At 34.7% G+C, this 144,179-nt stretch overlaps 2 protein-coding genes and 1 long non-coding RNA gene across 9 annotated transcripts; 1 reads left to right on the forward strand and 2 right to left on the reverse strand.

Moving 5' to 3' along the window:
* Positions 1-877: 877 nt before the first annotated feature.
* Positions 878-106,195, reverse strand: LRRIQ1 (leucine rich repeats and IQ motif containing 1). 7 transcript variants are annotated; one of them, XM_048301969.1, is made up of 27 exons: positions 106,013-106,195; positions 105,097-105,247; positions 103,817-103,931; positions 102,808-102,878; positions 101,507-101,609; positions 100,892-101,097; positions 98,954-99,028; positions 97,571-98,776; positions 96,607-96,759; positions 95,285-95,435; positions 91,184-91,377; positions 90,151-90,278; positions 83,954-84,027; positions 83,562-83,655; positions 80,665-80,829; positions 73,165-73,641; positions 71,057-71,195; positions 68,496-68,615; positions 52,963-53,052; positions 52,124-52,248; positions 51,425-51,523; positions 50,993-51,078; positions 41,930-42,031; positions 21,532-21,655; positions 19,960-20,020; positions 15,011-15,131; positions 878-2,945 (listed from the first exon to the last, which is right to left on the reverse strand). In XM_048301969.1, the coding sequence occupies exons 2-27, from the start codon at positions 105,223-105,225 to the stop codon at positions 2,806-2,808; spliced, it is 4,548 nt and encodes a 1,515-aa protein (XP_048157926.1). In that variant the 5' UTR covers positions 105,226-105,247; positions 106,013-106,195; the 3' UTR covers positions 878-2,805. The 7 variants fall into 7 exon arrangements, with proteins under 7 accessions (XP_048157926.1, XP_048157927.1, XP_048157929.1 ...); XM_048301971.1 differs by lacking the exon at positions 878-2,945 and adding an exon at positions 14,215-14,713; XM_048301970.1 differs by lacking the exon at positions 52,963-53,052.
* Positions 106,196-109,193: 2,998 nt separating this feature from the next.
* TSPAN19 (tetraspanin 19) lies at positions 109,194-117,764 on the forward strand. Its single transcript, XM_048300768.1, is given in 8 exon segments — positions 109,194-109,259; positions 109,376-109,446; positions 110,695-110,827; positions 112,042-112,122; positions 113,918-114,109; positions 114,988-115,179; positions 116,480-116,563; positions 117,696-117,764. Coding segments are annotated over 8 exon segments (888 nt in total).
* A 13,849-nt stretch (positions 117,765-131,613) lies between these two features.
* Positions 131,614-141,614, reverse strand: LOC125325603. The gene is made up of 3 exons (XR_007203427.1): positions 141,041-141,614; positions 139,611-139,687; positions 131,614-135,170 (listed from the first exon to the last, which is right to left on the reverse strand). It is a non-coding gene; the product is annotated as an uncharacterized LOC125325603 (long non-coding RNA).
* Positions 141,615-144,179: the final 2,565 nt, after the last annotated feature.

A 144,179-nucleotide genomic window follows, 5' to 3' on the forward strand; every position in this document is an offset into this window, starting at 1 on the left:
GTTAAAGGATCTTCAGGGAACAGAAAAAAAGGGTCGAGGAGGTGATGCTAGTGAGCCTGGAAGAAGTCTGAAGCACTGCAAAGGCAGCAGCACATCCAGGAACACAGTTTCAGGTTTCTGTGATGTAAGTTTTGCTGGACTGTCACTGACTCACAGCCACTCCAACATTAGAACAGACTGACAGAGAAACTTACTTTTAAGAATATGTTCTTGTCCTAAATGAGAATTACTGCATCAGGGGGTAGGTGTGGAGGGGACAAAGAAAAGTGGGGGGGGGGGAAAAAAAGAAAAAAAAAGGAAATTAAAAAGAGAGAACTAAAAGAAAATGCCCAAAAGACACACACAAAAAAAGCATGAAACTGCTTGCAGAGTAGGGCTTGAAAAATAAATGTAATAAATACCCACCACGTGTATCATCCGTTTTACCTCTGACCTTATGTACTATAAGATGTGACTATGAACACCAAGACACGTTGGTTACTTCACCTTACCCCTGAGTGCAATAAAGGTCTCTCTGCTAGCTTCAACAGAAGTTGCACCTTGCACATTTTTCTGTATTTGGTCAGACATGCTGTACTCTGAACATTGCAATTCTGAGAAAGATGTGTTGGATACCATAATAAGACCTCATCCTATTACACTTTGCGATGTTATGTAATGAAAACAGAAACATGTTTTGGCATACTTTATACCTTTATTTCTGTTGGGTATATTACTTAACTTATGCATGGCAATATCAACTAATTGAATAGCAGACTAAGCACATCATGAACCCACAAAGGCTTGTCAGTGAATATTGCCACTCCAATTTGTAATTCAGTAAACTGCATATTAAAAAGCTATCATTTATCTTTGCAAAATAAAATGCCTTAAAAAATGTTGCCGACCCATTTTATTTAGGCTGGAAGGTATTTCTCATTCAGAAACACCTTGAAAGCAAAAGATATTAGGTATGGCAATTTTTATACAGCAGATACATTTTAGATAGAGATGTAGCTACAGATATAGATGATGCAGATATAGAAAGAAGCATAAAACCTGAAATATCCCTTATTTACAGTTCTGGTGATGTGCAATATATTATAGATACTCTAGACAAATAGAGTGGACAATCTGCAAGATATGTTAAACTGTGAATTGCTTGATTTTGTATTTTGATTTCCAGTTAACACCTGTGACAGTGGCTACACACACTGCCAGGTGTATTGGCAGACATTTTGAAATAACGAAGTTTTTCCTATAAAACTCATAACCTTGATGTTAAAAGCAAAATCACAAAAGCTCCAGTATTTGTTATTGATGTTTAGAAGTAACTATATTGCAGACCCTGAAATCAAGCTGAACATTTAACATCAGACACTGGGAAACTAACTAGGTAAGAGAAACATCTACGGGCATTTTATACGCTGTTGACAACCACAGCATTTCTACAGTCAGGTCAAGCAACCTTCACTGACCATAATTCCCCATAAAGGCAAAGAAATCTTTTCTGAAATAGGGTGCACTTCTCAAAAGCAAGTGATAATAAAAACAGGACACTGGTTAAAACAAGCAAAATTATTTAGTGGAGGTTTTCCATGAGATCAGCCATCTTTTTATCTGAAAATGAAAGTGAGTATTCACAAAAGTGGAGATAAATGCTTTTAATCCATAGCTGGATGTGTATGTTAGAATTAAAAGCACTTTACAGAATAACATGACGTTAACTTAAGTACATTCTTAAAACAGCCACAATGCAATAATTTATGTTCTTTACTGACTGAAGTTTCAAGCCCCATTACCCTCTCCACCTCTTTCTCCATCTACAGGGGGTTGAGGCTTACGAAAACAGACAAGGAAATACCAAAGACAGCCTTTTTTAGATCCAATTAGCAACTTATACCTTCAAAGTGGAAAACATTAAAATAATGTTAGTCTTTGAAATCAAGGAACATATTCTGTCCTGAATGCTGATGGACAAAGCATTGACTAGAAGTAATGAGTTAGATACCCATGAACAGCTGAAATAGTATTTCATCTCTTTCTCTAGATTTCCTTGCACCACAGAACATTTACACATGGGTCTGAAGGAGCCTCTCTCTGCGAAAAAATTATGTTGGGTTAACAGTGACACGTAGATCTAATTTTACGTCATCCCAGAACAAAATGACAACCTTTTATTTTTTTTTAATTCTCTAGGAAACAGAAGTATTTGAAAGTATTAAACTATAACAGGTTGCTTTATCATATTATGACAATCTAGAGGACTACTCATACTCCTAAAAAAGGAAAAGTGCATGCCTATCATTTGTATACTCATTCAGTCAAATATTCTAAACAGACTTCTCTAAGAATGGCATTGCTGGCTGTTATAGCTCACAACACAGTTTGCAAGCATGTATTTTATTTTGTAAGAAAATGAGAATTCAGTGTTTCAATATGTGACATACATCACATGAACATGAACTCTTATTACATTTGGAGTTCCCATCCAGTTCTTACAAGCAAGCCTAAACTTAGTCACTGTGCAACAAACCTTGCAGAGTTAATCAGTTCTGCATTCTATACCACATGAACATATAAGCAATTGAAAACACAAACTATGATAACTTACTGACAGGTATAAAATACTTTGACCAAAAAATCCCATCAAACCCAAACCACTGTAACCATGTATAATAAAATAAGTCAAAAGTAGTTAACTGAAACTGGTTTATTGGTAATAAATGAAAATCCAACAATTGATATTCAGAGGCTTGAAAAGAAACAGCTCTCCATATGCTCTCCATATTGGATTAAATCAACTAGTTAAGTTATCTCCAATATTCAGCTAATATTTTTAAGCTTTTGCCTTTTTTTGCCTGCTCCCCATCCTCCACTTAGCTGCACTGGATGGTCTCGAAATGATATCCGTTCTTTATGAGATGGACGCAAATATGATTTTTCTGGAGTAGAAATATTCTTTTCTAAACAACAAAACAAACGTGAAATTAAAAACCAACCAACCAAAACACCCTAAATTTCACTGTACCATATTATTTTCAAGACACTAATATTTTTATGTCTAATTTGACAGCACACAATTTTTATAGTTATGTATTGCTCACCTTTTAAAAGTAATACAAGTATTTTCACAAGGTAGTATTTTCAAAAATAAAAAACCTCCTTATCCAAAAAGATAGTAAAATTACCCAACAAAATTGTCATATTTTTAAAAGTGCCATTATCTGTCCATTTTGAAGCTAAACACCTATGGAAATACTCAATGCTTTTGACACAGAAACTCACCCTTCAAGTGGATTAATTGTTTTACTATATTAGATCAAATAAAAGAGAGTGTTCTTTTGTTCAAAGCTCAGGAATACTTTAACTTAGATGCTGGATAGTGCCACAGAAAAATTTAGGAACATGTGAAACAATCACTTTCATTGTCATGCATACAGATGCTCGAACAACTTAGACAATAGTTTCTACAAAACTCTTGAGATGATTATTTAAATAAAATAACCAGTAGGCATGACCAAAGGTATGATATTCATTTAACAAAAATGAACACTTTACACCTGGAAATATCTTTCTTTGGCATCTCTAAGAAAGAAAACATCTGTGGAAGACAATCCAAACTTTGCAAGAGAATGATATGATGCTCACATTACAGCAGTTTGTGATTGTGTATATATATAAAAAATTAACATGCCAGCTTATCAAATACCTATTATATGAACAACTTTTTACCACTTAACAAAGGAAAATATTATTACCTACATAGTTTCAGTATTTTTGATATTTTAAATTTTTAGTACTTCTCAACAGAAAAATTAAATTTCTCACAATACATAGTGCCAAAAAAGTAGAACAAAGTTTAAATCATATGACTGAATATCATTCTATGTACCAAAGAGTAAGAGTTTCTTTGTTTTCTCATGGATGCTTTTATGTAACCTGTTAGATCTAAATGTCAGGGGGGTTTCCCCACCCACAGTTCCCTTTCTTATGAATTCTTAAATTATTGCAAATGTATCTTACAAAATAGCTCTCTCTTTTGGCAGTCAAGAGCTTTCAGGTATTTTTAACATTATCTCCATTCATCTTCTTATGGCTCTACAGATGTAGCCAATTATTTTTTTCTTAAAATATATAATTTACTCTAGATGTACCTCCTAAAGATTTAAAATCCTGATATTTTGTCTTTACACCATTCCCGGTTTCCTTGCCTTTGGATTATTTTATTTAACACCTTAAGTGGTAGCAGATCTCTCTAGTACAGAAAGACTTTTGTCAAAGAGCTAAGAAAATATTTAATCAAGCAGTAAACTTTCCATTAATTATTTTGACTGGGAACCATAACATATTCACTGAAGGCCAAAACCCTCAAATAAGTAAATTAAGTGGTTAATTAGTGAAACTTCAAAATAAATCTAACATGGTAATAATATTTTTTAAATTGCATGCCTTTAATTTAAAGCAATATTTTCTGAAACTGAAAACATTGTTAAACAACAAAAAAATTAAGACTGGAGTATGTTCTTTGTTAAAATAAAAACAAATGTGCTATTGCACATTTGAAGTGGAAAACAAAATCAGGCTAACTTATTCTTTTCTCATGCACTCATCTTCAACATGGTATCAATAATATAGGTAAACAAGACATACCAGCTATTGTTTTGTATATTTTGACAAAAAATGCATTTAATTACATTATTTTTAAAACAGACTATAAACAAATTCTAGAAAGAGCCTATCAAAAATGAATTTGAAAACTAGTCTAGCAGTGATAAAATCAATACAGCAAGACAGTCAATCAACCTCATCCTAACTGCCTGATCTGGATTATTTCTGGACTAACAGCCTCACTTGTTTACAAATCTGTGTGCACTGCTAAATAGTATTTTCATGATGGATTTCAGAAATCTGTACATACAGGGTTTTTGGCTCTCCACTTGTAACTATATACAATGCATTGGAAGGGATATATTGTCCTTACATGAGTATGAAATGCATATTATTTGTTCCATTAAAAAATCCCCAAAGACCTGCTATAATTTGCTGCAAGAAACTTGTGAAAAGTGTCCATAAATTGCTAATACATCCTTTTATTTTGGCAGAATAACAGCTGCATCTATCATACCATGAATTCTGCTTGTCTAAACAGAGACAAAAGTTCACAAATTTGTTTTTTTTTATTTTTAAACTGATTTACACATTGTTCAGAGGGTAGAACAGTCAAGAAACGTAATAAAATATTAATCTGAAGTGCATATAGGCTGTCTGGCGAAACAACATTTTAGATGTCTGTGAGAATCATTGCTCAGGATTTGCAGACCCTCAGCAGTAGGGCAGGATAACTTCATCAGCCTGAAGGTATTTTCACAAAATCCCAGATACTCTAAAGGTGTAGATTCTCTGCTCTCTTGAATGCAGGTTTAACAAATCAGAGGCTCTCCCAAAGTCCAACAGTCATGGGTGTCTTTTTCTTTATCTGGTCTTGTTACACTTCATAGTGTCTGCTTTAAACTGTATTATACAATTGTGACCTAGACAAACTGAATTGAAGCACAGACTAACTCTGTATTCTTTCTTTCCATCCTTTACACAGTTCTCAGCACTTTCAGCCAAAGAAAATAAAGCCATTGCAGAGAATGATCAACTAATTTGGAATGAAATATCTACAGAGGGGTTTGTTGTAAATCACTGTAAATAATTCCTTTTGTATGTCCCCTCTTTCCATCTCTGAAATGGGCACTTTTTATATCTACTAAATAGTACTAAGAGATGGGTATTATTGTCAATGCTGCTGTTCCAATTATCAGTCTAATTGGAGTGATGAAAGACAGAGCTGGCATGGAGAACCAACAGCTTATTCCCTGAAGAAGAATTCTTAAGCACAGATAAGTCATACCAGCATAGTACCATTTGCTTACTCCTATTCACATCATTGCTATTTCTCAGATGTTACACTAGTACCTATTGTAACTGCTAGTGGCTTAAATATTATATATGATCGAAAAATTGTGTCATAAAACAAAGAAACCTCATTTATAATGAAGGTATTAGTCAAATATGAAAAAGGGTTTTGCTGCAGTTCTTTCTCCTAGAGTTTAATGCAAGACCAAACAGAAAGATTAATGAGAACATACTAATAGTATCATAGATTCATAAAGGTTGGAAAGGACCTCTAAGATCATGGAGTCCAACCATTGGCAGCACTGCCAAGTCCACCACTAAACCATGTGTCTAAGTACCACATCCACAAGTTTTTTGAACATTTTCAGGGATGGTGATTCCACCACTTCTCTGGTAACTCTGTTCTAATGCTTGACCACCTCTTCAGTGAAAAAAATTTTCCTAATATCTAATCCAATAATGATACTCCAATAATGAATGGAATGCATTGCAAATACAGGACTTACCTGATTGATCATACATATGCCCACAAATTACTAGGCTTACTTTTACTTCATGTCTTTTGGTATACCAGTGAAAATCTAGGTATGAGCATTTCACAAGTGCTCAAGAGCAGCTTTGCACTTAAGTGTAAAGTGAGCAACTAGGTAGAATCTTCCAAGAAGTAAAAAAAAAATTGCATGTAAACTACAAAAAAATCAGTGACTTGATTGTCAATACCTGTGTTTATAACAGATTTCCTGATTCTGATTTTCAAACAGGCATTTTTTTTCCTTCAGAAATATTTAATAAAGACACCTCCATTAGGAAATGGTAAGAATTTGGTCAAGATCAAGAGGATGAGAGAAGACAAGAGAGTCTGGTAAGGGAAGACAGTGGCACTCTGAATTAACAGATTGAACCTAGAAGTGTTAAAAACACAATCTTGTTTTTCAAAAAAAAAAAAAAACCAGCAAACCAGATAACAAACTCAACTTTCCAAATCCCTCAAAACACACCAAAATGAATAGGCAGGTGAATCCTTAATAAATTTGTTTCACTTTTATTTGTTATTTTGAGTGTTTTATATATTTCTCTTACAGCATTACTAATGATGTGAACTGTTTTTACAGCAAGCTTGGATTTGCAATATATCCATTTTCCTCTAAACTGCAATGTGTCCTGCAAATGAATGGTTCACATGCTAGCATATGAGTGAATCAAATTACTACTATCATAATTTCTTGACTGGTAAAATAAAGGTGAAATTTACAGTCATATTTTGCTATAAAGATAAAGAGATCTGTAAGGCATATATTGCATTAATATGCATACATACACACATAGGTATGCACATGTGCGTTTGTGATTTATGAATAATTGTAAGCATAATCACAATACTTTTATTTCATGTTATGTTCCTTAAGTGTATTTGTAGTGGGCCTTGCCCAAAGGCAACAACAGAAAGATTCACACTGTTTCAAGATACTGTCTTTAGTATGTTTACTAAGTAGAAATTAGATAAATATAAACTAATATGTTTATTAAACATGAATTAGAACAATTCCATTTGGTTTACTATATACAGTACTGATATTTTTGACAACAACTATTATTATTCTTCTTACCATTACTTGTACTAGAATTAAATAGAACCTGGCAAGTATATTAAGTATAATTTAACATGGTACATGGTTATTCTAATACCCACTGATGTGGGAACAAATCTTAGCCAAGAAAAGCAATTGGAAGACAGGCTCTAACAGTTATTTACTTGCAACAATTTACTATATGAAGCTCCAGTATGGTCTGAGAGACTTTCAGATGCCTATATATATCAAAAAACTATTTCATTTGAGTATGTGCTGAAAGCTTGTCTTGGGGTAATGTCACATGCTTCTATTTCTCAGCAGTCACTTTTTGGTTGTTTAATCTGTTTTCTGCTATTGATTTGTTCTGGTCTTTTTTCTGTTAAAGTCTGGGTCTTTTAACAAATGTCAAGCTTTACATATCCTCTGTTTTGATAAGTAATGCAATATGCAAAATGCTTTGAATGAAATTCTTGGTGTCCAAGAAGAAAAGCTTTGTTAAAAAGGTTATGATAGAAATTTTATGATGCATAGTAGACGTCATAGGACATTTATCGATCCACCTAACATTGTGTGTCTGGAGATATAATTTATTTCAAAGTCCTTACCATATTGTATTACTTAAAAACAAGTACAGCATAAGAAGGCATGGAGAAAAAAACCTCAACATTTTAATGAAAGTGACCAGAACGAATCCTTAGCAGCAAAGCATTTACATCAATTTAAGCTCTGGAAAGAAGGTAGGTTCAGCAGGTCTGTGAAAAAGGTAAATGCTACAATATCAGAAAAAATTAACCTTTTACTAATGTTACTTATGGCTATAATGAAGCTGTATTCTTTTTTTTAGTTGCATTGTTTGCATAAAAAATATTGTGTTGCAATTTTACATTATATTTTTAAATTTCAAAATTATATTTAAATAACATTGAAAATTCTGGGGAGCAATTTATATGAAATCCCACATGATATGTAAAGATATATCTCCTTTTTCTATGGAAATTTGAAGAAAGAATATACTCATGATTAATATTTTTTCTTTGTAAGTAAATGGTGAATCTTGTTTGTAAATCTGCTTGACTTCATGTCGGTAGGAGTAGAGACTAGTTCTAAAATTTTATAGAAATGATGAACTTAAATTCCTTTGTTTACCAAACATTGATGCTCTTCTAATTAGATCATGCTGACAATTACATACTTGAATAATCTGAACTCTAAAATGTGACTGAGTCACACGGAGTTGAGAGAGAACAATTTACAAGAATATATTATAAACATTTATTAATTGCCATTCCACACAGTTAAAATAAACATAATAAACATAGTGTTTCAAATACATTCCTGTAAAACACAACTCTTTTCTAACTACAAACAAGACTTTCAGCACTACTGGTTATTACAGCTCAATATTTATTTTGTGTTTCAGCTCCTTATCTATTTCCCCAATTCTGACCATTTAGGATGAAATTGTGTCTGCCTGAAATTTTCCAAAAAAATTTGGTCACTTTTAAGAAAATATGTAAAATATTTATGTTGTCCTTTGCAGAGGAGACCTAAAATCTACCAAATAACAAAGCCTTCCTTTTAGGATATGTCCAAATTTGGATCAAGTATATACAAATTGAAGTTTTTCCATGATCAGAGAAGGAGTTCTTGATCTTTTGGGCTGTATTCACTAAAATGCCAGTCATGGAAACATGATTAACCATGATATTACATGGAGCTAAGCAAGACAACTCCTAAAGATAATGTGGAAGATCATGCTAACTCAGGGAACTTAAAAGCCTGCTCATTTCATGTCTGTGAATGAACAATAGCTACAGAAACCACAAAGAGGGTAAGAATCAAAACTCCTACAGGAAGAAGACTGAGAGAAGAGGCAAAGGGCTGGAACTAAAATCCAAGAGAGGAATGAGACTGACTTGGAATCAAGAGAAACTAAAGCTAACTTGGTAAACATTGTCCTGGCACAGCTGGAACAAGAGACTAGAATGACTTGACAAAGAGACTGACACAGAGCAGAGAGAAAAACATGAGGAAGAAGAAAATTGTAATTGGCAAAGGGGAACTGAGTAAGAATAAAGAAGATGGATTATGGGCACTATATGGCTCTTAACTCTCAGAATGTACATAATTAAAAGAAGTGAAAATACAGGTAATGATAAGAAAGAACACAAAGAGTAAGTACATTATGAGACTGGACTCAAGATCTGCCTAAACAGTACACTAAAACAGGCCAAATTTGGAGGAAGTCTAAACTAGAAGATGATGAGTCTGAGGAATATTGTCAGGAATAATCTGGATTCAGAAAGAAACAGAGAGTGAGAAGAAAAAGGTAATCAGACCAGGATCTGTAGAAACAAACAGAAGACCTGATGGCTTATGTGGGAAGGAAGAGTGGATGGGAGAGGAAGCTTATGCTGCAATAAGTTAGAGGACAGAAACAAGAATTGTTAATAGTAAAAGAAAGGATTACGGAACACACGTGTGGAAAAAACAGCAACGAAAAAGAGACAAATCAGAAGGAAAAAAACAACAAAAGAAAGAATGCCTTGGGAAAGAAGATCTCATAGACACATCTTTACCATCCAGTGCAACAATCTGAAATAGCTCAACATAAATTACTGGACCTTTCAGTGCACTGACTTGAGAAATATTTTTGAACCTACTTAACAAACATCCCACAGCAACGGAAACATAAAATTGTTATTATTGACTCAAATCATAAGACAGAAATCCTTGTCGATGGTTTAATGTTTCCATGTGTCTAAGCGGATATCTAAGTGAGCTACAAGCCAATGTCTTGAAATCGGTTTTTCTTTCTCTCTTCTTTTTTTTTTTTTTTTTAAATCTGGTTTCTCCAAAAAACCACACTGAAGAACTTCCAAACCTGAGTAGAAGACTATAGACTATCCAGCTGTAAAATTAAGCACTTAAAATTTAGAAAATGCCTTTGTGTATCTGTTCTGGAATTATTTTCATAATTGAAAACATGGATGATGAAATTACATGAGATCATGTATCATTTTTTCTCCCTAGCCTGTTAAATTCAATGAAAGCAAGTTCTACATACCTTTTAAAATCTGCATTTAGGTAATTTTTTAATATGCAATCTCAAAGTGAATTAAGCAGCATCTGGTAAAATGTCATTCTGTAGTCTATTCAAAAAGATTAGGTATATGTTGTTTGATAGTTAAACAATACATAGAAAAATATGTATGTATCTCCACAAAAAAGAAAAAAAAAGAAAAAAGAAAGAAGGAAAGAAATATGCACAAGAAACCCCTTGGTAAAATATGAGTAAATTCATAGAGAGCTTAAAAATGAGATGCTTACTACACAGAGTTTACAAATCCTAAATGAAAGACAGCAGTCCTTGAACTAGAATATATAGACAATAGTGACACTGAGAAGAAAGGAACAGGAAAGCAGGAATTTTTTAAAGTGAAGCTGTACCATACACTGCTCATAAAAAAGTTGAAGAGTTTCTAACAACTCTCATCATGAAAGAAGGGATGCAAAAATAATCAAGCTGGGGGTTCTGTCAAGAGCAAAAAGAATTGAATAAGATTCAAAAAGAAAGTGAAATAAAAGTTACTTTGTTTTTTGTTCTGAGTTGGAAGACTTTTCACTGTAAGAAAGTCATAATTAAACTGCATTAATTTAATCTCACTGACTAACACGGTAGTAAAGTTTGAATTTATTTGAGAAATAGAACCGATAAATGTTTTTCAGTGGAGATATACATGGGTCCATTTTTGAACTAAGGTTCAGGTCCTAATTATTTTTTTTTCCTGGAAAGCACTATTTTACTGCTATCAGAGGCTTCCTGAAAAGCTAGAATTCAGGGAGGAGAAGAATTAAGAATTCTGGGCAGTATTTTAAATAACAAAGGCACAGATCCCATTGTATTTCACTTTCAAATTCTGGTCAGAAGATTGCAGTTCCCAAGGCAAATATAATGAAAATAAAGCTTCAATTTGCAGAGAAAAGAAAACCACAAAATTGTGATGACAGTTAGACAATGTAAATATGTAGGAGACTCATCTAAAGGACCAATATTGGTTGGCCAGAAACATATTAGGAGGAGAGAAGGTAGTTGATTGTCACAGCCTACTCACAAATTGGATATGAGGATATAAAAAAACTATACTGTCTAGCTAGGTATGAAAAATGTTTAGCTTCTAATTCTTGCAAAATATTTCTGTGCCCATCTTGCAACTTAATGTTGACTATAGTACCAATTCTCAGGAAAGTGATGAAACAAGAAATACAACCAGAAATTCACACCAATGTTTATGGAGTTATAAAAATCATAAAGAATGGTCAGATAAGAATGGACACCCCCCCCCGCCCTCCCCCCAACCAGCCCCATACAAAAAATTACCTCAAGAAATAGAAAAGAAAAAATAGTTACTAGGGAGCATAAAGCAATAACTATGATTTCTAGAAGGAATATAATATTCTTTCTAGAACATAATACAAATATGTTCTTAGATCATAACATACTGGCCATTAACAGAAACAAAGTCCTAAATTAGATGGATAACTATTTAGTCCAACTGAACAATGGCTACTCTTTCTTTAGGTTATACATTTATTTAAGCTTTATTCTTTTAATATTGAGTCAATTTAATGAACAATTATATTTCCCTTTGAACATGTAACAGGGAAGCAAATCAAATACTTTAAAGTAAACAAATGCTTTCCTTAAACTAAGATATACTATGCTAAAAGCATTTCTTTTATTACTTAATTGATTTTGCTTTGTCAAGGAACAGAATTAAGTTAGTTTAGGATTAATGCATCCCATCCAAATTTTTCAGAAAAAATAGTACATTTGGCTTATAAAAACCTTGACATTGTTTTATTCAGAATTCAAAGAACCTGCCTTTGGAAAAAAAGATCTATAGAAAGAACATAAAAGTTGGGAAGTTCCCAAAAATATTTCTTAAAATCTTGATTTAGTCTTTCTAAAATCCCCTGTGAATTAAAGGATAATAACTTCAAAGTGTTGGAAGTTTTGTTTTAACAAAGACATGATCATTCATACATTTCCCTGTACTATATATAAAAGGTATTTTATTTCAGTATCACATAAATTTGAGAGGGATTTTTTTTTAGTAATTATACTTAAGAATCCATTATCTTGCATTTCTAGACTTTACTTTTCAGCCTGTAAGATCTCAACAATTTATTGATACAATTTCTAAATTACAAGTTATATATAAGGAACATGTATGACACTCCCAAATAACAGCTTTTGATTCCAAACAATAATTGAATTCTGAGCAACAACCAAAACTATGGATGTTGGAAAGTGAACTTAGTAACATTTTATTAATTAAAGATTGTCAAACCATTGAGGTTGAGATCTCCTGAAAAAATGGTACAAGAGCTTGATTTAATAATTTATTGAAATGACAGCACCTCTAAAGCCACAGCATCTTTATAATAATCTGTAATACAACTACTAAATCACTGAAACAGTTCCTAGGCATCTTCATTTAATATTTCAGAAGGCAAAACCAAGAGAGACTATACAACAGGAAAGCATTTTATAACAAATACATTCTCAGTAAAGGCAAATTTATAATGTTTTCAGATTAAGGATACCATGGGGCTAATAATTTAATTTTGATCATTGAAAAGCAACAGTCTTTGGCAAACAGAACTAATGTAATAAATATGTTTCTATACTGCATATGAAATGTACAAAGCTGACAGTAATGTCTGGTTTTATATATCATAAGTGATACAATTGAATGTATCACCACCGTTTAATTTCTTAAATCAATGATGATAAAATTTATATAGACACATATGCAGAAACATGTAAAAAGATGTAAGACCTGGACTTTTTTTTCCTTAGTTCCTGGACTACTGAAAGGGGAATGAATACATAGGTATGGTGTATTAGATGTGTATTTTATGAAAGTATACATATATTACCAGACATTGTAAACTCTCTCTCTCTCCACCCCTGCCCCTCCACATTTATGACTCTGCCAGTTGATTGTTCTTTCCTGCTCCTCTCCTAATTTCTCCTGACTGAAAGTATAATGCAATGACACTTTTATCTTCCAAAGAAAGATCTTGTTCCCAAGATCCACACAGGCAAGTTCTACATGTTGAAACAGTTCACTTTAATTTATTTTTGGATGGAGTTACAGTATAGGTTACAGTCTAAACAGTGGTTACACACTAATATGAATGCAGTGTATACTATTTAACTCAATTATTCAAGATATGCACACATTCAATTCTGGATATATGAATAACGATAATTTTGCCATTGATATCAGTTTAGAGCCATCTCACCTAAATTCAGGATCTTAGCAGTTAGAACTCTCATCTAATTTAAATTGTGTGGCTTCATCACTAACCAGTGGAGAGGAACAAGAAAACTAAGGGCACAATTCATTCTTTTCTAAGATGGCAGGCACAAAGACAGAATTATATTCTTTCTCCATTGATGCAATTAACTTAGACTATGATGATAAATTTTATCTAATCTAATTTTAAGAGTGTAAATCAAATGAATAAGCACAAACATATTGAGTCACTATTATCTTTTGCTTGTGGTGAACTAATGTAAATAAATCTTTATTCTACAGCCTCTACAAAGTATGTCAGAAAAATAGAGATTTCAAGCATTTTTACATGTTTTTCTTGAATTTTAATTTATTTTTCACTGAAAATAAAAATTCAGCATATACGGAAACATAATCAAAAAGTAAATCCAGCAATTTATATATATAAATTACATGAAATACCTAATTTCTATTTTGAAAACATTTCAAGAAACTTCACTACTTAGGAATTTTGATAATTTTGCCAAAGTTATGTACTACAGTTTATATTATCTGCAATGTGTTTTTTGTGGGTTTATAGTTTTATTTATTTGAAAGACATTGTACAGAAGTAGAAAAATATAGTATGCCATATTATCAGAAATATATTAACATTTCTTCAGTTACATCAGACAATATAAGACAGGAAACTTAAAATTCTATACTTTTATGACATTCAAGAATTATTTTTTTCATTTTTTCTAAATATAGATTCTTTTGTTACCTTCTATGGTATTAGAGTGGTAAAAATATAAGCCCTTAAAAGGATCCTCTACTACTGAGCTATATATGGTGAGTTCAGTGGGATCATATACTACAGCATAATGGGTAATCAACATGACAGAAATCTGTGCCTTGATTTGTGATATGTGTTCTGGTGTTCAGGCAACAAAACATGCATTTTTCAAAGCTCTATTAGAAAAAAAAATAGAGGAATATTAAAAACCAAACCTTTTTCATACTTTAGGGAAAAGAAAATCTTCTTGGGACTCAGACATGAGAAGACCTACAATACATCACAGGGAACTTCCCACTAAAATCACTGGAGGAAAGTCTATTGATATTAAAGTTTTTAAAGAAAACTGTAGTAAATGTATGATACAAATAAACAGAAAGATAAGCAGCATGTGTTATTAAGGATTCCAAGCATGCTCAGTTCTACCTAACATTTTAAAGTGATCTTTGATATTGAAAAGATCTATAACTTACTTGAGGATCTTGCTGAGTGTCTGTGTGGCGGCTTATTTTTTTCTCTGTTCTCAGTCAAAGCACTTCCACTGGCCATGGAAACAAGGTCTAAATCCATGTCTTCTCTACTTACACGGCTTGCCTGGAAGCAGTGGGAGAGAATGTACACAATCATGAAACAAAATATAACATTTTCTGAATGTAGCTCACATTACTCCAAATAAACAAACAGGTCTGTCAAACAACCTTCTTCAAAATGATACCACAATCCTTTTTTGTTGCCTAGGCTGAACAAATGCACTATGTCAAAGCATTTTTGTAAATAAGAGCCGATCTTAAAATTGTGGTTTGTGATCTGAGTCAATGCAACAACAAAAGAAAACATTTTAGTACAGTAATTTTGAAGAAAATCAATCTTGCAGAGGGCTGATGAAACCTTAAACAGCTTAAGATCATTTACTGACCAGTCTATAATTTAAGTTATAGTTGAATGTCAGAGATGTCATATTGGATTATTTCCTGCAATATTTATGCTTTATCCAGGACACGTATCACTTCAATCAGTCATGGGCCCAGTGAGTAATTTAATCTTTTAAGTTTTTGCTAATTAACCATAACCATCAGACAGCATTTTAATTATACTTTAGGCAATGGTATTATATTAATTATATACTTCTAACATGCAGTGGTGGTATGCTTTGGCATGAGACATGTTAGCTGCACACACATATGACAAAATAAAAATGAAAATCATATTTCATTTTAGCAATGCTGTTTTGGGAAAATATAGGGCAAAGTTTAAAAACAGACCTGGAAGATACCACCCACTGTAAATTGCAGATTTGTTATTTTTGCAGAAACAACTTCACATTTACTGAAGAAGATAAGGAAAATCCATTCAGCATCAAAAGCAGCCTCTAACAAGATACTGAGGGCCAGTAACAATGATGGGGAAAATCAGACACTGCTGATGAACAGTCTACAAAATCCCCAGTGCAGAGTCAGTCGGCTGGAAGTACTGAACATAAGGATATACCTTTCTAGTCTCTGGACCTTCAAAAGTGACGTCCAGAAAAGTAGATGATGTCTTTCCTCTCTCTGGGCTGAAGAGCTAGGTGTCCTTCAGAAGCTAGGTGTCTAACTGAGTATTTGTTTTTTAATATAAAAACAAACTAACTACAGAAAAGGAAAGACCTTGCTAGTGGTAATGTCACTAAATTTTTGTCTAACATTGTAGTAGCAAGATTGCTCAACCAAGTATTGACAGACTGGGTCTCAACTCTATCCTCAGGGGGCTAAAGCCCACAGCTCCCTTTTTCTCAGGAAAGTACTGTTACTATGAAGTTGTAGGCCATTCTGGAGGAGATGATTTCCAGACTTCCTGTTCAAACTAGCTCACTGTACCAAAAGCAGCACTGCACCAATGCAGACAGGCTTTGTAGTCCAGTCTAACTTAGAGAACTCAGATGAAATGGGGACCTGTTTCATTTCCTTGTCTTTACTCAGTCACTGTTTAATGTAAAATTCATTAAAAAGTCCATGCATTTTCAAACCAAAAACTCCAAAGATACAGAGATTTTACACTCTTCCTTAGTGATTGCATACCCTTTGTGTCCACACAGAAAGTTTATCCCTTATTCTCTGATGATTACCTTTCTTATGTTTAATGATGAGGATTTTAAAGTTTTGCTTTGCACAGCTAGTCTTTATTATTGATGTTAACATCAGTACTATATTTTCTCTTCCATAGCAGTGTGAAGAAACTTTGAAAAAATTGTTTTACTCTGCCAAATATTTCTATTTTTCTGGCCTTAATATTTACAGTTGCTTTAAGCTTATGAGAGCTTCCTATTTTCAAAAGCTTTTAGTCTTTCATTAGTAGACTAATTCATAATGCAATGATTGTGATACTCAAAGAGATTCAAACCAATAGAACTGATCATTCTTATTTCTATCTAACCTGCTTCAACACACAGCAAAAGTTTTTTAATGTCCCAATTCCCAAAGACCCAGGAGGCCACAGAATTTTATACAGCTAGCCTTTCTATGGTATTATTATCCAATCCCTACCATCATAGAAACTAAGGCTTTATCATCTTGTAGACAGCAATATTCAGGGTTATATGCTAGATTTCATTAGGGCTGTCTTGATCTCCGATGTAAAATATTTGTTATTTTATTTTAAATAAAGATAAGTGTTTTTACCCAGTTACAGTCAGAGTAATATTTAAGGTTATATTAATCACTGGAGCAAACTCAATTCTGGCTTTTCAAAGAAGCTGACTGAAAGTCCTCTGAAGCTAATTAAAACCTTCCCTTTTTCATTTATGATTTAGAACCAAAATTTGGAAGAAATTTAAGATATGGCACAGTTTTTCACAGACTAGTATTGGACTTCCATTTGTAGCGATCACCATAGTTAATTCTTCATACTTTAAGCCGTTGGTTTTATTACCCCAAACCCTTCTTACTAATTAATTGGAAACTAATTTCAACCAGGAGGAATCCTTGCCTTGAACACAGTTTTGCATCTGTATATTTGTCTATTTCTAGGTAAAATTATCAAGACGTTCTGCAACAGAGATAAAAGGTGCTTTTGAATTCAAGTTACATCTAAATGATTTGGAGATACTGATCAATAGTGAAGTGGTTAATCCTGTAGGTAACTTAAACTTCATACAAAAAGAATCAGGAAGTCTATCCTACTTGCTATTCCACAAAATCATATTAAAATAGTTTAAACTGTAAGTCAGCATGCCTTCCTAAGCACTTCTATGGTATTCACTAGTGAGAAAAATCCACAAAGATTTTTATAGATTAACATAAGAAGGTCTTAGATTTACTGCAGGTTACTACAGAAGAAATAATCTCCAGTGAGAAGACTTTATTGTTTATGTGCAACCATTGAAATGCCATTTTTTATCCACAAAAAAGAAAGTCTTAAATTACTGGAATGTGCACAAATATCATTTAGAAAACTATATGAATCCAGTATTCTCAGAATGCAGCTTATGGAACACATAAAAAGCAGGGATTGTCTAGCACATCAGAAAACTTTATGGTCGAGCATACGACATAGGAATAAACTACCGGAAATGCCCAGGAATGCTTTCCTCTTCTAATGCTTGCTCTCTCTCTCTCTTTTATTTTGATATATATATTCCACTTTCTTTCAGTTTACAAGAATTTTTTGATAATGATTGCAGCTGTTAACTTGATTTTTTTCATGATTGTATAGCTTTTAAGTAAGCTACTGTGCAAAAGTAGTAGGAGTATGTTCACATTTCAACCTTTAAAAGAGAGCCCATATAAATTTTAAAACCAAAATTCTCCAGCCATCTGTGTGTACAAACCACATCATTATTTCACTGCCTATATTGTACTGCTTTCTGCATTAGAGATATATTTCATTCCATTTTCTATTTTTTGAACCATCTATTGCATTTTTCTCTGTATTTCATTCATGTGGAACAGCTATGTTATTATGTGGCACAGGCTGTGACAATTCCATAACTTTGGCAGTTATGTGGGCACACCACATAATTCTATTGTGGGATTGCAGCAGTATTTTGTGGACAGAACCGCTTAGTGTAAATAACATACAATCCACCTATGTGCACATATGCTTACCAATAATTACATAATATGTAATTTAGATAACATTATTAAATTATGATTTTCTCAAATTAGATAAATTACTGTTTTAGACTCGACCTAACAAATAACTATTGGTGCTGCTGCATTCAAACCCCACAACAGTCATTTGGTTCATGATTCCAGCCCTTTAAATTTTAGAAGAACCTAAGAATTGGACATACCTGCCAGAGAAAAATATTTGACAAAATCTGTCTTAAAGAAAACAGTAACAGTAAAAAACTAAGGCTTAAAAGCATTTTTTTCAAAGGTGAATTTTACAAGAGTTTATGGAATCATTTCCAAAACATGCAAATTGCATAGGTTGTGAAGCTGAAGAAGAAAGAGGTTAGAAAGGGGCAAGATTGCTCAGAGAACAAAATGAGGCACATGACACATCATCTAACTGGGAAATACTTTTTATGAAATATATTACATCACATATATGAGTATAAAACACTAATTCTGCATAGCTTCTAAACTCTTGCCCCATTTTTTAAAACCATACAACATTATATCAATAAAAATATTGCTAATATTTTAGCAGTGAATTCTATATTCACTGAATATGAAAATGTGAAGTCTATATATACAGAAATGGAGCAAGTATACATTGGCCTGTAGGCATCACAACTACTCGCTGTCAAAGGAACTTTTGGGTATCTCTGACATAGTCTTTTAATTTTGTAAATCTTCAAATTGTTATACTGCTCATATCTCCCCTCATGCCAACTTACATGACTGCCAGTTTCAGAAAATCCAATTTTTTTTAAATGTTACACAAAGAGTGAATAATGAAAAGAGGAGATGGCATTTTAAGATGTAAAAAAATATAGAAAAGAAATTGTAGGAATAAGTCTGATTTCATGCAATGTTTTCAATAATGTCACCATATTAATATACAATTCCAACTTACTGTATTTCAATAAATGACACTGAAGGCATATTAGAATGAATTAGGTAGGTGATACTCAGAATATTGGAAGTTGTACAACTGAATACATGTTTTCAGTAAATAATGTAGTTGGTACTGAACCACATTTAATTTTTATCTTTTTTTTTTTGAAAATGCAGATTTAGAAGCTTCAAAAAACCACACAGTGGTATTTGATCTCTTAAAAACAAACTCAGTGTCAAATCATGAAGCTAGAACCCTATGTACTAAAATATTTGTGCTAAAATATTTTCTCCTGATATCCATCAGGGGGATGATTTGATTGCCCAACAGAGATAACACTACAGAATTACATTAATCAAAAAATTCTCCTGTTTTTACACCAGGTATGGATTGGAAATACATCAGTTCTGCAAGATCTGACAAAGAAACAAGTTCTTACCACAAGTTGTACTTGTCTATTGTCACATATCACAGGATCTAACTCAGGCAAAAAACGACAGCTGGGAAAAATGCAGAATAGAAATTTCAGTAACTCCCACTGTACTGGGCTCACTAAAATACCTACACAAAATCTTTTCAGGAGACAATCCTGGTTAATTATTTAAAATAATTCCACGATTAAGATGCACCAGAGAAATTAATATTAACTGATAAATTATAAGAGCACTTAGTATTAAATTTTTTGTACTTAAGATTAGAAAAATAATTAACAATTGTTTACTCAAATGACAGAATTTTGTATGTGTTGACATAAATTGTAGAAAAACCAGTTTTCATATTCCTTTTTGTAAGAATAAAATTGTTTTCAGTTGAATAAATATATCAGCTGTTCTAAACTGTCTACCAATAAAGTTAGAATGGAGATCAGTTGGACTTTTGGCACATTAAAAACTGGTTTCATGATCTTCAAAAAAGTCATTACAAATAGTAGGGCATTGCATACACCTGCAGAGGTAGCACAATAATATTTAAGAAAATTCTTATGTCAATTTCTATGTCTTCTTACTTTCAAACATCAGTACATGTTATATTTCAGTGTTTTCATTCAAATTAAAAGTCAAGGAAGACATCTTAAGCAAACACTATGAGTATTTCTCTACTATGGATCATGACTGAAAGATAAATATTTCTTCAAAGCCAGATAAATATTTCCTAAGGAATGTATTTTTCATATAGATTCTACAGACATTGATACAACCTGAATATGTGGCATATTTTTCTGCACAAGACAGAACAATTTGCAGCCCATTTAATTATAAATTAAATACATTTTAAATGAAAATAATGCTAGAATTCATATACTAAACCCATTTCTTGCCTACTGACACTTTGTTTGGTTTTATTAGAGGTGCTTGGCATTGTGTCTACTAATGACTTCATTAAGATACCAATGCCTTATATTGAATTTATGATCAAAATATACTTTCTATGTCTTCATGTTAGTTTAGGCAACATGAAACTTTCCCTTAATTGTATTGACATTTTACCTGTTTAATAACCAAAACTGAATATAGAAGGGACATGTTTACAACATTTTAGTACAGTGTAGTATAAAGATGTAGATGCTGGGTTTATGTTTTGAAGACAAAATATAAATAAACACTATTTAGTTAAAAAAATGTATTTTTTACTTCCTTAATCAAATCTTACAATATAGCTAATGTTACAGTTGATTTAATTACATAAAACCATAGTATTATATCATATATGATGAATAAGCACTTTTTTCTACACTCTTTAGAGTCTAAAAATCATTGCAGTGCTAAAGTAAAACTATGTAGTTATTTATGATGAGATTCTGAACATTTATAACTTCATTTTCAATGTGGAAGAAGTATCTATCCAATGACTACTAAGCCAATTCTAAAGGGTGCTATATTTGGGACCCGGAAATATGGTGAACCCTCTGCTAGCTGCAAAGTCATGTTTGTTTTAGAACTATTAACTTAGGTTTCACTTTACAAGACAAATTTAAAATAAAAAAAATCTAATTTAAAGACGATGACCTCACCACTTCATATTTCTGGAACTGGCTGCTTCATAATCCAAAAGCTGTGCATGAAGCCATTGGTATGTGAAGTCTTTTCTCTGTAATTTCTCATCTAACGTAGTATCCAGCTGAGAAAATTTTTTATCTGGGGAGGAAGAAAGATACTCCTGTCTTTCATCATTATTTTAAAATACATTTTCTTTCAGATTTCCTGGATAAACTTGGAACCTATGGCTTTTTGGAACAGAAAAAAGGCAATTACTTCATTTTCATACAAAGAGTCCAACTCTTTAAAATTTCTCCAGATCTATTTAAGAAATATGTTTATATCAGTTATAATTTTATGATTTGTTTTCTCTTTTGGGATGTAATATTGGCCTTCTGAATAAATTTATTTTATTGGGAAATAAATCTATCCTTTATTATGAAATTCATATAGAAGTATATATTACACATAAATTGCTTGTCGCAGCTGCCATGAATGTTGCTTATTGTTCTATTTACATAATTAAAAATATACAATCATTTATATTTACTATTCTACTTAGCAATCTATGAGGTTAAAAAAACAAATCACCATTATATGCAATAGTGGACACATGACAATCTTGTTACCCTGATCTGTCTTTTAATATGATCTATTAAGACATTTAAGACATTTTAACAGCCATTTCTGATTTGGATTCCAAAGCCATTGCATCTATGATACTATTTTTCAGAAATTACTACCTACTTTTAGATCACAAAAGGCATCTAAAGATAGAGAATAAAATAGTGACATTATGAAAAAAAATGCATAATTCCAGAGAACCTTCAGTTTTTGGACCATTCTGCTGAATATCAGACATGGTTAGAAGCATAAGGAAGAGGATGCCAAAATTGGAAGAGCATGCAGAGGAGGCATCATTGTTGCCTGCCAGCATTCATGGATTAGAAAAATTTTCATTTTCTTCCCTCATACATCAACTTCATAGGTTATATCTTTTTAGTACCTTCAACTCAGGGCTTTTATGAGACATTTGAATTTTTTTTTTTTTTTTTTGCTACAAACGTTTTTTGTTTTTCTCTTTGATGTAATTTCAGATAACACTGAGTTATCATCCTTTTTGCTAATTATTCCTTTTTTTTTCTTTCAAAGATCCTTCTTTCCTCACTGATAGGTGAATTCAGCAGCTACTAGATGTTTTTTTAGTAAACTGCAGGAACAATTGAGTTCGCAAAGATGACAGGTCACCTCACTTAACATCAAGTCCATTTGCTCATTATGGACGATTTAACTTTCAGTAACTGCAAAGGGGTGCCAGGGGGCAGGGACAAAGATATCAGAAATGCCATATTTTTCATTCATGTTTTGACAACATAAACTGAAGTTATAGGATATTCACCAATTCACCTTTTAAGAGGTTTGGTACATTACCTGTAGTATTTTTTAAACTTGCAATTTACTTTGCATAAGCTGCAAAATATAGCTCCTCACTGGCATTTTACCTGGCTTTGCAGTGAGCTCATTGCTTAGCTCTATGTGAAAGTAGCATAGCTCTTATTTCATTGTCTGAAATACAAATGTCTTTTGTTTATTTGTCTTAGTATAGGGAATCTCCATTCAATCGAGATCCATTCCTTAGGCTGAATGCATTCAAGGCAAGGTCCTGGTGGAGAATATAAAGTCATATATGTCTTGCTAGTCACTCACAGACTAGAACTTAGGCAGAAGAATTTTTCCTTAGTTGATGTAAAGAACTCTCATTTACCTCCTTAGGATGAGAGAAAATGAAAATCTTGGATGGACAGTCACTGTATCTATTCAAATGAGGGTGTGAGGGCTGACTAAAAAAGTCAAGCAGTGAATTACTGAATCAGTGCCAAATATTAAAAGACTAATAATAAAACTCTTCATCAACTTCCTATATTTAAGTGGGAATTACTTATTTTTTTCTAAATTTATGATATTGCCTTCCTGGTTCAGGAGTACAGTTTTCTAACCTTTATATTTTGAAAATTGATCGATTCCAAGTCCACAACCACAGTGGTATCCTTATAGCTCTTCATTCAAAGACAGATGCTGATTTATAATAAGAGTAAGACACATTGTGAGTGACTTCATAAGAGCATTAATCTGGAGAATAAGCCTTCTGCATATGTTCTCCAATGAGGAATAATCTCCCAAGAAATCATATTTAGTTTTTTTCTTACATGTATTTACAGAAATGTTGGCCCGGTGTTATCACCTTTCTAAGGATAAACACTTCTTTCTATTAAAATGATTTGTATTATTTATGCATTCACTGAAGTGTTTTTATCTTTTTCTCACTTAAATGGGAAATCAATATAGGGGATAAACCAGTATTAGAAGTTCATGTCTGAGTCTGTGTGTCAGTTGAAAGAAGATGAATATACAATAAGCTATAATAAAGCTTATCAAAAATCTGATCATTTTTAACTTGGCAATTTATTTTCCAAAATGATTTTTAATAATTTTCCTTAGTTGTAGTTTCAATTTTTGATTGCATTAGGTTTGAAACACAATTGGTTTTATTTAATAAACTTTTATTTTAATTTATTTTTATTTTTGCATGTTGATTATTGAAACATGATTGAAACAAAAATGTGAACAAGATAAAAGTGCACACAATAGGGTTTTCTTCCTTAAAAGTATTATATGCTATTAGACAGGGTATTCTTGTTCCATATTAGTGTTAATAGTGGTTTTTTTTCTCAAATGGGCAGATGCTCTTCAATAATTTGTTTATAATGTGGCATTCTATTTTCTTATTTTGAACATATCCATATTCTTACTTTTTAGCAGTAATATCTGGCTTTTTAATTCTTACAAAAATAAATCTATGCTAGGAATTAAAACACTGCATTATCACTTTTCTACTCCACTTATGAACTTATGAGTCTGGTGTATCAGTATCATTAACATGCATTTGCTTGGTAGCTGTCTTAAATTAGGGCTATGTGTTTTTTAAAAACCTGGGCCTGATTTTGTAGAAGTATTAACATTCATAGAAGATCCAAAGAGCTGTAAGCTTTCTGCATCTTTGAAATGGATCAGACCCATAATCTTTAATTGTTAAATGCGGACAGCTCTAAAACTATCAAAGAAAATAGAAATACATCAAAAAAGGCATCAAAACCCAAATTAATTTCAGAGGCATTTAAAGCATCATACCCTCATTAGATTATTGCTTCTAAGACTTCAGTCTTTTTGACTTTTTTTTTTTTTTTACATGACACACATGCTAATCATTTAAGATTGGAATTGTCTTACACTTGGCATTAATACAGTAATGATTTTTAGGTGTTGCCAAATAATCATGGACACAGATACTGGACACTTAGGCCAGATACAATGCAGCAGTCAGGGCCACCTACTGGCAATTTCCTACAAAGTTTGACCATCTAAATAGAGAGAACTTAGAAAAACTTGGGCATCTGAAATATCTTTGGAACCGAGTATTATAAGAAAGCAACAAATTGTTTTCTGGGTCACCAAATCCACATGCAAACCTGTAAGAACCTGACTTTTGGCATCCAGAAAAATGCCAACCTTCATCTGTCAAATCTGTTTGCTGAGTGTGCTCTGAGACAGTATGACTCACGTTCAGTTTAAAATATGGATGCTATTACGAACTTTAAATTAGACTATCTCTGGATAATCCGTTAAGTGAGCTAAAGGAGAAGGGCAAAGAATCGATTAACTGCTTCAGGTGAAGGGCCCTAGGTTCTACATGGAGTCAGTTTTCTTACAGGCTGTTGTTCAGGATACACGGATCTTGTCCCCTCAGCTGTAGCTGTCACTGTTAAAAGAGGACTGAAACACAGCCAAGGGAATAGCTCAACATGTGGAAGCTGGAGATTCAAATCCCATCAGGATAAGGGGTACCTGAAACCCATGTTCCCAGTGCTAGGACAAGTGCTGTTAACAACAAGCCAGCATACAAAAGGAAGGAGGATGATTACACAATGTCTGCATTCAGGGTGAACTCAAGCTCTGTGCCCAGAGAACACCAATCCTGGTTGTTGTAAAAGATAGTTACTCCACTCTTCATCAATTTATATGCAAGAGGATGCTAAAGAACCTTCAACACAGTAATTTTTTTCCAAATTGATTTGTTGATGACAGGAAGATAAAAGGTCTAACTTTAATATGTGCTGCTTCTTGATAAAAAAATATATGGAGAAGTCTGCACTGTATTGAACCTTTCAAATCTTGTGTTTAGAAGGTGATTTAAATCACTTCAAACCTTGCTTCATATGGAGTACAATACAAATAAAAGACTAAGAACCCTAAGACTTACAATGTGAAAGAGGGACTTGGAAATTCTTCAGCATTCTAAGTTTTCCTCCCTTAACAAAAAAAATCTGTGACCAGAGTTAATTTTCTTAATATGTATTCTGAAAATGGTGTTCTTCATGTAGGAATTAAGTAGCTGAACTTGCATACAAAATTATTGCCTACACTATTAATATATTAAATTTTTCTTCTCTGTCAGTACTGTGGCATAAATTACCGGTCAGAAATATATATTTCAAAGGTGTATGTGTCTGAGTATGAATGCACAAAATCTTTAAAAAAATTCTTACTGAAAATTAAAATTATCTACCCTGTGAGGATTTATAATTTCTACTGTCTTCTATAAAGTTATATCATGTGTGTAATAAACATTTATCAATTACCTTGAAATCCAAAATCCAACTTTTTATCTCATTTTTTCCATGTTACAACAACAAAAACAAAGTCTTATTTCTGTCACAGGTGTATACTACCCACCGAACAGAAAGTAAGAATGACATGAGTTGTTCTTGCTGTTAAGGCAAAAAAAGTGAAGTATTTGGAAACAGACAGGAAAACAACAATAATTAAAAAATTAAAACCCCAACTGCCCTTCACCCCCAAAACCCACTAGAATGTAGAAGAAATGAGAGGAATTTTTTTTTTTTCCACAGAGAGCTTAATACATTTGTCAGAAGTGTACTTTGTCAGGAGTCACTAAATACTCCCATCCATTACATAGCAACCACAACAGGCCCCAAATCGTTTAGGAAAAAGAATGCTATTTAGAGTGGTCTTTAGCATGCTTACAGGTGTTCTGTGAATACACTTACAGTAGCAATATATACATGACTTGCAGACACTTGGCAGCATAACGTGGCAGTAGAAGTACAGAGTTCTTACTGAAACTTATAGCCTCCCCTGATAATGTTTATCTACAACTCAGGTCTGGAATTTTCAGATAATGGGGTACATACATTTCTACCTTAAAAACATTTTCTTTTGACATATTAGTTAATTTTAGAAGGTATTTTTTCATCTGAGTGACTTTTGACTAAATTGACTTCCATCTCTTGGACCAGAATGAATGAAATAAAAATATTTAAAGTAGTGTCTGAGTGAGTTCACAGATGAATAAAAGATAAAATAGAATTTCATCACAAGAATACTGCATCAGGTTATGACCTACAACGTTTTTGATGCTTAAAAATGCTTTATCAAATATTTTATCAATTATCAACCAATAAGGAGTTTTGAACAAGGGAGCACTGATCTATGTACAAGAGAATGTCTTTTAAAAATTATAATACTAGCTACTAAAAGGAAAAAAAATTTAAGGAGAGGGTTTTTTCCTAAAAATTGTGCCCTTTTTCTCTTTCTGCCAGGCATTTTGTATTTTTTTCAAACTACAAATAAGGCATATGATATTACTATTTGATCTGTAAACCTCCTTTTCTTCTCTAATGTCTTCACCAACTAGTTAATTCTGTTTCAGCAGTTATCATATTTCAGACTGTGCTTTCTGTGTTCTCTCTTTGATGTCTTATTATTAGATTATGCAAAAGCTGAATCCTTTAGTTGAGATTCCTAAACCACTGAAAAAGTACAAATTTCAGCTTCTGAATTCGAGGAAAATGGGATTCCATATTTGTACCTTCCCATTATTTTCTATTTTGCTTCTTGTTCCTGCCCCTGCAGAATACACCACTATTATTTATCTGTCCCTAGCTTACTGTTTATACTCAACTTGTTCTTCTTCCCCCATTGAGGCAAATATAAGTCTTATTTCATCCTCAATGGTGTACTTTTAAAACACATAATTTAAAGTTATTTCTCTGTATTCATATTCCAATAGTGTCAAAGAAGTTCTTCCAATATCTCCTGATTATTTAACCTCTTCTATTTCAACCCTCTGATCACACAAATGTATTGCAAACTACCACTCCATATTAAAATGTTCATGTCTTTTACTCTTCTTGTAACATGGTACATTTCCACTTGAATTGCTTCATAAGGTTCATTTTCCTAGCACTGACAACAAGACATCATTAAACACTGTTCCTTCCAATTTGACCAACTTTTGCGACTTTTATGGGTTGTTATCACTTCCTGTACTCTTCCATTTACGTCAAATACAATTTCTTATTTATCTTCTATAATTTCCTTCATAACAATAGCAGTTTCATATTGTGATATTTCCTAAGACATATGACACTTTTCTGCATTCATGTATAGACCTAAAAAGCTATTTCAACTGGGTTGTACAGGAAGATGCCACACAGGCAACTGTTCAATTTTTTTTTTGCTAATTTATGACTGTTTGAATATGGAATTCCTGCATGTTTGAAAAACCAAGCTGGTTCTTAAAAAAAACCCAAAAAACATCCCCGCCAAAACCAAAGTTCAACTCTACAAAAATGAATAAACAACAGAGGTGATACTCTACCCACATGAAGAGAAAGAGTTCCTGATGTAAACTACTTCTACCTGCAATCAGCATGCTTCAGGATCCACTCAGGTGCTTACAGTTTCAAAAAGAACATAAAAGACTTTCCAGTGCTATACCATACTTTCACATTATTCTTTTGTGTAGTCTTCTGTGAACAGTGTTCTGTAGTTAATATAGTACTGGCTTCAGCCACTCTGCATGGGAAAACTTCATCAATAGCACTGCTGAGAATAAATCTGGAGTATAATCAAAAGTTACCAAGAGTTCTTTGGGTAGCCAAGGCTCTTGAAGAACCAAAGAAATCAAGAGGAGTAGAAAAATATTTTGAAATAGTATGTTCAGCATTTCAATGCTTAGTTATCCATCAGTAAATGTAAGGTATAAATAAGATGGAAGTAAATTGAGCCTATTTTGTTTATCCTTATTGCCTACACTCTCACACAGTTTCTGTCTCAAATTCCAAATCTGCCTAGTACAGACCTTATCTCCAGCTTTTTTCATAAACTTTGGGAATTAATAAACTAAATATAAAATAATAAATTAATAAACTCCCTAATGATGGATGTTCTCTACTGAATAGAGTATTTTATACTGTTGAGGAGAAAAACAAGAGATGCATAACATGAAACCCCCTTTTTCACAGAATATTTTGATAGATTTTATTTCTATCCATTCCTTCTTAAAATTAAATGACAGAAGCAATCAAGAACTTCAACACAAGTGTTTAGTTGCTCAGTAATGAAACTGTATTTCCAAGCAAGAAGAGATTATCACTTTATATGTAGTCCAAACCAGAGGAATACCTTTCTCTAAATTCAATAAACCGAGTAAAATTATTTAAGACATAAGATCTTCCAAAGGAATTCTCAAAATAACAAGTACAAAGGAATATTTTGTAAGAGTGCAGGAGGTCTAACTACTATGTTGTTCACTATAAAGAGGACAAAAACTACACAATACGATCAATTTTATTGAGTGTGACAACCATTAAGGTAGGTTTTGTTTGTAGTGAAGAACTTAAAAGCACAAGAAAGGGACTGAAAAATTCAAACCCAAAAAACTTTTGCTCAAAATAAAAATTTGAGGCTTCTATGTGACAAGAAGATACATATGCCAAGTATTAAAAAAACCAAAAAACCCCACCATTACTCGGGAGCAGCATGCAGCTAGTCAGTAAGGCTGACTCACGTCGCATTGTCTCATACTTTCTATGAACAGGTAATTAAAACATGTAATTGCGTGTCACAGCTTCAGAATTTTCATTTTAAAAAGTCTTTCTTATATTTACTCTTGAGAATACACATTTTTTCTAGAAAGTTATCTGAATAATAGAACTTGTTTTAAAAACTCATGTTCATCAACACACATGATGTGCACTAGTATCATGCATGATTGGTACTTAATGCAGTTTAACACTCAAAGTGAAATAATGAAATCATTGTACTAATATCAATACATACTTTAGTTACGAATGCCTCTGGACTGATTAACCATTCTATCTATATCATACATTTAATATGATTGATATATATATATATATATATATGACAGACCAAAATATTATATACTTTTCAACTTAAAAGGGTTTTATTTTTTTGGGCAAAACTATTTCTGGTTTAATTTCTGATCTTGACTTGAAATACCTATTGGTATTTGATGAACATACTGCGACAACAATTCACAGCTCTGTCAGCACAGTTATGTGTAACAGCAGAACTATTCTACATTTTCAACTACAGACACAAAGTCTACACTCAGTGCAAGGCTGCTGTTTAATTTACTTCACAGCAAAACCAAGAGGTAACAGTGAAGATCAGGCCTATCATTATGACAAACATTGTATAAACAAGACTTGGTTTAATGTTCATTGAATTAAATAGAAAAAAAAAGTCTCAGATAGACTCTGAGTCTTTTCTTTTTCTTAAGACACTACATCTGAGTTAATCCCCAACTCTGTGCAATTCTTATGTATCTCTAACCAGCTTAAAAACAACCATAAATACCAAAATTATGTCTATAAATAAATATAGACATAAAAGCACTAATTCTTCCTATTAAGTTATACTTAATTAGTTGATACATAATGGAAGATGATAAACAATATGAAATTCCAGTGTCTTACAGATCTATTAAAAAAAAATCCATTTTTAAAAAAGGTCAGGCAAAAAAAGCAAAAGAAAACCACAATTTGCCTATGAGTTGCCCCAGGTTAATTCTCCATACATATGTCTCAAAGATCTTAGTATTTGTATAGATTTTTTCATTAATTGAACTGAAATTCTTAGCTGGTGAACACATGAAAACAAAAAAGAATTGAAACACTGTATATAATTACAGAGAAACCAACACATATTCAAATATATCCCCAACATGGAACTGACTTAATTATATTGATTCTGGATCAGTTATAGTTGCAATGACACAGGTTTTTTCTATCCATGCAGAGAAGGTTTGAATGATTTACTTACTGAATAAAGAAATCAGTTGAAAAAGGAATAAATTAGCCCTGACTCCTCCTCCTGTTCTTTTATAGAATTTTGTTTAGAACTCTATTCAAATTATTTTTTAGTGGGAAAACGAACACCAACCCCCCAGTTCTATTTGGGAACATAATTTAACTATGCTTAATCTTGAGTTTAAACAGTTTATGTTTATTGTAGGTGTATTTAAGTTAGTTTCTTTTCACTAAACTTTTTGTCTAAACTTGCTACCAAACTCTCCAACTCGCTGACTTTACATATGCATTTCTGTATACATATACATAAAATTTGTTTGAAAAGGAGGGAACAACTTAAATACCATGATGGCTCCAAATAGGTGAACTTGCCTCATGTGCATTCTGTTTATATTTGCAATAGCTTTTAAGACAGCCATAACTAATTAATTTTAAAGTGCAATTTGTTTTGCCAGTTGTCTAACAACAGGTTAAAACAGTTGTTCACTTTTAACTTTGCTTGTTTGCAGCTGATGATCTAATCTCCTGCAAATAGCACAGGAATTTACAGAGCATTAAGGTCTGATCCAGAGAGGAGTGAAATCTCATAAATTTCAATTAGGTAGGCAAACTCTCACCTGAGATTAAGGAAAAGCAGTAGCTAATCTTATACCATTTACTCCAGAAGAAGGAAACAGATGATTATACTTTTTAAAACCTTATAGACTAAAACGAGTTATTAAAATGGTATAATCTTACATGAGAATTTGTCTTAAAAAAAAAGTGGCCAAGACGAGATTTTACTTGATTCTACTTCTACTGTGACAGTCACTGTCATGAAGAAGAAGGAGTAGAATATCACTTGCAAGATTGAATGTAACAAGAAAATACTCAGTTTCTGCCTTATATGGAACTTGTTTTATAAGAAAGACCCTAATATAGTTTTTATACAAAATAAACAACTTTAATAAAAAGTAATCCAATTGAAAAGTTAACAGAATTTTTTAAAGCAGTTGAAGAAATAAAGAAGTATTAAATGGTAATATTTACAGAAAAAAAATTAATGTAACTGCAGAAGTAAGCCAAAAGCATTATTTTGTTCAGCAAGATTTTTCTGCTCTTCTGAAAAGATAAATTGGTTAGAAGCACTAAGTTAGGGGTACTGATACAGAGGCTAGAAAAATGGGTACATATGTGCAATGAGAATACGGAAAATGCATGTAAGTAAATACAGAAACTCGTCCGTAACTTGTACCACAGTTCTTGAAATTTTCTTTCAATCTTTGAACTTCTCCATATTCTGGTTCAGTGAATGTATCAAGGGGTACTAAAACTGGAGAAATATCGGAATAGCATCAGCACCCTCAAGGCATCCAGGTCTCAGAACAGACTCTTCTTCAGCATTCGGACTAGAAGAAGAGAAAACAGGAGAAAAGAATGCAATGATGTAGCAAAATTGTCACTAAACCCAATATAACTTCTTTTCAATGATACTTAAAATGTCTTAATTCTACTCACCTTCTCCTGGATTCCAAACAGACTCTTCAGCTTTCACCTGACTGGTCCTGGGTCACTACATCTTACAGTGCTCTGGGTGCTCATCAGTACTGTCTTGTTGTGTGACTGTACTAATTATACAATGAGAAAAAGGGATTTGCCCCTAATATTTCTATAATGAACAAAGATACTGTATGGGAAGTCACAAAAATATGTAACAGTTTCATAGGGGAAATAAAATTTGGAAGCAAGAAATTAGTATGATGCATGGATAACATACATGCTTAGTAATTTAGTGAAATAGTAGTAACTATTTGTACAAAGGTATAAAACCCAAAAATCCCAAGAAGCCATAAATGCGAAAGAAGCAACTTCTAAAATTTATTCCAAGCAAGATTTTATAAACATTTCCATTTGAAATAAATGAAAGACGTTTGAAAGAGAATTTTGAATACAGTGCACACAACTCACATAGTATGATGACAGCCTATGCAGTATTTTAGCATATGCAGACCAGACTACAAGTAGAGTCTGACAAAACCTAAGAAGGCAGACCTGGCTAAGAGTCAGGAGTCACGCTTATTAAATTGAACTCTCAGGGGTATCATGCAATCAGAGGTCACAATCGAGGCAACAGAAGCAATGTCACGATATCAGAGAAAGGGCCAATTCAGACCTGCTCCCCGACAGGCAGTGAGGTCACGGCTTGCGGCAAATAACTGTATTAAAAGGGAATATTCTCTGCACACTTTTAGAACTGTCATCTGAACAAACAAAGCCAGGTCATTGGTAGGTTAAATCAGAACTTGCTGGCTTACTAGCACATAGCTTCCTTTCTTCTTACATTCACTGCTAATTTCTCAATTACAGAATATACATCAGGTACTAAAGCAAATACTAAGTAAATTTAACTTAAAAATACACAGTAGAGTTTAAATTCCTCCTTTTTAAAAGTCACATTCTATCTTTGACAAGAGATATCACTAGTTTCTTCATAGAGTGAAAACTGCTGAGCTTGCTTCTTATCAGAAAACAAAAAGCATGCATGTGTTTTAGAGAAACATCTTTCCACAGTCAGGGTCTTAGTAAGCCTGATAGTGTGAATTTAGAAACCATGAAAAAAATTACAGTTATTAATAATGTACTTGTTTAATGATGACTGTGAAAGTGAAGTTCTTTTGTCTGGGTACTTGGATTTCTTTATCTCATTGTCTGAACTGGGTTATCTACAAGATTCTACAAATGTGGTAACTTATGAAATTACAACCCTGTTGGATTAGGAACCTGACAACAAACCTGCAAAGAAAGAACTATTCTAGAATGTCATGTAAACAAAATTTTATTCAAAAATATTATCTTGAAATGCAGTCTTTCTTACCAATATGAGAAAAAAATATATAACTTCAAAATTCAGTATTTCTACCTTTTTTATACAAGCCAGATAAAATATCTGCAGTGCATACATCAAACTGGCACAAACCTATGAATTCCAAGCAATTGCTAACATGTTTTGATAAGAATTGAACTGCAAAGTTACGAAGTTGGAAAATGTACATTACAGAACTAACACACCATAAAAGTTATACAGGTATCACTGCATGATTGTACATTTTCATTAAAATACTTAAGTTGGAATTCCTTGTAAAATCATGTAGGTCCACCACACATTCAATTCTGGATTACATGAAATTTGTAAAAGGCATAGAACTTTGCTGTAAGAGTTAGCATTGAACAGCATAAAAATTTAGATACCTATATTTCAATTTTAGTGTTGTTTTGATATTTTGCTTGAAAAATTTTGCACACTACCAAAACATATGAAGTAGCTGAACAACAACATTATTAGTTATAAAACCAGAAAGATAATTCAATGTGTGTTTAATATTAAACTTGTGAAAATGGCCTCTTTGGAATACTGTAGACCTCTGACCTCATTGATAATACTAATTCTCCATAACACCATAGTTCCCATTATAGAATAAGAAAAAAAAAAAGAAATTTCTTTAAAGCAAACTTTAATAAATTACATTTTCAAATTAATTAAAAGCTCTGGTGGAAGGCCTTCCTTTACTCCATCTCTGAAAGTGCTTAGAATAATGCAGTTATTAAAATCTATAGCTACAGGAAATATTCCTTTAATTGTGACTTAAAATGTGCCATGGATTCCAACTGAAGTAAGATTTGTACCTATAAAATATTCTAAGACTACATTATATTCCTTATTCAGAGCATCATACCAAATGGAAATTCTTTTGCAAGAGGAACGTTTGTGCAATATAACATTCATGATACTTTTACAGACACAGCATCTGTGGCCTATGTTAAAAAACCATTTGCATTGTAATATGATTTTAGTGCTTGAGACACTCATTTTGGAAAGCACTTGGAATATATCTGAATATGCACTTTTAATGACCTCTTCATTAGCAACTGTTTTTTGGAGTGTAAAAAAATGTATTGGGTGCTGTTCAGTGAAAGCAAAGCAAATAAACAAACCACCCCAATATTGAGCACAGTCCCCAGGTATCCAAACAAGACAGCAACAAATTCAACAATTACTTTTAACAGGACATGCTAAATGCAAGTTTTGTAACACTTTATTTTAAAGGAATTTAACCAAACCTATTCTCCCTTATCCCCTCCAACCAAATCCATTTGGATTTAACTTGTTGCTAAAATTATCTGTCTTTTGCACTCTAAGACCTAGGTCATGACCTTACTTAGGGACAGGAAATAGTTATCAGGTCACTGAATGGTCAAATGAAAAAGGATTTGAAATGCTTCGGTACTCAGGGATCTATTCATCTAAAATGATTGCCTTATGCAGTATTAAAAGCTGTGGATCTGAATGTGGAATCAACTTGTTAACATTTACACTGGCTGAGATACAGATATCATACTACAAAAATTTTGGACCTAAAATATCAAGAAAAGGAGAAAAAAGAAAGGTAGAATTGCAGGAGATGAAAATAAAACTATCTGAACTGTTATATCATCTTACTCAACAATGAGAAAAAATAGTTTTCAACCTCTGATGACATTTTGGTTGAAATCTCTTTCCTACTGAAATCATCACTGGGTAGTTATGCAAAAGAACAGTAAGATTTTTTTTTTTTTCGCATGTGAAGTTCCTTTTAGGTTGATAAAAACTGGCTAATTAGTATGTTATGAAAGCACAGGTAACCACCTATATTGTATTAAATCCTAGTTTTGGAAGTTTATTGGAACAAACAAACATGCTCTCTAGCTTAGAGACCACATTTATATCTGATGCACTAATAAAATCCTTATGCCACCACAAATTACAACAGTCTGCAAAATAGCAGAGTGAGGAACAAAGACAAAGTACACAGGCAGGTGAAATATGTGGTCAGAAACCTTGAACATAGGAATACAGGAACCCTGAAGACTAAAACCACAATGAGAATTCGTAATATTAATTGGTATGTATCTATGGCAAGTACCTCCTGTTCAGGAACTTCAGGCAAGTAGAAATTTTCTTTTCTTTTTGGTAATTAAATGTGAAAAGCAAGACTATTAATAAAAATGTCATATATAAAAATGTCATATATCTAGATAATTTATAAATACTCAGACACTGAAGTGGACTGCATAAATGCACATAAATTATGTTTTACATATTTATTTTTAAACATAATTTCAGGATTGCTTCATTCCATGCATACTGAAAAAATCCTACACTATCATTGACAGACAGGAGGCTAGAAAATTAGGCACAGATTTTATTTTTCAGTTTTATTTTATAATAAGAAACTGGACCAGTAGAACTATGTAACCGAAGCTTGAGTGCGTGCACTGTAAGGCCCCTGCAGTCCTTTACAAGTTTTCAGCGTACCACTGTTGTGAACTGGGTTTGCACTCTGCCAGCAGAGCAGCTCTGACCCATGGAGAGCACTCCTTCAGATCAACACTGCCTCAGGCTTTACTGCTTTCTCCAAGAAGTCTTACATTTCAGGCATCAAGTTGAATTTCTTCTGGAGATGATTAACCCAAACCCATGACAGATTTTTTCCAAGATATCCAACTCCTTATGTTTATTTTATCCTGGCTCTTTTTGGATGTACTGGACACAAGTAACCTACTCATTTTACATGTTGAAGGGCTGGTGGAGAGCCATTAATTCCTTAAAATGAGAAAATATTTCAATGCGAGAGTTCTGTTGTGTGAGTTCAAACTAAATAATAAGAAACAAAGCCAGAGAATCATGATTTTAAAAGATAGATCCCCTTCTGAACTACAAGTTTCTGAAACACATTTTCATTACACTTCAGGACAGATCTAACATTCTCTGAAAATGCATTATTTTTTTGTCAGTGCTGTATGGATTAGAAACTGCATCCTTAATGTGGCATACAAATTTAGAGCCTGGGAGATACGTAATAGTTGTATTTTACTGTGAACATGGGAATTCAACTCATAGAAGATTTCAACTCAAGGCCAGATTTCAAATGTGGTTATTAATCCTCTTGAGACAACAGATCAATAAAAGATTATTTATTTTAGAACTGGAAGTTTACAAACAATGTGATTCCTGGGAGATGCCATTAATATTTCTCCACTAAAAATAGCTAATTTCTAAAAGATGAAAACAACTAACACAAATCATCAGTTATAGTTCAATGTCTTTTTAAATGCTCTTAAATAACAAACAAAAAAAACATTTAAAGCCTGTATAAAGATGAATATTAGCATTCCAGCCTTGGTACCTTCTCTTAACGGTCAGGTAGAAGCGATTTTTCAAGCAACAGTGATTTGAATCAATATAAATTCTACTAAATATAATACACAATTTTTTTCAATGTATTCATATTTTATAATACAGAAAATCTAAGCAACCATGTTGATCATGATGCAACAATATTTTAATAAACTCACAGAATTAACTAACCTTAAATAGCTAACCTTAAATTCCAACTTTCCAAAGTCTCACATTTGTACTTTCAATTATCACTAATAATAATAATCTATAAGAATGTTTTGCAATACTTTTCACTTGACACTACAAGGAGTTTCATAATTATGAACTATTAGAAAGCTGGAAAACAGATGACTAAGTGGATTCCTTGATATTTATCTTCCAATCATATGATATAATCACAAGCTCATTTTACTTCTTATTCTAGAAAAATAAATGTTATTTCTACATACAATTTCAACAGAAATAAATAAATATTGCCATAATTAAAAGTCACCTGAGAAAGCAAAATCTATTCATTATCAAATTTGTATTGGTGAAATCAGTCTTAACACTATACCCGTTATATTTTCTTTAGTCACCATGAGCATAAAATGACAGGAAATACAGTACTGCCAATTAGGTTCCCAAACTACAGCAAACATATATTGTCAACACAGCCCAGTGCACTTCTAACATAGTTAAACTTCCAGGCAGAAATCATTGTGCATATTTTTAGATGAAGTCCCATTGCACTGTTTTCACTTTGAAGTGTATGGTATAGATGTGTCACTGATGGATATGGATATGACTAAAAATAAATATACCATATATGCCAATAAATCACCTAACCTACAAAATTAAATAGAGCACAGTCCATGAAATTCTTTGAAATAAAGTGAATCATGTCCAAATAACACTTGGATAGTTTGAATGGATTTTCAGCTGATTTACTGCATTCTTCCAACTTGCTCTACAGATTGGAATTCAGCTTCCCATTCCACTGAACAAAAATTATTTGGATAACCCACCAAAACTGTTGAGGAAACTGGATTAAAGAGAACCCAAAAAGACACATACTGTTTGCAAAGCTCATAGCAAAACAATGTGCTTGGCCTTAGGGCTCATTCTTTGGTTTTCAGCTGCTGGGCCTAAGTATTCACACTGTTGGCTAGAAAAGTATCCTTCCTCTGTGTAAATGAAATTACAGATCCTGTAATTCTGGACCCACAAATGGCAGAGATGCTCTGTTACACGTTCATCCAGGACTAACTGGAACTTCCCAAGAGGAGTCAAGGATAGATTCTTCCTTCAATGCCTGATGTACTTTACCCAAAACAGTCAAGACTATTTTACATTAAATTAACAACTGAAATAGCCTCCAGACAAAAAGAGGACAAGCAGCCATAAAGCTTTCTAAAAAATATGCTTTGATGCAAAATAGGAAATTAAGACAATTATCTGTGCTCCTTATAAAGTTTCCAAAATATTGAGATCTTTGAAATATCATCATCTACAAACCACAAAAATATCTCCAAGAATATTCATTGAACCACAATATTCATTAAAGAATACATATTTTGTTTGTCAGCTACCTGACACTAAATGAAACTCAACAACCATGATGGAAGCACATCCTTATCACACCAATGAGAGCAGTGTAATATACACAGTCCCAGAAAACATCCAGCAAATCATCAGGAATACCTCAAGTCAGGCTTTCATCTGTCTTCAGGTTTTTGATCAGGGTATAGTTTGTTAAAAGAAACAGTAAATACATATTTACACTTGCATATTCTATGGCTTACTTTACAACCTACTCAAGTTAATGTCACAATATATAATAAAGATTCAAATATATTTTTATTTAAATAATAGTTTTAATGTATCCACAATACAATGACCACATGCATTAATTTTAAAGAAACTGAAACTGCATCTGACAGAATGTGTTAGGATTACAAAATGCATGTTGATACTAGTAATTACACCAGACAGTAATTGTTCATAATTTACTTTCCTTTCAAAATATACAAATAAAAAGTCATAAGTGCTATGCTTATTGAATTATTACACCCACTTATGGTATATGCTTATATATTTGTGTGAGTATAGACACGTGTTGTATGTAAATGTATTGACATATATATACAGTAATGCATTGAATTACATTCCCATGGTTTGTGCCTTCACATGCTGCTTGTATTTTTAAATGGTAAGCTCTTCTTTGTGAGAACAATATCTCCTCATGCTGTAGGCATGAGGTGTGTATTACAAAAGGGTTTATTTCTGACTAAATTCTGTGTGCTACTGTGATACAAATGTGAAATAATGGTCCCTGGTGGAGATTTGTCTAATATCAGTGAGTAAAGCATGATGACTCATCCAAAATTTAATAAAAATTTATGAATAAATTTTGAATATTTTGAATAAATAACTCAATTTTTGAAAATGTATTTTCCTACAATGTCTAAGTCAACTTAGAGATGCGTGCATTATCCTATGGGATTAAAGTTATGCACAAATTTTCAAAAGTTGTTATCAACATATTGCATATCAACCTGCCAAAACTTTTGTACCAGGAAAGTAAGAAGGCAAATTATGACAGAATAATAATCTCAGGAACACAAAAGCATCAGATATTAAACTCATTCCTTTTCACTCTATTTTTATACCTCTTATGCTTCTATTCCTTTTTGTTTGTACTCTTACACACAAAACCACGATGAAGACAAAAGACATTCATCATACATTTTAACTAGATTTCTTCTTAAATATTCATTACCATGATGTGTTCCAGTTTGAAAATCTAAAACTGTTCTAATTGTTTCACTTCCCAGGGCATCCCCTTTCAAAAGTAGTGATTCTGTTATTTAACAGATAACACATGTGTACTTGCTGTTTTGCTGTTGATGCTATGACTTCTCCCCTCCATTTCCTAATTTAAAGAAATAAAGAAGGAATATATAGAATGTGCTTTTTTTTTTTTTTTTAATTTATTTATTTGTTCATGAAGAAGATGGTTTGGAATTCAAATTTTCTACCCAAGGACTCACTACCAGTCTGTGGAAGTAAAAGGACTTGAATGGAGGAAGTTTATTTTCACCATGCAAAGGAAAGGTCTGGGTTCTCTCGACTTAAAATTCAATGACCACAAGATTTATGGATGCAGAGTGAAAACATTCCACCTTCTTCTTACAGAAAGAACTCCACTAACAGAACAGACCCAAAGAAATCTATTGCAGGCAAAAGAGGAAGAAACATTCAAAAGGTGAGAGGGAAAATGGGAAACAAGGGAAGACATCACTGATACCACAACTCTGTGAAGTTACTATGCAGGTGCAAAGAGTTATTAATTCTAAATTTAGAAACTCTTAGTTCTGTCTGATGATATCTCACATACATACAAATAAATGTTCTGTGTTGCACACTGCTTCTAATACCCAACCTAGAATTTTCTGGACATAATGTCTAAAGTAGCAATGCCTCTGGTAGAAGGACAATTTTACATTCTGGTCAAGCAGAAAAGTATTGCTTGTCTTTTTGAAGGCTCAGCAGTCTGCATGTGAGCATCCATGAGTGGTGAAAAAAAGTTTCTGCTTATGAGCTGGCCAGAGAAGTAAAATGGTCTTTGAAATGAAAGATAATTAAAGAGTACCACCACTATGCTTGCCTTTTGATATCCAATCTGCCTCGGTACCTTCTCTCCATAAATCCAAAAAATAACTTCAGTAATATTTAGAACGCGTACATTGGCTTTTCAAATGAAAGGGAAATGTTTCCAGGCGGGTACAGATAAACTGGTGGCAGGAAAGCTAGGCTAAACCTACACTGACTTTAGGGTACTGAACCTGTAATCAGGCTTATCTCTGACATGGTTTTGAACATTCCTACTATTGTTTCTAGTCTTGGACATTCACTTTTTCACAGGCAGCCTGCATCTTCTGTTTCTTCAGCATATGATGCATTCTGACATATATAAGCATATGCCACAAAAACATATATGAGAATGGGAATGCTCAATCAGGTGCAGTATACACAGATTCGCTATAGTCAAGGTAAATTTATGCTTGGATCTAAGGCAAATAATAGTGCAAAAATATTTCCTCTTCAGAATTTACCAAGAATTGTTTCCAAACAAATTTGAGCATAGACTTATGAAGGTGGGGTAAATCTAGGCTTCCATACAGCTAGGTTAATTGACTGAATTGCAGTTCAGGTATATTCATATTCATTTCACACCTGTCTCAGACATGTTCTAATTTTATCCTCATACAGCGAATCTTAATACACTATAATTTGTAATTTTACTTTGTGAAATTAGGAACAGATCAGCTAGCATGTGACTATGTCTTTGAAAAAGATAAAAAGATAGAGGTGAGAACTTTCTGAGTACACTAATGAGTTGCAGGAGGAATCAAAAAAATATAGAACAATGTCTCTGGAGATGATTATCTTCTTACAACAAGGGCATTTTATATGGACTTGGCCTTATTCTAATTGTACAGAAACCAAGGAGAGTAAAAGAGCTATATCAGTGTTTAAATATTTGTGGAAAACAAATTTTATATTTACATGCTAAATCTTCTTTCCTTCCTTTCTGTCCAATGGTGGATTTTTGAGGAATAGTTATGAAAGTACGTTCGAAAAAATATGTTAAGGATTTTTAGGAGTTAACGGCAAGCCTCAGAAAAGGTGACAATTAAATGAAGAATTTGAAGTGATATTTAATTTATAAAGTTTTATTCGAGTACTTCATATTTCATATCTCTGTGACATGCTTTGACATTTTTTATGATGAAGATTTAATAATAAAACAAGAAATAAATAAGTTAGGCTCCATCTCCCTATGAATTAAGCTCTAGGAGCACCTCCTGCTATCCACAATGAATTGAAATTGAAATGTTTCACTGCTGTAACTTGAGATACCCAGGAACAGATAAGGTCCTTAAACTTCTGGCTTCTTCTATTTGTGCATATTGTTTTATATTTCGAGTAGGCCTGTTTAAAATACATTGCAAGATATATATGCTTATATGCATAAAATGAAATAGTTGTTCATACCTTCAAAGTATCCAGCATTTATAGGCTGCGTCTTCCCTGGTGGTTTCACAGGGAGATGTTTATTTTCATTGTTTTTGAACAACGCCAGGCACACAGCTGGGTCTAGATGACAAGAACAAGTTAAAATCAAAGGTCAGACCTGGCTCATTCATTCCTTCAAGCAGTTTTTCACCTTTTAGCCACTTAATAAATGAAAATACCTTTAAAAGTAGGTTTTATATTCACAAAGGATTACACTTTCTAAAATAAAGCCAGATAAATACACACGCAACTGAGAATCAAAGTCATTGTTTTGCAGGATTTTAACACTGTTGATCGTTTAGCTCGCTCATCTCCAAATTAAAAATAAACTCTGAAGCATATATTTGCAGAAAATATTTTTTTAAAAATCTTGTTTTAAAGCTTGAAATTAAAGCAGAAATAGTAACAGGATACATGTCAAGCACTGTTTCTAAAAGCTTTGGTCCAGAATTATTCAGCAGTCTAAATCAAGACATTTACACCTAAAAAATGTTAACAGGAGGCAGCTTATTTTTTAAGACTACGCTTGTAGACAATAAGTTAGTCTTCCTCCATCTCCCATCTTGACTGAAATTAAAAAATACCCCAGAAGTCTGTAGACTCATTTATATGCTGAAGTATGACATCTTGATTAGTTTCTTTACTGTTACTTTTAAAAGTTTGCAAAGAAGTAAAGAAGAGCAGAGATTTGTATCTAAACCTAGATAAGACGTTCCTTGACTGGTAAAAAAAAAAAAAAAGTTTAATTAACAAAAGCTAAACTGATGAAAAACCACACTAGTCAGGAGAGGTGATTTTCACATGTTATTTCTGACATGAAGGAAGAATTTTTTGCTTGGCATAGGAGGAAAGTAAGAGTTTAAAGGAAACAGTGTGTTAGAAGGAATGTGAAAATTCTGGGCACAATAAACCAGTGATATATTAAAAAAAAAAATAGGGACTGAAAAGAATGTTGAAACAAAAGCAGATACACAATGACAAGTAAAGTATAGAGAGTTTTGTAGGTATGCCACGGAGCAAGGTAACATGAGTAGCAGAATGACAAAGAAAAGATAAAATAAATACATTTGACATGGTTAAAAGAAGACAGTAGCCCAAGCAGACATATCTCAGGAATATCTGAGAAACAATGAGGCAGAAGAAGCTTGTCAACAAAGATGACTAAAAACTGTCTGAAAAGGGAAGAAATTAGTAATGAGGAGAAAAAAAACAATGGAGTTTATCAAGAAAGTAGAAATGTCAAGGGAAGGATCTAAATTTTCACAAAGAATGCATGTGTAGCAAAAATGAATATGTGAGACACTACCAGAACAGATAGAGCAGGAAAACAGGTTATGGAAAGACTCAAAGAGCATTCAGACAGAATATACTGAAATGACGAGTTATGTCTGGTGCTTCATTTTGAGTCTGTTACATGACCTTAAAAGTGTTTATTGAGAGAGTTTATAGGACCATTATAATAAAGAGCTTTTTTGTTGTTGGTTTTCTTATTTCTAGAAATAAAGCACCAGTATGTCCTGTTAAGCTGGTGGGCAACTTCTTATGAATTTTAACAACAGTTTGTAAAGTTGGTTTCGACTAGACCCCTATAGCTGTAGTAGACACTTCAATTACAAACTAATGGAACATAAAGGGATCCTAAGAGCTCAGCTTTTCCCCAAAGAGTGGGAAAATCAATTACAAGCCTGGAGAAGATCTCAAACGGGGTGTGGCACTCTAAGAGATAATGCATTGGCAAAACACATCAAGACATTACAGTATTCTTGGTTGGCCCACACTGCAGCAGCATGTGGTTGACAGAGCGTTCTTAATGGTGCTAACCTCTCATAAAGCAGCAAATTTGACTAATGAAGGAATTGTGGCAAGTGGGGAGGGAGTAATATAGGCCATGCCAACCTCACAAGGCAGAATCAGTGGCACCTTTGTTATTTCAAATTGTCTAAGAGCCTCTCTCACATGGTTGTAGGATGGTTATAGCTTTCAGATTAAGCCAGAGGATGTTATATTTAAAGTAATTTTAACTCACTTTTACTACCCAAATTAAATGGAACTATCCAAGGTGCAAAATAAATAATGATTAGCTCCATTAGTTTCAAAGGTGGATTATTGGAATGATTCTGATAATGGGATAACTTTATTCACAAATTGGATTGCTAGGTTTGGAGATTCTTTCACTGTGTATAAATGGATAAAGTAGCCTTCCAACCAAAATAAAATTGTGCCAGACTAGTGTTTGTCAGGGTAGCAAATGCTTAGGAGAGTGAATCACAGTAACACTTGTGATTTAAATACCTTGAAATTGTATTACATTATACTTTAAAAGTTATCCTTGAAATTTTAGATAATAGAAGTTGTAAAAAATATTTTAAGCATGAATTATTATTGTCTTTTGTATAGTTCTAAGATACATGGCCATACAAGTCCTACGCATGGATAAAAATGTACAAATAAAATTTTTTATAATTGTAATTTTTCCAACATCCAGCACACAGTGTTGACAAGAAGACTTCTAACTTCTTCCAGCTTTATGCTAGTTACAAAAAATGTCTTTCTTTAATAGAAGACCAAAGACAAAGCGACAAAATCAAATAAAATGTCTTAAGACAAAACGCTATTGAAAATTTCCAAAGTAACTTTAATTAATTTAAAATAATTCCTGAAATAATAATTTTTTTCCTTTTGTGGGTCTATTGACATCAGTCCAAAATGTTTTAAAAATGTCATCTTTCCTTCATCCAACCTCCCACCCAATTCTATGGAAACACCAAGTCCAAAGTTAAACTGTACCAAAGATTTTTGGTGAAGTCACACAGAATAATTATTCCCAAGTTAGATTTCTCAAACATTTATTTGTGCACAAAGATATCAGCAGTAAAGATATCGTGAACTGGGAAGAAGGGTAAATAATGGAAATTGTTCTTCTAAGGGATTTCCATCAGAAGATTTGTCTTTGAATCTTTACAAAATAACTTAAAAGAATTTACATGGATTTAACACAGTGCCAGAATACTTGAATTTGTACCTACCTGGATCACCTCAACCATTGCCTACAGCTCTTTTGTTATTAAAAGTGAGTCCTTTTCTTTATCTAGTCCCAAGTGTAGGCAATATTACATAGATTACTTCATAATACTAGTGCTTTTCAGTCTCTGAGTGAGCTAGGGAAATGAACTCCATGTATGCTTTGATGACAAGCAATCAAATGTTTTAGATTTCACAGAGAACTGTGAAAGAGTCCAATAGTTCAAAATCATAGAAATATCTTCCTGGATTCTGGCACACTCATTTAAATGTGGCTTATTAGATGATGGTCTGTGCTTGCAATCTAGAAACCAGGGAGATAATTTAATGCACATTCCTTGGCTGCCTCCATATATAGAAGTTAAGTTGGACAAACACAAGATATGTTATGGAAAAAATATGGAAGGAATAGTTACTGCCTGATCTGGCACCACATTCCTAAACTTCTCGTTAACACGTGAAACTGAAAAATTAAAATGTTTGCCATTCAGTTTTGTTGTGGAATACCTGTAATTAGGAAAACATAAACATAATGTGACAACTTTAAAGAGATCCTAAGACAAAGTAGCACACAGCAACAGATGCTTAGCTGTAATGTAAATTCATTTGGAAGAAAGACTAGATTTTGTTCCATAATGGCACAGGAATTAGAACTGCAAATCATCCATGGCTGGAGTTCCCAGAAGATACTGCTACCCGGAATTGACAGTCAGAACAAAAGTAGCTTTTTTTTCTGTTACTAATATAGATCAGTGGTCATTTATGTAATGTGTAATACAGAATAATAATATGCTCAAATTTTTATTCTGACTGTTAAGACATCTCTTTTGGGGCTGTGGGTTTGAGGAAGGTGGGTTGAGTTTTTTATTGTTTTTTATTTCATTTTTAATTATTGCATTGCTGTCTAAAATTCTAAACTCAAACTAAAAAATATTTGCTGACCTCTATGAAATGTCTTTATCATTGTGTTCTGGTTCTAGTGATCAAGGTCCACTTCAGCTGCTTTTTACCTTTTTTTTTCCCTTCCTATCTGGCATCAAGTATTACCATAGAATCATAGAATCATTAATGTTGGAAAAGACCTCCAAGACCATCAAGTCTTTGACCAAACACCACCAGGTCAACTAAAGCATAGCATTAAGTGCCATATCCACTCATTTCTTGAACGCTTCCAGGGATGGTGACTCCACCATCTCCCTAGGCAGCCTGTTCCAATGCTTAACTACACTTTCAGTGAAAAAATTCTTCCTGATGTCCAACCTGAAGCTCCCCACTGCTTGAGGCCATTTCTTCCTGTTCTGATGCTGGTTGCCTGGGAGAAGTGAGTGACCCTCACCTGGCTACAGCCTCCTTTCAGGTGGTTGTAGAGAGTGATGGGGTCTCCCCTGAGGCTTTTCTCCAGGCTAAACATCCCCAGCTCCCTCAGCCACTCCTCGTAGGACTTGTGCTCCAGACCCTTCACCAGCCTTGTTGCCCTTCTCTGGACATGCTCCAGCACCTCAATGTCTTTCTTGTAGTGATGAGCTCACAACTGGACACAGCACTCAAAGTGTTGCCTCACCAGTGCTGAGTACAGGGGGACAATCACTGCCCTGGTCCTGCTGGCCACACTATTTCTGATACAGGCCAGGATGCCATTGGCCTTCTCAGCCATGTGGGCGTACACTGGCTCATGTTGAGCTGCTGTCACCCAGCATCCCCAGGTCCTTTTCCTTTGGCCTGCTCTTCAGCCACTGTTTCCCAAACCCACAGAACTTTCTGGAGTTGCTGTGATCCGAGTTCAGAGCCCGGCACTTCACCTTGTTGAACCTCAAGCAATTGGCCTTGACCCATCAATCCAGCCTGTCCAGATCCCTCTGTAGAGCCTTCCTGACCTCCAGCAGATCAACTTATTGTCATCTGCGAATTTACTGAGGGTGCCTTCAATCCCCTCCTCCAGATCATTGAATAAGATATTGAACAGGTCCAGCCCCAATACTGAGCTCTGGGGAACCCCACTAGTGACCAGTTGCCAACTGGAGGGAGCACCATTCATTACCGCTCTGTGGGCCTGGCCATCCCGCCAGTTTTTAATCCAGCAAAAAGTCTACCTGTCCAAGCCAGCTTCTCCAGGAGAATGCTGTGGGAGGAAGTATCAAAGGCTTTACTGAAGTCCAGGTAGACAACATCCACAGCCTTTCCCTCATCCAACAGGTGAGTCACCTGGTCATAAAATGAGATCAGGTTGGCCAAAGCAGGACCTGCTTTTTCTAAACCCATGCTGGCTGGGCCTGATCCACTGACAAGAGAACATTTTTTGGAGAGGAAAAGGTTAAACAAGAAGTGGTACACCAGTGTAGGAGAGACAAGCTTTCAGCCATCTTAAAAGACGTTAACTATGAGAGACTAATATAAAATCCACAGAACCAAGGAAATTACAAGTTAAGGAAGAAATTTGGTACTATTGTACCAAGACATCTTCAGGAAGCTAGGATTGTTACGAGTCACTTAAGCACAGCGAGGCACAATAATGTCTTCAGACACAGCATACACTTGGTATCATTAAAATACAGGCCACAACTTTAACTACATAAACAAGCATACGGAGCAGTAGTGGATTAGGGCATACAGGCCTTAAGGCCATGAGTTGGTGGGACTGATCAGTTGCAATATCAGCCTTGCCTGAATCATTCCCTATTATAAGGCTATGCTACTTTAAGCTCTCCCTTGTAATACAAACCCCAGGATTCAGTGCACTTTCTGGTATTTTTTTCTATATTGAGAAGGTATGTGGCCAGACACATGAGGTAAGACACTTCTCAATTTCTACATATCTAGAGTTTAACTCTGTACTTCAGCAAGTCACTCTAGGTTGTGTGTCTAGGCAATGGAGAGCTGTAAGTGCTTTTACAGTGAGACTCAAGTGGTCTGTTTCTGAATTATATTTTAAGAGGAAATTTATTTCCATAAAACAATGCAGATGACTAACTCAGATGTGGACTTCTATAATTATCAAATGAATACCATCACTGTTGCACTAGTAGAAGACAAATGTTTTATATGGAAAATAAAAAGGAAAACATGTCCACACCTGAGTATGTTAAGAATCAAAGCTGTTCAAGGCTGTCCAGTCCAAGTTCCAATCCAGCAGACGTCTTGACAATATTAAAGAGCAACTGTATAACTCTCTGAATGCAAGCTGATTTAACACTTTGCATTTGTGAATCTCAGGTCTAAGGCAAAGGAGTTTGATAGCATATGGAAGCAGAAAACATACTCTGACAGCTAGTTTGTTACTAGAAGTTCCATCAACACCTTATCATTACCTGCAAGTAATGAGATCCTTACACAGAATGATCAACAGTATACAAAAGATGTTTGGGGTTATACTGAAATCTCAATGTAAAAGCTATCAGTTTAATGTGAATATCTTATCATTTATTTGTATCTAGAACCTTTAGAGTTGTTGCTTTGCATTTTCTCAAAAAAAGTTTTGCTTCTAAGTCAGATGTGTGAGTAGATATAACATAGAACATTGCTTCTTTATACCTTATAATTCCTTCCATCCAGTGGATGCTGGTTACTTACTTTCTAGTGGTTATGAATCTTTCTCACAAACAAAATTATTTTCTTGTAGTTAGCATATGTTCAACTACTTTAAACTAGAAAGCTAAAAAGGAAACAGTTTTAATTATGACACTGAAGACCTGGAAATTCAAAAGAAAGAACAGAAATAGTATTGCTAAAACTAGATCCTACAACCTTCCATATTCAGCATCAGTAAGTACAAGATAAACGAACCTCATTTCAGTGGAGATGAAGGCGATAGGATGGTAACTTCTATGGAAACACTAAAAGACAATGTTGACATCTACTTATTCATATAAATTTCTGTCTGCTTTTAAATATTAGAAGGAATAAAATCTCTTTTGGAATTCCTGCTTCAGTAGGGTTAAACTCAAAGCCATTGCCTAAGACTGTGAACTCTCTCTCCCTAGTTACACTCAAATTGCTAAAAGTAACCTAGCATGAGCTGTACCACGCAGAGAAAGATACTGGCAGCCTAATGGGTCTGGTTGCAGTTTCCTGATCTGGAGCAGGCTAGCCTCAGGATAAGGTCTATATGCTCTAATTGAAATGCTGAAAAGTCCCTCTGCTCTACCAGACTCTCCAAAAGACCCTGATTTACTCTCATCACTTTCAGAGGATGTACCTGATGGAAAACATAATTATATATGTGGAGATTCTTCTCACGTGGAGAATATTTGATCAGCATCATTTTTTAGTACAAGATTAGAGCTTTAAGATCAATTTAATATAAAAATACTTGTTTTGATTGATAATATCCGTTTGGTCCTTACTGACCAGGGAAGGACTGGCTGTCAGTGGGCTGTATGAGAAAGAATAGTCAGCTTGATAACCTTTTTACTTAAACGGGATGGGGCGAAATATTTTCCGTCACATTTTTTGGTTCTGGAAACTATGCTTTCTGTTCATCTGAAAAAACCCCTGTGATTTTAATGACAGACAGAGAACTCCATACAGGCAAATTATATACACAGGTTATTTTTGTGTTTGATGTAATAGTCAGAAAGACAAAAAAATTCTATATGAGGTAGTGTCAAGAGGAGAAAATTTGAAACTATAAAAACATTGGGCAAAAGTTTTTTCAATTTTTTTAAAACTAGCAATGTACTTTGAGAATATTCCAAGCATTACATTAAAAAGCTCAACACCCATACATCATATTGAATAATCTGAACAAAGTGAACATAAACATATCCAAGAAATCCATTAGAACTACAACAAAAATAGGATAGCAAATTTGATATGCTCAATCAGACATTTATGACTGGATTAATTACTAACATAAGACAGACAGCATATGGAGGAAAGAAGATATAACATAATAAGTTTTATTCATTGAAAAATTATGCAGAGGCCAAAAAAATAGAATATATATTAAGAACTCAGCTGCACACCAAATACTTATTGCTTTTTTTTTTTTTTTTTTTAATAAGGTAACATGGTAGGGCACCATGAAAAGCTATGAAGATTTAAATATAATAACTTTAACCTCCTATCCATATACTCTCATTTCCACAAAGCACAGTTTGCTGATTACTTGTCTTTTTGTCACCTACCCCTTTTTTTTTTTTTTTTTTTTAACTATAGGTCATTTTTGTCACATTTAGTCTTAGTCATAGGCACGGTATTGAAAGTAGAAAAGATTACACAGAAAAATGCTTTGCTGAAATATATCTGTAGGCTGATTTTTGCCCTTCAAAGAGCAAAACATCTTTCAATATTTTCAACACTTAATACAGTAGAGTTTTGCAAAGTTACGCAGAAGAGTGTAGCTTGTGATACAAAATATATGTATATAAGGGTGCATTTTCTAAAAACCATTTAGTGTTAGGTCCTATTGTCAAATAGGGTCATAAATGTTTAAATGTTTCTTGTACTATCAATATATGACTAATATGTTCATTAATATATTCCAGCAACATTTCTATTAGCATATCATATTAACAATTAATGACTCTAAGAAAGGTTCATTGACATTGGAAGTATCTGAGAAGAACCAGAACACAGTTGGATGAGAGGCTGGATAAGCTTTATCTATTTCCACAGTAAATATATAATTTTAAAAATTTAATGATTTAATTTCATCTATATCAAGCCGGTTTTTTCATAAATAGTTCTTGCATAATTCGATAATTTTAACCTGAGATTTTCCCAAGAAGAAAATACAAAGAGAAGCACAAAATGCAGAAATATAAATCTCACATCAAGAAAAAGAGATACATGAACAGGAAGAAATAAAATTTCCATTTACCATAGCTGTCAAATATTCAACTTCAAAATGGTTTTTAAAATCTAAATATCTTGATTTAAAATGAGTTGTTTTTACTGAATCACACTCCATCTTTATTCAAATTAATGTTTAATGTTGTACAAGCGAAGTTTTTAAAAGAGAGACACTATTTTAAGAATGGAAAAATTACATCAATATAACCATTATTTTAACTGTTGACTTACCTAAATATTTATTACTGTATTTTTTAGGTTTCATTTTATGGGCCCTCTTCAGCATTAGCTGTGCAGTAGAAATATCCTTAAAACCCCTAAGGGAAGAAAATAACTTACTAAATATATCACATGTATTATGTTACACCAGCTGCATATTATTGTATAATACACTTTTCAAAAAGAATACTGGTGTGTAGTACTGATCCATGGTATGAAACTTTCTGAATTACAGAGATAGCTGCAATTCTTATCTTAACATTACATTATTGAAACTTAATAAGATAGTTTCCCAGACACTTACAAAAATAATTACAATCATTTTTACTTTGGTAGAAAACAGAGATTCTCCAAAGGTGGAACTTAAAAAAAGCAAGCAGCAACAGCCAACTATACCATACCTATTCCTGGAAGCCACTGTGTAAGCAAAAGACCTTAACATACCATTCTTCTGATATTTTCTCTTCTTTTTCAGACATAAGTAAAAACTTCTTTTTTTCTTTCCAGTTAGAAAGCTGTGATGACACTGTTTCCTTCCCTGACCTGGAAACAAAGTATAAAAGCAGTAGTGAAAGGTAAGTAAATAAGAAAGGCTCTGAGGTTACACTATTTTGCAGCCTTTGTTATTCTGCAACTTGTTTGTGCCTTTTAAAGGCACTTTTGAAGCTTGGAAATGATGCAAAAAAAATTCCAATTTTAATACTTCGTGAAGGTTTTATCTTGGAGAGTAATAAAAGTCTGCCATCAATTTGAAATGTTTACATTTCAATTACTTGAAGCATATTTCAGTCCTTTCACAGAATGCAGCTGTGTAAGAAATCCCTTTTAATCTTTATCTAGTCTTAAAGATATCTATTCCAACATCTATTTCATAACATGTGAAAAAAATAGAAGTCTTATGATAGTCAAACCTAAATAAATAAAACTACACATATATAGTCTTATACTCCTATTTATGGTAGTCAATGAAAAATAACAACTGAATTTAATGTATTTGGTTTTAGCAAGTAAATACATTTTAACTCCAGTAATATCACATTAACCAAAAGTCGCAAAAACATCAGAAAATAGCCTCTTCTTCTTTTTATTTTTGTCAAATCCAAATGAACTAAATATAATTCAAAAATATATAGTTTAACTTACCTGCCATGAAAATGGATTTTTTCTGCTGAGTATGAATGTGGTCTGTTAGCAGACTGCCAAACTTCTTGTGGCAATAATGACAAACTATCTGAATGTTCACTGGAATCTGAAGGCCTAGAAAACTTCTAAGAGAAAGACAAGGAATGCAGCTGATGGTCCCTGTAAAGTTGTTTAAAATGTGCAGGAAAACCTGCACCAGTGTTTGCAAAGTTTATCACTATAACTGAAAGGATTCTTAGTGGTTACATGCCCATTACAGACCTTACTTTCAACTAACTAAATAGGACAAAAAGGTGACTTTATTTACACTTAACATCCCCAAATATAATAAATTGTACATTTATAAGACTCCTTTCTCTTAACTGTAGGAAACAAAACATTAGTAATACTATGCTTGTAATAAGAATAGAAAACCCTACAAAAACAAAAAGCCAAAACTTCAAAGTTTATCAAATATCTAGCAGACATTACAGTTCGATGACCTTTAGCTGTTCTGAAAACATTCAGCTGTTGTCATATAATGCAGATCTTAGTATTTTTAAAGTAGGTTGTCAACTAGCAATTTTTAATCCACTGCCAAATGTGCAGATGAAGCACATCATCTTTTTTTCTGCTACTGTGAAGTAAAGCGTTGAAATAAATCCAAAATAAAGAAAAAATTAAGCAAATGAAAGAAAATCTAAAAGAAAAATTGCATCTGGACGTGAGGAGGAAGTCTGAGACTTCTAAAAGTAATTGTGTTTTTAAGTCACTAAATTGTCATATTAATCACCCCAAAATAGCATATCCTTAAGGAATGAATAAAGACTGAAGACTAAGTTGTTTCTGTGACATGTTACCTTTGGCCAGTGCAGCTGGTTTGAGAGCAGGAGTGTTTTTGAAGGGAAACGGGTGGAATCTAGAGTTAGCCATTCCTTCTCTAACGCAGCCTGCATGAATGAGCAAAGTCAAATAGTGCACTGACAAAATCAGTTTAGTTTTGATAACTCTTTTAAATTGTCTTACATACTTTGTACATCTTTTCAAGTTGTATATCAGAACTGCCACCTGCAGAGCAATCACACTCAAAGCACCTTTGGAGATGCTGTGCTGTACTGTTTTATTTTAAACAGATCAGATCAAGAGTATTTGTGGGTTGTGGAACTCCTTTCAGGGTTTTGGTTTTGTTTTGTAAATAAGACGCATCTCCTCCTTCTCAAATTCCTGTAATTTTATTCCAACATTGTTAGTAAAACAAACTTATTATAAAAGACTGCCAAACTTTGAAAATATACAGACCCAAGAAACTTAAAGGCATAAGGAACATGAAGAGCTTTGCATGCTCTTTTTGACTAATTGAGTATTTTATGTCCAGATGTAGGTGCCTGATTCTGTCAAACTTGCTTTTCTTGAACTGAATTGGTGAGTAATTTTCATTGAAATGCAAGGTTAAAAAAATAAATGCTATATGTAAATGCTATATGCTTCAATTAAGCAGTTTTATTTTTGATGTAATGGAATAAGTGGGAAACTAAAATAATGGTTGGAATGAAGAAGAGTCACAGAATTAATTGCTAACTGGCATCCTTAGCACGTTAAGGCAGAATTCAGTTTTCTTTCATAAAAACAAAATCTAGACTTTGTTTCAAACCCAACCTCGGATCAAAACCTTTGTTTCAACACCAACCATAACTTATTTTTCTTATAGGTCCTTGAGGTTTTTTACCACATGTCCTTTCAGTATCTCCTGATAAGTGAGAGAAGCAAATCACTCCCACACAGTAAGTAAATACTGGTGAAGAATTTGGCTTGACTTACAGGGCTCACTCATTACAGTTCTTCTTACTTCAACAGCAAAGAGCCCGGGGTTCATTCTTTTGAAAATGACCAGTTTATAAAACTGGACTACCTTTCTCCCATGCATAAAATATTTCAGATTGTACTGATTTCTGACCCTGAGAAATTATCCTAAGTTTGGATACCTTATTGTGCATATTTTTTTACGACCTTAGATTAGTGAACAAGATCTTCCAAGGCCTTTGAAATTCTGAGAGACAAAAGAATCATATTCCAGGTGTTTTGAAAGGTTACCTCAGGTACTGGCCACTCAGTTTGGTGGCTCTAAGATCACTCTTTCTGCTTCCATTCTGACCAAGCTTATAAAGATAATAATTTTTGATTTTATTTTCATGTCTTAAAATGGATTAATTCCTACATCTGGTTGATTCCCTGCTTCTGGAATTCCCTGTTTGATTACAGTATTTTTTGGGTTTCATTCCTTTATTTAATAAATCTGGAAAAATTTTATGCCCTCATTATTAAAAGATAACTGCTCTTCTCCTCCTCAACATTTCAATTCATTATAAATATGTAACATTATCCATTTTATCATAACTCCTCTCTCAGGTATTTTAAGAAATCTATGTAAATAAACTGCAGAGGCATACAACAAAATGTAACACATTCTTAACTTTTACAGTTACTTACACCCCCTAATTTATCTCTCCTCAGTGATGTGATTACTCTTATGTTGATAACCACTAAGTGGTAGTTTCACACAAGTTTCATTAAAAAAAAAAACCATTCCAGAAAGCAGACTGTAGTAAATCAAATCCCAAAGGGGATCAATTAAATATGTGACATTGGTACAATTTGAACATAGAAGACTGACAAATTCTTATCTCAGCAGAGACAAAACTACAATATATTCAAGTTTTCTAATTGCCTGGGTGCTATGAGCAGAACGGTCAAAAAGAAAAGCTATGAAAAAGGTGCAACATCTGACAGAAAACTTTCAGTGAAAAGAGATATTATTTCTTCTTGTGCTCTTTAAATTTACTTCTCAGCTGAACTATGCAAATCATATTTTTAGCTTTTCAGATGAGAATTTTTCACTTATTGTCCAAGTCTGGGCATACAATCCAGTCAATAGTGCTGGTATATATAGGTATATGAAAATAGCAGATTTTGGAAATATTTATTTCCTCCTCTATTTGCAAATGAATCAGGTGGGAGAGAGGTAGATTCCCACTTCTTGTACAATTTAAATGACAATCAACTCAATTGGTGCGTACAATGATGTGTCCATTATTTACCTGAGTAGTTAAATGTATTACAGTAGTAGTATTACAGTACTTAAATGTATTACAGTACCTGAGTACTTAAATGTATTACATAGCAAATGTATTATCAAAGCTCTAATGTCAGATTTCAGGCCAAGCCTGCATGCTAGCTATTTGAATTTTTACTTCTCTGATGAAATAGTTTGTAACAGAAAAAAAACCAAAAAAAAACAATTAAAAAAAGCCCAAACAACCCAATCAAAAAAAAAAAAAAAATCAAAGAAACAAATGAAAAACCAAACCAAAGCAAAAATCTCCATGAGAAATAACACTCCAAAGGTGTAGCCAATTTTTTGGGACAAGAATCACTTAACAGTACACTGATTGAATCCTTTTGCTTTATAGTTGTACCATAACCCAATTAAAGTTCTTTACTCTTAATATTTATGTTGAAACTTTTCTCACTAATATTTTCCTAGTGTAGTGTTTGCCATTTATTAACTTAATATTACTAGTGTTTCTATTTCTTTTGTAGCCTATAAAATGTATTTCAGTGTCCTACGTGTTGAAAAGAAGTATCAGTAAAAATATAAAAGTATGAAACAAAGACATAAATACGCAAGACAGTAAAAAAAAGATAACTGATTTATCATTAAGCACATCTGGTACTCCTACAAATGTACAGCATATTCTAAAAATATACCAGCCTGATATTTGCTTTGTCCACAAAAATAAACACATAATTGATTTTCAAACACACCCTTCCACTATGTTTTCCCTGGACATTTTCACAGCACTAAGCTCAAGAAACTTCTGTCCATACCTTCCCTATAAACAGTCCTAATGAAAAGTTTATGACAGATTTACCAACACCTAAGGCTATAAACTAGATCTGTTTGTACTGATATTGTTCACTAAGATTAAAAAACAACAATCTGAGATCAATTACAAAGCAAATAAAATGTCCGTTTTTGATTGTATGGTCTACATAAACAGCTATAGATGTAACATATTTATATTTTTATTTATATTTATATTTATATTTATATTTATTTCTAGAGCCAAATAAAAGGAAGTTCTTAAATACTGAGGTATACAATGTGGCTTTACACATATGTGTAAATCACATACAGTTAACACATATTAGTTCATCTGAAGATATCTTTTATGCTTTTGTATTCTCTATACTTTATTTCCAGTGTTTGTTTCAAAAAGTCTGTATTAATTACTTAAAGTTTCAAGTTTCACAAGCACACAAAACATACATAGACCTTTCTATTTTTTGTTACACCTATTTTTTTGTTAATCCGTTCTAAACAAATTTTTAAATTTTAAACACAGTACAATTATCCATGATACCACTCTTCAAGAAGACGGAGGTGTGAATCTATTTGAGGTTGGGGTTTTCTTTCTGCATTTTAATAATGAAACTTTCATATTATTAGCTATTTCCATTTATCCATTAGGATCAAGAACTTTTTATCCTGATTCACAATGCATTTTTTATCCTTTGAGAGACTACTCCTAAAAGGTTCCTGCTTTGATTTTGCAGCTCATTAATAAACTCTGGAGGTTTAGGGATTTTTTTTTTCATGGCATATTATATATAGCCTTTTTCATTTTGTTACTCCTTCATTTTTCAGGTATTTACTCTATTGTTTCCTTTGCAAAATGTAACAACTATTTATATCAAGCATTAAACTTCTGTAGTCTCAGAAACAGAATTCAATCCTTCAATCACCAAAGTGAGTGAGAATGGTTCTACTAACTTTAATTGGGTCTGAATGAGCTGCTGAAAAGTCAAATTTTAGTGCAAACGTTATTTACACAATCTAATCTTAGGCATCTTTTATATGCTCTGATTACATTCTGGAGCTAAATAATCTTTTATAATATATCATGACTATACATGTAATTAGGGCTGTTCTGAGTCATATTTATACCATGAACAAAAAGTAGTTCTCAGAACAGTGTAAAACTTATGCTCAACTTTGAAGCACTTCTACAAGTAACTGTCCAAACTGTGAATAATGCCATCACATATTGCCTTTCATCTCTCTGAGATCAAGGAGGATCACAAGAGCATAATAGAAACCAAACCAATTCCTGAAACTGTACTATGGTTTGAAGCAGAGGATGCAAAAAGGCATTAACAATACAGGCTGAAAAGAAAGGCCAGCGTTTGACATCTAACAACTCTGTTCTGGTCAGAGCAAATATCCATCTACATCAGTACTCTGCTTCCAGAAGAGTTCAGTAGCAGTTGTTACGGAAAAAATGAAAAAATCTGGACACAATGAAGCCAATCCTTCCTTTAGTACATTCTTTCAGACCTTGGAAACTGCTGGTTTAAGGACTTTCTGCTAAAATCTAGGAAAATATTCATCACTTTAAAACAGTAATCTAATTTCTAATGACAAATATAACTATATAGTCAGTGTGTTTGCCATGTCATCTCTATGTCAATCCAGAAAGAATGCAAATCATATACACCACTTATAGGATATAACTGCAAAAGTGCTGTAGATCAACTTCAAAAGGGCATCATGCTGGATGCCATGAGACCTGAAGCTACCCCAGGTTTCCATGCGTGGTGGACCTCAGAATCACCACCTAAGAAAACTGTGAAACTATCTTTGAAAATTAGGGAAAACTAACTCTTTATACCTCTTTCCTTTCCTCTTTCATCTCCTCATTGCTCATTCACTGTTTTCAGGACAGGGATCATTCAGAAAAAAAAAAATTATTGATATTTACATAGTGCATTTATTTATATGGTATTTTAAGATAAAAACAAGTACATTACCCAATAGAATATAGACAAGCAGAAAAAAACGAACATCCAAAACACACCATGAACTCAGAGTAATGACTGGCCCCTGATCATTACAACATAACAGGAAGAATGGCAAGGGAAAAAGAAAAAGGATCTTCTTTTAGAAACAGTATTTCCATGTTCAAATTTAATAGAAATTGTGTGCAGAATCCTCTGCTTTTAAGAAAAGATTCACTCTCCATCCAGTTCACCTGCCTGGTTTTATCCAACATGTTTTTCTGTACTTCTTCTCCCCTCTGTGAGGCAGGCCATTAACGTCATCCTTAGGAGGAATAACCCTTTTTCAACTAGATTTTACAAAGTATCTGCCCTCTCCACATTCAAATTTGTTTTCAATAAGAATACTACATAATTAGAGTAAATAAATAAATGAATCAGAATTAATCTTTCCATTAGTCTTCTCTATAGAATACAAATTTGAATAAAGTTCTTCAGGCTGGTGATGTCCTTGATTTCTAGTTTTCAGTGAGTATATTTGAATAGTGCAGTTAAAATCTTGTTCACTGAAAGACAATAAAAAAGTTAAAACCAAAGAAAAATGAAAGGCAGAACCTTCAACATCATTCTATCGCCATTTTAAATATGCTTACAAAAATTCTTTTGGGCCAATACACTCCATATGAAGAACTACTTTTCCTGATGTTAAACATCCTGTAGGTTAAATACTTGCTTCCACTGGGAGGGGGCGTGGTGAGGCAGAAGGATCTTATGCTGAAGGTTAACCCTCTGGATACTCACAGCCAGCTCACTGAACTGTCTTTCATCTGGCAGAAAGCTGTAACTTTCTCTCTTGGTTCCTGGCAAACATATTTCACACTGTAGGACATTTCATTTAAATACCATGCTAGTCCAAGACGACATATTTAATTTCATTTTAAACTAAACTCCATTTCTGCCAAAGTCTGAGTATTTGCTGGGAATTTCTTCTCTAAAATCCTAAATAAGTTTTAACAAATTTCTTAAGAAACCACAAATTTTCAGCTCTTATAGCTTAAACAGAAGAACCAGATCACTTTTCTATGCTCTTTTGTATATTGTTGATAGACTGTGATTGAAAACTTCCTTTGAAATTAAAGATCTGAATATATTTGTGTATTTAGCCTTTTCTTTCATCCAGTCCTTTAAGGAATCAAATTACTCTATGGACTAGCTTTTCCGTGAAACTCAAGTTCACGTGTAAAGCTTAACTCAGTGTTAGGAAGCTGAACATCAGTTCAGACCCAGACTTTATAAAAAACTTCCAAAGCTAAGAAAATGTCAGATACGAACATCCTAAAGTGAATCTTCTATTAGATGCATTATTATTCCACTTACAGTACTACAAAAATTCAGTCTAAACTCTGACATTTTAAATCTATATGTAAATGCATTGAACAACATTATAAAAAAAATTATAAAATCTTTTTAGTTCGATAGCTTATTGGATATAAATTTTACAGAAAATATATCTCTGAACTGCAAACAGTAGAAAAAATAGTCCTTTTCTCTGAGTTTGTCTTCCAGTATTTTTCACATATTTTATGTGCTGAAGATAAATAGGTTAGCACTCTAACAAAGGTTATTTTAACCTTTGGCAATGCTTCTTTTTCAACCCTGTCTTTATATAAGACAATATATATACATTAGAAAAGAAATCTGGGTACAGCTGCATTCTTATGACTGCTAAAACCAAACAAAGTTTCAAGCCAAAAAAAGTAGTATTACACGAATTCCAGAGAACATTGCAATGATTAATTGACCCCAAGAGATTTTATAGACTGACAAAAACTGGTTAATTATTAGAGTGCATTCTTTCAGGAAAATGAGAGGACAAGGATAGTTGTCCATTTCTAAGAAGGATATATTCATGATTACCGGAAAAATCACATTCTGTTAATAAAAACATTCAAGTAAATTTTATTGTGAGATGTCTTTTCCACATGTAATTTTTCCTAACTGTTTAACAAGCTTTGAAAACTAGCTGATCTCTAAAATTCTAATGCATATATATATATTTTTTTTTTTTTATATTTAATACATGTACCTATGTGTATGCTCTACACAAATGTGAATAAAATTATGAAAAGAATTTATTGTGGAAAAGTAAATGAACAATGGAAATTTCAAGGACCACAGAAGTCTTCATTCAAATAAAAGGTTGAACATCTACATACATAATTAACTCTCCAAAAGTCTGAATCTTATTGTAGTTCATGTCAGTCATTCATGACTATGCTACCTAAACTTTTCTAAAAATGCATTTTTGTCTTAAGCCTGACAGTGTTCAAAGGAAGCTCTGTATCATTTCTTTGAATACAGGAATAAAAAATACAGATGGGTAAATGGCAACCTCAGCTTCAGAGATTAGACATTGTTCAACTCAGCATCAGAAATGTATGCTTGAAAATCTTTTGAGATGTAAACCCCCACCCATCTCAATTAACATCAAGATCCTGGAACCTTCAGGCCACCCCTCAAAATGGGTCTAAGACCCCAGATATAGTCTTTTTCCATTAAAATGACAACAGGACTTCCCCTCTCTGACTCTGGCACATGACATGAATTTTTGCTGCTATGTCTCTATAAATCTTTTCCCAAGTTTTTGTACTTCCATGAAAACAAAGAAACAAAACTTTCAAAGGGCAATGAGATAAAAACTTTAAAAAAAAAACAGCCAAGGAACACCTCCAACCCACCCCTTAAATACCCTGCATTCAAAGAATACCCAATTTTGAAGGAACATAACCCAAAATGTTCTATCCAGCTCAGGTAATGAATACTAAAACAAAATAAGAAAAGAAGGCTGTGCTTCAGCTTGCAGTTTTGTCTAAAGAAGGGAAGTCATGCAGAAGCACAGGGTAATAAAAAATAGACTAGTCACAAGTTTATAGTCATTTAACCTTTAACATGTTTCAAAGTTCAGGTCACATGAAAGATTTGATTAAATTTCAAAACAACTTTTCCTTTTTGCTTAAAAGCCCCCGCTTCAGAAACAAGAACAAAAAGGATTTGGAAGCTAAAGAGCAAAAGAGAGCTGAGTTATAAACAGAATTTTTTGGAATTTATGCTAACAAACCTCTAATTACACTACAAAATCATTAATTCTAAAGAGGTATGTCTAAATCATCTCTCAGCTTCACTTATACTGCCCTCCTTATATGTCTCTAGCAGTGTCTCTTCTACTTGAAATAAACTATCCACAAATGAATCTGCAAGTTTAAATTTGTTCATTCCTACTTGTGTTCTCAACACCTTAAATCTTTTGGGACATGTAATGATACTCTTTGGAAAGAAGCTGATTCTTTGGGATGTTTTCCTAGTTTATGAAATGATCAATAGCTACACCTATTTCCATATTAAAAAAAAAAAGTTTCTAAGTATTTGTCAAGCAAAAAAAAAAAATACTAAAGTGAGTACTAGGACAGTATTTAGCATTTAGGAATCCTTAGCTCACTCTATTCTAAGATAAACTAAACATAAACAGTTTTTAGCTAAATTAAGACTGTATAATAGCATATGAGGTGTTTGGGGTTTTTACCATTCTTTGTTTACATTGTTAGAAACTAAACAATTGCATGAAAAGTCCATTATGACCGCACATCCTTTTCTGTGGGACTGCTTCATAGAAAGTCAGATCTTAGCCAACTGTATTGCCAATATATTGGACTTTGCACTTGCTCTTGTTGAACATTATGAGGCTCTGGTCAGTCTGTCTATCTAGCCTGTGCAGACTGCTCTAAAGAACACCCTGATCCTCCAGCATACCAACCACTGCCCTCAATACAGTGTCATCTGCACATTTGAGATTGCATTGTGTTCCATCATACAGGTACCAAATTAAATTTTTTACTATTTTGGTCTCCCTACCATCCATTATGGGCTCCATTAATTATTGTCCACAGGTTGGATTTTGCACGACAAAACATAACCATTTGAGCCTGGCATTGCAGTCAATTCGTCAGTGACCTTGTTGCCTACTTTTCTGGGCCATACCTCAACAAATTTTGGGAATAAGACTCTGGGAGACAGTCAACAGCCTTGCTAAAGTAAAGGCATGCAATATGCACTGCACTCCCCTTACTCATAGTGTCATTCACCTCGTGACAGAAAACAAATAAAGGGATCAGTCCTTGGTAAACCCATGTGGATTCTCACAATCACCTTTCATGTGTTTAGAAATGGCTTCTGAATGTATTTACACCAAGTATTCCCAGAAAGTGAGATAATGTTGATGGCTTCTAGTTCCCTGGATCTTCTTGAATTTTCTGAAGATTGGTGTGATGTCTGCCCTTTTCTGGTCACCAGTAACCTCCCCAGTTGCTGTGATCTTTCAAAGATGATAGAGAGTAACCTCAAAATGACATCAGGCAGCTTGTTCAACCACTTTGGATGCATCCTATCTGTTCCCTTGGACTTACATATGTTCAGGGGACTTAAACTGTGCTGCAACTGGATAACATCTCCTTTCTTCTAAACCAAAAGGATTTTAAGCTCCAGGCAGTAAGACATGCAGAGATATATGTGTAGAGGATGACAGAAGCTGACATCTCACGTTCCTCTTTGGTTCCTTCATAAGAACTGCAATTTAACTCAGTAATAATATTACTGCATCAATGGCTTCTTCTCACAGAGCACAGACCAATCAAATAGGTTAGCTCCTGAAATTTTTAAATAGGGACTACTAAAAAATCTTTTTTAATGGAAATCAATGTATGTGAACATGCTAAATATTAGACATTTAAGTAGGCATTTTAAACACAACCTATATCTATACTATAACATCAGTTTCAACATTACACAAAAATTAAAGAACTTAGGGAAGATATACTCAATGATTAGAGATCCTTAGCTCAGCTTTCAAGAGACTCCAGATGGAGATGTTCTCATTTAAAAGAACTTATGACTGTATTATTGCTCCCATTTATAATGATGCTTTTGGCTTAGAACAATTTTCCTCTGAGGCTACTGTAGGGAGTACAAACTTCAGAGAACTAAAGCTTTTTTCACCTACATACATTTTGCCATTGCTTTCCTTGCTTATTCAATTTTGATGCTTGAGTTTGTCTTTAGAGATATAAGACTAGGAATTATAATTAATGATATCACTATCCTTTGGTATGCCATAGAAGGTAAACGGAATTTATAAAAATACTGTAACATTTGCTATATATAGGTTCCAAATTATATCTGTAGTGCCATGCATCACTAGTAGGCTTTCCTTTGGGAAGTATTTGTTTGAATCTGGCTATTTAACCAAGAACTGGATAGAGACAAGTCATGAAGATAAGTTCTCTTTAAAAATTAACAGCATTTCAGGTGGTAGGAAGAACTGAGATGTCATGGTGGAAGGCCAGAAAGCAACCAGAGCACGTTCTGCACGAGCTGTGAAGCTGGAGTGTTAGCAACAGTCTTTGGTAGCTGTGGTTGCGGTTTTTTTTCAGGTACTGACTGCAACAACCTACTTCTAAGACCAGGATACCTATGAGACAACTAGAAAATGAGATAAGCAGCACTGCTGAAAGAGGTAGAAGTTTTATGCACCTGCTGAAGCCACAGACTATGAATAACCATCCATTAACACAGCAGCTGAAGCAACAGGAGCATATCAAGAGATTATTGATAAACACTCATGAAAAAAAGATTGATCCTCCAATATATTGCTGAGGAGAGAGTTTTTTACTCCTTTTTAAAAGAAGGGGATGGATCTAATGAAATTTTTAAGATACTTTTTTGCTTTTCTACAACACTGTAACTTTATGTGAAATTTGGTGAAAAAAGGATCATATTCTTTGCTGCATACAATACAGAAAAGCCAGATGCTGATCTGACATTTATAAGCAATTACAGGATCTAGACATACATAAGAGTGTCAAGATACAAGAAATGTTATGGGGACCTTCTAATCCATGGGCTACACTTATTTCCTGGCACTAGCCAGAAAACAGCAATCACTGTCACAAGCTCACAATCATAAGCTCCCAGTCTGAGACAAACCACATCATGAAGGATTATCAGAAAAGAAAACAAAACACATCATATGGGTCTAGTTTGGACATGTGATAAGAAAATTTCCTTATGGGAGACATGAGGACAATGTTGTTCTAATTACTGTTTATTTATTAAGAGTTAGCACACATGAGCTAGTTCTTATTCTTCCCACCCCTCAGAAAAGAAAAAATGAGAAGAAAGAAAAATAAAACTGCTACCTACCTGCTGTGGAAGGCAAGCAAAAAATTAGGAATTGCTATGTGTCTGAGTGTAGATATGCAAAAAGAAATGGGAAGGAAACTCCTGAACAATAATTTCAAAAGCCATCAAAAAGACTGGAATTTAAAAAACTCTACATAATCAAGCTCAGAAAAAGAACAACACTCTGTCTCAGGGCAACATTGTTATCTCTTTTGATGAACAGTGATGGATTTCTTTTTAACTTCATTGCAACTTAAAAAGTGACTTTCTTTTTGAAAAGGTATGACTAAAGTGATTTAAATTGAATTAAAAATGAAGTTTTTAAAATAGAGTACTTACTTAGTTTGCCATGTAATCATCAATATTGATACTTCTCTTGATGAGAATGTGTCCATATGTTTATTCAGTGGTCATTGCTTAGGGTAAAGAATTGTCTAAAACCTCATCATATTTAATTTATTCAGCTTCCTGACACCTTGGCAAGTTTAGACATTTTGCATCTGGCTCACATCATATTTACATCAAGAAAACAACAATACTGATATTTAGATAGTACAGAAAGTAAGAGCTGTGTCAAGCAAATGTGCTGTCAGATTTCATCCACCAGAGGTGAAGTGAGCTCTGCCTTGTAGATCGTTTGCTACACGGATGGACTGCTGATGAAAGGTTGCCTTAAGATCAGCCTTCCGGAGCATGTAGGCTGGAATTCTCCAAAGTCCACATGAAAGACGTGAAGATATCACTAAATATCAGGCTCATACTTTGTGAAACATCTGTTGGCCAGATCTTTCATGTCATCTGGGATAGGCTGTTTGACATTGCACAATCAAAGAGACACAAAACACTACTGCCATCAATTGCCTCTGAATGTCTTTGGCAACGTATGGGAGCTGATATGAACACAAGAAGGTATCAGCAATGGTTCAGGTGAAATGACTAATATTCATGCTATTGTTAGAAAGATAAAGGCCATTCCTCTAGCCCAATCGCATGCAATCAATTTTTCACGTGATATGGAGTTTGACTTGTACTAAAAATATACTATCATTCAATGGGCATAAATGAAGTGAAAATCTTTGTCTAAGACTAGGGTTTCTCCCGTGCTATTTCACAGCCTCACCTTCCATGGAACACTGGGTACAGCGAGTTTATAATGAAGATACTAAACATTTTTTTCATGAAGACTGGTGCCTAGTGATTTATTGCACGGATATTTACAAGTGGTTTAAATAGGTGCTTGCACAGTGATTTTGTAGAACATTAGATAATACTGAATAAAATCATTATGACTCAAATCTACATAACAGTATAAGAAAAACCTAAACAATGACCACAACACAAAATAGTGAACTATTTAAAAAGCTTTTAGACAAGATTTAATAAATTTGTATTAGTTTGTGATAAGGAAAGGTTTTTCTGCCCTTCTCTCTCATTTCACTCACCCTATAGAACAGTGAAATCTGCAGCACAAAATGGTATCCAAATATTTTTCTCTTCCTTCAAATCCCAGCATATGGGATCTCTTAGCCCAGCAATATGTAGTCCTCCCTACACACTTGTTTGAGACAAAACAGATAGCCACTGATACCATGTGTCATTACTTGGCTCTGCTTCAGCACTTTGCTATAAACACTGAGACCAGAAAGGAAGGAATAGGAAGCATAGACTGTTCCAAGATTCTGCTGCTTGTTTCTCCAGAAGTAGGAAGTCCACATGGTTTGGTATTACCCAACTGCAGAGAATGAAACAGCTACAGACACATGGAAACAGGCATCCTAGTACTGAGTAGCTAGTCTGGGCTAGATAGAGCAGAGGTGTATGCCCAGGATAGTTACACCACACATTTCTTAAAATCAAACTCTTCAGTACAGACAACATATACACTTGAAAAAAAAGAGAAAGAAAAGAAAAAAATATGACAAATATTGTAGGATATAATTCTAGTTACAATCATCAATGTTGAACATTGAAATATTCACTCACTGAAAAAAGAACATTCACAGACATATACATTGTAAATTTATCATATACACTGCCCTGTAGAAAATAGATGTTCTTATATTTTTCATCACAAGAAGCTAAGGGCTTGAGTAACTTATTTGACATCAATCCACAGTTCAGCCTTTGAGCCTGCTGGGCAAATTAAAATGTCAGCTCATGATTCACCTGTCATCATCTGAACCTAAACACTTCCTGAGAATTTCTCCCTAAACCCATGTTTTATTTCATTCCTAATAAACTCAATAATAATTTGGATTAAAAAACAAAACAAAAAAAAAGAAATGTGTGGCAACACCAGAGGGTGATACAGTACAAATCTCTCTGAAAGGAGCTGGTCTTCTTTTTCCCACCTTCTCCACCCCTTCCTTTTCTCCTTGGCCTCAGGAACATCTGCCCAAATGCAACTGTCTTGATAACAGAAAGATGGAACAAAATTGTCTATGTAGTTTTCAGTTAAGCAATTAAAAAAAAATGAAACCCAAACATAACAGAGTTATTTGGGCCAGAGAGACACAAGAATGGCTCAACTGAATTACGGTGTGTAAAACTCTGGCCTACTGGCTGAGTAATTCGAAACAGGATATTCTCCTTCTTTAATATATGAACAGATACTTCCTTCCTGTGTGACAAAATAAAACCTTCAACATTCTGCTTTTTATTATTTTAGAAAGAAGCCAGGGATCAGAGAACATCAATGAATGAAACTGTTTTGTATATGTATTTCAAATTAAAAAGAAAAAAATTCTAAAATTTAAGGCAGATCTCTATGTTTACACACACACGTTTCCCGTCTACCAAATGATTCTTGGGACTTTTGCTTCAAACCTTTTGCATGCCCTTAAATAAAGCAGTAATTCTGAAAATGTACCTTAAAATAGTTGCTGAAAAGGAGAAGAAAAAAATAAAATTGCCCTAAGTCATCAACTCATTGGTAATAATTTCATAGAAAGCCCAGCTATTTTCTATGGGGAGGAGCTGGCAAAAGAAGCTTGATATCAGATGACCAAAGACTGATCAACTGTAAACTGCATTGCAACAACCAACAACATACTTGATTTCATAACTCTCTAAGATCCATGCAAACACCAGATTATAAATGGGACCCGGTCTTGCCAGTAGCAGGGCTATTGCATATATCTCTTTTGCAAAATTACAGTTGAATATTGATAAATGGCTCTTGCAAAGACACGGCAGCTGAAAAAGCACATTCAGAGACAAGGGTTCATGATAAAAAATCTTAGTCATATCCTCTTAGGTCTCAAATGGCCACATTGCTGTCAGTTTTCTTTGCTTTACCTGAAAGCATTAGAAAAAAAAAAAAAAAAAAGGCAGCCAATGAATGTGAACAAGTAGAGAAAGCAGTTCTCCAGACAAATACATAGATGTATTTGTCACCACAGCTGCCTTACTATTTACTATGCATACTGGGTCTAGAATTTCCCATATACACTGTCTTTTGAGGCTATAAAGAAAAAATTTCTTTAAAGATTCTTTTTCTTGTTTACTGAACGGCAATATTGATCCCATAGACATTTTTATTTTTTACCTAAGTATAGCTAAATTCAGCCTTGAACATGATGTTATTCCTCAAATTCCTCTGGAGCCTATTTTTATTTCTTAGAATGGAAACTTCTGATCCAATTTCAATCCTTTTGAAACTGAAAGAGCATTTTAAACTCTATATAACTTGTAAAAATAACTAGTAATAATTTCTGGTTACTGTGCAGAACAGAGCTGCTGAATGTGGGGTTTGGGCTTTTTTTCTGATTTAACCATCCTTCTCTTCGTAACTTACTACTATACTTGAACTTGTGTGATCTTTTTAGCACACTACACATAAGATAATAACCCTGCTTCACCTCTTGCTTTGGGGATATGTTCTTTTTACTGGAATATAGCTGACATTCAGTGTTGCAGTACTTTCTAAATCATTCTCATTCTGTCATGAAAATGAAAAAAATACACATTAAAATATTGCTGACATTATAATTTGCTACTAAAATACTAAAAAGATAAAAACTTTGGAACAAAAGGAACTGTTTCCTTATTTTCATTTGATTGCCCTTTAGCTGTAAAAATATATGGGGTTCTACAGTGGGTGAGACATTAATAGCACAGTAACTACCAGAGCATCTCAAAGAGCAGGAAGCAGTTAATCCAAGACAAATACATTTAAATCAGCTGTATATAAGAAATGCTTCTTTATTTCTGGACATCCAAAGTCTTAATTCTAGCCTTGGTAGTGCTTTCCATTTCTTTTATTTCCAACACCAACATGATTGTTTAAGAAGAATAGTGAAGCTTTTATGCTAATTACTATGCTTACTTCAGAAAACGTGAAAGCGTCCACATTTATCTCCTCATATTCATCCTCCACTTCATCACTTGTAACATCTGCAAGAGCACTGGCCAGTTTCTTTCGCAAAAGAAAACCCTTCCAAAATGCCTAAACAAAAAATTTAAAGCATGTTATACATAGCCATAGATCAAACCCAAATCCAGATTCTCTATGTTATCCCATTAGGAAGATAAAACATCTTGGGCCTTTGTTTAATAGCTCAATGATCTGTTTTTTGAACTTTATGTGACATTTAAAACTACAAGACAAATTAAATGCCAGAATATGTCTAAAGCTTAGAGTACTCAAGAGGCTCTCCACAAGTAAGCAGAAAAGAATCCTGCAACTCCCTCAACTACAAACCTCTAAAAAGTAGAGGTCAACTAATTAATTATTTGACAATTCCTTCAGGGACTATTATAAACTGAAAGGAAAGGCTACATAAGAAAAACCCGAGTGTCAACTTTCAAATTACTGAGAATAAAAATACAGTTGTAGTAAATGTCTTATACTTTACAAGTAGCAGTTCTTGGAGACATCTGATGTAATTGACCTAGGTCAGTTACTCTTTCTTAACTGTCTAATACCTTTATTTAAAAAAAATATTAGCAGCATAATCATGTCTAAGACAAAGGAGCACTTTAGGAATTAAAGTGCTAGAAAACAATGTTAGGAACACATGCCAAGCATAGAATCATATCCAGCAAAAACACATCAGAGATCAAAATGAGATAGACGGAATTAAGAAAACTACATTCAAAACAGCAATTTTCCCCCAAATCAGTATTTGACAACATTAGAATTCAAGATGCCCCAAGTGTTTAAAACACCATGCAAAAAATTCTCACTGTCATGAAAGAAGTGGTGTTGTACATATCTAACAGCTCTGCAATGAAGGCACTGAAATAGGAAGGGTAAATCTCATATTCTGGTTTAACATCTAGATTATTAATTTTTAGAAAAAGTTTGTCTAACCACACAAATTATTGAATATGTTACTATTTTATACACATAATTCCTAATTATTATAAAATTATTAAATGCATTAGAACTGCTTTCTTATCATTTCATTGTTGTTATTTTCCTACAGACCTTCATAAGCATCCGGATAAAATATCCTGATATTACTGAGCGATCAAATGACAAATATATTTCATTCAACAAAGACAGTTAGTTCTTACAGATTCAAAGGAGAAAAGCAATCCTAATGATATATGCAGAAAGCTAAATTGTAAGGCAGCTGCTAACACAGATCTGTGAAAGCACCAGGTCAGTGCTGAGTCATGATCAAAAAGAAAAATTACATTTAGTAGTTTTTAAGAGACAAGATAAAAACTTTCATTCTGTACAAATTCATTTTATATCTGCCTATAAAATTCAGTTCTTGTTCCTTCTTTAAAAAAGATTGTAACTGATTGTGGTAAAGGTTCAGAGAGGGACGATACGATAAAAAGAATTACAGAGAAATGTGAAGAGACTAAACAGACTAAAATTTTATTTTCAAGAAGTGCATGTAAAGATGGATGTATGAGAGATCTAAAAATCTAATATGCACAGAAGATAAATAATAAAAGACTGTTATTTTCACATTCACTTTGGGAATTATCATGTTTGAAATAAATGAAAGGAAGCACATATTAATCACTACATAAATTTATTAAACTCACCACTTTAATATATAGTAGAGGTCAAATACATAAGTAAGCTCAAAAATTGATTAAATAAGTTTATGGAAATCAATTATTAATATGCTAACTACACAATAAACCCCAATAACAAATTTTTGCTTCTAAATCACTTTGTCACTTTTGAAATTTTTATGTAAAACTTACTGTATGGAATGTTTCCAAGTTAACTTGGAAAATGAAATCAAAAGAGTTGATTTGCTTCAAAATGTAGAAAAAAAACCCCATGAACCTTGGCAATTTGGCAGGCAAATACTATATCTGGTTGCCAAACTAAACAGAGTCAAGGTATGGACTTCAACTCTTGCCCATAGTAATACATTCTGTTTAATTGCTATTAGCTCAGTATCTACCCTAGGACAGACTAGGCCACAGTCTGTTCCCAAGGACAATGCAGATAAAGCAATCCTGAGTTTTGGAGATGGGAAGAGAAAGAAAGAAATGGATAGGTAGGATAGAAGAGGCAGGAAGATTATTTAGTCACATACACATCAGACACGATGAATTAGTTACACAGCCTCCATCAGTTTCATAGCATAGAATGGCCCCGGTAAGAACACGGGCATAGGATCTCTCAAGCATAATATTAGAATTAAATCAAGTAAAAATAATTCAGGGAAATACTTGGTGAAAAAAGGGAAAATATTTTTATGTTTCTATACAACTTTTTGCAAAGAAGTATCTCTTTCATAAACATCAAGCTTATACTGATTAAATAAAACAAAAAATGTTTCATTATGAAACTATTAATAAAATAATAAGCAAAAATAGAAGAAGACAAGTACACAAAATTATAAAGATTTTTTTGTTATTGTTATACAATTTTGTTATACAAAATAAGTAAAGAAAATACCATAAACCAACCTGGATTACTGTGGCAGCTTCATGTTTCTGTCTCAAAGTTTCTATAAACTGATGATTTTCTGTTTTATTGCATTTATTTTTCCTCTGAGTCTGGTACTGCCTCCAGAAGGACTGGATCAAGGATGCTGCCATATGTAGTCTCATGGAGAAATAAATACCTTTATGACTCACATAGCTTCACCAATACAACTGGATTATCATATCTGCCAAACTTTAACCATGAAACATATAGCACTGTGCTTTGAGGCAAATGAAAAGCTGTGCCACTAAACAAGAAATTACAATCCAGAAATGACATATATGTTCAGAAACACTGGAGGATATTCACATCACATAACTTCTGAAATACAATCATCTAAGGACTAATCTCCACTGGGCTCTGTTCTGTGAAGAATCACTGCAGAGGAAGAGTCCTCAAAGGAGGGGTTAGGAGCAGAAGTGGTGTAACAATGACTGAATAAATTATTGGAGGGGTCTACTTATTTACACTGACCATATTAAAAAAAAATAAAAAGAAAACCCAACAAAAAACCCCCAAAGAAACAAACACCAAGCACTAAAGAGGGATAAATACTGAAAACTGCATGAAACAGGTATTTCCAATGGAGCCGACAGGAAAAACACAGAAAGTGGAATTTCATCTTTTGCCTGCTTTTAGACTTTAATTTAAGACTACTGACCACTGGTTATATGTCTACATTTTCTAATTTGCTCATTTTTTTAACAAGCACTAAGTACAGACTATTTAGATCTCTATTTAGATTCAGATTTCTAAATGGATGTTCAACTAATTCATACTCATGGAGAAAAAGTACATTGTCAGCTCTGGATTATGACTCTACTGTCTTGGAATCCTTTTCTCCACAAAATACTCATTTCAATTGGATAGTGGATTAAAGAAAAAACATATGAATTTCCCCCAATCTTTATGTAATTTCTTTCCTTGTGCAGTGCATCTATTTAAATAGAGGAGTACTAGTCAGCAAAAAAAAAAAAAAAACAAAAACACACTTAAGAGGTCAAGACAAAGACAAAAATTTTTTTGCATTCTGTTTTGAAGAGAACTCTCCAAAACCACTTACAGAATTCATTTAAAACATTAACTAAAAACTAAATGAACAATTTCAAAATTTTTTTGACGTATTCATCTTATGCAATAGACTACTGTATTCTTGCTTTCAGCTTGCTGAGAGGTGATCATGAATTGCATGGTCTTCCTTAATCATAAATTTTATGACAATTATTAGTGCCTTAAGTACCTACTAAGCCCTGTTTTCTATTTACCGTAAGCCTAAACAGCTCAAAGAAGCACACCTGCCATGCTTGCTTTTCATAGTGTTCTCAAGAGATCTGCTTTTGAAACTGAATTCTTATGAAATTTTAACTCAATTCTTGACGATTTACTGCAAAAAAATCATCTTCTGTTTCCCGTCTGTACATCCAGAACTATACAAATCAGCAGGAAACACATTCCAAAGTGGTAATATACCAGTCTGTTTCATGCAGGAGAAAATCTGGGGGCACAGAACAAGCTGAACTGGCCTCTCACCCTGCCTCTACTTTCAAGAAGCAGGTTAAGGCATGTTGGAGGAGTACCAAAAGCAGAGCAGGCCATTAGCTCTTCAGTCATCACAACAGCAGGAGACTGGCCTAAATCAAGGAAGTAGGATGGTAGACTCAAGCAATTTTTCCACCTGCCTTCTAAACAGTACTGACTATAAAGTCTACACAGATTAATCTTGAATGTCCAATGAATAATTTTGGTAAAAAGCCCTTATACTAGCTTCTAGTTAATCTCCTCCAAAGTTTCTGCAAAACATTTGGCATTTGCATTCCTAACTCTGTATGTGCCATTGAATTGGTGTCCTAACATTATTTGAAGTACATAAATATCTATATCCTAATATACCAACTGGGAGAATATCACAAAGGATTCTTAATTGTTAATATGGAAGCCTAGTAGGCAACACCTTAATATAACTCTTTATTGTCTAATAAGCTTAAAAATATTATCTTACAAATTCTGTGCCTCTGTTTTAAACAAGAAATCCTCACTTCTATTGTCTATCTGTATAACTGATTTGAAAGCAACCTGACATCCGTCTTACCTTTCTGTACCATTCCCAAAGTGCTGGAGATTTCTTCCCGTATCACTTGCTACTATCACTGCCTGTTGCAAAGTGAGTTGGCTTGACATATTATTGTTGCCTTTGCTCTCCCCACTGTAATTAATACAAGATTCTGTGCTCTTCTGCTTCACTCTCTGATCTCCTCTATTTTCCTTCTGGTGCACAGGTATGGAGGAGTTAATGAATGTGGCCTGAATATCGCCAGTAGTAATCCATCTTTTGGAAGGATCCAACAAGACCTGTTTATTTTCTGTCACACCCATGATAAAGAGGTTATTTTCCTGTAGGCAGCCAGTGGATGTTTGTTTTAAATGATTTTGAAGCGCTTCTGGTCCATCTCTGTCAGTAATGTTTAGTTCACCGTACTCATGTACATATCGATGTTTAATACTAAGTTTCATCAGCTGATTAAAATACCAGCATTGTCCCAGTGCAGAATCAACAGAAGAGGTAATTCTGAAAAAAAAGAAAAAAATGTTTTTATCTGTCTGACTGTTAGAATGCTTTAAAAAATTTTCCCCTATTATTTTCTAAAATAGCTTGTATTTTCAAGTATTCTTACATGTTTCCATATTCTTACAGCAAAGAGCAATTACTCTGATTGGAAATCCAGTTTCAGTAATTATAAATCTTGATAGCATTTGTCTTTTTTTTGGACATATTTAAAATATAATCACACATATTTCTGATTTTAGACTGTATTTTTTTAAATAAAGTTTTCAGTCTTTTTAAAATAGGCATTAGGGCATGCATTTCACTATTAATTTTCTGTGTGGTAAGTGGCATGCGAAGCCCAAATTTTTAGAGGATTTGAGGCAATTTTGCCATAATAATCCAATTTTACCAGGGAACTATGAGAGCTCATATAAAAATAACAGTAATTTTAAAATTTAGATAAGAACTAAAGCAACAAAACCCAAACTTAGATTCAAAGCAACAAACCACAATGTCTAAGGAAAATTCAGGAAAACACAAACTTTTAAGTACAGAAGTTTTTATCAATATAAGGGAAAGTGCTAGACTGAAGCGACACTAATCTATGAAGTCTGGCTCTCATTAGTTCTTTGTGTTACGCTATCTAAATGATGAGGATAAATAAGAGTAAATATGAACTAATTGTTACAGATTCAGATGGCTGTCTGTACTTTGGATGGTGTTTGACCATTTTATTAGGTAGCAGGTATTTCTGGAATCATGAAAACATTTTCCTTTAATAGTATAGATAGAGATGCAGAGATCTGTAATCCGGTGCTAATTTCAAAGGAGCACAAAGTCAATTCTAGGTCAGCAATCCAAGAGAAAAAGTAGAAATAAGATCAATTTTCTTGTTAGTCTGGAAAAATTAGGTCCTAAAATTATAGTTAGAATAACAGAATTTTCCTTCCTGTTCATCATTCTCTAAAGGTGAAGTTTTTATAAGGTTTTATTAGGGACTGTTTACCATTATAATTATATCCTCTAGTAAAGTTCAACTAAGATTATTTTAGATTTTTAAGAACATAATCAATCAAATATTACAAGAGTTAAAAAATATACCAACTCTTCCTCTGCTAGTGCAACTTCAGTGCTATTGGACAAAATCTGAATGGCTAAATTGATCCACACAGTTTAAGCACAAAACTCACTGTGTAACAGCAGCACATTTGATTGTCCACTACACAACATTGCTCCTATGCCTGTTAAGTCCACACATATGACAAGTCCTAAAGATATTTATACCAATCTATAGATTTGTTTAAGGATCTAAGATACTACATAGCAAGAATATCAATTTCCTTAACAAAAAATACTTAAAGCATTAGTAAAATACTTTAGTTAAATATACTGAATTAGTCCAAGTATTTAAAAAAGATAAGTTTGGTAAAAGATCATTACCAAATTTCTACAATAAATAATATGAGAAGACAAAAAAAGAAAAATATGGGAAAAAAAATCTATTCCTATCTGTTTTTTTCCTTTTCTTTGCTTTATTTTGTTGGTTTATTTGCTTACAAAAATAAAAATATTGCAGAAAACCCCAGAATGCTTTATACATTGAGCAAAATAAACTTTTGCATGAAAAGCATAACCTGAGTATCCTTGTTCATTGTCAAAAAAAACCAGAAAGAAACAAAAACAAACCACCATAACAGTGAATCCTCCCCTTTGACAGATGCAGAGGTATCTCAAGCAGCTGTTTCATCCTTCCAGTGGCTATGAATGCTCAAGCAGAAATGAAAGGGGAGACTGAGGAAATGAAAATTCAGGCAGGGAGTAATTTTGTGGTGACCAGGGACCGTGTGTTAGTTTTTTCACAGAGGCTGCTTTTTGGGCAGTTTTTCCAAGCAGTGTCTGCAAAATACCATCTTGTCACTGTGGGCATGCACCCTCTCCCATACATTCCCCGGCAATCCACAACTATACTTCAATTTTGCAGGATTTTTAGGTTGCCCTCAGTATCAGTAGTTTTGCGATTTAGGCAGTCAGATTTGCTTAAGTTTAAAGAAACTACAAAGGAAGCTGAAGTGATATGTCAGAGACTTATGTGCAGTGAAGTGGCCTGGTAAGTTTGTTTGAGGTTCTCCTGCGAATGTAAAGCTCCAGTGCACAGACAACAACTGTTACGTCAGGGCCTGAGTACGAGGTCTCAGCTTGGTGGTTTCCTTAAGTGAACAGGGATATCAGGCATCTTATCAATGCACTGCTACTGTCTAAGTGTCTCAATAGCACAGCATTCTTGATACAAGAGACATGCTGCTGAAGATTGTTTATTCAAATCACAGAAAGGAAGCTGCTGTAATGGAAAATACGCAGGACTGGTTTACCTCTTTAATGATAAAAAACCCATACAAAGAACGAGTGAAGACTAAGTAAGAAATAAGACATTATTAAGATCTTTGATACCACAATATTTCCTTTTCAATTAATGTAAATTCATTGTTTGCCTTTCAGACCTTTTCCAGCATTATCGGTCAAGGGGTCTGGTCACACTACACCTGGAATTGCTTCTTGGTTAAGATATGACCAAGGTTTTAAGCATAAATTAGCATCTAGACAAAACAAGAAATGGAACTATCCTATGGAAACACCAGTATCCATAGTGTCTGGCTGCTTAGTATGTAGTGAAATGCAGATTAATATGGTGGCCTTGCTACAAAAGAAGTTTTATGGCTTCCAGCTTTGACCAGCATATTCCTTCACGTTCAGCTGCTGCGTGGCTACCCATGGCTTTATTTTGATCATAACAAGTGAAACTGATTTATGCCATATGCAAATTTTAGCATAACCACAAAGCATAACCACTGCTCCTGCAGTGTGAGAAAGGGATAATAAGCCAGAAGAGCAAGGGATGAGTCTTGTGTTACTGTACAAATGTGCTAGACTAGTGGCCCTGATATAAAAGACCAAGATATTATTTTCACAAAAAGATATTAAGAGCAAAAAGCTACCTGTAGCTTTTTTTTTTTTTTTTTTTTACCGGATACCTCTCTATTTGTGCTAGCATCTTCCAGGCACTTTGAGGAAAGATAAAAGCATTAGAATTAGATTTTAATCTAAAAAAATTAAGTCAGGAAATTTAAGTCAAGCATTTATTAATGACTGTTACAACTTCAGTCCTCACATCAATCCAGAAAGAGTATCCATCGCTGTCCTGGTTAATTTAGACCAAACCCTGCTCAATTCCCATGCAGTGTTCGGCAAGGGAGGAGTAGAGGTGGGGAGGAGTAAACCCCACTGGCAGCAGCTAGGAAGTGTAAGGATCCATGCACAGGCTGACTCAACAGATATGGAAAAGTACAAATTATTCATGCTTAAAGGTTTTCCAATGGAGTTTATATCAGCAAAAATGTTGCTACTTAAGAAATTTAAAGTGGCAGCAGAGGCTTGCTTGTAGAGCTGACACATTTTGTATAGATTTTTATACTGCAACCACACCTGCAATGGCTGCCTGGTTATTCAAAGAGCATAATTTTGTCAGAATGAGACAGTAAATCTGGAAAAGTCAGTAGAACAAATCTCTCAGAGGCAAAAGGGACAGGCTTGGAAAAAACAAGACAGTTCTGATCGGGAATGGCAGTTTTCTCCGGGCCCTTGCAGCTAAATCATAATCAATATTTACTCCTTCCTATCCTCGTTTGTGTGCTAGGTAAAACCTTGCTTAATATCATGTTTTTCCCTTTGTGGCTCTACTGTGATTTTCATAATTATAATACACAGAATATTCAAATAGTACACCTCAATTTATGTGAGCTTTTGTTTGCAATAGTGTAGGGTATAATCTAATGTCTTCAGGGAAACTTCTGTTGAACATCATTACTGATGTTCAACTGCAGCTTACCAAAGTCCCTTACAAACACATGAAACAGGTCACTTTAGACATATTTTCTCCTCGCAACACCATTTATGAAATTCCTGTCATTTTCACTGTAATATACATACAGCACTTCTAAAATTCAAGTTCCACTAGCCAGAAAACTGCACATCTGATGACTGAATAAAAATTGCTGCAGCCTTAAGTGTCATATTATTTTTTTACATGATAACTCATTCCAAGTAATCTAAAGATTATGTGACAGAAAACATTTACTAGAATAGAGAAATTCAATTTTAAAATAACTTTTATTCTTAAGCATGGCAACAACAAAGAAGTTTTGGGAAGAAACAGCACAAAGAATTTAACTGGGCAGCAGTGGTGCAGGAAACAGATTAGGGAAGGAAGCAGTGATTACTTTTGGCAGCTTACATACTTGAGGTCGCACCTACAGGGGCTCATAACTTAGCAAGATGGGAAACAGAGAGACATTTGCTCTATTGTTGGCCTGTTCTTTAGCAATGTCACATTAATTCAAGTATTGCAATATGTACGTATAATAGCTATGCTGCTAAGGTTTACATACAAACAAGTTGTTTAGAGTTCCTTTTATGAACTGCAGTTTGCAACAGTTTTCAAGTCATCCATAAATTTTACTTCAGTCAAAATAAAAGATAGATGGCTTTAACACAGAAGAAATTAATTTTAAGACTAAATTTGATACAACTTGCTTCAATCATGTCAAAGTTACCAATTTAAAAGATCATGAATGAATTCTCAAAATCTTAAAAATACACAACCCTCCCTCCTCCACACTCCCTGCCCTCCCTTCACCCAAACCCACAAATTCAAGAAAGATGTTTACATAATCACCTCTTTCTACCTTGTTCTTCTCAAACATCTGCAGGCTCTTTCAAACATTTCCCTTTCAAAATTTACATAGACTCATAGAAAAATTCTCAATTGAAGGGACCTCAGGAGGTCTCTAGTCCAACCTTCTGCTTCAAAGCTGGGTTAGCTCTCAAATCAGACCAGCCTGCTCAGGGTTTTATCCAGTCAGGTCTTGAAAAACTCCAAGAACAGGACTGCACAACCACTCTGGGCAGCCTATTGCAATTTATCACTGTCCCACCCTGAAAAGGTTTTTCTTAATGTCCAGTTGTACTCTCTCTGGCTGGAATGAATAAATTCTCATTACAGTTGCCCATATAATGCTGTGGTTTAGATTTGTGACTGCAACTGTACTGATAAAACACTAATGTTTTGCTGAACAGTGCTTTGACAAAGTCAAAGCCTTCTCTCTTCCACTCAGCAAGTAGCCCAGGAGTGGGCAGAAGGCCTCCTCTTTACCTCCTTCCTTGGTAAAGAACTTTGCACTTGTCCTTGTTGAATTTACAAGGTTCCTGTTGACCTGCCCTCCCATCTTGCCTATGTCTGACTGGTAGTCCTCCCCTCAGGCACGTGAACAATTGCCTTTGAACACTTGTGGTCTGCAAGCACAGTAAGTGTGCACTCCATCATCTCCCGCTCCCAGTCTTTGCTAAAAGATGTTAGAAGTACAAGTCAGCTTTCAGAAAGTAGCATGAGCCACTAACTATTCATAATTAATGGATGGTCTGAGACTGACTACCCAACAAGTTTCTTATTTATCTTTCTTATGTCCATTCATGTAGAATACAAAAACCCATTAAATTTTAGGAATATCATCTTTCCCTCCCATTTTTTACCATCCTGCAGAAATGTATATGAAAGCTAGGTCCTTAGATTCTACTAGAGTTTGCTCACAAGTCATATACTAATTATAAACTGGCATTTTTTCTGGAAAAGGATAATGATGAAATGTCTAAATACCAGACATGGAAAAATCTTCTCAACCATAGAAGAGGAGAGCTTTATTTTCTTTTATGAAAAAGGAAGGAAAGAACACCATTTCACAATGGTAAACAGATTAGGAAATATCAGCTTCCCACCTGCAAATCAGAAGCCAAAAATCACAGAAGTGGAGAAGACATATCTTGACGATTTAATGGAGAAACATATGACTTTTAGGAGTCACTTACACATTACATATCTCATAGAAAACTGCACTATATAATTTCACCCAACTAATTCCTATCTAATCATTAATACAAACCTCTTTTCAAGGTAATCCGGTTCTGAGCTATGAAGATTTTATTGCATCTTAGTAAAAGCTGCAATAATACAGCACTGTAATAAACTGTTAGCTAGTAACAAGATACCATGGATATACAGGCTTACATGCAAACACAAAATAGCCAGATTCTGAAAAAAATGGCATACTTTTCCTGAACCAACAAAGTGTACAAGGCAAAGTTCAGACTAAAACACTGTAAAACACCACGTTTCACTGGCTCTGGGATAATGTTCAGCACCTGGCAGAATCAAGAAAACTACTTTTCCAAAAATTAAAATGTGAGTTGGATATTCAAAGGACTACAAGGATATTGTGAACCTGCTAGGAAATGAAAAGCATCTACAAAAGGAAAAAACATTCAATATTACCACGTGCAGAAATGAGAAGTTTGAGATATTTAGATATTACAAAACAATTAAAGCATAGCATTTGTAAGTGATAAATTACCACTTGCATGGTCTAAGCTGAAGTTACTGAACAACTAACCATGGTAATAGTGATATAGGTAGCAAGTATGACAAAATTAAAGACCTGTAAACAGATCCATCTGATTCACTACCTTAAGAGAAAAGAGGTCAAATCCTTTGCAATTATTTAGAATGTGAATAACATACACATGGAAAAAAAATGGAGAAAGAAAAATAGAGTATATTGTACCAACAGCCATATTAGATTTGATTAAGTTAAAGTTGGAAATCATGATAATATGATTATACAACTTTCAGGATTTAAGCTACTATTCCTGCATAACACTGTACTGTAGTTGAGTGTATGAATTCATTCAGTTACTACTAACTGCAGGTTTTGAATCACCTGTTTTCTCAAATTTAAAGAAACAAAACTCAAGGCCCTCATAACTTAGTATCTGTCTAAAACAGATTTTCCTTTGAAGTCCATGATTCTAATCTCTTTCTTATCCTAATAAATTTCTAAGCAAAAAAATGTAAGTAAAATTCATAAGTCAACAAGAACTTCAGTAACAATGCATGAAAAAATATTTCTGAATGCAATTTATATTAACATAAATACATACTCCAATTGAGCAGCCTTTTTTTTCAGTTGAATATTTTCTTCAATTTGAGCTTGACAAAGTTCCAGAAAAGTTCCTAATTCAGACGCTTTGATTTTTTCAGTCTGATGGGTTAAGATTTCACCATCAAGCAATTGTAAACTAGGAAGGACCTCCAACAAGGAAGACCTTAGGAAAAGAAAAATCACAATTAGTTCTTTGAAAAAATACTTATGCTAAAACACCTATTTTATTGATACAATATAACAATACAGAACATGAAGACAGTTCTCTAAATATTTGTATGTATTTGTCCTTATTTCATATGTTAACATATTAAGTAAGAATTTATACTTAACAATAAAATAAAGAATAAAACACAGGACATAGCAAGACTTCTTAATACTATGTTGGTATAAAGAGCACTGCTGAAATACTGGCACCAAGAAAACCGATGGCAGCAGACTCAAATCACTAGAGCTAGAATTTTTACCTATACAAACCTTAATGGGAAAATTTGACACACTTGTGCATAGGCACCTGTAATGCATTTGATTAGTAGGCAACATAGCAAACTAAGTCACAGCATTAAGATACAGTACTGATTTTGTTGACACATAAAAAAATTTAAACTTTAAAACTGCACAAAATACTAAACTTTGCCAAGTCTACTCCCTTTACCATTTGCATATACCAGATATACTGACATGCTCTTCCATATGCCTGACAGGAAAAAATATCTACTTTTGAAATACTGAATTCAGGTCAGTGAAAGGACTGAGAGCAAAGATGACATTTCCTTGCTATAGAAAGGACATCTGTGGCCACTGATGTAAGAAAAAATATGTACAAGAAACTTTCCTAACAAAAAAAAAAAAACAACAACAACAAAAAAAATTCATATGTATCATCAATGCGGTCTGGTTTATGTTACTGAGAGATGTAAGCTGGTACTGCAATCTTGTTTCACATATTTCTCGTACCAGACCAAATTTGTTGAAAGTTTGAAGACTGCAAAATTATTTAAAGCAATACATCAACACTCAATATTTTCATTAACTCAGTTTTAAGTAACATAAACTCTTGAAAGAATCCTAACTGTAGGCTGTAAATCCCCCTATTATTAACAAAGATAGTATTGTTTTCCAAATTTTGGAACTCCCTGACTATTCCCTAGTAGTAAAGGACTACTACTCAGCTCAGACAACATACACTAAGGTTAAAATCAAAGAAAGTTTCTATGACTGTGCTATAATATTCCAAATAAAAGAACAGAACATCAGTTTTTGCAAATAGAAAACTCCTTCTCTACTGCCCATTAATGAAGGCTAAGACCATCTGAAGTACACTTGGAATAAAGCTATGGGTTTAGATCAACAGTTCCTGAACACATAGAGAGAAATTACCAAAGCTGATGTTGAACAGCCATACATACACCAAAACAGTGACATATCAAAGTTGATCAATGATGGAAGTTTTGCGTCTTAGAGCAGTGGGATCTCAACACTCGTTTTTCCAGCTGGGTTTCTCCTGGTGAATGGCTGAGTCAATATTTCATTTAGTGAAAACTTCCTGGTGAATATTCTGTCACTTAAGAGGCTCTATTAATCACTACAGCATTGAAGCATATTCCCCTAGGAGCGCTCAGACTGATCCCAGGGTTTAATTTTTAGAAAGAGATTTCTTACTACTTCACTTTTGTTGGTGTTATCGCTGGCTGGACATGAAAGTACAAAACTGATTGGGAAATTTTACAACTAATTCCTTTGTTGGTATCAAGGGGTTATGTAAAGTTCACTGGAACATATTGTCTGAAGTTACAGTCAATGCTGTATTCAGCAAATCCATATTTCATAGTATTCCATACTTTAAATCCTTTAGACAAATGAATCTCTTGTCTAATCATAAAAGCTCTACTAGTTTAAGCAATCTGAAGTGTCAGTTCTCATAGTTAAACTGAAATTCAGAAAGCTTTTCTCTCCAGGTTACAAGTGAAATAACAGTTAGTTTTGTAAAATAGTGAGAATTCAAACAATGGAGATGGAAATTTAAAACATTCTCACAGTCACAGAATTTTATGAATGAAATTACCTGCAGGAACCATGGGAGTGCAAATAAGTCTGTTCATTAAAAAAATCAAACAAACCAATCAAGAATGTACTTACACAGCTATCTTTTAAACTACTCAAACACTTCTAACTAAAAGTTTGAAATAGTTGAGGTTTTTTGATTACTAATCATAAATTTGTACAAAAATCTTCAAATGGAAGATAAAAACGTAAGGGTGGTTTTGGTTTTTTAGGTTTCAATGTGGCCAGCAGGACTAGGGCAGTGATCATCCCCCTGTCCTGGCACTGGTGAGGCCACACCACAAGTACTATGCCTAATATGCAAAAAAAATTACACAAAAAACCCTATTCATGTACAATTTTACTCCTATGGTTTACAAACATATATAACTACTTATTTCAGGAATTATGGTAACTGCATATCATTTTGTATGTCAAGTTTCTTTTCAACCCTGTTCATTTTTTATATAGAGATCTATCAGTGTCTAGGACTAGCTCTTTGATTCTTCAGATCATTATTCCAGTACTATACACCACTGAAGGACAAATGACAGCATTACTCTTACATCTCTTTCATAATTATAAGAGCTATTAATTTTTGATGTAAAGAAATTTGAAGCATAAAAAAGGCTGATTTTCAACTACTAAGGAAAAATCAACCATTCATTCTGACCTTTTCTTCTTCTAACAGACACTACCCCTTCTCTAGCTATGTCCAATGTGAACCTGTCAGAGCAGTGAGACTGTTCAGACTATATGTGGAAGTGTTAGTACTATTTAACTAAGATACATGCAACAATTTGTTGCCTGATTTTGATTTTTTGATTTAGCAAATTAAGTTATTTTCCTTACCTCCAGTTCTTTTCTTGGAGAAGAGGATTTCCACTCAATGACAACTCCTTTAATTTATGACAGCCACTAAACCATGTAAGGACATCTTTAAGATCTGTAGTATAGTAGAAAGAAAGCTAAATATGTCTGAAGGCAGAACCATCTTATTTCCCATAAATTCTTACATGAAAGTAAAATATACCAACGTCATGAAGTCCTAAAAGCAAGACTGCTATCTATACATTTTAGTTTTAATTAATATCTATAAAACTGATGTTTGGAAAATATTTGTATATTTTCCATATAAATGTCTCTTATAAATACATGGGAACAGTCCCATTCAAATCAGTTTATAACTCAACTAAGAAGTTCTTATTAGAATGGGGTTTTTCTTTTTTTTTAACACAACTCACCTGACAAGTAGTTATTTTTGAGATCTAGCTTTTCCAAAAATACAAATGAATTTAAAGGCACAAGCTCAGTTAATCTAAGAACAAAACAGAAAAGATTTTTTAAAAAATTAAATAAAACAGCAGTTCATAAACAGAAAGGCAACAGAATCTTTTGCAGGTATGACAATTTACTTATTTACATAAGAAAATACCCATTTATCTATCCAAGCTGCTGGAACTAATTTCTTGAAATTTTAACTTGAAAGTATTTCTTAGTTTTCTCAGAACCTCAGTTTTTAATATTTTTTCATTAATGGTTTTTTATCTGATAAATATTTCATTCTGTTCCCTGCATTTAGTGCTGAAGATCTGAAGTCTTGTAAAATTTACACAACTCAGCTGGCTTTCCTTTAGGCTCCATAACTAGAATGGTACTAATAGAAGGTCCTGATTCTGGAGAAAAAAGAAAATCTGCTTGGCTTCTTTCCTCTTCCCTCATTTCTCATTGCTCAGACTTCTTATCAGGTTGTTTCTTTTCTCCAATCAGCACATCACTTCCTAGATCCTAAAACAAGCATAATTGTTGCCATAGATGTATTTTTCAACAGGTCAAGTATGCACTGTCCTGTAACATATTTTTAGTGTTTCCTCTATCTTACTGCTTCTGTCAGGTGCTGTCACATGGGTGCTGATTACTGAGACAGTTATGGAATCAGTTATGGAATTGCTCTTCTTGCATTATCAGAGCTTTTCTTGAGCAATAAAACAGAAAAGCAGTACTAAAGACAGAACAAAATTCTTGTTTGCAGTACTGAAGACTAAATGTAAAGAAACTGAGCTGACATTCGTCTATACAAAGGGATTGGGACTGTAAGATGTGTGTTATTGCTATTACTTAAGGATTAAGACTCAGTGTTGTTCATGTTTCTTCGTTACAAACTTGCAATGACGCAAGAATGAATGTTGAATGATTCATTCAGCTTCCAGGCTACTGCTAAATATTAGCTTTCAGATTAAAGTTTATCTTGGTTTACATTAAATATGAAAGAGGTAAGAAAAGATAAGAATCAAGATGCAAAGAATCACAATTATCAACTAAAACTAGAATGTTTATGTATAAGCACATACTACATCAACTATATCTTTTTTAAAGAAATACATGTTTAGGTAACATTTCATCCCTGTAAGGGCAAGACCCTAGCATAACAAGAGAATGGTTACAGAAATGGCACAATATGTGGTTAGTTTGTGACTGCTAATTTTCACAGAAAGTACTATTTTCTGAAGGGTGTAGTGCCTTTGAAAGGTATAAATCAGAATTCTTTTTGTCAGAAATATGACCCTACAAAAAAAAGAAATGTACTCAAAATTGTTCAGAGGTAAAAATGGTGCTTTGTTGCTGAAATGTGTGACTATGTTGTGTTTCCAGCACAGGTTTACAGTTGAAAGGCAGAATTTTACCCTGGTACACTAATTATGGACTAAATGTTGGTCGTAGATTATTTAATCTTATTGAAAATAGAACCAGATTCAAAACAGAAAAGAAATCATTTCCACATTCAGTTGACAAGTATTTCTATACAAGAATATAACATTTTAAGAGTAAATTCAGAGAAACAGATATAAAGACAACTGTGTGTGTGCCACTATACTTCCATTTCTTTCTCAAGCTACATTGTAAAGTTGTCCTGGTTCTAATTCTACTTAGTTCTATTACCTTCCTGCCATGGAAGTTTTCCATGGAATCAAATAATTATGAATAAGTATTGACTCTAAAAAGCATTAAGCCTTATATGCAGATTTCCATATAGTACCACAAATTTCAGCATTTTAGTTTCTTATCATCAGCCAATAGTAATTAAATATATTTAATATTTATAGTAAATATCATCATAGATATTACTGGCTAACAGTATGGCCGCAAAAACTGAAAATCCATGACTATAGATTCATATATTCAGAAATATCTAGGAAAACAAATGTCATATTTTGCATAAAGGACAAGAGATAATGCAGGGTTTTTATTTATAATGAGTTCTCTGGATCTTTATCAGTATATGCTGTGGTGAATTAGAAATTGTCTAGTGGACTGTCCTTGCCTGCCGTTGGCATTATGAGAGTTAAAACGTTTCTCTGTCATTCTATAGCTTTCCCTTTACCGACATTCTTTGTTAATTTTTTTCCTAAGAAAATTCAAACCAGAAAGACAAAGGACATTACTGAAAACTTAATACTACTTGACCTTGTCACATTAGCCCTGGGCATAAGAGAGATATAAATTACAAAGAAGACACAAAAGTAAAAGATATTCACAAAAAAGCAAGCTATAGCTTCCTTTTTCTGCTCCCATTTAAGGCTCTAGCAGAACAGGTCAGAGATAGAGTTTATGTCATTTATGTGGCTATGTCAGAAAGCAAGATTTAAGAAGGGTTGAAAGTATGCATCAGAGAAAATAAAGATTGTGCTTCTGAACATGAATAGCAGTTACTGCTCAAGATGGTCTAAATCCTACTGTGCAACTGCTTTTCCCCAGAAAATTTATCATTGATGTTAATAAGCAGTTAGCATGAAGCAGGGCAAAATAACTAAAATAAATTCATCATAATCTAGATCTATAAGTAAAGCCTACATTTCTTTTTCATTCCTTAAATTCAAGACAGTTTATTTTGCAATAATCGCCATATTTATGAGCAGCAAATACACAGAATATATGAAATCTGTCAGGTACCCACTTCACTTCTTGAATACTCTAGTAGGCAGTACTTCAAGTACATTACCCCTGATGCCACATACTTATAGGTAAGTTTATCACCAGCAAAGAATTACTGAAAATTATAAAAAAAAAAAATCCAGAATTGTAAGGATAGGATGGAGAAAACCACTATACATCAGTATAGCTTTTTTCATGACTGACTTATTTCAACATCCAATGACATTTAGATTTATCATAATAATTCTGGAAAAGTGGTCAAATTCTCAAAACATCCTGGCTCACAATAAGCTTAACTCTCATATCTGAGAAATTCAGTTAAAAACACAGATACCATATATATTTAAGTAGAGAGAACAATGCATGCTAAGAAAGAACAGAACCAACTTTTTAGCATTTCTAATATAAACCCTTTATGAATAGTATGCATCTAGATGCAAAAACATGAGAGCAACCTGTCCACAGCAAATCTGATTCTGGCCAAACCAATTTCCCAAAACAAAAAGGAACTTTTGCAGGTGACTGCATTTTTTAAAATATTTTTTTTTTTTATCTATCTCACTTAGGTTATCTTAGTGAAAAGCAAGAGATAGCAAAATAAGAACTTTGTCATACTAATACCATATTAAAACAGAAAGTGTTAGGAGGGATTTTGTCTATTTTGAAGTTTAAAAAAAAATGGCTACCTGAACAGCACATTGATTTAGTGTCTCACTGTAAAGCTTTTAAATTAAAAAGACATTAACAAGCAAGTTACATAATTAAATGGGATTACACATAAATATAAATGCCACATGAACTCTTAACATATATTAAAAATTTATTAATTTTACACAAGGACAAGGTTCTTCTCTCCTACACCTAAATCTTTATCCACAACAGAAGAAAGAAGAAAATGTCCCTTTTTAAAACTAACTTAACAGTTGTGTCCTCAGCTGCTATAAAACAGAGCACGGATCTTCATAGTCCCAATTCTGCAGTAACCAAGTCAAGAGGATATTCATCATTGTCTTTTCCAATTGCACATTGATCAAGAATATGCTTTGTATGTGAAAGCCACAATAAAACACTTAATAAAAGCAGCAGTGAAATAGCTGTCATTTTTATAGTTGAAAAAGTTAATCACTACCTGTTTTAATTCCTTGTTACACTGTAGGTTTAAAACAATTTAAAACAATTTTTGGAGTTTTATCTTTGACAATTTCTGGTTTATGACGCATACAAAGCATCTCAGGAATAAAAATGTCCTGTAAATTAGTGTAAGAATTTTCTTTTCACAGTACTTCACTTTCAGAAAGAATACAGATTCATAGCATTATCATTATATTGGCTTCCTGCAATCAGTAAAAAGGAAATGGCACTCAGTGCACACTTGGAAAAAATTCACAAAATTGCACTGGCTGTAGGATAGAAGTAAAGAAACAGCTTTTCTTTCAACAGCTTACTCCATTACATTCACTGTTTCTATAGAACATCGAGTTACTTATGCTATAGCACACACATATGGAGCTGCTTATAAGTGTACATAAAGTGAGTGTAACAGAGCAGGCTACTGAAATGCCAGGAATTTTGAGGCTTTTAATATGACTTTAAGGCTATCTTGTCTTGTTTGTCACAAAGACTTGACATAAGCTATAGATACATCACGGAAATAAGGGGAACTGTTTGGGGGGAAGATGTATATTTATTTTCAGCACATCCAGTGTGTTGATGCAAAAATATGTGCTTTCTCACAGCCCAGCAAAAGAAACTCAGCAGACCAAACGCTGCATCTCAGCTTGGCTACTGCAAAACCAGAGCAAGCACTACAACAGACATTAAAAACCATAAGATGATGGGATAGGCAAGTGACTTAAGGTTCGTCTACATGGCCAGTCTAGCAGAACCTAAATCCAGAGGCTGCATTCAAGCTATCCCTGAGACTATGCTCCCAAGTCCCTAGCAAGCAAATGAGATCTTCAAGGAGTCTTGCGAACGAACACTTTATTACACACAGGATAGCTACACTGGAGGAAGAAGAGAATATAAAGCCACATTATTGTGTGTTCCACAAAAAAAGCTAAACAGGACAAGGAAAAAAATTAGTAAAGAACATGAATTAAATCAAGCAGTGTGCCTCAAAATCTAATGCTTAACAAATAACACTCTTGTTTAATCACAAGCAGGAAGCACTTTCTCCAAACTCCAGAAGAATTAATAAGGGAACAAAAAATCCCAAACCCTAGAAACCTGGGCAGGAAGTTGAAGATTAGATTCTGTAGGTATTTTATTTATATCCAAGAGTCTTCATGAATAGTACTTCACTAGAGACGATATGAAAACAATCTGAAAAGTTATATAAAAATATAGGTTGTATATACTTAAATAATATTCATTTTCCATGAAGGACATTGCTTATAATAACAGGACTCAGCCTTACACATCCTTTTTCCCACAGGCTCCCAGACACAATTGGCTCTACTGAAGTAAATGCCACATAGGATGGGATTCTTCTGTTCAGACGTGGACAACGACACATGAGATGGTCATTTTGATTTTTTTACTAGTCAATGAAGATGAACAGGCATTTGTAGGCTATGATTAGTCTCAAAGCAAACAGCTAAAAATGGCAGATGAATCACCCTCTAAAAACATATCTACACTAAAAGGAGAGTAAATGAATTTGTTCAGAGCGTATTTCTATATATGGTAGGTAGTATTCTGTTTATTTAGCTGAGATCAGTCTTATTCAGAACAAAATGATCACAGTATAGGAAAATAATGGATATCAATTTAAAATCAATTTTCCTACTAACATACTGCAAATTCTAATAAATGTTCCATATCTTTTTTAGCAGAATTTAAATTGAGAAAAAGGGGGGTGGGGAAAATAAAGATTTTTAATCCAGGATATCTGGTCATTCTATGTCTAAAAATGTATAGATTAGCTTAGGAAACAATCAGAAAACTAATGACAGAGTACTTGAGCGCATGACCCAGTTTTATGCTGCTTATCTTGATTCTTCTTTATACCTTTTAAACAGAACCATAAAAGCGAAAAAACTAAAGCAAATATACTTGTTTCGGAGGGTATTAACATATGTATGTAAAATAAAAAACATTCTTATTTGTCCTTTCTAACTCTAGTACCTGCATTTAACTTAGCCTTCAAAGTCTGTTTTGAATAAGCTAGCTGTGAAATATGAAGTTTGACAGACATATGCTAGAAACAATTGCTAAAGAAAGAAAAAATCCACTATGGTTTTAATAATGCCACAATGCTCAAGCATTATTGTCACATAACATCTAAAAGAAAAAAATTAATTTACATAGTTAATGCTGTTTCAAATTTTTTTAGCTAGAGGTAGCCAATGTAATTACATGTCAACCACATATTTTTATTTTTAAAGAATATCCCAAAAAGATAATGAGATTTCAACCATACTGGGAATTACACTTTTCAGACAAGTGTTATGTTAATAAATTCCTCTGGATTAGTTCTGTAAGTGGAAGAATGTTTCTTACTTACCTATTTTGAGACAGCAAAAGGATCTGCAATAGAGGCAACCAATACAAAGAAAGCATTCTCATAGTAGAAATGCTGTTGTCATCCAAATATAGTTCTCTTAGGAGAACATGATTTTCCAGTCTTGGAAGCTAAATATAAAAGAGATGGTTATTTAAGATTCATATAAATTAGAGAAGCAACAATGGAATGCTTACCAGATGCTTTTCTTAAATCATTACTAAATACAAGCCAAATTCACGTTTTGGATATATGTATCATTTCTTTATTATATATGTACCAGTTGTCACACATAATCTCTACATATCAGGTAGTAAATAATTTTTAATGTCTCCTATCACACCTGAATAGTCAATATAAATAATTAAAGAAAAAGAAAGGTCAAGAGCCCGAGAGTCATAGTCTTACTATTTTATTCATGCTGTTATTTGCTACTTATTGATAATGCTTTTCATCTCTTGAATTCGTAAGAGAATAATTGTCAGTAAATAGGATTAAGCATACAGTTAGCAAACAAATTTCCTATTTTAAATGCTGCAGCACAAATTTCAAGTTTTGGAGAATCAACATACACCAAATAAGCATGATTATCATTAGGGTGATAATAATTATATTATCATTACATACAAGTAACGGTAAGAAGTAATTACTTATATGTAATGACACTTATATCATTATTACCAGCCTGATACAATTATCTTACTATTATAACATTACCTATAAGTAATAATAATCTTTTGTTACATTTTAAACAAAATTAGGATCATATAATACAAACTGAAGACTAGATGCTATAAGTGAAGGAGAAACCATAATCACTGAGAGTCCAATTTTTCAAGGACTTAGGAGTAAGAAAATAATTAACTGCTAGCCATTTGTATTTTTGAAAAATCTCCCTCTGATAAGGGAAAAAGAAAATCTTACCTAAGAGCATGAAACATCCCACACCAATCAAAGAGCACATGCTCAGAATGCTGAAAAATATGACTGTTAGCCAAGATGTATGCACAACAGCCACTAAATTTAAAGCTTTTACCTCCTGGAGATTATTGCCTTGCAATTTCAGAACTTGAAGTAGGCCACAATTCTCAATGCCTTCAACTTGCGTGAGATGATTGAAAGAGCAGTCTAGGTGAATGAGAGTAGGTGCCTCACAAAGACCTTTTGTGCTGATTAACTGATTATGGTCCACAATTAATTGTTGAAGATTTTTCAGTGACTCCAGACCACCTGAAAATTCAAGATTTAAGACACAAGGAAATAAAAACCTCTGGTCTTTCAAGTACTAAGAAAACTCTGAATTTTCTGTATCTTATCTGGAATAACAATTAGTATTAGTTCTGTATAAGGTTTAAAAAGAATTATTGTATTTTGACTCTATCACATATACAGTGCATATGGTCTAAAAATTTTCTGATCCTGTTAATCAAGCAGTAAAAACATTTTATAATCTCTTTGGTACTTCTGTTGAAAGAGAACATTCTTTTAGTAACAAACTGTACTTACTATGCTTTAACCACTTTACAACTGCTCTGAACTCTGTGAAATGCTAATAGCTCTCTTAAAATCATCCATCAGAATGAAAACACTGTTTAAAAATTAATTTTTATTATTTAAAGGTTTTTTTGTTAAGGTATCAGCAAGGTTAGAAAAAACTGTGTTAAAACTTAGGCCAGTACCACCGTTGCGATTTAAATTAGTCTTGCTTAAGGAATTACGTCAAAATATTTTTAATGAAGGGATTTATGAAGAAAACTTAGTGCCTTTAAGAATAAAACGGTACTACTATAGCCATTCCACTCTCAACAAATTTACTCCTGCCATATAAAGAGCATGCAATCTCTACACACAAAAAAAAATGCAAAGGAATTCCCATCAGCATCTGTTTCTTTCACAGAATGTTACCCAAATCATCCTCTTACAACAGCAAAAATTACATTGTCCTCCCATGGTCTTACACACGCAATGGCACTGATGCATCTAACTTGCTACAGGTCCAAGCAGCTTTTCTATATCACTGTAGTGAAAAAACTCCTTTGAAGGGATACCCTTTACAAAACATATCTAAAATAAGGAATTTCTGATTTTACTTCTCTTTCATGTATTCTTAGATAATTTAGGATTATTAGTTAATTTAGGATTATTTGAGGGAACACCTTGTCTCATCTTTATCTCACCCAAAATTTCACAAATTCCCCTAAGGAAGCTGGCTGAGCTTTATAGTAGTGAATCTTTTTGTAACTGTCCTCTGAAAACAAACTAGCTTATGAAACCAGAGATCAATTGGCACCAGAGTACTGAGAATATAGAAGAGAACTTAAAAATGAAAACAAATGATAAGGAGAAAACCAAAGCAAACAATTAAACACCAAAACTAGCAGTACTTTTAAAAAAATCCCCAGCACAGGCTTTCGAATAATTCTAATTTAAAAATGGAAAGCACCTAGTGAAAAGAATGCAGTTGTCTGACATTAGAGAGATATCATCTTAAATATAACACACATGTCCCATAAGGCACATGTTAGCATATTTAGCAAATAAATATACAAACGTTTAATTATTCTGAAAAATTTCAAACATGCCCCTGACATACTACCCTCACTGCAAGATCCTGGTCAATATTTTTCTTGTGCGCGCGGATAAAAATAAAAAAGGAACCAGCACCATCTAGTGGTTTCAAAAACACTTCCATGTTCTCATGTGTTGGCTCCCAAGACTTTCTCCTAAGACGAGCTCCACTTTTCAGTTACCAGCATAGCAGTACTGGAAATTTTTAAAAGCACTGTATGAGTCTGGAGTGAAACCGAGAGGAGAGACTGCACACGCAGTAAGAAAAGGCAAGGAGGTAATACAGAATCTGGAAATATCATATTCTTCATGCTGCACAAAGCACCTTTTTTACTCCTTCTCACCAGAATGTCATTCAGAACAGTCAAGGCTGCATACAACAAGATCACAATCTATTCTAGAATTATAAAATATAGTCCAACAGAAAATATACAAGAGAGAATAATGTAATACAAACAGATGGTATTTTACTGTTTCTTCTGCCCACATGCAAAATTAAATATAAGCATGAAAGTCCTCTTCACATTTCCAGAAGATATTGTCTGTTTTACATACGATGCAAAAAAAAAAAGTTATAACAGCTATGGGAAAAGCATTTTGTTGACAAATACATGTTTTCACCAAGATTCAAGGAGAACCTCTATATAAGTACTCTTAGCAATTTGCAAAGTGCAGCTGGAGCCTGCTAGCTAGGGACTCTCTCTCAGCTGTTCATGCAGTTCTGAAGTCAGTTCTGTGCATGACAAAGACAAATAACAACAGAGTGAAAGCTGACAGCAAACATACAGATGAAAAAAACCAAAATAAAAACCTCAGACAACAAAACCAAAACTGAAAAGGTGCCTGATGAAAAAATAAAATCCTCTTTGTGCTGTCTGAAGAAGAGTAGATCAAAAGCAGCATTTATGACCATCCATGGTTATGCATTGCTATTCTTTGAGTTGCCAGGAATTTAGCCAGCATTCTATGGGAATATAGACACCCTAAAGAAGCATATTCAAAGACTTGAGTCAAAATGCTACTTTTTGTGCATGAAAAATTTTAAACGAAGCATTCATCCTCAAAATACAAACATATGCACTGAACGGTGTGTTACTGTCACAATTACTTAGTTTGTGATCATGTATTCTTAAGGGAAAAAGCATAATTGAGACTATTTCACTTACTGCTATTTTTAAGGGGGTTTTGGCAACTCTAATTTTTACCCTACTGATCCTGTATTTCAATAAAAGAAGAAAAGAATAAAAAGAGAAATCATAGTATGCCAGAAATTTCTTACAATAAGTCTTTAACACTTAAATATTACAAACATAAATAAGCTTTCCTACATAGTCCTGGGGCTTCCAAAATTGCTAAGGGACATCCTGCAACATTTACCGATGGGAGGGATATACTAACTTTTTATAACCCACAAATCCATTTTTATGTATTCTGTGCAACTACTCACAACCAATATGTCATGATATGAAATAAATCCTGTATTATGCATCTGTTTTAACCAAACATGCTCAAAGAAAATCTGGAGAGGAAAAAAACCACATTTGAAGATGATTTTTGTGAACATTTATTTGCCTACTTAAACTCATTAGAGACTCAGTAACTGTAGCAGTGCACTGCACAAAAGAGAAACTACCAGAGGATTTTACTCCACTTGGTCAGTACAAAATTACCACACTGCACACAGCTGCCACATTCTTAAATGTCATCCACTAATACAATGTCATTCTTACAGCAATCTTGAAGACATTTTTACCAAATGAGATCAATCTGAATAAGAATCTTATCAAGCATTATTTTCCACAACAAGACAGATGAAACTTTTTAACCATTTTATTTTACTATTCCTCATCAGGGTGCTTAATATGCTTTTACAGGAAACATTGATTTCCCAGCACTTTTATTCTCAGCTATCAAAAAGTTTCCTCATGAGTACTAACATTTGCACACATTAGCAAAAAATATTGATAATATCAACATCAAAGTCTCTACACCTACAGATGTTTTTTTAAGCTTTCCCATTTTCTGTTTGCTACAGCCTTGCTGTTTATCACGGAACTGCATTGTCCATGTTCACAGTGTAATTTAATAGTCTTATTTAACAGTGGAAACTATTTCTTATATGCAAGTCTTATGTGAATGTGTTTCGTCTATGAGCTTAATAATGGTTTTTAATTATTTTCCTATTGTCCAGCAGACTCAAGACAGACAACACAACTACTTACTGTGTCAGTCAGGAACACACTGGAATTCTCTGCCGTTGCACAGCTAGGCTTTGCTTTCATTATGTCTGTAGATATGCTGAACTCAGGCTACTCACATATTCCAGCTGACTTAGTGCAGATAATATTAGTGGCCCTTCAAGAAAGATTTTAATTCTCTTTGGCTGACAATAGTTACATGACTTGCTAGATGGAATACATGGCAGTAGCTAAGCCATGCCTTAAGATGCAGGTTTTTTCTAAGTCTGTCTCCTTGGGCTTAGCAGCCAACTGGCTCTAAACCAAGGGGTGTATTATTCTGAATATAAACTGCATAAATATTGTTAGACAAATTGGAATAATTTTCTTACCAATTCGAGTGATTCTATTGTAGGAAAGTTCAAGATTTTGGAGATTTTTGCATCCATCTAAGCCACAAACTGATGAAAGATGATTCTTATTCAGAATGAGAATACAGAGATTTTCCAGATTTGCACAGTCAATTACCTGAATATTGTTCTCCTGCAATAAAAGAAAATGAAAATATTAAATAGCATCTGAAGTGAAATAGCAGAAATAAGTAAAAATATGTCAGACTGCCTTCATTTCTTATTTTTATCCTTAGCTCAGAGTAAGGGCATCTCTATTTTTCAATTAGGAAAAAAAATTATGTGTCCTAGAATCAACCTTTTGTGTCCTTCTGAAATAGAACAAGAATATATCTTAAACTCCATTCTGGCTCTGAAAATGCCCAAAGTTGAGACAAAAAAAGAGTAAAAAGAAGTTAAGAACAAAGTAGCCTCTTTCCTATATGCTTTCCTACCTCCCCAAACCCTGGGAGAGTGAACTAAAAACTGCATAGAAACATTGTATTTACTAGATGTTAATGAAGACAGCTGTAATTTTGCTGGAATCCTAGTTACAAATAGAAAAAGTCTGCATTTAGAGGTACCTTGGTCACAAACATTAACTGTTCTAAGATAATATTCTTCCACCAATGGATCCTGCTTTTTTAACGTCCCCTTCCCAGTCCATTTTAACAATGCTTCCTCAGATTTCTCTTTCACTATTTGCTGTGCTTGGTCTTTTCTTCTTGAAAATGGTGTAGTTAAAACACATGAAATTAAAAATGTGGACAAAGCTGTTTCACGTGAATTGCCAAGTTGTGGAACAAAGATGTGTTGCAGAGTTTTCTTTAATCATTAAACAGGGCCATATAAGACACTGCGCAGTAGCGAATACCTAAACATTAGGCCTCAAGTGTAACTCACTGTACTATTCCTTGAGCATATGTGTTACTAATTTTAATTAATATTCAAGGTGTATGTTGCAAAGGGCTCTTCCTTCTACCTATTCTTGCTCAAGTTGAGCACCTGCTATGATGAACAGCATCTGCCCCCTGATCAATCAGACACGGAGGTAACAAAGATCTATCACTGTGTCATACTAATGCTAATCTTAGACTGGTATTTTCTTAGTACATGTTGAATCATTTGCAGCATGCTGTTTTTTGTTATTTGCACTGTAAATCTACTGGTATAACTTTGTTCACATTTGGGAGTATTTCATTGCTATTCCTATGCTCTTAAGGCTAAAAGTTATATATCCAGTTGGAAACAACTACATAATCAACTAAGCAGCAAACCTGGAAGTTCTTCCCATGTTAAAACAAAGAATCAAATATGCTTGGTACCTCCACATTGATATACTTCAGGTCTTTGCAGCCACTTAGTCCTTCCAGTGCAACCAGTCCACAGCGCCTCAGAGTCAAAACTTGAAGATTTGTACACTCAGATAAAGTTGAGAGGCTACAAGCTGGCAAATCTTCGAGTGTAAGTGTTGTGACCTACATGCATTTATTGATAAATAAAACTAGTGTTTTTATATGGAACATTCATTGTCATATTATGATAATTTTCTTTAAGATGAAAAAGAGAACAAAACTACAATCTAATAATGCTTTAGAAAATGTGAGCAAATAACGGTAACCTTTTCGTATAAAAAAGAGTGGCAATGATAGGTTTGATCTGTTAAATGGGAGAAGCTAGCATGAAAACAATAGTCACAGTATCATAAATAATGAGTGTAGAACAGACAAAAATAGTTCAGACTAGAAGTGTGTATTGCCTAGTATGTTATCTCAGAATGGATACCAAGATGAGAGCACAGAGAAAGCATACAGTGATAAGTTAGTAAGTGGTAAAAAATAATAGTCCTGGCAACCAGGAGATGTCCTTTTTGGCAAAAGACTATCTAGAAGGAGATCAGTAATGTCTTGCTTCTAGAAGAGACTATTCCTCTCAAAACTCTGAAGGGGCTAATTGAGCAGGAGCTGAAATGTGGGCCTTTATACAAAGGCAAAACCTTGGTAATTTAGCAGAAAGTAAGAGCTCTTGCCTTTTAAAGGGTTAATATTATCAATTGTCTGAAGACTAATACCACACCAGTCCAGTCCACAACACTCACAGGAATTCAAAAGTCATTGTAATTGCCCTTATTCTGCACCTGGCCATAGGAACTCTCACGAGATCTATATTCTGCTCAACAATAATCTGCTTCTCTTCCAAAACAGCATTCTGCCAACATACCAAATTAGGAAAAAAAAAAAAAGTTATAGTATGTCTTCCCATTTCATTCTCAAACTTTCATATAGTTACCTGCTGCAAGGCACTCCAAGGGCCACTATGAATTATCTTTTCTGTACTTAGTGGAGGCATCTTGCTAACTGAACTTTTCCTTAGGCGTTTTCTTACAGTTACTTGCTTTCTTTGGTTTTTTTCATATATTTTAGACCAAGATTTATACGTGTTCATCCAGTTTATTCTCTTATTTTCAATATCATCAGGAAAAATCAGTTTATTAGAAGAATCTGCTACATCTTGACTACTGTCCCAGGTGTCTCTGACTTCTTCATTAGCATTTTCCTTTAGAAATAAAGTTTTCTTCATTGTTTCATACTCAGAAAAATTATCTTTAACTTCTCTATTACTAGTATTTGGCTGGGTACTTGGTGGACTGCTGCATATGCAGTTTGCCTTATTTTCTACCATGTCATTACCACCAAAGTCAAGAGATTCATCCCTTGAAATATGACCATTTGGAGCTTTACCAAGATAACTAGTTTGTGAGTAATTTTCTTCTACTTGTGTTACTGAATTCATGTGTAAGTTCTCATTAGTCACTTGAGAAGAGTGTTCCTTCTCAGAGCCTAGCACACTTGGTGTCAAATTTCTTCCTGCTGGAATCATACAATTATTTGTTTCATCCATCATTTCAGCATGTTTTTCTTTTTGTTCCTCTATTTGTTTATTTATTTCCTCCTTCTCTTCTCTTATTACTTTCATGTTTTCTGTCTTATTATCCTTTTTTATGTTTTCTATGTTATTTTCTACATTTTCACTCATCACAGCATTTGCTCTGTTTTGTTCCAATTTTATTTGTTCTTCTCTTCTTATTTGCAGTTGTTTTCCTCTTTCCAATCTCAGGCTTTCTTTCTTTTTCTCATATTCCTCATGCCTCCTCACCTGTTTCAGATATTCTTGTCTTTCAAGTTCTTCTCGTCTCTTTCTTTCCTCTTCTCTCTTTAACCTATTTTCCTCCATTTGCCTCTTCAGTTTTTCCTCTCTTTCTTTCATTTCTCTCTCTAGTTCCTCTAGTATTTTCTGCTTCTTTCTCATTTCATATTTCCATTGTTTTAAAATGGGAGCATATTTTTTACGGACTAAAAATGCTCTAAATCTAGCTTGGATTTTCACAGCTGCTATAGTCTGTTTTTCAGCCAGTTGTCGTCTTTCTTTTTCTTTCTGTTCTTCCAAGGCCTTTTTCTCCTCTTCTTTTTGCAACTGCAGCTTCATGATCCATTCCTAAGTCAAAACAATTAGGATAGACTTCAACCACTTTTAAAATGGGACAGGTATTGGCACATATTTATCATTAATGAACAGAAGCTAGTATATTAACCGTTCCATGAAGACCTTTGTTCTCAAATATATGACAGTAACCTCACAGTCTTTTGACAAAAGCTCATTGTACAACCTTACCTCATGTTCTCTCATTTTGTCTCTCCAAGCTTTCTCTTCCTTCTGTAATTCATCTTCTATTGCAGCCTGGCGTTTCTGCACAACAAATTAACTATGAATATTGTACAAAACCTAGAACAACACAAAACACCCCCTCTTCAATCTCACCCATCCTCTTGACTTTCCAAAAATCCAATTTTGTGAATACCTGAATTTAAATGAGAAACTGAGCTGTGGGTGGATCAAAATAAACAATGGGACACTTGCATCAGTAAATGCAGATTTGGTCATGTACTGAGAGATGCATACCTTCAGAAAGTCAGCATCTTGGTACTGACCGAAACAGCTGCCACCTTCCTCTCCAAGATCTATACTACTATTGAAGATGAAAACTAGTTACAAACTATTCAAAGTACGGGCAGAAAACAGAAATCTATCTGAACAGTAGCATGAACAATCTCCCTTTAATTGCACTGGTATGTACTGATAATAGTAAAATCTTTCAAATGGGAATTTTGTCCAGTAAAGTTAAAGAAATTTTTCTGACTGAAATTGTTTCTCAATGGAAAATAAAAGTTCAAGTCTACTTTCTCACTATTTGCAAATAAATAGCATTTCCCTCCTTGCCCAACATAACCTCAAACAGAAAAAATGGCTCAATCACACCAAAAGTTAGCAGGCAGTAAGTAACTAAAAAACAGGCTGATCCAGAACCACACAACTCCTGGTGGAACCAAGACATACCAGCAAAATCAAATATGGAGGATACGAAGGAAGTAGTATAACAAATTATCACTTTCAGCTTGGAGCACAAAGTCTCCCCAGTGTCTAAGCACTGTTTTTCATGGGCATCCAGAGGCATGATGTTCAGACAACAGGAGACGAGGTATCTAGATCATTCTGCAATGGGGGAAGTTAGATTATATTTCTCACCTCAAAAAAAAGTGCTCCTGCAACAGCAGTATCAAAGTGCCTAAATGTGGCCATGCCCCTCTTTCTCTAGAGAAACATCCTACATGCAAAAATGACTTGTGACAGCAAAGAGCCAAGAAGGCCTATCAGTTCTGTGACTTTTTGAAAAGAGAGCTATAGCAGACAGTGAACTGGCCTTCAGAGATCAAAGGTCTTTTCATTTACTAAGCCCTTCCTTAGTATTGGTGACTTGAATTATCTTGCTGGTGCCAAGGTGCCCACTCCTCCAGAAAGCCACAAATTAGTTAACTGAAAATGTAGCGTTAATGCACCTCTCAAAACACACTTATTTAGGCTAAATAATAAAATTCTGTGGCCTCACAAGTATAATATCTGACAGTTACATTTCTTCATGTTCTTATACTCTTTTATCCTTCATTATGCACCACACACTACAGCAAAACATGACTAGATAGTCTGAGAGTGCAACCAGTCAATGTGTTGAGTCATGATCTGTTGTGGCAGAACTCAGTAGATGAAGCCTCAGTAAGTTTCCCAGATAAAAATAAGGAAAGGAAGTATTGTAATTTTTACCTAGATGAAGAACAGCGCCAACATTGCTGAACTGAATGATTTTGGTTTTGATTAACTCCATTAAGATTTTAACATTAAAATGTGAAATTGGGGTGGGAAGTCCAAACTAGCTAAGTATTTTCTATGGGGCACAGTGACCATTTTTCATTTGTGATTAATTTCAGCACAACTCTCATTTCTGGTACTTTGGCTGCTTTCATAATAAAAAAACCAAAAAGGCAAAGCTTAAAGAAAAATTTAACATTTCACATAGCAAATTCATTCACTATTGATTGAAGCAGTAAATACATAAAAACCAACGGATTATACTTAAATATGTTTTACAACTCACTGGTAACACAAGTAGACAGGTTTAGGACACTCATACAGTTTGAGATAGTAGTCTCTTTCACATTAGAGCTTGAATTCAGATAGTCTAGATGGGAACAGATTGGCTTCAATATCATTCATTACCTTATGAAAAAGATCTAACTTTATTCTTTCAGCCTCAAATTGCTCCAGATGCTGCACACTTCTTGCATGTTCCTCTTCATTCTGTTTTTCCCGTGATTCTCCCTCAGGTTTCCGCTTTTTCTTCTTCTCATCTTCACGCTCAAGTGCTGGTCTACACTTTTCTTCTACTTCACGACGGGCAAGGCTTATGCTCATTTCAAGACCAGCTAGTAATCAACCAAGCAAACATTTTATTTAATTTCCTAATAAGCACTGGGGAACATTAAACAGCCTTAAGGTATTCGACAAGAGAAGGATCCTACGATGATATATCCAGCAATATAGATCCCCAAGGAAATCAGAACTACAGCACAAGTCCTTTCCATCAGAGATGTCTTACTATGATTCTGCACACTTACTGACTCTGCAACTACTACGCTTATCCTAACAATGTATATTGCAGGATTACAGAGGATGTCTGCTGTGGCTGTAACTGGGGCTTTTAGCACTGAAATGCTCCAGCACAACTCATCCAAAGGTCATGACAAAGAAACATTTTCAGCCAATATGACTACCAAAAAAAAAAAAAAAAAGTTAAAAGATCAACTCAACCAAATGAATAATGTGCTTACTTACCTGTATGAAAGTGGTCATCAGTGACCACTTCATCACTGATGGACTGATTATAACCAGGTGTTTCAGCAATCTGCAAGTCTTCATTTTCAACTTCAAGAAGTACCTAACATAGTTTAAAATTGTTATTAAAAAACAAGAAACAAAATTTAAAAGCAGAACATTATAAAAATCTTCCAGAACAAGGATAAGCTTTTTATCATATGACAAGTACAACAATATGAAACTTACTACTGACTGGAATCCTTACACATTGAATAATGCAAACATATCGGTCAAAATATTGTTTTCCAGAGTAACAAATACTGCAGTATTTCTCAAAATACATAATATTTCTATGTGGTTTTAAAATATACTTAATATTTTGACTTGGAAAAATGAATGTTTTGCATTTGAGATTTATTTTACTTTCTGTGAAACCAAGCACTATACGCATTAATATTGTTATGCACACTGGGGAAGAACTAGTTACAGAGTAAATTTTTAAGAAGTCAATTCCAAAATAATACTATGGGCACAAGGATTGCTATATTTATTTCATTGTTCTTTACTGGCAAGTAATCTATTCCTGCTCATATATCATCTGTTCATCACATGCTTTGGGCATGTATTAATATTTGTAATGCAGCTGAAGTCACACGAAGTAATTGTGCTGTTTTAAACAATGGTCTTCTGAGAACGAAAAAATCATGTTTGCAAGAGTGCTCACTAATAAAAGCCAGGCAACAAATTAAAAGTGATTAAATTCAGTTCTATATTTTTCTAAGAACTTCAGAGACCTATTCAGTCAAATCCTATGAAAATATATAAGCACTCATGTTCATAACTCTTTATTTGTCTTTGAAAGGTACACAGATTACTATGTTTATATTTTCTATAAAATAATGAAATATATTAGGAGTATGATTAATAGTAGCACATCTTCCTGATCATCATAAAAAAATAAGATTAGAGAAGCTCAAAAGTGTTATCATAATATTAAGATAATATTATTCAAATAATCAGCAATAAAGGATTATTCAGTTTTGTTTAATTTTGTTGATTTTTGTGCTCAATATCTCAAGTACTGATACTGAGAATTTATTTCAAATTTGAAATCTTATAGACATGGTATATTACAGTTGATGTCCTAATTCTAAAGAATTGTATATAGAAACTCATCTTAATACTTTAGGGATGGTCTGACAGAAAGAAAACTGAAAACATTTATAGGTCTCCTTAGGAGGCCACCAAAGCAAGTGTAAATTATCTAGATTATTTAATAGAATTTTGTCCCCTATAAATATTGTATAAATAAAAAATACTTTTTCATTAAATTGTTCTGGATCTTCATTTGATTCAGAAGCATGGCAAGAAACGACTTCATAAATGTCACCTAAGGAAAAAATAAACATAACATTTAGTTCACAGAGAGAAAATCCCTTACCAGTGCTCAGTTTTGGTCTAGACTGGTTATCTACTCAATTTTTTTAGACTAAAATAAAGGAGTTTTTTCCTTTCTTTCTCCCCCAGTTTTACTTAAATATGTAGGGGAATCACTTATCTACATTAAAAGCAGAAAATACGTGTAACAGAAACACACACAATGATACTGTAAGAATACAGTAATAGCAAATATGAAAGAGAATTCCACATCATAGAACACAGCAGAACATCTTCTGTGCAGAAAAATTGTATCAGATAGGTCAAAAATCAAGAATTAACTATAAAAACAATGAAAAAGAGTAAGATTGCATTACAAAAAAAGAATAAAAAGGGATGTTCCTCAGATATCAAAATACTCAACTTCTTTTCACTAAGACCATTGCACTAATGGAACAGACAGTGCCAGTCTTTGGTATACAAACTATGAGCTTGGCTTCAGTCGTACAGCTGACAGGAGCATTTTTTTTTTTGCCAATTAAAGGTCATTTCATTCAATGCTAGCTTGGGCCTCTCTCAAGACAGACTTTAAACATATCCTATGGGAGTCAATTGCATCTGAACTCTGCATTTCAGCTCCTACTGACTTCATTTTAGATTTTCATGAAGAGTCTGGCTTGGGTCCTGTCTCAGAGAGTGATCTCAGAACTTGCCTTCTTTAGCATTAGATGAGTTTGTAGAAAAGTTTAATTTCTGCTCAGATGCTAATTCTAGAAGATAGTATTGCATGGTTTCATTCCTAGAGATTTTCAGCATGCATTCAGAAGCTGATGGAATAGGTTTCACTGCTTGCTTTACTTAAAAGTCTGCATTGTTTTACTAATGCTTGTTAGTCTAACTTCCACTGGTAATATGAGGTGTACAAACATTTTAACTGTGATTGCTGCTTACTTGTTGTACTTTGCTCATCTTCTAAGTCTTGCAGTATAAGCCTTTCAGCATCTTGATTGCTGCTCTTGATAAAGTTTAAATAGGAGAGAACTGATTCTGGTAAGTCACCTGAAATCTAGAAAAACACAGCCTTTGACATATATTCTACATTTTCATCTCACAGGCTTGAAAAGAGGTAAATACTTGACATATAAGACTAAAGACTCGTTTTGGCCTCACCTGTAAAGCATTGATGGAGATTCAGTTGCAATTTCCACCAAAATTTTTCCAAATTCCGACACTCTTCTCATTGTCTTACCACCCGCTGAACAATTAATAATTCTAATTTTAATTACATTCTAATCAAATTTTAGAAATGCATCTTGCACTATCTCCAGAAACACATTTCAATAAATTATTGTGTTTATAACTGTGTTGGACCAAGAAATTAAAGAAGGATAAGACAAAAATTAGAAAATACCTGTGATGCACAGCACCTTTTTCTTTAAAATGTTTAGACTCCTTACAAAATAAATCAATTTTAAATTTACTAATGTTTAAAGTATGCATGTAGAACCAATGCTTCAATTTTCTTTATTACATATAAACTTTCTATTCAAAAGACTGTCTTTAAAGTCAAGATTTTGGGAAAACGATCTGCCTTCTCTCAGATATGCAAATTGTGGTAGACATTGCTGACCTTCAGGATGTGAGTGCATACACACTTATCAGTGATGCCTTTGTCTATGTCATATCAAACATGACTTATGGTCACACATGATCAGTATTATCTACCCTAATGTCCTACAAACCAATCCTTTTCCTATGAGTCTGAAAGATTAAAATGGCAGAAAAGGACCCAAATAACTGATTTTATTTTGGAGGAAAACTGCTCCCCAAAATAAGAAGTCATCCAAGAAAGAGGACTAGAAGCACCTATTTATCTGGAAATCTTATAAGGAATCTTACAAGTCAGTCTCTTGTAAGATTTAAATACAGATTTCAGTGAAGAATCATCGGCTTATTCATCCAGATTTAATCTACCTCATCAAATCTTCTAGCTTCAGAGGATTCTAAAACAAAATCTCCAGGTTCTCAAACAAAATCTCAATCTTCTCAAGCAGCATGCTGATAGTCACCCTCTCTTACTGTCTTTCACCACTGAAGGTTACATTTTTCATGAAGCAACTGCCAAGACTACTTCTCAGAATGGGAAAACGTTCACTCATCAAATGGGCTTTCCAATGCCCACACTACTTTCAAGGAGAAACAGAAGCACTTTTAGCTCACTGAATACTTACTGTCTCACTGTCACTCAAGGGTTCATCTGATACCTCTGTGTCAGGATCATCTGTTTCAAATGAAGAAACACTGATTCTGCCTAATTCGATTTCTATTTCTTTTTCAATTCCTTCAATATCTTCTGACATTCTACTTCCCACAGTGTCTTATCTGTTTTGAAAGACACACAAAAAACCAAAAACCTTTCAACACAGCATGAACCAAAATAAAAAGAGTCCTCATTAACTTAAGTTCATTCAGACGTATTTATTGAACAGTTGGCTTAAAACATGAAAACCTCATTCCGTACCAACGAGCAAAAAATAAGAAAAACATTACTTTGTGATAAGAGAATCCCCCTCAGGATATCCCTTAAAGTTTTGCAAATGTTACCAAATTTCAATATTTAAAACCTCCACCTGCCCTATACTCCCTCACAAGGAACTTTTTTCCAGCCGTAATAGCTACAAAGGGGAAAAAAAACCCCAAAACTTTGAACAATAAATAGATATTAACAATTACAAAGTAAGACTAAGAATACGGAAAGCACTCGATGAAGTTTTAATGATACAGAGAAAGCAGTGAGAAATGGTGTAACCCAGAGAAGCAAAAAACTTGTCAGCGCCTTCCCCCCCTCCTTTCTCAACCCGTTGCCCCCTCCAATGACGGGAATGGGAGGCAGCGAGCAGCTCCTCGCCGGCTCCTGCAGAACAGACCGGGCACACTGAGCGCATCTCTGCCGGGAAGGCGAGCAGCAGATCCCGGCTGAGAAGAAACTACATCTCCCGAAAGGCTCCGCGGCTGGAGGCAGCCCCGCCCACCGCCGCTTCCGGACAGGCCTGCGGCGCCGCGCCTTTGCATGCTGGGAGCTGTAGTCCATCGCTCAGAGTACCCGCAGTCCTTCGGTCCCCCCGTCTACTTCATGTACCCACTCACCGCTCGTTCAGTCAAGCTCCTCACCGAAGCTCCCGCCTTTCTGGCCGCCTCTGGACACCGGCCGCCCCTCCGCCCTGAAATTCCGCATCCGCCAACAGCGAACGGTCGGGAGGTCCGTGGGGAGGACGGGAGCTCCTCACCGCGCTGCAACACCGGGAGCGTCACCACGGCAACGGCAAACAGAGGCTCGGACGGACAGCGGGAGGAGCCAAACTTCGCTAGCAGCTGCCGTTTCGCGTTCCTCGGGCGTTAGGCGGCGCGTTGCAGCGTGAGACGGAGCGCATCGCAGCACCTTTTTTCGAGGTTCTGTTTGGGCTCTTTTTTAAATTGGGGCTTTGTGGTTTGGGGCTTTTTCAGGGTTTTTTGAGGGTATTTTTATTTTGGTTTGGGACTCTTTTTTGGTTTTGTTTTTGGTTTGTGTTTGGGGTTTTTCTTAAGTCATAAACTGGAATTTAGTGTTCACAATAAATTGCAAGAACCTTCAACATCATCTCTTCCCAACGCCTTGCCAAGGGCAAGGACACCTTCTACTAGACCGGGTTGCTCAGAGCCTCGTCCAACCTGGCCTTGAACACTTTCAAGGATGGGGCACCCACAGCTTCTCTGGGCAACCTGTTTTCAAACCCCACCACCCTTTCTGGTGTAAAGAATTTCCCCATAGCATCTAATCTAAATCTCCCATCTTCTAGTTTAAAACCTGTCCCCCTTGTCCTATCACTATCTGTCTGTGTAAAAGCTCCTCGCTGCTTATTAAAAGCTGGAGAAAATGTCCAGTTGGAGAATTAGAGACGCAATAGAATTCTGACTAGGAAAAGTGATACAGATCAGGCAGGGTGCAGATAATATCATTTTAGTGTGTTTATAGGGAACACATCTAACCCTGAATCTGATGAGGAATACCAAGACACAAAAAGAGGTATAACAAAAAATAAAAGCTATAAGTTAAAGTCCGATTTTACATAGAAAAAGTGCATTTCAGGAGCAATGGGAAGGATCTGCCAAGAATGGTAGGGGTTTTCCCATCTACTGTCCTTAGAGTAGGCTGAGTACCTTTCTGAAAGATTCAGGGATGTTAAGCAAAAAATATTTGCTTTAAGGCCAACTGCTTACAGTTTTCTCACCAGTGTCATGGATAAGCAAGATATTTAAATATTGAAAAAATGGAAACTCATCCATTTGAAATCCACACTTTTATGTAATCATATCACTGGTGAACTTTTCAATTTGATCAAGTCTTTATTCATGGATTGAATGTGCACTTAAAGCTTGTTTTTTAGCAGAGTTACACTGTGCTCGTACTGGATAAAGACCATGTCTTGTGTTTAGAAAGACAATATGCAATAAAAAGAGACATTTCATAGAAACCACAGGATAAAATTCCTTTCACAAAATGAAGAATTTTCAAATTCCTACTCACTCAACCCTAAGGCTAAAGATAGCTCTAACCCTTACTCTAGCCCTGACCCTAAACCTGATGCTAAACTTTACCCTAACACTAACTCTAACCCCATCCCTAAATACCCCATCCATATGGGTGGTCAAGTTTAGAAAGAAGTAGGAGCAGCAATGCTGAGGCCCTGCTGGGATGGTCTTGCCATTCCTGTTCCAGCCCTAGTGTCCCTAGAGCTGTAGGCTCTTTGACTCATTCAACCTTAATGCTAACCCTAACCCTGACCCTAATGACAGCTTGGCACTGTGCAGAGGTCCTCATCACATAGGTTGCACAGATTGAAAGGTGTGGATTGGGCACTTGTGGCGCCCTGCCCTGATGCCCTTGCAATGCATTTTGGAGTGCCAGTGTCCCTGAAGCTGTAGGTTCTGCAGCTCTCAGAACCCTAACACGAACCCTAAGGATACCTTGTCTTTGCTGCTCAGTTCCCATCACCAGGTTAGGTACTGATTCAAAAAGTGTAGAGTGAGCCATCTTGGAACTGTGCTGTGATGAAAATTCTTCATTCACAAATTTGGAAATGAAGGGAAAACAATTGCATGGGTTGGAATCGCAGGAGGTGCATTAAAATGAGCTGAAACTTCCGGAAACCTGTTGCCTGTATCCAGGAAGTCAGGGCTGATCAACACAAGAAAACTTCTTTATTCTAAGGATGTGGTTATGTTGGACTTCAGGAAGAAATGTATCATTGTTTGACTGTTCTCCTTAAGGTAGGATGGAAATATTCAACACTGGTAAAGGTTTTCTTGTGTAGCAACAATGCAACATAAAATGTAAGTAAATTTACAAGGATAATAATAATTTTTAGGTAAATAATTTAACATGAACTGAATTATTATTAAAATTCCTCAGAATAAATCTTTGAAACCACACAGTTGTTACAATAGAACTATTGCAGATTCCAGTTTTCAGGTTGAATATATAATTGTTCAGGTTTTTTTTCTAAAAAAAATGCATCACACCACTGTTTTGATACATTCTATTTTGAAAACAAAACAAAAAAAAATTCAGTTACTCTTAAAAGTAGTGAAGCTTCTTCAGGGAAATTGAAAAGCCTGTTGTCTCATACAGTCTATAATTTTACAAGGTGCGGTTTTGACCCCATTTTTGACTCCACTCCAGCGCAGAGCGAGTTTGAGAAGCTTACTAAAGCTTTCTTCATGCTGAAATTCAGCAACAGAAGTTTTCTATTCCAGGCATTGAGGATCCTGACAGGGCAAGCTAAGCTTGTGTTTGCTGAATATTTTCTTCTAAAAAAATCAAATTTGATATGTTTGTAATATATGTTTTTATGTAAAATAAGTTGTTAATGCAAGATTTTGACTGCAGAAGCTTCACATTTGTTATCTCTTCGTTTCAGCTGGTATCTTTAATTTTTAGTAAGTGCACTGAAGAATAGAAGAACAAGAGTATGCCAGGCTATGTAAATCTTGCCATATAAATCTTCCAAAATACATGCTGCTTCCAAAGGTCTTTAGTAGTTTGAAAGAAAAAAAACCAAACCAAGCCAAAAATACACGTGTACAGTGTAACAAAGACAATACACCATCTTGATGCTTCTGCTGCTGCTATTACTTTTTGTTCAATCTATCAGGTGACTGTTAACATTTTTAAACTATTATCTGGAGAAAGGATGTTCATTGTAGTTTATAAGATTAGTTATATTTGTTTCATAATGAACTGAATATATGATTATACTTTCAGCTGTGATTCAAAACTGAAAACAAAAGAATGAAAATAAGAGATAAAAAAGTAACAGAGAAGTGCTATTTAAATATCGTCAATGGAATTTTCTTGGCAAGAAATCTGTTTTCTTTCCCTTATTTAGCAGCTTCAAATTATTTTTTTAGATGTTCTTAATTAAAAAACAATCCTTCCCCTTTCCCCTCACCCCCTGCCCTCCCCTCTGTCAGACTCTAGGTCTCATGCTTTCGATATATGGCTTGTGGCTTTTATTTGACAGAAACAATTTCTTCAGTGTTTTTTCTGAGTATAAATAGAATTTTTGTTTTGTTTTAAATGATTGCAGAATAAAAATGCCCCATCCTTGGAAGTGTTCAAATCCAGGCTGGACGGGGCTTTGAGCAACCTGGTCTAGTGGCAGGTGATCTTGCCCATGGTAGGGATGTTGGAAGTAGATGATCTCTAACGTCCCTTTCAACACAAACCATTTTAGGGTTGTATGGTTCTAGGAAATTGACAGAAGCAGTAACAGATTTTCACTAGGTGGCACTATTGGATTGAACTGCATGGTTGTGAGGTTTTTTTTCCGCTTGAGTATGTTTTCTATCACTAGGTGGTATGATTATCAAAATAGGAGAAAACATATTACTACTTTATCTACAATTTAGATATTATTTTATGCAATTGATTTATTTCTTTCTCTTGGTGTACAGCTTATAGATGAATCACTGAAAAATAAATCAGCTCTATTCATCTTTTCTTTATAAAATTTACCAGACTGCATTTGACCTGCATTTGAAGAGATGATAAATCCTTTATGTGAGTATTTGGGTGGAATGAATAAGTGTGGGCCTTTCCATATGGATATTCCTTTTCCCCAAAGCATCTATATTTTTCTTTTTTTTTTCTTTTTTTTTTTTTTTTCACAAAAGAGTAAGTTTTGGGTCACATAACAACAGATGTGCTCTTAAAGAGCAGGCTGCCTTGGCTGTGTTAAGACGTGTCACTTCCAAACTAATGGCATAGGAATGATCCAATGCAGTAATTATGGGAGAAAACATTTGGACTGGAAGTAACGAAAACCTGCTACTTTCCATGTCTATGCACAAATGGTTGAAATGCAAAGGAGAAAGTGGCCAGTTGCAAAGAGGGAGGGCAACACTGAATCTTTAATTTATTGAGAAATATACATCTATCTCCCCATAGGATTTGCACGTGTTAATAATTCTTGGCAAACAGAAAAAAAATCTGTAAACTGAAACTGTAATTGTTCACTGATTTCATTGTGAGTGGTTCACATGGTTCAATTGAGAATCTTCTGTTTACGTCTCATGCGTTATTACCATTGTCTAAATTTATGAAAATATATCTTTTTCTTTCTATGAATATAGATATAAGTAATAATAATACCCTTTTATCATTCTATTATTTCCATCCTCTCAGTAATGGCATTGCAAAGATATAATTGTTTTTCTGGAATAAGATGTGGAAGTGGAAGTCTCATGAAAATAAAGGGAAAATAAGTAACAGCACAAATTCACTGTGTTACAGTTTCTTCAGTCAAGAACTAGCCAGTGACATATCTTTCTTGTATAATACTTGGCATTGGATCTGTTATTACTTTTACATCAGCCATGGGAGTCCTTGGAACCGTTGTGGAAATAAAATGTCTGCTAGTTACAGTAGGTGGAAATCAGCCTCCAGCATTCTTGAAAAAGAAAGGGAATTTTGTGTGCATGAAAAATGTGACCCTGTCTTGATGTGATTTTTACATACAAATGTGTCGATAGAAAGACAAATTTAGATAAAGTCCTGGTTCAAATGAAATCTCAACACAAGTGAAGATCTTTCCATATCACTGCATGGAAGTTTTCAATGACAAAATCCTTGCAGTTTTATGCAGAAAAGATTTTAACCACTGTAATTATTAACATAAATGTTTTTAAATACTTAGTATGTGTTGAAGACATAAAGAAAAGCCTGGTCCAGATATTGCAACTTGAAGGCATGGGTAGCTACAGTATGGCTGCAATATTGAAATATCAACGTATGATTAAAAAGTGGTTACATATGTAGACTAGACTGAAGACTGTATTTATACACAATTCCTGCTTTTTAACGGAAGGAAACCTTAATTTCTGAAAAATTGCACTGTAACTATATATTCTTATTAGCGTCTTGATACCTTTTTTCCTCCATCTTTTGTTTATTGTCACCCTTTCTGAGAGATCTGTGTTAGACTGTGTGAAGGCTGAAGCAGAGAACTGTGCTACTAATTCATTTGTTAAGCACTACAAGTGCAAATTTGCACAGCGAAGAGGGGAGCCCAGGTGCTATAACCAAGAACCTTCTTCTTTCTTCCTTCCTGCTACTAACTAGGCATGTAGTGTTTGCCTCACAGTTTGTTAAGTGATGAAAGAGAATGAAGTGTCTCATTTCCAACTTCCATAGAACCATCTAGTAGCACAGTATCTAGATACTGGGGGGGAATATTTGTTTTCACTGGAAATAAGCAAAATCAACTATCCTTTTATTTTGAGTTGTATAGCTTAAATGAGTTCTTAAATAGGCATGGGACGTCATTCAAACAGGAAATAAAGAAATAAGAATTTTCTTCAGTGAGGTACAGCCACCTAAAAAGAGCTTTTGCTCTTCACTTCCAAGAAAGTTATGTCTTCAAGCCCAACACAGTGAGTTGTGCTTTGGTTGAAGTCTGCTTCTTAGACTATGATGTCACTTTCTGCAGGTTTCCAGGAAAAGAAATTTTTATTTTTGTTGAAATCACTCTAAGTAATAGTCCTGAAGGATTACACCTGAGCTTCTGGAATTTTTTATTGTATTGTTCACTTATTCAAAATAATGTTTATACATAGCTTGGCTTTGGGGATTTTTTCAGTATATGAGTTTTCAAATCCTGGCGTTTCTAACACAGATGGCAATATTGGTGCTGGTAATAATGAAAAAAAAGAAGAGGTATGTAAATAAATTATGTGAAACTGCTGATAACTTCAAAGTTTTTTCTTGCAATTAATTAAAAAATGTATAATAGTCAGTTCTCACTGTAAGCTGTATTACCATTTGATTGAAGTTGACTATTCTACATGATGACCAGGAATAGTAGAACATGTGAAAAACTTAATTGGAGGAATTCTGCATGGTTCAATAAAGTAAATGGGAGTGCATGGAAATATATTTCCAATTTCTCCCCTGCAAAAAATCATGCCTTTCCTATTCAGGAATGTGGACTCAGCAGTGTTAGGGACAGCTTTATTCCTTATTGAGCGATTTCCCAGGACGTCCCTCTTTCCTGGGTATCTGCAGGGGTGGGAGGAAGCACTAGATGCTAAGCTGTGTCTGTTAGCAGGTGACAGCAGTAGTCCCCTGTGATAGCAGGACTCATTGGTATCATGGCATGCAAAGTAGACCAATGAATTACTAACTTTATTGTCTGAACCTCTATTTTAGGTACAAGCAGAGATCTAATCTAAGGAACATGTAGCTTCAATTTGAAAAACAGCGAGCCAGAATTAATACCAACATAGCTGTTTTCTCTGGTAAATGTTCCACTTCAAAGTAATCTATTTTTCTACATACAGCAACTGCAATAGCTTGAGCAGTTCTCACAATGTTATGTGGAAGGTAATCTGTACTGCGTCAATACCAGTCTGGTCATTTCTCTCTTCAATAATTTAAAAATCTATGGTTTAAGAAAACCTTCAATTACAGTGTTCTCATAAGGTTCATACAGTCCTCTGAAGCCTGCTGCTATTCAGGCAGACTACAGCACAAATAAATTACTTTTAGTCCTTCAAAGAGCATCTGTATCATCAAATTTCTTCATTAAATGTTGATTTATAATGATGGAATCATCCCTGGTTTATATGATGGTTTTACATTTTGAAAGATTTAACCTGTCAGGAATAATTCATTCTGGCATTTGTGCAAGAAAAATTGATTGAAAATTCAAAGGTAAATTTATTTTTTATCAACTGTAATTGCACTTGATCTCAACCTTAATCAAGTGCTGCTGAAGTATAGTAAATGATGGTTACATCATCATTCACCATGAAAGCTTTTGAGTTTTGTTTTTAGGATGGCTGTAGCAAGGGAAATGAGTTGGAGAAGCTTAATTTTTGTATTGCTTTGTGATGAAACCTTTCAGTGGCTTAGGATTTCTCCTCTGCATACCTTCCCTGCTACACTCTCTCTAATCAGACTCTTTATGATCAGCTTGTCCACTTCATTTACTGTTGAAGGTGTATTTTAACAGTCTCAGCAAAGATGCCTAATCTAGGGCCAATATGAGTGGTAAGACTACAGCAATACATGTCCTGGCCAGATTCTGTGGTACTCACAAAAGCTTGTATCACATTAGGTCTAGAATCAATATTTGGTTCGTGCTTATTGTTACATGGTGCTGTGCTTATTAAAAGTAAGTATGAGAAGTAGGATTTAGTATTTCAGGACAGATCAGATGGAACTAAAGTGTTTCCTGGCTCTTCTGGCCCCAGTGGGCAAATTACCTTGTGCTTGCCTGTGCTGTGTATGTGATTTGGGTTGCTTCATTTATCCTTCCCTTTGGCTTTTACCTTTCCCATTAGTACAATGGGTATGATGTGTCTTAGATCATATTTGGCAAATTGATTAGAATGCTGCTGCTTGCAAGAAAACCTTGAAGAAGCCTGAATATCAATAAAAGATCAAGGATTGGACTACCCATCCCCACTCTCACCAATATGCATGTATCAAACACTATAAATATTTATTAACAGGTCCACAGTCAATGGAGCAACAGAACTGGTGATTTTATTTCTGAATATGGGAATGAGAGTCTGGCTGAGCAGGAACTGGTGTGGAACATTCTGAAGGCTATGCAGCATGATGTAGGGAAAAAACCCACCTCTAAAATCACCTCTAAAAATACTGCATCGACCAGAAGTAGGTATACCATATTTACCGGAAAATAAGAATTTATTTAAAAAAAAAAGTCTCATGTAGTAAAGAATTAATTTTTCAAGATCTGCTGCTATTATCTGATGTGGGTTGGCAAGATTCCTTGCTGTTATATGTATCACTACTGATGAGATTAAGCTTTTGAAGAACTTCTTATTTCATGTAGGAGCAGAGAGCTCTGGTCACAGAAAGCTGTAAGAATTCCTGCAGCTGAAAAAATTAATGGGAGTCCTGGTATTTTTTGTAGTGCTAGATACCATAAAAAACTTGATCTGCTTAGGTCTCAAGTCTGATGTGAACCAAGAGATGTTATGAGGTCAAAGGAGAGCTCCTACTGTGAGAACATTTGAATAGGTTTTGCACTGAGACTCTCAGAAATAGTACTTAAAGTCTAAAATGAGCTTGCAAATTAGTACTTTCAATACACATATTTAGTTATTAATCAAAATATTTCCTGTGGCCTGGCAGAAGGTAATTTTTTTTACTTTTTTTGAAAAGTCCTTTAAAGCATTTGGGTTGTGTCAATTATTTTAGAAGTTGTTAGCAGTGTTTTTGTCCAGTGATCTACTATCCACCTTTCAAATTAATTCTGCATTATGAGCTTTTAATTACAAACACTACAGTTTAACAGCTTAATATGGTTTAATATGCTTCTGTAGATCAGCTGTGAGTCCCTTAATATGATTTCTTACAGAGGTGAGTTACATCATTTTTAATGAGTGCTGAAGGTAATCTATTATTCCAGATAACTCACAAAGCATATATGTCTAGTCTCAAGATTACAAATGCATTTGTAATGTATTTTTAAAATCTGTTCTTTGAAAATCGATTCATTGCATTCGTGATTTCTCAAGTGATTAATGGTGACCCCATTATGTCACTGGTGCAGCTAGAATGTATGCTGGTATACTTGACTGCAGTTTTATTGAACTGTTGTAGAAGCACAGTCACCACCTACCCAGCTGCTGGAATCATTGGCATCTGCCATGAGAAAAATGAAAAAATGAAGATCATTAATAGTATTTTATATATTCCCAAGGGAATATATAATGATGTCCCAAGGGATTCAACATACAGTATGGTAAAAAAAAAAAAAAAAATCTTGAAAAATCTTGAACTATGTAAGTTCTGCTACTAAATGGACTTTAGAAAAAGAAGTACAAAACATATTTGCCTTCAAGATGTGGCTTACAAATGCCAAGGTTTTAACAATATTCATCATTTTGTCTCTGATCACTCTGAAGCCTTGGTTTTTACTTGTTAGCTGTCAGTCATGTAGGCAGTTCTAAATTAAGGATGCTTCAATAGAACAGGAATTGTGCCTGATCAATATCACAGGGAAATTCAGAAGTGGTTTAAGAAGCATCTTGGCATAAACCCATGCTGTGCAAATCAATGATGACAATGGAAAGCAGCAGTCTATAAAAAGTATCCAGTACATTTTCCACTTGTAACTGTGAGCAATGTCTCCCCTTGTTTGTATTATCTGTTTCCAGAGCATCTCCAATACTTTACAGGATAAGTGGAATGAGCAAGACACTAAAATATGGCGTGTTTTGTGAGACCAGTTCATGTTAACATTTATGTGTCTGAATAACATGGGACCAGATTGCATAGGACCACCTGATATCAGCACCCGAGCTGGAACAAAGGGATACATATCATCCTCTTCTGTAACCCATGCAGTGTTACTAGGACCAGCCAATGAAGACAAAAATACAGTGGGTGATGGTTGCTTCTTGACAGTGCAGAACCATAAATGATGGGAAGTTGTCCAGTGACATCTGCTGTTGTCTTCTTTTTCTCATCAGTTCTGAATTTCTCCCTGTTACAAACCCTTGTCGCTATTAAAAAATCACTTTGAGGTACAGAAAACATTTATGTATATGTTTTATTGTATTTGCACCTATTTAAATCTCCATAAGAATTTGACAATTGTTTTTAAAAGCAATATAATGAATATAGATTTTAATCTGGATAATATTCACATCCATTTTAGGATGCATAATTCATAAGAATCAATGAAAACTTGAAAATATTCTTTTGAGCATTTACTTGTAAATTAATCTCTAAGTTAAACACATACAAGAGCAAATTCTGTTTTGATTAAGTCAGAAGATCTGGAACATTTCCACAGAAAAGTATCAGATTTCCTTAAGAACGATCTGTTTAATTCAGATAATTTAAAAAGTGCTATAGCTAACATTCCACAGTAGACATTACTGATGTACTTGCTTTCTGGGAAGTGAATACCAGAACCTATCACACTACACAGAAAGTTCTATTCTACGTATTTTTAAAGTATGTTCTTATGAAGATGCAATATGAGTTCCAAAATTGACATGATTTTTCTTGACATCTCTTCATATGTACTTGCTTAGGAATGTGAAGAACATTTCAATACATATTTTGAAAACAATGCTCTTACATTACCTGCAATTACTATCAGCCTACTAACTACACAGGTAAGACTACTTCTGAGCAAAAAACCCATAAAATATTGATATTTTTACTGGGAGTAAAAATCAATCCAGTGCCATTTGGCTTTGATGTGCTCTCCAAATTTTTTAAAGATTTCCATCAACTTTAAATAGAAGTAAGATCAAGCAGTGTTTACCAACAATCTCCAGGGATTATGTTGTCTGAAGTCTGTAGAATGAAGTGATTGACCAGACCTCTGAAAGCAAAAAGCATTTCAAGGTCAGGAAGTGGTTAAAGAGCATGTAAAATCTCTGCACCAAAAGACCTCTTTTGTCCTCTGTTTGTGCAGAACCTACTCCATGAGTGTACTACATCTAACAAGACAAAACAATGAAATCTCCCACATATCTATGAGAAAATTTTGTTTGGCAAAAAGGAATAGAGCTTTCAATATCAAAACAAAATCACATGAATAAAGGGAAAAAGAATTGATTGTTCACTCCACAGATGCCCTGAAGGTAGGAAGAAGGATTTTTAATAATATCTAAAATTGTGAAATATGAAATCAGTGCATTTTTACTCAGACAATTAAAAGCATGGCCTATTTTACCTCTTCCATATGTCGTACCTTCCCTTAAATATATGTAGTAAAAATATTCTGGCTATGGAGTGAGCCAGTTCAATAATGAATAAGTTTCTTTTTCATATTCACCTAATCCTCATTAGCACAGAACATGACTGTCTCATGATCCTAAATATACATCTGACACATTCTTGTCAGATGGCAAAGAACTATTAGCCCCATTCAAGAGCTACGACCAAGATTCATAGAATCATTTAGTTTGGAAAAGACCTTTAAGATCATTGAATCCAACCATATTTGGATTCATAGGGTGCTGAAACATTTAACACATAACACTGAATCATGTGTCACTTGATACAGATTTCAAGATACTTCTTTGAATGTGGACCCGAGTGACTTGCTGGAGGTCACACAGCGAGTCTGTACCGATGCAGAAAATTGACCTTCTGTCTTCAGACACATCCTGATCATTCTCCTTTATATCCTCTGCACTCTCATTCATAGGAGTCCAGTTAGCAGTCAGATTGGCTCAGTCATGAGTGCGTTTGAACACTTTCTTTGTTTTTTTTAACTCACCCTTTTTCCTTTCACAGATTTTTTTTGATCACACTCATCAGCTATTTAGAAAATTCAGGAAGAATATTTTGCCAAATGAACCATGAACTCTCCTGAACATTGCTGTGGTGTAAGAATTCTCTGATCCATTCTTATGACAGTCTATGAAATTACTTCCACTAAAATTTCGATCAGGCTCTACTTATTGTAAACATGATGATATTAACATTTGGGCTTTAATATGTTTGGGTTTTGTTCATGACTATGGTTATGGTAGTATGGTATGAAATTTTGTGTGTTAAAATTTGAAGCACTATGCTATTTACTAGCTGGTTAACAAATCTTCCTGATAACCTGAATATTAGTTTCCTGAGTGTTCAGAGTGATGTAAATAGTACTATATAGTACACTGAACTTTGAAACAGAAGGAGCCCTTTATCAGATTTGGTCAAGAAAAAAAATTACTAGATGTTGCTTCCTTAGGCCTTTACCATTCCTCCCAATCCTTCGCTGTTTTGTCCTTATCTGTTGTGTAATTCAATCTCAGGAAATTTCACTGAGTCTTATAAATATTGGAGGCCTCAGCTATGTTCCAAGGAGTGTTGTTGTTGACATCTTTTGTTCTCACTCAATGTCTCTTACCATTATTTTAATCAAATATCTTTAGTGGTTTAGAGTGGAGTGTTCTTGAAACCTTAAAACATTCTTTATCCTCTGATCAATGAGGTGACCTGAAACATCTTGGGAACTGAGGAAGGTATAGTATTACAAGCATACGTGGTAGCATTGCTTATTTTGTCCAAAACTTCCCTTTCAGGAATCAATTTTCTGATGCTTATACATTTGGTATCTTCTTTTTGTTTAGAATGATAATAATTCCACTTCAAGTGCTTGCCACAGGCTGAATTTTTTATTTAGAAAACTTCAAATTCAGGGGAGTGTCTCCTTCCCTCCTGTACATTTTGGGAAGTACAGAATACTTTAGTCAGTTTGAAGTATCTTCTGAAAATATGCAAATACTTCTATTCAGTCCACATGGGAGGGCTATTCACTATTAAATAAAATTCACTATTGTAGCACAGTAAATTACATCCAAACCTTATAAATACCTATTCATGTCTCACTGGTTTGTTACACTTAAAATAATCATGCTCCTTGTTCTAAAAGGTTATTAAGGATGAAATTACCTGGCTAAGTGCAGCCATGTAAAGCTGGACAAATATTCTAGTGCATGTGAAGTGTAGGGTACTCCTGTAAAGTAGCAATTCATCCTTTTTCCTTGATAAGTATTATAGAATGACATCCTCTTAAAAGTACCATTATTCTTCTGGTTTGAGTGGGAGCCTAGTGTCCCTAACTTATAGGTTTTAGAACTTGAAGTGGTTAACACTAAATGAACTGGATCCCACTTTAATACTATATAGTCAAGAATTCAGAAAGCCCCAAATAAAGTTACATGTGAAATTTACATTTGTTCCTAATATGTCTTTATTACAGAATGATTGTCAATTATGTGCTCACATATTGGCATTTCACAGTAGGCTAAAATCCAAATTCTTTAAAAATTCACTGTGGGTTGTACACAAATATTATTTTAGGATGGACCAAGGCAACTTCTAATGTCCCAAGGAAAAATATGGCATGCCCAAGTGAGAGAAGAATGTAATTCTGAACATAAGGAAATGGTCCACAATACCTGCCAAGACCTGTATGACCATTCAAAATTAATAATGGATGCTAAAATCTCCAGCAAGAACACAGATAACAAGACAATAGACAAATGTGTGCGTTCAAGAAGATTATATATAAAATTGTCAATACTGCCACATATACTGCTGATGCTTACCAGGAATAACTATAAAAATGTCACTGTTAATATAAAATTTAGTAAAAAAGGAATAAGAATTAATACAGGACAAAATTTACAGGATGGAAAGCTAAAGTTTTTTGTAATGTTTTGAGATACAAAAATGGAGAAAAGTGTTTGCCAATTTATGCAATTCTGACAGGTAGCCACTAGAGGACACAGGGAGCTTAATAATAATGCAGGACGTAGAAAAAAATAAGCAGAATGTTGTAAATACACACCTTATATATAGCCCACACTTAAAAACATACTGAATAAGTCTAAAGCCAATAGCCACATGGCACTGTACTAACAGAGAAAATTATGTTGGGAGACCGTGCTACCAAGGAAGGCATGGGAAACCACTCTCAGCAGCTGTGTTAGAGCTCTGTAAGCTAATGAGTGGATCCAGTTCAGCTAATTTAGAAGTCGTGTCACCAAAATTAGGAGATGTCCTTAAAGGAGTTATTAGTGCGAGTGTGCAGGTGGAAATCATAACTGCATGAATTCTATCTACGAAGTTAAGAGAGAAAACAGAGACGGTGGCTGCACAGTCACTTTCATTTGGCTTGAAAGCACTCTTCTGCTGCAGCACAGTCCCACTGCCTTCATGTCCTTAGCCTTACTCCCACACCTGGCTGGGCACTGGCACTAGAAGCCACACAGCTCTGTAAGGAACTGATCCAAGGCTCTGATGGGTCCAAAAAATAATCCTGCAATAAAACAGTGATTTGTGTCATTTTTTAATTTGTTTTTGTTTATTTGTTTTGGTTGCTTATTTTGGTTTTGGATTCTGTAGTTTGCTTGCTTGTTTGTTTGTTGGTTTGAATGTTGTGGTTTTTTGGCCATCACTTGTCCAGTGTAAAACACGTATACGTCGCAAGGATTGGAATTTCTATTCTTCCTCTCTGTACATAGGGTAAACTAAGCCCTATCTTAAAATTAGGCTCCTTCTTGCTGTCTTAATATCTGCCCCATCTTGTTATGTGCCTGGATGCACAATAGTTAATCTTCAGTAAAAGGACACTGAATCTTACTCTCAGTGCACTCTCTGTGTCTCATGACTTGAAATTTTAAAATGGTTTCAACCTTTTCAGGAGAATGAGACGGAAAACACAGTGCCTATCTCTGTAATTGGTTCTCCAGCTATTATAACATTAGATAATATAAGGGAATGGGATCAAATGTCAGTATTACATCAAATAAATAGTCATGGTGTTCACTATGACTAATGTTTGGAGAATTCTCCAGGGGGCTTAAGAGGAGTTCAGGTGGCTCTGAATAAATCCTACACAGCTCAGTTTAGACTTGAATTTTTATAGAGCTACAGGTACAAGCTAGCTGACATGTAGCAATGTAGCAGGCACTTTGAAATTGCATAGTTGCTGATGCTCCAAGAAAATTTTTGGACAAGTTAGGCACAAATTAACTATATCCCTGTCTACATGGCTAGGCAGCCCTAGAAAAACAGTGGTGTGAGTGCCACCAGGTTATTTTGTTTTCATATTCTGAAAGAAATAAAAATTATAGTTATTTGGTTTGCAATTATATTGCTCATACTTCTCAATTCCTGTGGGAACAGAACCTGCAGTTCCCACAGGACATTTGTAATTTGTTTGGTACTTATCCAAAGCTAATGTAATCAATGTCAGTTCTGTGAATGTCATGTGTATGTTCTGAATGGGAAGCTCCCATAATGCTATCGATAGAGCTACTTCAGTATAAAAGTCATGGGGAAGAGGTGAAGAGGCTTATATATTTTAAATACTAGTTTGGTCTAGATTGTTTTAGATAATTTCAGGTATGACATCCAAGAATCTGAGGATCCAAACTCAAAAGAACAGGACAGATCAAAGAGATAATTTTTCTAGGATGATTCTTTGTAATGAAAATTTGAAACCACGGTGTATTAGATAGATACTACCAGCTGGAAAACTATCACTCAATAACAAAACAAACAAAACACAAAAAAACCTCCAAAAACCAAACAACCAAAACCCCCCTCCCAAAACAGATTAAAAAACCCAAAACACCCCCCTCCCCCCAAAAAAAATAAAAAGGGAATATCTAGCTTTAAAATATAAAGGAGAAAAGTAAGATGAGAATATGAGTATAGTGTGCTTTTTTTAATGTCAAGCTTGCTAGATCTTTTAAGAATCACTAGCCAAGCTCCCATTCTTCATTCTTATAAAAGTATCTAGAATTCCAAGAGTACAGTAAATAAAACCCTTTCTCCTTTAGCAGAGGTAGTGACATTAACACATGATCCCAGTGAACTAATGATGTTTCAAAATAGAAGGTGACCTTTCTTTAGAGAACATTCTTAAGCCTCAATTATGCTAAATTCAAATGCAGTCGTGTATAATGCTTTGATCACAGAACTTAGGGCATTTATCCCTTATGACAATAAGGTGATTAGAATAATCTGTATATTTCATATTTCTAAAAAAATATTTCCCAGCTAGATTCACATCATCTAGTGATGGGAACAGCATATGTTTACAGTTCAATTTTTCCCAGCCTGAACTATTTTTACCTACATTAAATTTGTTTAATACTGAATTAAATAAAGAATTTCCAAAAATTTAATGTCAATATTTTTAGGTCAACCAGATGAAGCAGTTCAATACTGTGAAAAGACATGATTTTTTTCTCCCCCAAAACATACTGGAATTTGAGGCTCCAAAAATTACCTTCTAAAATATTTCTGTGTGCAAATAAAAATCAGTGTTCTTATGCATTGGCAGTGTCAAAATCTTAAACTATTGGAAAGTAACTATAAAATTAATATAACTTTACCCAAATGCAATTCCATTCCAGTGTGCCCAGAGATCATGACGTGTAGGGCAAATTTAAAAGGCCTCCCAGGGTAGCAAAAGGCATGATGGCTTTGGAGGAACAGGTTGCTAATATCAGTCATTTATGATGGCCATGGGAATTGAGGGAAGTGTACCTCTCCCCTTTTTGTTGAATGTAGAATAAAGTATATAATGGTGTTCCAAATGGCTGTATGGTGCACCCCATAATCTCTTCACTCTATGAAATAAATGCCAATGGTTTATACTTTCTTGAGACTTAGAATCACAGTTTAATTGACTAGTTTAGGTTGAGAAAAACCTTTAGATCGCTGAGTCTCATCATTAACCAAGCGCTGTCAAGTCCACCACTAAACCATATCCCCAAGTGCAATATCTACATGCATTTTAAGTAACTCTAGAGTTGGTGACTCAGCCACTTTCCTGGGCAGCCTACTTAGTCCTACATAGATGTCTGCCTGTAATTCCATACTTACCCAGTACTGTGGAAGTCACAAGTTTATTATCTGGCTCTCTGTCCTATTTTAATACAGATTGCAGGTGATAACATAAAGTATTGAAGTCTAGTACAACACATCATTCTTACACACTATGTTATTTGTAAACACCATGAACTGAGAATGAGTGTATGATCTTGAGCGTCGTTCTAGTCTGACTGGCAATGGCAACACCCATCTACTTGAATGGCTACATTGAAACCAATTGTGGTTCCTCAAAGTCTGCAGCAGGGCTTGGCAAAGCATTGTTTCATTTAACAGCTACTGTGTTAGGAAAAAAAAAATATGCAGAATGTAAATGAAGACTTTCTTAAGGGTTCTTGAGTCTGAATAAAATTTAAATTTAGTTATTTGATCAGCATGACTGTTACAACCTTCACTACCGCACCTCCAATACCCCTGGGCTGGTACCTGTTCTCATGTCACATCCATCATGCTCTTATTTATAAGTAATTCCTCATCAGTCATTATCAGAGCCATGTTTCATATGTTTAGGTGGATTAGAGACACTTTTAATATTTCTGTGACACCATCTTACTTCCTTTGCTAATTCAGACACGGGTACATATCAATCATTGAGGAGCTCAGAGGAGTGGCATAAAAAGTTTTGGTAATATCCCTACATTCACTGCAGAAAGTAAAAGCAATAAAAAGTAAAGTTTAAATGTCCCTAGACTCAATCTTGCAAGCATTTTGCTAGTCCTAAGCAAGCCTAGTTGGAGCTTTTCTTGTGCTTAGGCATTGTGACCATTTCTTTCCTGGATCAAGTCTTATGTTTCTAATGAAGGGTGTGTTTCTGTAGCAGCCCTGCCTCTAAGGGACTTTCTCCTATTCTCAGTCATACATTTTCATTACTGCAAGAGGAACATTAAGATTTTCAAACCTTTCAAACCTTCCTCTGACAAATATGGTTGAGAGTGGCAACAGATGCAAAAGGTCTGGGGAAGGAATGACAGATGGACACTCAGGCAAGGATGTGTCTGCCTGTCCCTGTGTGCTCACTTATGCCCACATGCCCTCACACAGGCATACCATTACATGAGGGCTATGCAGGCAGGTCTCCTGTTCCTAAGACCTCGCACATAAAAGTCAGACTGTTAGCACACCTCCATCTGCTGCCCTGTACCTCTGCATGATGTGATTCCCACACTCATCACGCTGGTGATGACTGTATGGAAACAGCTTGAAATACTAATAATATTTTCCTTTACCAGAAAGGAAACTATTCTCTTTCATTACTTCTGACAGATAGGTGTGTGCACTAATAATTTTCAAATCTTCGACATAACCCCAGTAAGATAAATATCCTGTGGAAATTTATGCTAGCTAAGAGTCTGATCCATATATTAGAAAGCAGATATATTTGAGAGAAACTAAAATTAATGGCTTAAAAGCAAATAACAGAGTTGCTGGTATTCTCTTTACAAAGTGCTGTGTCATGTCACTTCTACAGACCACAGTTCTTAGTGATTCTTTTTTCAGTGCACTAGCTGAAATCCTCCAAATGGTGATATTTTTTTCTGCACATGCTTATTATATTATACAGAAATAATAAACACAAATGCAAAAATCTAAGAACGAACATATTTAGAATGTTTAGGCATGACTCTGCAAACATGAAGAGGAAAAGAACCACTGGAATATTTCTCTGTATTTATTTATGACCTTTTCAACATCCTCTCCTCCAAAGACATGCTGATTTAGTGCATCATGAATATAAAAATATATGTATTTCAAATAATTTTGTAATTGGCTTATTTGCATTGCATGCATTTCGCTGTGTTCTTTATAGCTCTAAAAGCCAAAGAGGAGTTCTTCAAGAAGAGAAAGGCCAGGTTCTTCTTTTCCTCACACAAGTTCACACGTGTCTTACTCCACCACATTTAGTGGTGTTCTTCAAGTTGGAAAAGAGTGTGAGCAAGAACAAACCCTGAATCACAAAGCTTTCTCCAGCTTTTTGGAGATGAGAGATATCTCATGAACTGAAGATATGTATTTCCTTTGCTGCCTTCATAAGAAGAGATGAATATTTTTTCATGGTCAATTGAGATGAGACTGTATTTCCTATAAAATAGATAATGTAATATACTGAATGGTTTACGTATATATAGGATTAACTGTTGGGAGAGTTATGAGAAATGTAAATAGAAAGAAGTTTAAAAAAGCTAAAAAAGCTAAAAAAAGTTATTTGAGACCACCACTGAATCTTGATTTAGAAATAAACTGTTGAAATCAGTTCTGAAGTGCTGTGCTTAGGATAATAGACAAAGACTCAGAAATTCTAGGGTTTTTTTCTTTGCCATTGACATGCTGGGTCACTGCTGGCAAATCTTTTCATCTCTTATTGTTCCAAATTCCCCCAAATGGAATTAGAACACTTCCTTTTTGTCATCATATGACTCATTTGCTTGAAATTTTATGTCTTTCGGATATATGGCTTTCTTTTTAACTCTGTATATTTGTTTAGTGGTCTTTGTTGGGAGTCACTGGGCACTACTGTAATAAATAATAGTTTCACTGTTGCTGGAAAGGCTACTTGGGTCAGGTTATCCAATGGTAAAAGTCAAAATTCATGTGCTAGGACCACAATAAAGTAATTTATAAAATCAAAATGAGCTGCCTAAAATCTAGCCATCAGCAAGATGTGTCTGCTTCTACTAGGAACAATCTTCTCTATAGCATTGAGAAAGGTGTTCAGCTCTTTTGCTGAAGTGAGTTAAATCCAGACAAGGGGCAGAAAGCTTCATCCACAGATTTCCACAAAACTTATACCATCAATAGTAATTCCAGTCTAAAAAGATGAAAGTTTGGATAGCATTTCTATTTATACTAACAAGGTGTTTCTACCAAATGTATTTTACTACTGTACTGTTAGGGTAAATGACTGTAGATATTTTCATTAGCATCTGGCAGAGAAAAATAAGCAGTTTATGAAGGTACAGAAAATAAAATACTTCTTCTGAAGTATCTATTATCAGATATAGTACAGTGGAGAAAATGCCGAGATTATTTTAGGGTTCTTGGTTGGAATCTCTAGGTTTTTTAGCTCTCTGGCTGCTTAATTTTTGCTTTTTTAATGCATAAGTGCCTTTAAAGAAGTTTTTCCAGTAGAGATTATTGGTTTAAATATCCCTGAGGTATTGCTGACAGAGTATTCTGGTGGACGAGATCATCTGAATGTTTAACTAACATAGGCACAGATCTGAAAACCCAAACTCTTGCCTTTTCATAGTCTGACTTTTGACCTTATGTTTCATAGAAATTATTAATTTTTTTGACAAGTTCACCTCTAGTATGGGAGAACTGGGTCAGCTAGCTGTATAAAAGGCAATTTTTTAAGATTATCATAGGTAATTAAGTTTACAGAATTTTTCTAGACAACAGCAGTGTCATGAGAACTCCTCTGAAGTATGAACACTGACAAACTGGGAAAATCTTTTCTATATCGGCTAACCCTGTTAGAATGATTCCATAAATAGTGGCCAGATTTGGTTCAAATCAGAAAAGCTTTGACCCCATTTTTGAAGTTATCTGGAATTTTTTTCTTAATTCTTAAACAGATTTTTTTTCTCCACAGCCAGAAAAACACATGATCCCAGAAAAATCCTCACACAAACAGTTACTTTCCAGCCTTTTTCCTGTTATCCTCCATTTTTGTGAAGGAAATGGAAAGCTGCAGCTCAGCTCTGTCATCTCTGAGACAGAAATTGCAAACACTTTTTTTCCTTCTACTTATCTAATCTAAGGTGAAGATAAAGCAAGTACTCAAGATGTAACTAAGAGACACAGAAACTGTAATCTTGTTGAAATTTCACTGTTAAAACCTGCTTATTGCTACAATCTCAGGTCTAATACTTGTAGAGCTAATGGAGTCCTATAAGCTTACTTAGGTGCTCTTTACCACACTTACTTGAGTGTGCCAAGTGGTACATTAGCACAAATATTTCCCAAATCAAAGGTGTGTTAATATTATGTTTCTTAGCTCTGTACCTTCAGCTTCTTTACTGTAATTCATGGCATGACTGGGTTTTTAAATTTTTTTTTTAATTCTTGTGCTTAAGAAAAGGAGACATCTCTAATTTTTTCACCTAAAAAGTTCTATTTTTTCTTTTGACATTTCAATGCACTTAAGCATGCTGTTCCATAGAATAAAAAATAAATAAATGCATTTAACCTACAGATTTTTACTTCGTGCAAAATGAAAGAAAACATCTGTGAACTCTGTGTGAAGTAGAGCTTCCAAATGTGAGAAAAGTCATCAGCCAGCAACTAAATCAACAGGACAGTTTATTGAGCTGTGGTGGAAGGTCAGCCCCGCTAGGCACTCAATAGTCATCTACGAAGACCAAACTTGCAGACAAATTGTAAATACACATAACAAAAAAAATTCCCTGCACTCCCTGATGAATATCAACTGTATTTCTGAGAGTGCAGATTATTTCTGTAAGATCACACACAGAGACCCAGGCCATGGGTACATTACGCAAGAGACTGTGCAGCTCTTGCTTGTCAGAGCACAGCAAGCAACGTGGCAGCAAGAGCAAGCAGGTTTGAACAGAGACCGAAGAAGCAAAAGAGATTCAGACCATCCCTATGAAGATTTTGTTCCTCAACCTACACCTTAATAGTAGGGAAAGGAATTATAACCGAAATCTAATGATTTTGAATTTATACTTAATCTACTTGGCCATGATTGCAGGCCAATACTGTACATGGGAGGGTGTGTTCCTAAAAGCAGCGAAATTTGCCTATGACACAAAAATGAGGTACTGGACTGTTTCATGGCATTAATGAAAAAGATTTTATGTGGTTTCTAATGAGTTTTAACCTGTTCAGATAACATCACATAATAGTTTGACATATCTTGTAATTGTCTTCAGTAATTATAAACCAGCCTTAAGGGCAGCTGACTAACAGCATCTCCCAACGATTTTCTTGCATCAGCAGCTACAGAAACACATGGAAACTCCAGGATGAGAAGGTCAGCTCCACTGAAATAGATGAGGCCACATTCATCCCAGGCTTCATGCTTAGCAGAGAAGCATCTATAAGTTTTTGCTCTAGCTTCAAGTCATTTTCCCAAACAGGAGAGTTTTTCTTCCATGCTCAGTAATGTAGAGTTTTAGGATTCCTGCATGATTTCTATTCACATGGATGACTTGCCACAGTGTTGTTGATCCTTTGCCATTAAAAGCACCCTAAATAATTTAAGCTTTGCTAGAAATCACTTTGAAATGTATTTGCACTATACCTGTCCTATGCGCTAACACAAAATTGAATCTCTGCTACATTTTGTTGAACCTGAGTATATGACTTACCTATCCAGTGGTGCAGGGAGGCCCTTGGGTCCTGACATTTTTAAATGACTGATGGAGAAATCTGCTAACAGTGAACAACACTTTTCTCCCACAAATTGCTTAGCCATTAAAACTGAAAGTTTCATTTACCTGTGGATATCTACTGAAAAATTTTAAATCCTCAAGGTCCCTGAAATATGGAATAATAAGCTGAATTTCTCCCAGAAGTTCTGATAACCCCCCAGGTGTTTAACACATTGGAATCATGTAAGCATGGATGTTTTTCTCTGTATCCTTCTGCTACAGTCTGGGACTCTACTCACCATCAGATCAGAGGTCAACAACAAATTTCCTCATGTTTAGGAGTTGAGGATAAAAATTTATGCTTAACTAAGAACATAAAAGGTAAGGACATAAATAGTCTAATGGGGAATCTCAGCCCTAATTTAACTGGGGGAAAGTTCTGCTTTTGATTTCAGTAGTGTTACATATCTTAAATGGATTCAAAAGTCAAAACCCAGAAAATGTGCCATTTCATGGAGACAAATCCTGAGAAGTAAAACTAAAAACAAAACTGTGAAAATATCTAACATCAACTTTTCCTCCCTAAACTGCTTTTCTAAATTCCTCCACAAATTTATTTCTAATTGATTCAGAAGATGGAAATAAATATTGGATTGATTTTTGAATGTCAAATAGGGGGCTCATGGCTTTACAAGCTGATGCTATTCATATTCTTCCTATTTTTACTGCATTTTCTGTCTTTTTTTAAAAGGTGCTTTGGGAGCCTCTTCATATCTATACATATAGTAGCTTGATAAGGCTTAATTTAAATTCAAATATTTTCAGTTAAAAAGAACTAGGATATGTAATTTATTTATAAAAATAAAATAGCCAAACCAGCTAAATATATCCACTGACAAACATGTTATGAGACATGTTGCTACACAATGGTTCAGCAAATCACTTAATATTTGACAGCGATAATAGTTGCAAGTAAAGGAAAAGTGATGTTCTTTTGAACAGATCAAGCAATAACCAGGCTTACAGAATTGGCTGAATACCCTCAGGTTAACAAATTAAATGATAATCCAATCTTTAAACATGTAGAATCTATAGCTAAAGTTAATATCAGGGGGGAAAAGCAAGCATAGGCGGTATGGAAAACCAAAGCTAAGGGTCTGAAAAATCCTTCTTGCTTTCATTTGTTTAACTGTGTCTTATGAGGTGCATCCATCCCCATAACCGAAACTCAGACTGTTGCTGTCTCTAAGCTTGAGCTGAATTCACCAGGGATGTCTTGTCCATTAGCCTGGCTTAACCCAGCCAGCTAACCAGTTAACCAGTTAACTCTCATGGACCACGTGGGACTCCATACAAGGACATTTTTGGGTGCATCTAGACAGTCATCCAGCATGGGAAGGAGTTTTGGGTATTTGCCTTTGGATATGGTGGAGACAGCACCAGGGAGTGGAGCTCTGCAAAAATGGGACAGAGAAAAGCAGTGAGGTCATGGGTTTGGGGTTTTTTGCACCAAAGAGGCAACTTTCTCCTTTCTCTTCTTTGCCTCCCCTCTTGCCATGACAGAATGGCATCTGAAAAGAAAGGAAGAAATAATCTCAGACTGAACTTGGAGGTAGGGATATGTAAGCAGGTGCAACAGAATTCAAATAGGGGAAAGGGATGGGTAAAAACAATAAACATTCTCATTTTCAGCTGAAGAAGTTTGAGCACCTTGAACGGCTAATTTTGTATTTTGTCTTTATGAGAGAAAGGAGGAGGAGAGCAGCAGCAGTTCTTTATGCATTTGAGTACACAGAGGTGGTGCACACTTCTGGAATAAGACACAGCAGGAGGTGGAAGCAAGTAAGTAGGTGTAGCAGCCTTCCCTTGTCTCCTGCTTGTGCATCCTGAATATTGTATCCTTTTGTTTCAGAGCATTGCTGTTCCAAAGGTGGAGGGGAAATTTGCTCTCTTGCACACTCCTGGAAACTTAATGTGTGGTGGGCAGGGCCCAGATGCAGCTGGAGGATTGGTAGGTTAGAAGACAACCCTCGGGCAAGTGGGTGTAAATGCTCAAACCACTGAATTATCATTATCTACAGCTGGATTTTGGAAGGGAGGAAAAATCTCTGTTTCATCTTTGACAGAAGGACAGAGGTAACAAGGTTTAGGAAAGGATTCAGAAGCATTGTCTCCCAAAAGGAAGAAAATACATTCCAATAGTGTTAAATAAGGTAAAAAATAGCTACTCAGCCTCCCAACTTTGGCCATTTCACTTTCCTGCATGGTGTTTTCAAGACTTAACTGTGAGGGGTTCTAGTTTTGAGGTACAGGAACAAATTTTAACTTTGTTACGGTTTTTTATCTGTAGAATGAGTCTGAGGAAAAGCTATTCACTTAAGAAAGTATAGTATAGGCTTGTGTAGTTTCTGAAGCAGGAGCTGTTCCTATGAAGATAAGGTGGCAGTAATGCTCAATAATTTGAAGAATCTCCTACCAAACTCTCTGCCTCTGCTCATGTTTTAAAGGTAGCCTCCATTTTAGGAAATCTGTACTCACTTGGGACCAGGAAAAGAAGTTGAACCTCACTTTGGCCCTGCAAGACAACACAGATAATGTTGGGTCTGGGAGGTAATGGGAGTATTATACCTCTGTCTCCCTTGTTCTGCTGATGCAGCTGATCAGGAAGTGGGTAGGTGGCAAGGGAGGTTAATTTTGCTGTCTCCAAGCATATGAAAACCATGAGTGAGGCCTGAAAATATCATTTTTCTGACTTGATGCTCACAAGATTTAAAAAAAAAACCCGACAACCAACCAACCAACCAAAAATCTCATCCCCAAAAGCCCCCTTAAATTCTCACCTAATCATATAATTTTGGAGAAAAAACTTAAAAAATAGAAAATACACGAAGTTGGCAATAAGGCATGGGAACCTCCAACATGGAGAGGATGGACCAACAGGCTGCCAGCCAAACTAAAATGTCAAGAAAAGGGGACAACTTGTCACTGCCACAGTACATTGCTGTCTCAGAAAAAGAGAGACGTGGAAAGATATGCTTGTCACTCTTAGAGGAAATTCTGCAAAATCAGAAAAAAATCTGTTTTTATAACAGCTTGGTCTTACAAGCCAGCTCCCTGGTGCTCACCCCTGTCCTCAGCCATGAGCTCATGCCCCATGGCTACAGCAGCAGCAAACAGGTCAGATATTGTCTTCCTGCTGGAGTTACTGAGGCATTGGCAGCTGTCCCATGGTCTGCTGCACATGCCTGTCCTCAGAGAAGACTCAGCAGAGAACAGGATGTGCAATCTGGGACCAGCACACTTCCTGATCCCCTTCGGAGGCTGTCCCATACACTTCAGCTGCAGCAGGGAGCAGAGAACCACATCTGCATCTGTAACCCAGAGCAGAGCAGATGAAAATCTATGCCTTATTCTCTGCTATCTTAAGTATAGAGTAATTACTTCCAGCAGAACAACAGAACAGATTGCATTTAAAATCAGAGAATTCAGTTTGTGGTAGAATTTGCACACTCTTTTTGTGATGTATTCTTCCCCATATTTCTTAGCCTTGTAATATGTTTCTAAAAACGCAGACTGTTTTCCCTGTCTATCTCCTTACTCTTCTCTCAAAAATACAGGTGAAAATGAAAGGTGTTTTATGCAGTGTTTTAAGTCTATCAAAGAAATTCTGGGACTTCTCAAGAACAACAGAAACTTCATGCACACTTTAAACCCAACTTTCAGCAATAGTCAGAACTACTTTCTGTTTATCTGATTTGCATAGCACTATTCAGGCTCTTGGGAATCAGTAGCATTAAATGCCATAGTTCAATGTGAGTAATGTGCTGTACCTTCCTCTCTCTAATGAACCTGTATTTTAGAACTGTCCTTGTGAACAAATCAACTGAGCAATAAATGCCCAACTTTGATCTTATATCTGTACCTTCCCTATGAGCTTTTCTGACTCATCTCTGTCCATCGGATTCTCCTCTGCCCACCAAATTTTCGAGTGTGGACTTGGTCTAAGGGACCCAGGCAGGAGCTGAATGTGACAATGCTTTGTCAGATATATAGCTCATGCCAACCCTTTCCCAGCACATCCTTGGGAGCAATGGGTGCATCTCGGTCACAGACACTGAGAATAATTTCAGTAGTTGGTTATACAACAACATTTGGGGCTACCATGGTGCCCACGACACAGCATATGGCAAAGAGTCAGACCTAGACTGCAACAGTCTGTATCTTATCTGACAACATTTATCACTCTAAGCATTTGAAATCTGTAAGTTTACTTGTTAGTTCTCTGGTGTTTTATTCTAGACAATTACACAGTGGACAAAAGTACCCTGTTTTAGGAGTGAGGGCACTTATCTCTTAACCAGTAATCTCTGTAATACACTTTCAAGCACACAGCTGCTGGTATCCCACAGCTGTGGGAAAACCTGAGCTGTTAGTTGCAGTTTGTGGAAAAGTTACTCATCTGATCAGTTATGCTTATTCATTTGACAACTGGCTGCCAGGGGAGATGAGCACCTTTACATGATATCAGGGCAGTTAAAGCACTGGCTCTACGAAATACGACTTCTGTTGTAAAGGAGCAGGTACTTTAGGGATGCAGCTTTTCACTGTTGTCTGGCTGAAACATACAGAATGTTCTGAGCTCACTCCTGAGGAGAAGCTACCTGAATGAATCTTTAGTTCACACCACCAGGGCTTGGCATAGTTCTGTCAATTAAGCCAAGTAATGATCATCTAAGTTACTCCAGTTAGCTGTCGCTTACTTCTGTTGGGTTTTTGGAAAATGGCTATTGAAATTAGTTTTGTGAAGCCACTTAATTGCACCTCTATACTTACGCAGCAGAAGCAGATGCTGTATAGCGAGTACCTTTTTGTCCTATTGAAGGACTATTTTGTAGCTAAACTTCATTCTTTTTGAGAGTAAATAATGTTGTCAATGACTAAATCACAAGTAAGCTTTAAGCAGTATTATTTCTCTCCTTTTCCAGTGATCTGAAGGACATTGATTAAAGGACAGTGTTGCTTTAGAATCACAATGAAAATTCTGGCACTATGTCAGGACAGAAAATGATAATGTTTTGAGAGGATATTACAAAGATGCACTGACATGAAGTCATCTACAGTTTTACAGCTGAAGCAAAACACAAAAGACTGGAAAAACAAAACCAAAAAAAGCTGGAAGAGGGAAACTTCAAAATATTTTTTTTTTGACAAATTTGTTTTACATTTTTCACTTTGGAGAAGTGATTGCTTCTACTTAGAAAAGGAAGAAGTGTTTCAAAAGTAAAAATGTCAGTCAAGAGCACAAGTTAGAAGCTGAAGACAGATGTAGTACAAACTTGAAACACAAAATGGATTAAAAGACTGATTAATTTTTTTTTTTTCATTTTGATTATTCATCAGCATTTGAGATAGAAATGTATTTATAATCACAGAATGAGAAGCATGGAATTGAGCTCTCTGCCTGGGTGCTACTGTATCTTAAAACACTTCTCAGAAATTGTAGAAATGTATCAGAATGGTGTCATAAGATAAAATAGTAGGGCTGGTACAGGGAAGACCAGTGATCATAAGGCAGTAATAGAACAGCAGGTAATCAAAAGATTCATAAGAGACACCGGCTGAGAGGAAAGCAGAAATTTTCAGTCACTACACTGGCTCCTCTTTCAGCACAGCAGTTGCAAAAATGGCAGGGAAAAAGCCAAGGCACTTCCATAGCCTGGTGGCTGTGTCTGGGATAAGTGTTTGAGATTCTTCCTGCAACATTAGAGCAGCATGAAGTACAGAACTTGAAAGCATGTCTGCTGAGGATATTTTCAGCTGAAATAAGGTTATTGTTTAAGCAAACAGGAGTTAGTCAGCAGGAGGCTCAGGAGTGCCAATTTTAATCAGAAATATTAATTTCAAATACAATTTGGAGCTCTTGCATGGTGAGAAGTGATTCTCACTAGGTGAACTCTCCAGGTCATCCATAAATGCATCTTATGCAGCACTGATTTCTAATCAGACCTAACACCTTTCTGAAGACTTGAGTTTGACATCTGGCAACATTTATGGATAGACTACATTTTTAAAAAGCAACTGATTTAAGACAGATTATATATTTAACAATGAAAATAATATTTATAAAAAAGTATTTCTATGTTTCTTCTACTGATTTCAAGTTCTAGACAGTCATGTTTAATGTGTGAGTTCTTTTAGAGGCATATTCTCTTCTTTTGAATCCATTTTTAAGTACCAAATATGAAAGTGAAACAGAAGCCTCAAAACTGTAATGTTCATAGAAATTGAACTTTTCTGAAAATAAACAACTTTCACAGTGGAAAGTTTCTCCAAACTCTACTTCACTTCTAAGCAGACACCAAAGAATCTAATTTTCATACAAAATTACATAGGAAATTTGGCTCCATAATTTCTGATACAGATAAAATATTAAGCCCTAGTACAAAACCATCCGACACTTAACTGTGAAAAAATCCAACGCAACTGTTTTCTTTGTTCCTCCCTTTCTCTGAGCAGAGTTCATGCAACATCAAAATCGGAAAATTAGTGCAGACTAGATGTGGGTAGCCTCTTTACTACTCAGGAGTGATCGACTAATAGTATCTAAAGAAGTAGCTGGACATAAAGACAGCATAAAAAGTACTCTATAGAACACTTACAATGAGAAATTGAACTTCCTTGAGTAATAATTACTCTACACATGTAAGCGTCATCAGCTAACTTAGTGAGGGTTCTTTCAAACCTATCATCTAGATGATTTATGAAGATGTTGGACAGGGTGGGGGCAAGTTTTGATCCCTGTGGGACCCTGTGTGTGACAGGGAGCCAGCCTGAGTAAAAGCATCAATCAGCATGCTCTGATTTCAGTCTGTGAGTCAACTTCCAATCCATCCCACTGACCATTTTTCCAGTCAGTAGCTTGCCACTTTGTGCAGGAGTAGGCAGTGGCAAACAGTGTCAAATGCCTTGTTGAAGTCCAGGGGCTTGAACTGCTTTGGCTGCCTCTTCTCAGCCTGTGTACTCTGCTGCATCTCTGAAAAGCACAGAAGAGATTTAGAGGACACTGAAAAGTTATCAGAACAAGTTAAGGAATATAATTTTTTCCCCCATTTTGGCAATTTCTTACATTACACACATTTGGGAATAACTTGTAGAATTTAGAACAAAATCAAGGCTTTTGATACTGAATCTTGTGCACCTAGAGAAGATGTAGAAAGTCTGAAATGAAATTAGAATTCTGGGTGTAAAGTCCTTTTATAGTTTTACGTTTTTATTAACTTATACTTTAGTGTAAATCTAGTTCTTAAGCCCTCCAAAAGTTTGGCATAAGTTGGTCCTAAGTATCAACTATTATGATTATATTCTCAAAGTCTACTAACTCTCACTTTGCCTATATAAATAAAAATCACAATTATATTATATTGTTTGGATCGGATTCCCTACAGTTTAAAATTCCTAAGCTATGAGAAATATATTCAGAATGCATGTCAGGGAATGTTCAGGTTCTTTCCTTGTAAATTATTTTTCCGTAGGTTTTCTGATAAACTAAACTATAGATGATTTAATGATACCGTTCTGCCTAGCAGTAGACTCTTCAAATATCTTTGGTTATTGTTCATTCACTATAAACATTGCTTTTCAGGGAAACAACAATCCAAAGGTACACAATGGCACTTAAACAAGGTAAGCCAAAAGTGAAGATCCAATAATAAATTTGGGAGTTGGCAAAAATTTTGTCTGTATGAACCTAACTGATGAGACTTTATTTAAGGATATGAAGATATAGAAACAGAAATGCATGAAGAAACTACCTGTCATGTAAAGCAAGTGTATTTGTCACAATCCTTTTTGTTGTATTTCTTTGTATGGAATAGGTACTTATATGTTCATATCCCTGTATGCTCATTCATATACCTATGTATATATATAGGTCTGCACCTGTTGTTATCCATCATAATTTGGTATCAGTGAAATTAGTTACTCCTCCTGGTGCTACACTGTGCAGAACTTTTATAACCATTGGAATTATTAAAATCATATTCTGTTTTCCTCCTTTGATGAATTTCCCAATTATGTAATACCATGAAGCAGGGAAAATGTTAACAAAACGGTGATGGTATATTAAAATCAGAGCATTATAGACTCCTTCTTTCCTGCTCTGCAAACAGTCACAACAGCAATATTGATATGAGATATACAAAAATTCACAGAATAATTCCTAATATTATGGCACTGAGTGAATGTGGAGGGGAAAAAAAAGCCATAATAACTCAATTTCAAACTTGTATCTCTCTTTGACTCTAACCATCCTTTTGAGTGTAACTGGCTGGATGTGCAGCATCCAAATTTCTCTTGCAAGTGATTTCCAGTAATGATGGCACCAAGAAAGCAAGCCTCACAAGAAAGCTATCTAATTTAGAAAATGCAAGTCTTTTCATATCACAAATATTTAGCTTTGATGTGAAATAATATTTTGGGTTGGTTTTTTTTCTCTAATTACTTACATGCTTTGAGTATTAAGCCAGGTTCTTTCCACTTCTTGAATCTCTGCATTTAATGAAGAACTGTGTTTAACAGCTAAAAATATGCATGTTTAATTATGTTTTAGGCATTTTTTCCTAGTGGAAATTAAGTTTTGAGTGAGGCTTAGGCTTCCAATGAAGAGGAAGAGGAGAATTAGCTGTTTCAGAATAGGATCCAGAAAGGAAAAGATGCTGGGAAAGGACAAGTTTGCATAGCACACTGGGGAACAGTACATTTGAAATAGCAGTTTGCTGTTTGCTGGAGAACAGTGGCTCCACGAGAATACTTCATATTCAAAAGGTCCAGGTGAGTACATACAAATGGTGGTAGAAAATTCTATCCAGTATTCTATATGTCTGTGGGTTTACTATTCTTTAGAAAAAAGAGAAGGGGAGAGAGAGAGAGTGGTAGGGAAAGAAAGAGAAAGAAGTAAGATGGAGAAATGGTATTTAACATGTCTTTTAGAAAGTGTGGCCTGCTTGGGTCCAAAATTCTCCTTACTAAGAGAGGTTTAAAGCCATAAAGTTTCATTATAAGGCAGCATGCATTCAGTGAACAATGATTATTATGGTTAGATCCCATTTTGCTGTCCCTGTCCTGTGTCAGCAGTGAAATTCATGAAGCAAGAGAAAAAGGGGCTTGGTGCCATAAGCTGATGGCCAGGACTTGAAGGGTGCTGGAGGATTTTCTGGGTCCTTTCTCCAAAGACTGTTTCTGTACTTTAAATCAAACACAACGTAGACTTGCTTTGCTCAGATGAAGAACCCATAAACTCATCTGCCTTCTGGTTTTAACCCTTGGAAGTAAAATGGGGCCAGAATATGCCAAGAGCACCCCTTCACATACTTGCTTTGCTTCTGTTCCCTCAAATAACCTACACCTTAGTTCTTACATGTCTCTCCTGGGAGGTAGGTTATGTCAGTGTGAATCCCTCAGGCAAAGGAGAGAACTCGATCCAGTGTGTCTCTTTCCTGGTTGAATGTTTGAATCTCTCTGGCCACTGCATTTCCCCTCAGCTACAACTGGAAGAAAAGCAGCCACAGCATTTTTGTGAGGTTGTGTCAGCCTGTGTCAGACCCTGCGGGAGCCTGGCAGAGAAATGCGTTGGTTCCACATCTGCATCGGGTTTAGGCCAGAGATAAGGATCTCCTGGGGCTGGGGAAGACCTGGGCATGCACTGAAACAAAATTTTAAGACTTTGGAGAACCTTAAATCAATCAGGGAGGAACCAACTGATCTTAACAGCCTTCAGGTTTAGACATCATCGAGTGGGGAGTATAAGAGGAATTTTTTTGTCTTAGGCATCTCAGATCTGCCTGCTTAGGTCCTCTACTAAATCTAATGGAAGGATCCTGTTAAAGACAGAATCAGGATGTTGAATACTTGTGCAGTGTAATTGTCAGATGCCATAGGTTTCTAGGATTTGTGTTTACTTCTGTTCTTGCAAAAGGTATTTCTGTCAAAAAAGGGCATTTCCTCAGGGAATATTTCCATTTTAAAATAAAATATCTAAGTCTAACAAAGAAGCTGTTACTATTAGAAATACGGCTCTGATGAATGCAAAGAACTAAAGTTGTTCCAATAAAATGCTTGGGAGAATTTTACTTAAATTGCCTTACCCATCAGACATCTGTGCGTTTTCTCTTCTCTTGCTGTTTGAACACAGTCTATAATTAATTGCTGTAATAGATAGTTACTGGCATATACTCATAAGAACTGCAAAGGTGTAGAGTCAAGTATTTCTGTCAAATATATACATTTTCAGAAATACTAGAGCAAAAAGAAAACATATTCTGTTTTATAACTTAACACATAAATTTTGCTGCAAGCATAAGGTTATGAGAAGAAAAGGAACTGAATTTCTGCAGACATTTGGCAATCTTAATTTTGTTTTGAAAAATAATTACTTTATATGAAATGAAATTTCAAAATTATTTATAAGTTACTCAAACATCTAAGAAGTATTTTGAACCAGGACAGCATGCAATATATTATCAAAAATATAACTTTTGAAAATTAATTAAAAAGTTCAAATATGAGGGAAAAAAACTGAAACACTGAAACATGCAACATGGAAAAAATTCCAGCTTGTGTGACTACCCTGACTTGTTATATTGCAAATGATGCCTCATAAAAATATAATGTGTAGAATTTTCTGATATAAGAATATTTTACTCTGAGATTTTTAACTCGCTGCGCATATAATGCTTCTAAAGACCTACTGGAATTAAGAAGAATGAAAAATAAAATTGATGATTTTGAGTTTCTGGGATACACCAGGAGCATGCCATTGTGTCAAGCTGCAGATATATGGTATGTACAGTGGTCTAATGCACATTTATTATCTGAATATATTGATTTGAAGCCTATGAGCACTATTTCTCAGCACTGTTCTTTGTTTTATCATTATTTTAGTGCTTGAGGATAAAAGAACAATGAAAAACTAATAAATCTTATCTTTTCTTCTTAAGGATTTATGCATTCTACTTCATTTTTTAAATTTCCTTACTAAATCTTTGAAGATTTCTCTGTCAAATGTCTTGGTCATTCTTTTTGCTTATATTACGGTATAGTAGTTAAAGATAGAAAAACCTCAAACCCAAGGTAGTGTTTCTAACATTAGATAAGTGCACCTGCTTGATTTTTTTTTTTTTTTAAATAAATAATTATTGGAAATACATCTAGAAAATTAATTAGAACTTCTGCTCATAGGGTTGGTTTTTTATGCCTGTCCTCTTTTCCACCAGAATTATCAATCCACTTTATTACTGCGACACACTGGGAAACTCTCCAGCTGTCCAAACCAATATTTCCACCACTGTCAAAGCCAAGCTCTCCCTTTGCTGGCTGGCTGTCACACACCAGAGCCATCACATGCCTCCCTGCTGCTCTGGGCAACAGTGAGCCAGGCAGGAGCTCACTGCGCCTCGCATGGTGAGCTCTGACATACCGTAGAGAGATGGCCTCTCCTTGATTTGCTTAAGCTGCTGTCATGAACACATGATCTCCCAAGAGCTGTACCAGGGCCTGTCAAAAATAAAATACTTTCCCTGTTAACATGATGTACTTGCTTAGGAACTGCATCAAATATGACTGACTTTTTCTGCTAAAAAGAAGGGTTAACCAACTAATCAAAATTTATTTTCCTGCTTTGAATGTATTTATTCATGCTGTGAAGGTAACTCATATTGGTTTCATCATCAAATTATATTTTTTGAGTATTCACTTCAAAATTGCAGCCAGCTGAACACCAGTTATTGGCAATAGTATTACAGATTGAGGAACACTAAGTTATGCTCCTCTGCTGTCTTATCCGGAGACTTGCTTCAGGTCACAAGTGGAAATTAATTTCTTGATGTTACTTTCCTGTTAACTGGCTACAGATCCACATTACCATAGTCTGCATGACTGTCAGAGTTCACTCAGTGGAGGCTTAGTTCTGGAATAGCAAGGGCTTTGCAGGTCAAGCATGCTGTGCATTGGCAGAAATACAAGACCCAGTTCTGAGATGAACTTCTGTCACTACCATGAAAATTACAGTGAGTATTGTTGGAAAAATATCTGGTTTTCAGATTTTCATGTTTGTGTTCCACACAAAGACATAAAAACATAAGTAAAATCCAGCAATCTGATATATCAGTAAATATTCATATTTACTGTTTGAGTTGGTTACAGCTTTCCTAAAATAAAAAAATAAATAGATTTCATTTGTTAATACTGCCTCACTTGAAATCCTTTATTCAAAATATCTTCCGGTTCACCAACTTTTAGCAAATCTAGTGAAACTCAAAGAGATCCCAGCAAGTAACTTCTGGCATGGGGGTCCCAGAAGATCTGGTTCTCCTTATGGAGGGCAAAAGGGTCTAACCCAGGTTGGGGATAGTAAAGCCTACTGGCAGCTGGGTTTATTTGGTTCCAATCAGGAGACTAAACACAGATTCCAGAATGCTGGAAACCTGTGGAACAGTATAGAAGCTAGAAGTATTTAATCTTTTTTTTTTTTTGGGGGGGGGAGTGAATACTAAATGTATTTTAAGTTCTGCTCTAATTTGAAGAAAGGAGAGCATGGTCTGAATGTGGAATCCTGCTTTTCAAGAAATGCTTATCAAAACACCTGAATACCTCATCACAGTTCATCACACCTAATAATCAGCACAAAATAACCCCTTATACCCTGTCTTTTCAAAATGCCTGGATTAAAATATCAGTATGGATTTGAGGCTGCACTTTTTACCATTGGCTACAGATAAGACTGGGTATGTGATGGCAGGAAGAGTAGAGGACTCTTCAAACTGAAATGTTACAGTCATTTCATTTCATGTGTAAAAAATCCCCCTCTATTCTTTCTGTAGTTGAACTACACAGGTTATGTAGACTTACCTGGGGGCAAGAAATGTACAGAGAGGACTTCTCTTTCTTTCACTTCAAGACAAATGTGGGAAATTGTTAAATAGTTGCAGAGTCTCTGAATTAAGCCATAAACCCAGATTCAGGAAACAAACAAACAAGAATCACTGATTAAAATAATTGCTCTCCAAAATACAGAAACTCTGTGGGTTAAATTTGAGTCCTTTTAATCATTCCTGGTGCATGCCAGGGCATGTGAAAGCTATTTCTCTCCATTATACTTACGATTCACTCAGCAAACTTCCAAAAAAAAAGAGAACAAAACGTAGAAAGAAAATCCACTGTCCATAACTAACCACACATAATGAAATTTACATTCAGAAGCCCATGTTTTTAGTGTTCTTTCATGTTTGAATTCATGAAACTAATTCCATTTCTCTATCAAGATGCTATTTTGATAAAGAAGTGAGTGAAAAACTTTCCAGCACCCTTGGAATGCAACTTTTATAACCCAGTTAAAGAAATTGCTTAGACTCCAGGAAAGGCAGAATGGGTTTTTTTTTTTTCTGTATTAGCACAACTCAAATTTTCCAGCATTGAAATAATTTCACAGAATCACAGAATGTGTAAGGTTGGAAAAGACCACAGTGGGTCATCTGGTCCAACCTCTCTGCTCAATGCAGGGTCACCCTAGATCACATGGCACAGGATTGCACCCCGATGGTTCTGGAATATCTCCAGTGAGGGAGACTCCACAGCTTCTCTGGACAGTCTGTTCCAGTGCTCCGTCACCTGCACAGTAAAAAAGTTCTTCCTCATATTCAGGTGGAACTTCCTGTGCATCAGTCTCTGCCCATTGCCTCTTGTCCTATTGCCTGGCACCACTGAGAAGAGCCTGGAAACATCCTCTGACACCCTCCCTTCAGATACTCATAGACACTGATGAGGTCCCCTCTCAGTCTTATTCTGGCTAAACAGGCCCAGCTCCCTCAGCCTTTTCTCATAAGAGAGAAGCTCCATTCATTCCCTAAATCATCTACATAGCCCTCTGCTGGACCTGCTGCAGGAACTCCATGTCTCTCTTGTCCTGAGGAGCCCAGAACTGGATGCAGCACTCCAGATGTGGCCTCAATAAGGCTGAGTAGAGGGGCAGGGTCACGTCCCTTCACCCTAATACACGCCAGGACACCAATGGCCTTCTTGTCCATAAGGGCACTGCTGGCTCATGGAGAGCTTGTTGTCCACCGGGACCCCAGGTCCTTCTCTGCAGAGCAGCTTTCCAGCAGGTGGTCCCCCAGCATGTACTGGTGTGTGGGGTAACTCCTTCCCACGTGCAGGACGCTGCATTTGCCTCTGTTGCATTTTGGAAGGTTCTTTGCTGCCCATCTTTCTAGCCTGTTGGGGCCCTTCTGAAGGGCTGGGGTATCTGAAGAATGGCACAGCCATCTGGGGTATCGGCCACTTCTCCCAGCTTTGTGTTGTCAGCAAACCTGCTGAGGAGGCATGTAATCCTTTATCAGTTATGTGAATATGCTGTGGAAGTTCCATGTTTTATGAGCAGTTACAGAAGAAGAATTTGTCCAAGTCGTTACTACTTTATTTTTCTGTAATTAACTGTACTTCCTTCTTGCCTGATGGATCATGGGGAAGGTACAGTCACTGATTTACCTAGATCCTGTCTGTATATGACTGAGAAATAGGGATTATATGCTCACAACCTACAGATCACAGACTTGTAGTAAAAGCCACTAACTAAAAAACAGGAGTCCCAAGTTAAATCTTAGTTTAATGATTTCAAATGAGGACATAAGCCTGTATTTTTTCCATCTCTTTATCCTATGAACAGTATCCTTCTCAAAACAAATTATGTATGTAGCCTGAGAAACTGGGGAACTAACTTTATCAGAAAGAATAGATTTACAAACCCTGACCCCCATCAGCAAGACAAGGGTCATAATTATAAAACTATTCCTTATCAAATGGAGAGGAAGGAAAGTACTCATTCATTATAACACAACCCACCTTCCCACCTCCCACCGCCCCCCCCCCCCCCAAATATTCTCCCCAAATACAGTTTTAATTCCTTCTGGAATCATGAAATATGCTGCAAATCTGTAAATACTGTTGGAGGCAAAGAATTGATACGTTCTTGAACTTGTTAGGAAGCTGAGCAATGCAACTTGTTGAAGAGGGAAAGGGAAGCGATTAGGAGCTGATGGATGAATTAGAGGTAAATATAGTGACTCACCTAATTGAGGAGCTGCCTGTCCCATCCCACACAGCTGGACCTCTGCCCTGATCCCAGCTACAACCAGAGATATAATGCTTCATACCAATGCAGCCTGGAGATGGCAAACATATGGTAGTGGTGAAGATTTTCAAACGAATGTGTTATCTCCTTAATAAAAGTCCATGGGAAAAGTGAATTAAGAATTTTCTACCCTGATTACACAAAGTCTTTATTTTGAGATCTGTGATGGACCCTTGCTCTGTTCCAAAGTAATGAATTCACTGTAGTTCTAAGGGTTTTTATGTTCAAACAAAAAACATATATACCATCTTATAGTATAAGGATAAAGTAAAAGTGTAGAGTTATCTTTTTTGCAAAACCTGATTCTGGACAGTAAACTACTAAGAGCTACAGACTGATAGCACTCAGAGAGACTGAACACAGACAAAACATTAGTAATAATTAAATTAAAACTACCCTATGAATACCACCAATTAGAAAATTGTGTGCAAGAAAGAGGAAATAAAAAAGAAATAAAGAAAGAAAAGGCAGAGAGAAATGTGATTTTTGATAAAGATGAAAATGGATATGTATGACATCCTACCACATGAGATGGCCATTAGTTTATAGATGAAAATAGTTATTGATTACTCAGGTTACAGTCACCTATTGGAATTAATTGGATCTTTTGTTCAGCTGTTCATCCCAAGAAAAATTATCCCTAGCACCTCCAATAAAAAAACTCCAAACCTTACCAATGTACAGATTTATAAATCGTATTTTCACTCCTAGTATTTTAATCAAAATGAGCTCAATTGTGACAGCTAGATATTTTGCTTTTAACTTTAACAGAACTAAGATTTGACCTTAATTTTCTGTGTGTTCCTTTTATTTGTTGCTGTTGTATTAATTTTGATCCATATCTGCTTTCTTCGGTTTCAT

Source organism: Corvus hawaiiensis, chromosome 4, assembly GCF_020740725.1.
Source record: "Corvus hawaiiensis isolate bCorHaw1 chromosome 4, bCorHaw1.pri.cur, whole genome shotgun sequence".
NCBI classification, from domain to species: Eukaryota; Metazoa; Chordata; class Aves; order Passeriformes; family Corvidae; genus Corvus; species Corvus hawaiiensis.

Coding starts and splice junctions, on each gene's coding strand:
- LRRIQ1 (XM_048301969.1), bottom strand. CDS start 105,225: ATGTCAGAAGATATTGAAGGAATTGAAAAAGAAATAGAAATCGAATTA. Junction 99,029..100,891: donor AGTTAGATCTTTTTCATAAG/GTAATGAATGAT, acceptor TTTGTTGTGCAG/AAACGCCAGGCTGCAATAGA. Junction 95,436..96,606: donor TGAAGTATATCAATGTGGAG/GTACCAAGCATA, acceptor CTTTTATTGCAG/GAGAACAATATTCAGGTAAT.